The sequence below is a fragment of the Neltuma alba genome, unplaced genomic scaffold (assembly GCF_004799145.2).
Source record: "Neltuma alba isolate B1F8T4 unplaced genomic scaffold, ASM479914v2 tig00012206_pilon, whole genome shotgun sequence".
NCBI classification, from domain to species: domain Eukaryota; kingdom Viridiplantae; phylum Streptophyta; class Magnoliopsida; order Fabales; family Fabaceae; genus Neltuma; species Neltuma alba.
In genome coordinates, this window is record NW_021636742.1 from 1 (window position 1) to 108,642 (window position 108,642).

General features: G+C 34.1%; 10 protein-coding genes, 7 non-coding genes and 2 pseudogenes across 25 annotated transcripts; 7 read left to right on the plus strand and 12 right to left on the minus strand.

Annotated features, from left to right (window-relative positions):
- Positions 1-5,894: 5,894 nt before the first annotated feature.
- LOC114724943 (uncharacterized) lies at positions 5,895-8,121 on the minus strand. The gene is made up of 4 exons (XM_028911412.1): positions 7,199-8,121; positions 6,958-7,110; positions 6,338-6,743; positions 5,895-6,202 (listed from the first exon to the last, which is right to left on the minus strand). Exons 1-4 carry the CDS (start codon positions 8,048-8,050, stop codon positions 5,895-5,897), a joined length of 1,719 nt encoding a protein of 572 aa, XP_028767245.1. The 5' UTR covers positions 8,051-8,121.
- Positions 8,122-11,248: 3,127 nt separating this feature from the next.
- LOC114724941 (cytochrome P450 89A2-like) lies at positions 11,249-13,128 on the plus strand (annotated as a pseudogene).
- Positions 13,129-18,427: 5,299 nt separating this feature from the next.
- On the plus strand, positions 18,428-20,203 carry LOC114724925 (cytochrome P450 89A2-like). Its single transcript, XM_028911382.1, has one exon. The coding sequence runs from the start codon at positions 18,434-18,436 to the stop codon at positions 19,988-19,990; it is 1,557 nt and encodes a 518-aa protein (XP_028767215.1). The 5' UTR covers positions 18,428-18,433; the 3' UTR covers positions 19,991-20,203.
- A 4,287-nt stretch (positions 20,204-24,490) lies between these two features.
- LOC114724919 (cytochrome P450 89A2-like) lies at positions 24,491-26,297 on the plus strand. The gene has a single exon (XM_028911375.1). The coding sequence runs from the start codon at positions 24,517-24,519 to the stop codon at positions 26,050-26,052; it is 1,536 nt and encodes a 511-aa protein (XP_028767208.1). The 5' UTR covers positions 24,491-24,516; the 3' UTR covers positions 26,053-26,297.
- A 475-nt stretch (positions 26,298-26,772) lies between these two features.
- On the minus strand, positions 26,773-30,086 carry LOC114724942 (uncharacterized protein DDB_G0283697). Of its 2 annotated transcripts, none has more exons than XM_028911411.1 (4): positions 29,894-30,086; positions 29,320-29,617; positions 28,246-28,303; positions 26,773-27,585 (listed from the first exon to the last, which is right to left on the minus strand). In XM_028911411.1, the coding sequence occupies exons 1-4, from the start codon at positions 29,959-29,961 to the stop codon at positions 27,011-27,013; spliced, it is 999 nt and encodes a 332-aa protein (XP_028767244.1). In that variant the 5' UTR covers positions 29,962-30,086; the 3' UTR covers positions 26,773-27,010. The 2 variants fall into 2 exon arrangements, with proteins under 2 accessions (XP_028767244.1, XP_028767242.1); XM_028911409.1 differs by having other exon boundaries at positions 28,243-28,303; positions 29,894-30,085.
- Positions 30,087-31,472: 1,386 nt separating this feature from the next.
- LOC114724923 (cytochrome P450 89A2-like) lies at positions 31,473-33,287 on the minus strand. The gene has a single exon (XM_028911378.1). The coding sequence runs from the start codon at positions 33,275-33,277 to the stop codon at positions 31,697-31,699; it is 1,581 nt and encodes a 526-aa protein (XP_028767211.1). The 5' UTR covers positions 33,278-33,287; the 3' UTR covers positions 31,473-31,696.
- A 2,133-nt stretch (positions 33,288-35,420) lies between these two features.
- On the plus strand, positions 35,421-51,943 carry LOC114724914 (endo-1,4-beta-xylanase 5-like). 4 transcript variants are annotated; one of them, XM_028911367.1, is made up of 10 exons: positions 35,421-35,465; positions 35,692-35,738; positions 35,854-36,073; positions 36,180-36,343; positions 36,474-36,572; positions 36,674-37,459; positions 37,679-37,968; positions 50,312-50,390; positions 50,532-51,323; positions 51,430-51,943. In XM_028911367.1, exons 1-10 carry the CDS (start codon positions 35,426-35,428, stop codon positions 51,769-51,771), a joined length of 2,859 nt encoding a protein of 952 aa, XP_028767200.1. In that variant the 5' UTR covers positions 35,421-35,425; the 3' UTR covers positions 51,772-51,943. The 4 variants fall into 4 exon arrangements, with proteins under 4 accessions (XP_028767200.1, XP_028767203.1, XP_028767204.1 ...); XM_028911370.1 differs by lacking the exon at positions 51,430-51,943 and having other exon boundaries at positions 50,312-50,431; positions 50,532-50,615; XM_028911371.1 differs by lacking the exons at positions 35,421-35,465; positions 35,692-35,738; positions 35,854-36,073; ... (2 more) ...; positions 36,674-37,459; positions 37,679-37,968 and adding exons at positions 48,041-48,045; positions 49,192-49,255; positions 49,339-49,385; positions 49,487-49,709; positions 49,837-50,003 and having other exon boundaries at positions 50,292-50,390.
- Positions 39,413-44,781, plus strand: LOC114724915 (endo-1,4-beta-xylanase 5-like). Its single transcript, XM_028911372.1, has 7 exons — positions 39,413-39,455; positions 40,631-40,677; positions 41,871-42,090; positions 42,195-42,361; positions 42,565-42,663; positions 43,032-43,817; positions 44,320-44,781. The coding sequence occupies exons 1-7, from the start codon at positions 39,416-39,418 to the stop codon at positions 44,674-44,676; spliced, it is 1,716 nt and encodes a 571-aa protein (XP_028767205.1). The 5' UTR covers positions 39,413-39,415; the 3' UTR covers positions 44,677-44,781.
- A 5,011-nt stretch (positions 51,944-56,954) lies between the features above and the next one.
- Positions 56,955-59,538, minus strand: LOC114724931 (inositol 1,3,4-trisphosphate 5/6-kinase 4). Its single transcript, XM_028911397.1, has 2 exons — positions 59,243-59,538; positions 56,955-58,868 (listed from the first exon to the last, which is right to left on the minus strand). The coding sequence occupies exon 2, from the start codon at positions 58,864-58,866 to the stop codon at positions 57,397-57,399; it is 1,470 nt and encodes a 489-aa protein (XP_028767230.1). The 5' UTR covers positions 58,867-58,868; positions 59,243-59,538; the 3' UTR covers positions 56,955-57,396.
- Positions 59,539-64,602: 5,064 nt separating this feature from the next.
- LOC114724933 (ADP-ribosylation factor-like protein 8a) lies at positions 64,603-74,908 on the plus strand. 5 transcript variants are annotated; one of them, XM_028911399.1, is made up of 8 exons: positions 64,603-64,766; positions 65,473-65,520; positions 66,377-66,458; positions 66,560-66,592; positions 66,673-66,794; positions 68,129-68,290; positions 68,580-68,731; positions 73,914-74,908. In XM_028911399.1, exons 1-7 carry the CDS (start codon positions 64,729-64,731, stop codon positions 68,695-68,697), a joined length of 603 nt encoding a protein of 200 aa, XP_028767232.1. In that variant the 5' UTR covers positions 64,603-64,728; the 3' UTR covers positions 68,698-68,731; positions 73,914-74,908. The 5 variants fall into 5 exon arrangements, with proteins under 5 accessions (XP_028767232.1, XP_028767233.1, XP_028767234.1 ...); XM_028911400.1 differs by having other exon boundaries at positions 73,904-73,921; XM_028911401.1 differs by lacking the exon at positions 73,914-74,908 and adding an exon at positions 69,454-72,096.
- On the minus strand, positions 70,237-70,308 carry TRNAP-UGG (transfer RNA proline (anticodon UGG)). Its single transcript has one exon. It is a non-coding gene; the product is annotated as a tRNA-Pro (tRNA).
- On the minus strand, positions 71,084-71,155 carry TRNAP-UGG (transfer RNA proline (anticodon UGG)). Its single transcript has one exon. It is a non-coding gene; the product is annotated as a tRNA-Pro (tRNA).
- On the minus strand, positions 72,159-72,230 carry TRNAP-UGG (transfer RNA proline (anticodon UGG)). Its single transcript has one exon. It is a non-coding gene; the product is annotated as a tRNA-Pro (tRNA).
- On the minus strand, positions 72,575-72,646 carry TRNAP-AGG (transfer RNA proline (anticodon AGG)). The gene has a single exon. It is a non-coding gene; the product is annotated as a tRNA-Pro (tRNA).
- TRNAP-AGG (transfer RNA proline (anticodon AGG)) lies at positions 73,004-73,075 on the minus strand. The gene has a single exon. It is a non-coding gene; the product is annotated as a tRNA-Pro (tRNA).
- TRNAP-UGG (transfer RNA proline (anticodon UGG)) lies at positions 73,743-73,814 on the minus strand. Its single transcript has one exon. It is a non-coding gene; the product is annotated as a tRNA-Pro (tRNA).
- On the minus strand, positions 74,218-74,289 carry TRNAP-CGG (transfer RNA proline (anticodon CGG)). The gene has a single exon. It is a non-coding gene; the product is annotated as a tRNA-Pro (tRNA).
- Positions 74,909-79,506: 4,598 nt separating the features above from the next.
- Positions 79,507-90,605, minus strand: LOC114724944 (uncharacterized). The gene is made up of 4 exons (XM_028911413.1): positions 90,482-90,605; positions 80,778-81,015; positions 80,444-80,618; positions 79,507-79,753 (listed from the first exon to the last, which is right to left on the minus strand). Exons 1-4 carry the CDS (start codon positions 90,603-90,605, stop codon positions 79,697-79,699), a joined length of 594 nt encoding a protein of 197 aa, XP_028767246.1. The 3' UTR covers positions 79,507-79,696.
- Positions 90,606-96,209: 5,604 nt separating this feature from the next.
- LOC114724977 (nucleobase-ascorbate transporter 4-like) lies at positions 96,210-100,070 on the plus strand (annotated as a pseudogene).
- The last annotated feature ends 8,572 nt before the right edge of the window (positions 100,071-108,642 follow it).

Sequence of the window (108,642 nt, forward strand, 5' to 3'; positions counted from 1 at the left end):
GTAATTTTTTGGGAAAATGACAGATAAAGAAGGCTGAAATAATAAAATGCCAGAATGGGAAGCTAAGCAAATGTATTACCAGATAGGGAAGTGTTGCCTGATTTGGGATTATGCAAATGTTGCACAATTACAAAACAGCCCCTCATATGCAAACCGAAAAAGTGACCGGTGGAAGTGTGGAAGTTGTGGCGGGAGCTGGAGGAAAAAGTTGGGAGGGACCACGAACGTGGGAGCATGAACGCGCGAAGCAACAACTGAACGACGGAAGCGAGGTTAGTATCCAGTGACTATTGTTCGCCTGTGTCTTTGTCCCTCTCCTTTATGCGCCCGGTTGATTTTCCTCTTCCGTTGGATGGCAATGTCGTCGATGGGGGATGGTTTTGAGGTGGAGAGGGTGGCGAAGCATGGAGACGGCGTGGGTATATAGAAAGTGTGGGGGGAAGGACGGTGATCAGAGGGTGAATGCAGGGGAAGGAAAAAACACTGAGGGAGAGGGGTTTGATGGCGTCACAAGTGGGTTAGAGTGATTAGTGTCAGATAAATGGACAATGTTGGAGGGAGATTCGAATAATGGAGTGGATTGATTCTGAGGAAAACGAAGCATTAGTGTGGACAGGAAAGAAATGATTGTTTTGTTGCAAATTATAAGCATGAATGTGTCAAACCCTAAGTTGGTCGTGTAAGTTGATGATGATGGTATTAAGTCTATATATCATTCGACTTTGTTATGTTATCAGTGCAGGTAATGAAGATAAATGAATTTTGCAGCTGGGTCATCTTGTGGGAAGGAGCTGTTCTGTTATTTTCATGTGGGGGGGAAATTTGTGACAAATGGTGAAGGTGAAGTGAGATATAATGGAGGTGGCGTGAGGTTAAGAAGCATTAAGGATGGGCTGACACTTGATGAATTGAGGCTAATGATATCTGAGTGGATTGGTGGCGATGGAAGAAATTATGACATTAAGTACACAGTGGCCTTTGATGAGAAGACATTGATTGACCTTCATGACAATGCTGAAATGTATAACCTCTTTCAATACAATGGGAACAGCGGTCATGTGTATGTCGCCGAAAAAAGACAAGTGGGTCCCCAACCAAGGGACAATGTAGAAATGTAAGTGGAGTTTGTCCTAACTATTTGTTGTCATTTATGAATTTTTCTTGTCATTTGTGTTAACGAGTCTTGTCATTATGAATGCAGAAAAGAGAGATTCATGGGCATGTCACAGCAAACTGAACTGGATGCGTCTCCCATTAGTTTGTGTTGTGATTATGGCTGGCTCAGTGAAGAAAATGCTCGTGAATGTGACAATGATGAAATAAGTGGGCCCCCTAATGTGGATAAATCTATCGGAGCTGAAGATACGGATGGTAGTGAGATGGTTCATGCGGAATGGAGGGGACTTTTAACAGGAGTGGGCCAACGTTTTCCTAGTGCAGATGTATTTCGGGTGTCTGTATACAAGTTTGCACTTGCAAACAAGTTTGTGGCCAAGTATATGAGGAATAGCAAGGAATCATGTCGATAAGGTGTAAAGTTGAGGGTTGTCCATGGAAGCTATGTGCAAATCATGTGGGGAGAGTTGTGATGTGCTACGAGTGACGACATTTATAAACGGCTGGCATGTCCCAAGATAGCTTGGACGTGATGCATAGTGGAAGAGCTAGTTTGAACTCATCAATAATAATTGATGAGATGAGGGATCATGCAGACAAGCGCACTTCTGAGATAAGGAAGAGGTTGAAACGAGAGTATGGGATTGATCTAACATATAAACAGGCTTATAGAGCAAGAGAGAAGTCACTGGAAGACATATATGGCAGGCCGAACAATCATACATGCTCATACCATGGCTATGCGAAAGGATAAAGGAAACAGATGAAAAATCAGTGGCTGAATGGACTGCTATTGGGAACCGGTTTGAGCGTGTTTTCATTGCTTACGGGGCATGCATTGAGGGTTTCTGGGTGGCGCGAGGCATATTATGTATGTTGATGGAACTCACTTAAGCGGACCATACAAGGGGACAATGTTGTCAGCTTCAGCTTATGATGCAGATAACGAGCTGCTGCCATTTGCAATTGCAATTGTGAAGGGAGAAACACTAGATGACTGGACGTGGTTTTTCTATATGATAAAAAAAATCCTGGGTTCTGTGGAAGTAACGATTGTATCAGATCGACACAATGCTATCATCGGAGGAGTGGCATCAATCTTTGGGGGTCAAAGGCATGCCTTTTGTTATAGACACATCAAGGAGAATTTTAGTTCAGAAGTTATGAAAATGAATAAGGGGCAAACAAGGACAAATGGCCGATCAAAGGAGGATGCACTATATTTATTGGATAAAATTGCATACGCAAGGACGGATGAGAAATTTGAGGCAGCAATGGATGACATGAGATCCTTTTCTCCAAGGCTATTTGATTGGCTTATTCATCATGGGGATGTAGATAGGTGGGCTAAAAGTAGGTTCCCATATAAAAGATGGGACAATATTACAACCAATATAGCAGAATCATTCAATGCATGGATGGTGAATGAGAGAAAGCATACTGTACCCCAATTGATCTATGAGCACCGAGAAAGTTGCAAGAAAGCTGCATGCCTCCTATGTGGGTATGACCAAATGGAAGAATTGCGTTGGTCCAAATATAGAGAGTAAGGTGCTGGATATGGTGGCTGGGTCTGACCATATGTATGCTGAAAATTATGGTGGGGGAAGAGTGAAGGTGACAAATCACGTGGAGACCATCGGGTTGATCTTGGACTACACCAATGCAGTTGCAGATCTTGGCAAATGACGGGGATCCCTTGTTCCCATGCTTGTGCTGCCATCAAGATTGTGCACGGCAATGTTTATGATTATATTGATAATTGCTATAAAAAGTCATCACAAGAAAAGATCTATGCTCGCAGTATGATTCCTGTGGTAACAACAGACATGCCTCACCCAAATGACTACTATAGATAGAAAATGTCAGTGAGCAAGTTTTCTTGCTACCTCCCATGACATCCCGACCACCAGGAAGGCCAAAAGTAAACAGGGATGAATCACAGTTCCAGAACAAACGGATATACCACTGTGGAAGATGCCACCAGCCTGGACACACAAGGAGGAATTGCAGAAATCCTAACCCATCATGAAGTTTCGAGTACAGTGGGGATGGGTCATTTTTTGGTGTACATAGTTGTATGCTCCGCCCTTGTCAACTTTTTGGGACTGGGGTTGTAGTTAGGAGCTAGGTGGAGACATTTTTTTGTAAGTAAGCTGATAGTTATTTCAGTGATAACGGAGCATTAAGTGTGGCTAGTATCTTAATGTCCACTTGTTGAATACATGAAAGGAAGTTACTGTTATGGGGATGTTAGCTTTTGTTAATGGCGCATTACTTGTTGTCATTTTAAATTTGTTCTGGTCATTGGCAGTGATGCTATCAGCATAAGCTGACAGCCGTGCTGAACTGATGTTGTAAAATCAGACCAGGTGATCCTTGTCATTATCGCTGTCATATTCGCTTCACTTCGTGTCATTTTTAAATTTGTTCTGGTCTGGCAGTGATGCTATCAGCATAAGCTGACAGCCGTGCTGAACTGATGTTGTAAAATCAGACCAGGTGATCCTTGTCATTATCGCTCATATTCGCTTCACTTGTCATTTTAAATTTGTTCTGGTCATTGGCAGTGATGCTACAGCATAAGCTGACAGCGTGTGAACTGATGTTGTAAAATCAGACCAGGTGATCCTTGTCATTATCGCTGTCATATTCGCTTCACTCGTGTCATTTTTAAATTTGTTCTGGTCATTGGCAGTGATGCTATCAGCATAAGCTGACAGCCGTGCTGAACTGATGTTGTAAAATCAGCAGGTGATCCTTGTCATTATCGCTGTCATATTCGCTCACTTCGTGTCATTTTTAAATTTGTTCTGGTCATTGGCAGTGATGCTATCAGCATAAGCTGACAGCCGTGTGAACTGATGTTGTAAATCAGACCAGGTGATCCTTGTCATTATCGCTGTCATATTCGCTCACTTCGGTCATTTTTAAATTTGTTCTGGTCATTGGCAGTGATGCTATCAGCATAAGCTGACAGCCGTGCTGAACTGATGTTGTAAAATAGACAGGTGACTTGTCATTATCGCTGTCATATCGCTTCACTTCGTGTCATTTTAAATTTGTTCTGGTCATTGGCAGTGATGCTATCAGCATAAGTGACAGGTGTGAACTGATGTTGTAAAATCAGACCAGGTGATCCTTGTCATTATCGCTGTCAATTCGCTTCACTTGTATCTTTTTAATTGTTCTGGTCATTTTTGTTGGATACCACAACAGGTATATTGAAGTAAAATTTAGTGACCTGAACAAAAAAATGAAAACCAATAGCACATGTCCAATGGGGTTGTTGTCAGCATGTTTTTGTGTGGTTAAAACCAGATTCATTCATGTCACTGGGGAATAAATTGGCATCATGGTTCTCAACTATCATACATTTATGGACACCAATCTTTGTTAACATAACAATACAGTAAATTTTTGGTCAGCCTACAATGCACATTACATACAGCAATCTAACAGAGGACAAGTGAATTATGACCTAACATCGAGACACCTAAGACCGACGCCTTTTCTGGACTTTGTGCTCTTGGTTGGTTGTGGTCGTCGAATAAGGGCCAATGCCTCGTCACGTTTTTCATTCTGTTCATGATTGACCAACCACCATGTCAGGTCACACGACGAAAGCCAGCAACTTCTTCCTCTGTGTAGGTAAGGGTCACACCAGGTTCCCATCTTCTCAGCCATCATACATGCATGGTCCCCCCACAATCCCTCCTGTGGACGCAACAATATCAGCACAGTTAGTTAACACATCTGACATGTGCATTTACCCCACAGAAATCGAATTTGACAAAACTGACAGTTATTCTGCTGGGGAACTGCTGCAAATATCATGGGAGACATTGGCTTTTCCCAACCAATCCTGGCTTGAGCCAAGTCCAGTATAATATTGAGCCTCTTCCTCTGCAACAACATTCAGGACCAACATAGAAAGTTTATGATTTTCCAAGTTCAAAACTAGGGTAAAGATAATGAGTTTTTCTTACACAATCATCCACAGCCATTTCCACTGGGTCTTTGATGACAACCTTCTTCTTCTGCTTTCTGTCCTTGGTTCCGAAATGGTTCCTCATGGAGTCTATTACGTGGAAATCCAATGTGCTAGGCTGAATGGCAACGCAAAACCAGTGTTGGCCAACAAGAGCAGGACCAATTATGAAATCACATTCAGCTAAGTTGTAGCCAACGAACTCAGGAAGAAAGAGCTTCTTATATTTTGGGCTTTCCAGGTTGGATCATGTGCCATCATGTTCTGCATGACATGAAATTGTTAATCCATTAACAGAGAACAAGTCATTTCCAATTCAATTGCTGTCATTGGTATTTGCATTTGGAATTATGCAACCTCACCATGAAATCAACATCGAAAATGTGCCTCTTCCCTGGCCCCAACTCTGCCTTCATGTCCTCCATCACTGCCTTGCACACCAAATTAAGCACCTACAGAACACAAGTGAAAACGTCATTCTGGTACAATAATCTCACCAAACATTATCAAACATAATCGTGGGTGCAGGGACAGAGCATTCTTAAATACCCTGTTATTTACTCTGTTCACTCCACCCAGGGAAAACAGCTGTTGTCGGTCTATATCTTCATCAAACATTTTGATGACAGTCCTGCAAACATTGTCAGATGTCAGTGACAGAAAGTATGGTGTTGGGGACATCAATACTTGTCATTCCCATGTATGTTATTGTCATTTTCAATCCTATTGCTGTCATTTTCAGGGCACACTGTGTCATTTAAAAACAAAACACTAGCTACGGATATACTTACATATTCCCCTCTTCCTCTCCCTTGGGTCTACGGGATATTAAAGTGAAAAAGATGTCACTTTCCTCCTTTGGCCTCTTCGTCCTCGGAGCTGCCTTGAATTCTATCCACGGAGATTTAATTGTGGAACTCTTTGCCCTTGTTGACCTCCGAAGGTCAATCGATTTTTCAGGCCCTCCTTCCTCCCCACTGTCACTGCTCACCCATTCTCGATCCAACAGCAAAGGAACATTGGTAGGGGTCATTGTCAGTACATGTGTAGCTTCCTCCCCCTCATCATCTGAATCCCGAACCTCCTTATCATCATCTTCGGCCTCCTCAACCACATAATCATGACTGACTTCCATGTCATCATGGTCATCTTCCTCCTCATCAACCACATGACCTCCTTCCCTGTCATCATGGTCATCTTCCTCCTCATCCTCGTCGTCGTCGTCATCACCTCCATGACCATCACGGTCACCCTCTTCTTCCACCTCCTCAACCATGTAATCATCACTGACTTCCCTGTCATGAAGGTCATGTTGTTCCTCATCCTCATCCTTCTCATCATCTCCTTTGCTGGTTTCATCCTCATCAAGTTCCTCATCTGCACTTCCCGCTGCAACCTCTCTTGCAATCTCCTCCACCACTCGGTCAACATCATCAGCTTCTTCAGCATCGTTACCAGCTGCATCACCAACTGTTTCAACCCCTTCTTTAGCAGTGGCATTCTCATTCCCCATCCCCTTAACTTTGGCGTTCAATCCAATCTGCAATTTGAGTAGCTCATCATCAAGAGCCTTCATTAACGTCCTCTGGCTTTCTTCAAGCTTCTTCACAAAACGAGCCCTCAACTCCTTCAATGCCTGCATACACAGTAAATGAAGATATCAAAAAAATTGTTCACTGTTATCAAATGCCAGTATCTCACTGGTCATTTCTAAATAAAGTCTTGTCATCTCAAGTATCAACCTTGCTAATAGACTGACTTAAACTCAGGTCACGTATATTTTCTAAGTTCCCACATACCGGATCTAAAGACTGCAAAATTGAACTGTCCTCATGTCCTGCTGAGTATACCTCGCTGCCACTGCTTCCATGCAATATTCCCATGCTGCTGCCTCTCTCTTTCTCCACCCTCTCCTTTATCTTCTCCTCGGTCCAATATTCAATGGCGCTTGTTGAACCCCGGTCAACAGACAATCCCAGCGGGAAACGCTCAACAAAATACAGCTGCAAAACCAAATAAAGATAGGTCACACTTCTGCAACAATAACAAAAGACAAAAATATAGTGAACCATAAGAAAAATATTGACTTACCAGCAGCAAATAAAGACACCCTCCAACATTGCAGGTTCCTTTCTTCTTCTTCTTTGTCATCTTCACAAAGTCTCCCATTTCCTTCCACAGGTTCTTGATTATGTACGTTGACCAATCATATTTCCAAAACCCATTCATCGTGTGACGCATCACTTTCAACAAACGTATATGTACAGTTGTGCTTGACCCAGGACATAGAAAAGCTCCAACTGTATAAAGCATAAATAGGAACTCAAAATTGTCGCTTTCTTCCCCAGATAATATCCTCTTCAGTATCTGGGTAAATGGAACCTTCCAATAAGTGTCCTTCAACCTCTTGTATTCCGGGTCATCCTCACTAACATCAGATTTCACTTCCTCCCCACTGTCAGGTACACCTAGAAACTCATGCGCATCTTTTGCCTCAATTGCCTGCCCTTGCCCTCTAATGGTCAAAAAATGCGTTGGTGGGTCATAGCATCTCAACAATGACACAAGTAGATCACGTGGAAGTTGCTTCACATTCACATTAAGCAAGTTCCCAAATCCCATCCTCTGAACTTTCTGCCTCAACCGCCTGTTCTTCTTCACATATTCAGCCAATGATAGAAATCCGGGCAATGAGCACCGGGTGTACAAGGGAACATCATACTTCTTCTTCTCACCTTTCTGTGGCTTCGTTTTCCTTGCCCTCTCATTATACCTATCTTTCTCTTCTTCACTCAGGGCCCTCCATGCCTTCCCCACTTCAATTTTTTCTTCTCTTGCGTTTTTACACTTCTCACCTCGTTTAGCCATATACTCCCTTCTGAACAACACAAGCCCACTGTGGACTCCTTTGCTTGTGGACCCTTCCCCTTCTTCCAACACCATCTCGTATAGTTCTGCAAAGTCATCAAGGTACCATCATTAAATCATAATTTTAATACATTTACTACACATCTAGTTCTTTCCAGATTCGTTATGGTCATTTCCAATTAATTCATTGTCATTTACAATATGGCCATTACAGAGTGACAGTAAGGATGCTGGTATGAATATGGTCGTTTCCAGTTAATTTATTGTCATTACCAATATGCCCATTATAGACTAACAGTTAGGTCAGTACTATGAATATGGTCATTTCCAATTAATTCATTGTCATTTACAATATGGCCATTACAGAGTGACAGTAAGGATGCCGGTATGAATATGGTCGTTTCCAGTTAACTTATTGTCATTACCAATATGCCCATTACAGACTAACAGTTAGGTCATTAATATGAATATGGTCATTCCCACTTAATTCATTGTCATTACCAACATGGCCATTACAGTCTGACAGTAAGGTCATTACTATGAATATGGTCATTTCAAGTTCCTTCATAGTCATTTACCAGTTTGGTATTGTCATTTCCAGTTTATTCATATAATCTTTCCACTCATTCAGACAGTAAGGTCATTACTATGAATATGGTCATTTTAGGTTCGATCATAGTCATTTACCAGTATGTTATTGTCATTTCCAGTTGTTCATATCAATTTTTCCAGTCAATCAGACAATTTTCCTACTGATTTCAAAACCCATTTTTCCAGTTCTCAACTACGTTATTAAAAACAGAATAGCTTGCCATAGCGACTCAGCATAAACCCTTAATCGCCATTCCTGTCATTCACAAACTTCATCGCGTCATATCTAAATATTGCCCTATCATTGATTCCCAGACTCACCCAGAAACGTCGACCACAGCACGAAACTTAAATGCCTGAACTTACCTCACTGAAATGCTGTTGATGCTTGTTAACTGCAATGGTGAATCACCGTGCGCCAACCTTCGTCTTTCCACACAATCAGTCAGACGCGACCACGTTCGCCCTTCGAACAGCACGCCCTTCCACTTCCAACTCCTCTGCTCTCTTACGCACACACTATTTCGGGGTCCTCAACTGTCCAGCTTGCCGGCGTTTTTAGGGCAACAATGGGGATGGTGGAAGCGAGAAACCGGGAAGCACGACGGTCAGTGCAGGAGTGTTCGCGCGCGCCTTCTCTCTCTCCGCTTTCAAACGCTGACTGACAGGGGCTGTTTTGTAATTGTGCAACATTTGCATAATCCCAAATCAGGCAACACTTCCCTATCTGGTAATACATTTGCTTAGCTTCCCATTCTGGCATTTTATTATTTCAGCCTTCTTTATCTGTCATTTTCCCTAATTTTTTTGTGAGAAAGGGAGAAAATTTTTATATGAATATATAATTTTATTCTTTATTTAATATTGTGTTGACTTTGTTCTAATAAGATATAATATATATTAAATAGGGATAAAATTAGAAAGTTGTTAAATTTTAAATGAGAGTTAACAAATTTAAGGTTTTTTTAGTCTATATTAAATATGTTGGAAGTGACTTGTAAATAAGACCAGAGGAGTATATACACACACATATTTACTATTCCAAAATGAATATTGAGAATGAGAAAAATAAGTATTCAAAATATAGAAAATGAAGACTGATTAACTCAAAAAAAAAATTCCAACTAAATATCATTTTCTATAAAAAAAATTAAAATTTCGAAATCTTTAATTATCATTGATATTCTTGATTTCCTCTTCCTCAACCAATACTACTACGTTTCCATTTGTCAGCATGCTTCATATCTATGATTGATAGGTGTCCCTTAAGCATGCCATAACTGGCCTTGAAGGCATAAGGCAAAGGCAGAGATCATACACACACCAAGTTAAAAAGTCACATCAAATTAAACAAGGACAAACATATTTTCATTCGGTAAATATATATATTTTCATCACTGTCTTACTGTTTTTATTTTTTTTAAAAATTCGAATACATATTTTAACTTTACGTTATCCGGCCCTTACATAGTTACATTAACCAATACGCCAGATATACACACACATATACTATTATCTCCCGTCTTTGATATAAGATAGTTAACTAATTTGAGTAGATTAAAAAAATTAGTTAAGTTAGTTGTTTGTAATAAATAGGTGTTGTTTTTTCTAAAATACTCTTGCTTATCAAGTGTTAATTGATAAAATATTTAATATATGCAACTATTACAAAGACTATTTTGAAAAAAATGGATAAATATGATAGACAATGGATCCTTTTGGATTAGCAATTGGAAAAGTAGCTTATTGTCAATTTGACTTTTAAAAAAGTTAGATTGAGTAAAAATTAAATTAGATTATGTGAACTGTGTTTAGATTAGATTTTATAAAAGTTAGTTTGTAAAAATTAAATTGGATAAAAAGTTGTTTAGATTATGATTAAATAAGAGTAAGTTTAGTTTATATAAGTATCAATATGGGTATGAATTTTATTAGATAATGAAAAATAATAAAGAAAGGACTTTACATAATTCAATGAATTTAAATTAATAAGTTTAATTTGTAAAATCACCCAAATGAGTATAAGTTTTATTAAATAATGATAAGTGATTAAAAAATAAATTTACATAATACAATGAATAAGTTTCAGCATATGAGGCGGAGTGGTTTGGATGAAATAATGACAGAATAATGAGGGAGGAGTGAGAGAAAAATAAAAATATGACAATTCCAACTATCCTAAGCACAATTTTCACATGAGTAAGTTACCTCAAATCAACTTAATGTTAAGTGCGTTTAAATCCAGTTTTTTGTCTCAAAGTCCGATGGCCCATAAACTTTTCCAAACAGTCTTTAACTTTCTAAATCGGTTTATCATGAAAATAAGTTACTTTTGGGCCCTCAATCGCTACCCAAACAGAGTGAAGATGAATTGAAATTTTATTTAGAATCAATTGAAAGTTAAACAAATTAAAAGGATGTAGTATTTTAATTAGTTGATAAGTTGACTTTTTGATCCATAACAATATAACATTGCATGCGTTGAAGGGGATAATAGTGATCCTCTTGTTTGAAAATTTTTGCTCTAACTCTCTAACCTATCCTATTCTGGAGATTGGAATGAAAAGAAAAGTTGAGCAAGTTTGAGATATTTACGGAACTGTATGAAGCCACAAGTTTTGTCGTTTACACGTATCGTTGCGTTCTTCCTTGCAACACCCACCACCACACACATCTCAACCTCATTTTCCTGAATCCTCATCTTTTTATCTTCATCCACACCTCTCCCTCCGAAATATATCCGCTCGTTCTCCTAATTCTCATAAGCTTTTCTCACTCAAAATCATCATGGAGGTTTGGTTCGTCGTCCTCGTCTCTATCTCTCTCTGCCTTCTTCTCAGAGCTTTCTTCAACCTTCTCCTTCCTTCCCCCTCCCCTCCCCTCCCTCCTGGTCCTCTTCGTATCCCTTTCATCGGTTCCTTCGTTTTTCTGGAAAATCATTCTCAGAACTCGAACCCATTCTTCGAAGTCTTCACGCCAAGTATGGCTCCATGGTCACTCTGCCTATTGGTTCTAGTCCTGCTGTATTCATTGCTGATCGATCTCTCGCCCACCAAGCCCTCGTTCAAAAGGGCGCCGTCTTCTCCGACCGCCCCAAGGCCCTTCCCGCCGCTAAAATCATCAACAGTAACCAGTATAACATCAGCTCCGCTTTCTATGGTCCCAACATGGCGAGTGCTCCGTCGCAACTTCACATCCGAGATTGCTCATCCGACCCGGATCAGGTCCTTCTCGGGTGCGCGTAAATGGGTTTTGGACGTGCTTCTCAGTCGCCTCAGGTCTGTCTCAGAATCAAGCAAACCCATTAAAGTGATTGACCATATCCAGTATGCTATGTTCTGCTTGCTGGTTTTCATGTGCTTCGGTGAGAGGTTAGAAGACAAGCAAATCAAAGATATCGAATATGTTCTGCGTCGTTTGCTTTTGAGCTTCACTAAGATGAATACACTAAATTTCCTGCCAAGAGCAGTGACTCGAATATTTTTCCGCAAACGTTGGGAGGAACTTCTGCAAATGGTCACGGACAGGGAAAATGTGATAATTCCACTGATAAGAGCGAGGAAGAAAGCCAAGGAAGAGAGGTTAAGCAAATCGAACGAGGACAGTAACAACAAGGAAGGTGAAATCACAGTGTGTTATGTGGACACCTTGTTGGATTTGGAGTTTTCTGAGGAGAAGCGAAAGCTTGAGGAATCTGAAATGGTTTCGGCATGTTCAGAGTTTCTTGATGGAGGCACAGATACAACAGCGACAGCTTTACAATGGATTCTGGCAAATTTGGTGAAGTACCCTCATATTCAACAGAGGCTTGTGGATGAAATAAGAGAGGTCATGGGCGAGAGGGACGACCAGGAAGTGAAAGAAGAAGATCTGAGCAAAATGTCATATCTGAAAGCTGTGATCTTGGAGGGACTAAGGCGTCATCCACCTGGGCACTTTGTGCTGCCACACGCAGTTTCAGAAGACGTGGTTTTGAATGATTACTTGGTGCCCAAGAATGGGACTGTGAATTTCATGGTTGCAGAGATGGGATGGGACCCAAAGGTGTGGGAAGATCCAATGGCGTTCAAGCCTGAGAGGTTCTTGAACAGTGAAGGGAAGGGAAGTGAAGCGTTTGATATTACAGGGAAGAAAGAGATAAAGATGATGCCATTTGGGGTAGGAAGAAGGATGTGTCCTGGGTATAATCTGGCAATGCTTCATTTGGAGTATTTTGTGGCCAATCTGATTTGGAATTTCGAGTGGAAGGCTGCAAATGATAATGTTGATTTGTCTGAGGTCCAAGAATTCACGGTCGTAATGAAAAGCCCATTACAGGTTCTTATATCTCCCAGGCTTTAGTTAGATACATGCAAAATCCATTACAAGATGATGGCATCAGTACCTTAAATTCGTGCTTTTTTTTTTTTACCTAATTAATAAAGGCCATATGTCAGTGTAGTTATATTATCTTTTCTTCCATCAATGTTTTTGTAATGCACGCGAAAATATGAGTTTGTTTTCAATAGGTTTTAGAACAGTCATTTGATTTTGATTTTTTCGTACCTAAGTTCTCTGGTTAATTACTGCGAGCTTGACAGTCTGCCGTTGGATTGAAAGGGATGCGCGCGCGTCAGTTTTGAAGTGTACTCGTTTAGTTTGTGCAAGTTCATAAGCAAAAAATGCTAAATCCTATTATAATTACTATAAGAATTAATTAACTAATTTAAAAAATTTAAAAAATTACTAAATTATTTTAAAATATTATATTTATTATTTTTGTTCAAACTAATTTGCTTAACTTACAAATTGATATATAATATAATAATATATAAGTATTTTTGAGACACCGTGTAAACTATATTCAAGAAATCTTTAAATTTAAGGTATCATAGGAATTGAAGGCTAAAAGATACGTTTGTACTATAAGTTTATACCAAATTTTATTTTAGTATCTTAATTTTAAAAAGTATATTTTTAGTTTCTTAATCTTGATGCCGAAAATCTCATTTAACGAAAAAGTTGACTCAACAAATTCAAATAAGCTTTACATGAAAATAATTATATTAAAGAATTAAAATTTAGAGCATGCTTTACTTTGTTAGCATTTACTTACACACCTTTTAAGTTACCGAGTCAACATATATCTTTCGTCAAATTAGATTAACAGTATTAAAATTAAAAAACTAAAAATACACTTTTTTTTAATTTAAATGACTAAACTGAAACTGGAGATAAATACAAAAGGTTAAATGTATATTTTAGCTTAAAATTAAGACATGCATACAAAGATAAACAGCTTGAGAGGATTAGAAGAACATGCTACCTTTATTGAAGCGTGTAGATAGTTTCTTTTCGAACGAAAAAAAAAAAATCTGTTTTTGTCGTCTTTGTATGGATGCTAACTTTTTTTTTTTTTGGAGTGAAAAGAGAATATATTAAACAATTATGTACAGAGAATTACAAAAGCCACCATCGAAATCGTCGGGTCAATAGCTCTAAGAAGGTCCCCAGGATGCTGACTTTAATTTGCTTGGCAAGTAGGTAATGCCAGCCCACAATGAGAGGCGCAACGTGGCCACAAGAGTATCCCATCGATTTGGGCATTAAATAAAGGAAAAATTACCGTCAGGTCCACATTAAAAAATTAAGTATAAGTAGGTTCTTTAAATTTCATTCACTATTAATAGATTTTAAAATATTTAATATCTATAAATTTGATTTACATGTAGTTTAACTTATAAAAATTAAAATTTCTCAAAATTAATTAGTATTATATTATATGATGCATCATGAATACCATCATCGTGCCATTTCAATTGTTCTCACCCTTCTTTACCAAGTGCTTAGCTTAATTAGGGGGAGAATTTATTATTGAGATAAGGTCCAATTTTATCCTGAAAATATTCGCTTAAGAGCTACTAACTCTGTTCTTTATTATAATAATTTGTTTAACTTTTAATTTGGTCCTAAATATAAGATCCTAATTCACTTTGTCTTTCATATTTATTTATTTTTTCTAAAATAGTCCTTTTAATAGTTATACATGTTAAATATTTCATCAAATGGTAATTCTGGTTGATATACATAATTAGTAAGGATATTTTAGGAAAGACAACATATATTTATAACAAATAACTAACTTAATTAATTTTTTTAATCTTCTTAAATTAGTTAACTAAATCTTATATTAAAAATCAGAGAGCTTGTATATGTATTTGAAAGTTCCTTTGGCAACAGTGTTACTCTGAAAATATAAAAAATATAGCAACGTTGCCCCCAGTTTGAAGTGTTTATTTTTATTGTTAAATTTCAGTGGCAGTAGTTCCACCCAATCCCTTGTGTTCCCCCCCTCTTCTGATGAACCACCGCGGGTTGTCTCTCACTCTTGAATCTTTTCATACCCACGCCATGCTTCCCTCCTCAGGCTTAGCTATCAATCTCTCTCACCCCTCCACCACTGGCTCTCCCCTCCCCACCGGTAGGCTCGGTTTCTTAAATGAAACCAACATGAAAGGGAAGACGTGGACTATGATGAAAAGAAGAGTTTTGTTTAAGACCTGTGTTTAACACTTGGGCTGCTTAGCAACTAGCCTATGCTGAGAGTACTATAACATGTTGTCCCCGCAACTATTAATCCTGAAAATATATTTGAAATGGAAAGCATGGAAGTGGAAGGCAGTAACTGTGGTGGGAGGTGGGAGATGTTAAGGGGCTGCTTTTAAACAAAAAAATTAAAATAGATTTGAAACAGATCAACCATTCCCTGCATATAAAATCAGTTTGATTTCCTTTCCTTGTTCATTAGATATAGCTGTTCACCGAGCTGATTGTTTCCCATATTTCATCCTTTGAGTCTTGGCAGGAAAAGAATTACAAGCATGTTATCATTAGCAGCTAATCTAATGCCTATGGCTCTTTGAAACCAGTCTCATAAAAAATTCTGAGATTACGTATTTGATGATGTTAAAGTTTTGAACTTCTGATAACTCCGCTCTTATTTCTCAATAATGGGCAAAAACATGGAGTTTCAGGATGTTGTGAGTTTCTCACAAAGTAATAGAAGCAGAGAAATTTGATGCCTTCACTCGCGGCCGAAATGGAAGATCCTGATCCTCTACTGTTCATCGTTGGCCATTCCTTCTAAGCAATCAAAAGTGAGAAGGGCGAGAGAGATTGGTAGGTAAGCCTGAGGAGGGAAGCATGGTGTGGGTGTGAGAAGAATATTAGAGGGGATCGACGGCAGTTCGTCAGAAGAGAGAGGAAAGGAATCGACCAGGTGGAACATAGTAGTGTGCCACCTAAGACATCAGTTAAGTTTAACCGTCAAAATTAACATTTTAAAACTGGTTGGATGACGTTGCTATGTTTTTCACACTCTTGAGATAATATTGTTCTTAAAAAAATTTTCAAATGCCCACAACTTCTGAACGAATATTTTCAGGGCAAAATTAAACTTTATTTCTTTATTATTTAGAGGGAGAATACTATGGGTCCCACGTTGGGTAACCTGCCTTTAAAAAACTGGTTTTTGTTTTTACTTTTAGCTAGAAAAAAAAGGGACTTGTAAGGTTTTGGGTTTTTCAACTTCTCCATGAACAATACTCCCTTCTAATCATATTTATAAGTTTTAAATTTAAGAAGAGATGTGATCTATTTTATAAGTTTCAATTTGAGATTTGTCTTAACATTTAACACTTTTTTTATTTCACCTTTAATTATTTATTCTCCCCTTTTTTATCATATTCTCTCTTATGATATTTCTGCACACATTCTCTTTCATTTATTTTCTTATTTATTATAAAAGCATATTAGGAAACAAAGTTATATTTTTAACCTATTCATCACTTTTAATTAATTTTTATCAATGATTCGTTATCCATGACTTAATTATTTAAAACTTATAATAAAAACATAAATGAATAGCAAACATGTGAGGTTTCGCGGGTTGTTGTATTACTCCCTCTTGTGTTTACTTAAAACATTCATAATAATGGAGACATACAAATTTAAGAAAAGTGTTTTAATATTTTATAGTTTAAATTTAAATTTCTGTCCATTCAACTTCTTTAAAAAATTCGCTTGGGGACTTAGGTTCTTTTGTATTCTTCCAATCCTAAATATAAGACACTTTTTATAGTGTAAATTACACTATAAAATGAGTCTTATATTTAGGACTGAAGGAATAGTATGTTAAAAATTCATCATCCTTAATTACAGTTAACATCTTTATGTCACGCTATTCTTACTTTTTATTATTTGTTATTTGTATGAGTTTCTCACATAACCAAAAAAAATTAAATAGATGAAATATTTTATTTTTATAATTAACATCTTTATGTGATGCCACTTGACTCTTTTTTATTTGTCACTTATATGAGTTTTTCACATACCAAAAATAAATAAATAAATAAAATATTTCACTTTTATCCTTATTATTGAGATGGATATTAAAAAAAAAACCACTATCTGAGTTAATTAATTTTTATTATAATCAATAGGAACAAAATTAGATATGAAGCACTAAAAATGTATAAATAGCAAATAAAAAGAACCAAAATTTCCTACTATAATTAATAAATACTCCCTCTAGTCCTATATATGGGTTTCATTTTCAAAAATAGGTCTAATCCAAAATATAAGTTTTATTTTTGAGTTTGTTTGGATATTTATTACTTTATCTCATGTTTTGCCCTTAGTTGACTATAATTAGTATTCTCTCTCTCATTAATATTATTCCCATATATTCTTTTTTATTATTATTTTTTAATTTATTGTCTCTCATTTGCTCTCTTAATAAATAAGGACAAATTTTAAAAAAAGAAGATATTTTTAACCTATTTATTAGTTTTAACTAATTTTAACTATTAATTTATTAAACATAATTCGCTTATTTGAAGTTTATATATAGCACCGCGAGAGTAATAAAAACCAAAGGAGTAACCCATAAGAAATGGTCCAATTAGTAAGGAGTCGGCTCATAACTCACAAGGTCATGAGTTCAAATCCCGTTGTTGATGTGAGGACCTTGTTGGTGGCGATTTGTAAGTATTTCTGTAAGTGTTTTCTGAGCCTGGAGGCATATCTTGGCCCTAGTAAGTTTAAACTTTTTTTTTCCTGAAAAAAAAAAACAAAGGAGTACAACGACAAACAACGTTGTTCTCGTGGTCTCCCCACTCTTTGGACATCAGATTATGTGGACCATGAAATCTGTGCCACGGATTTTTATAATGCCTTAAGATTGTTGATTCTCATATTGTCCTAAGCTCTGTTTAAATTTATCAATAAACCACAATTTTTAAACAAAAATTTAAATAATGAGAAACAATTTTCTTTTACTTTACATTACGAAACAAAAAAATGAAGGAAAAAAACTGAAAATGTTACCATCTTAAGCTCTCAACTGTACATTTGAATTTTTTTTTTGAAATCACAATTTCGCATCACGTTACCTTAAAAAACAAAAACAATTTGCACTAAGGTAATAAGTTTTGTCGTTTTACAGCAATAATAGGCTGCAATGTTGCATGATTAATTCCGTCGCTGGCGTGGCCCTTCGGATTTGAAACCGCACTCAAATCATTTCGAATTTGAGACCCCACTCCAATCATTTTGAGTGCGGATCACAATAATTAGCACTTTATTCTTATCAAATCTCAGTTTAAATTTAATATAAATAACTAAGATTTAAATTTAAATTTTTTATTTTTAAAAAATAATTTTTTAATAGAAGATAATCAAGAAATAAATGCAAATTTAAATCTAAACTAAGATAATGTAAATTTTAGTACAATGATGAGTATCCTAGTGCTACCGAGGCCATTGTTCCTCTATATTATATCCTTTCGTTCTCATCTTTTCCGTAAGCTTTTCTCGCTCAAAATCATCATGGAGGTTTGGTTCGTCGTCCTCGTCTCTGTCTCTCTCTGCCTTCTTCTCAGAGCTTTCTTCAACCTTCTCCTTCCTTCTTCCTCTCCTCCTCTGCCTCCTGGTCCTCTCCGTTTCCCCTTCATCGGTTCTTTCACTTTGCTGGGAAAATCACTCTTACAACTCGAACCCACTCTCCGAAGTCTTCACGCCAAGTATGGCCCCATCGTCAGTCTCCCTCTCGGTCCTCGTCCTGCCATATTCATTGCTGATCCATCTCTTGCCCACCAAGCTTTCGTCCAAAACGGCGCCGTCTTCTCTGATCGTCCCGAGCCAGACCCTTTTACGAGGTTAATCGACATTAACCTACGTACCATTCGCTCTTCTTTCTACGGTCCAGCATGGCGCTTGTTTCGTCGAAATCTCACCACCGAGATGCTTCACCCGACCCGGATCAAATCATTTTCCGGGGAACGTAAATGGGTTCTGGACATGCTTCTCAGTCGTCTCAGGTCTGACTCAGAATCAAACAAGCCCATTATGCTGATTGACCATCTCCGTTATACTATGTTCTCCTTGATTCTGTTCATGTGCTTCGGTGAGAGGTTAGATGAAAAGAAAATCAGGGATATAGACTATGTTCTTCATCGTTTTCTTTTGGACTTCTACAAGTTCAATGTGCTAAATTTCTGGCCAAGAGTGACCAGAATATTGTTTCGCAAACGCTGGGAGGATTTGCTGCAACTGTTAAAGGACCGAGAAAATTTGATAATTCCACTGATAAGAGCGAGAAAGAAAGCCAAGGAAGAGAGATTGAGTAAGACGACGAAGGAAAGTAGAAGTACTGTGTTCTACATGGATGCATTGTTGGACTTGGAGTTGCCTGAGGAGAAGCGCAAGCTAGAAGAATCTGAAATGGTTTCGGCATGCGCAGAGTTTCTTGATGCAGGGACAGACTCAACATCTGTTACACTACAATGGATTCTGGCAAGTTTGGTGAAGTATCCTCAGGTTCAACAAAGGCTTGCGGATGAAATAAGAGAAGTGATGGGTGAAAGAGAGGACAAGGAAGTGAAGCAGGAAGATTTGAACAGATTGCCATATCTGAAAGCTGTGATTTTGGAGGGATTAAGGCGTCATCCACCTACTCACTTCCCACTGACACATGCAGTGTCAGAAGACGTGGTTTTGAATGGTTACTTGGTGCCAAAGAAAGGGACTGTGAATTTCATGTTGGCAGAGATGGGGTGGGATCCAAAGGTGTGGGAAGATCCAATGGAGTTCAGGCCTGAGAGGTTCTTGAATGATAATGGTGAATGGAATGGTATGGAATGGGATGCAAGTGAAGCATTTGATATTAAAGGAGGGAAAGAGATGAAGATGGTGCCATTTGGGTTAGGAAGAAGGATGTGCCCAGCTTCTAATATGGCAATGCTTCATTTGGAGTATTTTACAGCCAATCTGATTTGGAACTTTGAATGGAAGCCTGCAACTGATACTGTTGATTTGTCAGAGACACAGGAATTCTTGGTCGTCATGAAAAATCCATTGCAGGTTCACATATCTCCCAGGCTTTAGAAGCATAATGCAAAATAAATGAAAATCTATGTATGTGTTTGGGTTAATTTGAGTGGTTTCATGTTATATATGTAAGATTAGAACTGTATTTGAGAATTTAATTTCAGTCTGCAAGTGAGTTTCCAAACACAGGCTTAGCAGTTGAAAAAAACGTGAGTTGTTTGGTGGCTTAATATTTAATGAATAATATAATGAAAGCATTTTAGTGTGATTATATTATATTTTGTTATATTATGATTGGCAGACATTACGCATATATATATATATATATACACACACACATATACATATTTATATATGTGTGCGCGCAGTTGTCGGCAAGGTTACTGTACTGTGCAAGCAAGTGGCTAAGCGATATACTGTCTTCTGTCTTATTTATAAAAGTTTGATTAATTTGAGGAGATTGATGAAAGAAATTAAGTTATTTATTTATAACAAATAGGTCTTACTTTTCTAAAATATCTTACTAATCAAGTGTATTATTAGAACTATTATTATTAGAAGAACTATCTTGAAAAAAATACATAAATATGAGAGACAAAATGGATTGAGGTCTTATATTTAGGACCAAAATAAAAGTCAAACAGGTTTTATATTAAAGATCGGAGGTAGTATAAATAAATCCTGTATTTAAATAGGTGTTAAGTGGGAGTTGGCATAATGCTAGTGTTTTATAATGTTTTCCAAATTCAAGGTATCTTATTATCAAGATATTATAAATGATCATTAGGAGATATTCCCAATATTAATCACAATCACTTGTATGTTTTCGGAAAGGAAGATTAGGCTTTAAATATTTTTTATATCATAAATATCTTACACAGTCACTATATGAGGAGAGGACACCATGAGTACGTAGATACACACAGAAGAGAATAAACTTGGCTATGATTAGGTTTTAAATTCGCGACCTTTCATCGCCCAAAAACAAACTCGTGACCTTTCCTTTGTAAGAAAGTTTTCACGTTATCATTGTATAATATTACTCCGATCTTGAATATAAGAATTAGTTTACTTTCAATTTAATTCTATATATAAAATCTTAATTTATTTTGTCTTTTATATTTATCTATTTTTTTTCAAATAATTCTTGTAGTAGTTGTACATGTTAACAGTACCATTAATTTTTTTTCAAATAATTCTTGTAGTAGTTGTACATGTTAACAGTACCATTAAATGGTAATTTTAACTAATATACTTCTCCAGTCCTTAATATAGGACCCAATTATTAAGTTAGTTTTGGTCCTAAATATAAGACTCATTTCTCATATTTATCAATTTTCTCTAAATTACCCTTATGGATACTTCATCAACCATAATCAAGTAGAAGAAGAAGAGGAAGTATTAAGAAAGATGATTATGATATTTTAGAAAAAACGTGTCATATTTCTTATAATTAACTAACTTACTTAACTTTTAATCTAATCAAATTAGTTAAATGAGTCTTATATTAAGGACTGAAGGAGTATATGATTAGCAAGGATGTTCTGAAAAAGTAATATCTATTAATTACAAATAACTAACTTAAACCAATTTTCTTAATTTTTCCAAATTAGTCAATTAGGTCTCATATGAAAAACTGGAAGTAGTATAAGAGTTAGATAACTAAATTAAATATTTAAAAAAAATTAGTTAAATTGGTTATTTGTCACAAATCTAAACTATCATTGAATGATCATAATTATCCTTTTGTGTAAAGAAAACTTTTTACAATCAATAGGGATATTTTGAAAGGAAAAAAAAAAGACACAAAGTAAATTGAAACCTTATATATTTAGAATCAAATTTAACTTTCAACTTTCAACTAACTATTATATTACGGATAACAGATAATATTATTAACACGTGCGTGAATGCCACATTTAAATGTTATAACTGAGCTCCAAGACATATGGTGCACTGGAAGTGAAGGGCAAGACATTTACTTTCAAGTTTCAATGGAACCTATTAATGTCACTATGGAATGGAAGGAAAAAAAAAAAAAAGGGAGTGACTTCATTCGTATAAAACACAAATTTCAAAACATTCTGCTTCTTTTTACGGGAGACAACTAAGTAAATTACATTGTTGAAAATGTTGGTATAAATTAATTAAATATAATAAATATGTAAAAAATATCACTTTCTGTTCTAATTAATTATAAGACCTCGTTTATAATTTATTAATGAAGTCTTATAATTAGAACCGGAGATAATAATATTTTATGTGATGAAAGTTTTTAAGAAATACTACGTCTGTTCTTTAATACAAGCCTTGTTTGAATTTTATCTTGATTCTAAATATAGGATCCTAATCCATTTTGTCTATCATATTTATTTTTTTAAGATAGTCCTTTTAATAATAATAGTTCTAGCCAATAAATTTGATTAGCAAAGATATTTTATAAAAAATAACACATATTTATTACAAATAACTAATTTAACTTATTTTCTTCATCTACTTAAATTAGTCAACTAGCTTTTGTATTTAGTTTCCGAGATACTACCTCCGGTCCTTAATATAAGATCTCATTTGACTTTTATTTTTTCTAAATATAAGACCCTAATCCACTTTGTCTCTCATATTTATGTATTTTTTTCACACTTGATTAGCAAGGATATTTTAAGAAAGACAACACCTATTTATTATAAATAACTAACTTAACTTTTTTCTTTAATCTCCTTAAATTAGTCAACTAGTTCTTATAATTAGGACATGTAGTAGTATATAACCAGCGTGGCAATTTTGTCCCTTCGCATAATTAAAGTTCAGTTTCATTACAGACGGCAGGGACTAGGTAAGTCCCATGTGTCGACGGAGGGCACTAGGAGGAGGGTTACATAGTAAAGATCAAAGAATATTATTCCTCCTCTAATGTATATAAGACATATTTTATAATGCAAATATTACTTTTCTTCTCTTGAATATAAGACCTATTTTATACTATAAATTCTACTACAAAATAGATCTTATATTTAGGATTGGAGGGGTATTTTTCAACATGTATTAAAAAAAACTAATTTTTAATTAATCTTATTAACAGTTTTGAATAGATAGAACGAGCTAAATTTTATTCACTTTTTTCTTTATTGAATCTAAAACATTATTATTTTGGGTTTGAAAATTAAGAAAGAATAGTAATTTATCACATTTGTGTTTTAACAACCTTATTATACTACCTCCGGTCCTAATTATAAAAACTAGTCGACTAATTTTAGAGATTAAGAAAATAAGTTAAGTTAGTTATTTATAATAAATAAGTGTTATTTTTCTAAAATATCTTTACTAATTAAATGTATTGGCTAGAATTACTATTGTTAGAAGGACTACTTTAGGAAGAAAAAAAATATAAATATGAGAGACAAAATGGATTGGGGTCTTATATTTAAGACAAAAATAAAAGTCAAATAAAGTCTTATATTAAGGACCGGAGGTAGTATTAGATTATATGTACTTTATACATGAATACATGGTTTAATGTCTTTTTTATCTAAATTTTATTTTAATTTTGACTCAAATGGACTTTAGTTCAAACGTATTTCTAAACTACTATGTTCATTTACCTAATCGGATCCTTTAACTCTGAGGATTAATTTGTAAGACTAGGCATCCTTCAAGAACGGAAGATCAAGTTTTTTTTTTTGGCACTAATATATTTCTATTATTGATTGTTAGTGGTAATTCGGAACAATCATGGGATGTGAAATCATTCACTTCTATTGGACAATCCGCCAATCCCTGATTGCGAATTTATGCACCCCCGACCTCACTATGTAACTAATACTCCCTCGTATTTTTTTGATAAGCAACAGCTTTTATCTTTAAATATAAACAATATCTTAAATTTTTGCAACAAATTTTTTATTTTATCTCATTAATTATTTATTTTAATACTCAATATATTTATTGTCTCATTTTCTAAATCATCTCTTTCCATCACACATTCTCTTTCTTTCATAATTTTATTTATTATAATAATTTTCTTATTCTCTTTCTATACTCTCTCCTAATAAATGAGGATATTTTAGAGAAAGAACTTTCAATTACCTATTTATTATCCTTAACTATTTTTTTATCTATATAATAGAGCATAAGGTTGCTTATAAAAAGAGACTAAGGGATTAACCGCCAACAAAATCTTGAAATACTTTTATATTTGTAGGTCGGGTAGAAAAATAATTATTTTTATTTATAATTATTTGTAGAGAAAATTTTGATCCTTTTATCTGTTATTTGTATTTTTTAATTCTTTATTTTTAATTTTGCTCCTATTAATTATGATAAAGATAAACAAAGCAAAATGTATATCTTTAATCAGGCAAAAGTGAAAAATTTTATTTATTTAATACTCTTTTTAAGAATAAAATTAAAAAATTGTTAAATTTTAAAATTTATAACATATTTGGGGAAAAAATCATAATTTGGCGAAAATGTGTCAAGCTCACAACCGCAAAGAAATCTAAATTATCTTTCATTCGACACCGGCTTGCTTCTCCAATTTCCATTACCCTCAGCCTCAGGCTGGTTTTCTCACTGATCAAGTGATCATGGAGGTCTGGTGCGTTGTCGTGGTTTCCCTCCTTCTCTGCCTTTTCATCAGAGCTTTCTTCAACCTTCTCCCTACCTCTCCCTCCCTTCCTCCCCCTCCTGGCCCTTCTCGCATTCCCATCGTCGGTTCCTCTATCTTTCTGCGCAGATCATTCTCTGAGCTCGAACCTTTTCTCCGAAACCTTCGTGCCAAGTACGGTCCAATCTTCACTCTCCCCGTCGGCTCTCGTTCTGCTATATTCATCGCCGATCGTTCTCTCGCCCACCAAGCCCTCATTCAACACGGCGCCGTCTTCTCCGACCGCCCCAAGTCCCTCCCCGCCGCTAGGATCATCAACAGTAACCAGCATAACATCAACTCTGCTCGTTACGGCCCCACATGGCGAACTCTTCGTCGCAACCTCACTTCCGAGATGCTTCACCCGACCCGGATCAAAGCCTTCGCGGGTACCCGAAAATGGGTTCTGGACGTGCTCTTCAATCGCCTCAGGTCTGATTCGGAATCAAGCAAGTCCATTAAGGTGATTGACCATCTCCACTATGCTATGTTCTGCTTGCTGGTGTTCATGTGCTTCGGCGAGAGGTTAAACGACAAGCAAGTCAAGGATATTGAATATGTTGAGCGTCGTTTACTTACGAGCTTCTCCAGATTCAATGTGCTAAATTTCTGGCCAAGGGTTACGAAAATATTGTTCCGCAAGCGTTGGGAAGAACTGTACCAGATTCGGAAGGAACAGGAAGATGTGTTGATTCCACTAATAAGAGCGAGAAAGAAAGCCAGGGAAGAGGAGAAGAACAAAACCAAAGAGGACAATAGCAACAGAGATGAAGTTACAGTGTCATATGTGGATACGTTGTTGGATTTACAGTTGCCTGAGGAGAAACGCAAGCTTGAAGAAGGTGAGCTGGTTTCTTTATGTTCTGAGTTTCTGAATGGAGGGACGGATACGACGGCTACCACTTTGCAATGGATTATGGCAAACTTGGTGAAGTATCCACATATTCAGGAAAGGCTTGTGGAGGAAATAAGAGATGTGGTGGGTGAGAGAGAGGAGAAGGAAGTGAAAGAGGAAGATTTGATCAGATTGCCATATCTTAAGGCTATAATTTTGGAAGGATTAAGGCGTCACCCACCTGGGCATTTTGTGTTGCCACACGCAGTGACAGATGATGTGGTTTTGAATGGTTACTTGGTGCCTAAGAATGGGTCAGTAAATTTCATGGTGGCTGAAATCGGATTGGATCCGAAAGAGTGGGAAAATCCAATGGAATTCAAGCCAGAGAGGTTCTTGAATGGGGGTGAAGCATTTGATATAACGGGAAGTAGAGAGATCAAAATGATGCCTTTTGGAGTTGGAAGAAGGATATGTCCGGGTTATAATTTGGCTCTGCTTCATTTGGAGTACTTTGTGGCTAATCTGGTATGGACTTTTGAGTGGAAGTCTTCAAGTGGTGATATTGATCTGTCAGAAAAACTGGAATTCACTGTAGTAATGAAAAATCCATTACAAGTTCATATATCTCCGAGGTCTTAAACCTATCGAGTGGAACTTCTATGTGTATATATTTAATGATACAAGGAATATAGTGTCACCTACTTTATGGTGTTCTAGCATTAGTGATATTTGGATGTATTCTTCAGACAACAGATCATTTACAGATTAGTGTTTGTATTTCTCTTTCTACGTAGATGAAGATAGTGTTGTAGAAGTTGATTTTATACGCAGATCATCTATATATTGATTGGCACAGAAGCTGAATCTGTGCTTTACTTTGAGAAGTACCGATTCTTTGCCGAAACTGAGGGCATCAGTGCCTCCCACTGATTAATGATTGAGGACTTTTCAATGATTTCATCTTATTTTAATATTTATAATATGTTAGAACGTAGGAAATCCATTAAACTCTCATTGAAATAAAGCTCACTGCGCAACAAATGCTGAACGATTGTCAATAGCAGAAATATAAAGAACAGGTTCTTGAAACGTGCATAGCAATTGATTGATAATGCTGGGAAAATAAGGGTTGCGCGTACTCATAGGGAAGGGAACTATTGTGGAGATCACTAGATTGGCTCGCTGATAGAAGCCTCACACATTTTTGGCTGCAGAGGGAAGCGGGCGCTTCTTGCCCAGATTGATTAGTTTGTAATAATTTTGGGGCGCTTAGCCCCACTGTATACCTTAAGGAAAATACCAGCTACATAAGAGAATTTTTTTTCATATTTTTGTGTCTAATGAAAGGGAAGAGAAAGGAAATAAAAAGATTTAAACTCCAATATTAGCTAAAGCCAAACTTAACACATCATTTTAGGGAGATTCACCGTCTCAAACAAGTGCAGAGCGTGCAGACACAATTTACAGACTTATAAATCTAGAACCAGGTGGGTGAAGTATTCATCTCTGGAAATTGTCCCGAACGAACCAAAAATTACTTAATGATCTCTGTGACGGCACTAATGAGAATAGCGAATGCTTAAAAGTTGTTTGATGCTTATGAAGCCAAAAGCGCTTCCAGCTTCGCAATCTGGTCATCCTCATTCTTGGGAACAGGATCCTTGCTAGCCTCTTGATACAAATCATGCTTCCACTTGTCAACACCAGTTTTACTGAAATGAAAGTCTTCTCTCCCATGAAATCTATCTCTTCCTCCGTAATTGCCATTGTACCTTCCTCTAGATAAAAATACATCTCTCCTAGCTTCATTCTTGTTCGGTGCTCTGTCTCCTGCATATTGCTGCTTATCGGGTCTATCCAAATGGCGAGGATTGTAGCGTTTTTCTTCCCTCCTTTCGTTCCTTTCCAGAGGGTGATCAGTTTGGTTTGACTTAGCTGTCTCCGTAGCTACTGGTTTTGCATGTTCATGATCAGCCGGAATCTTCCTCTCCCTAAATGCAGGCCTCTTCTTTGTAGTTGGGGGTGGATCATATATCCTTTCAGAAAGAGCATCTTTTCTCAGGGAAGTATGATCATCCGGTTTGGCTCGTGATTTCTCATCTCTTTGCTCTCTTCTGTGGCTTGTCTCCTTTTCAATTAGCTGCTCCCTCAAGTCCTTCCACCATCCACGTTCTTGAATAAAATAAGTAAATAAATATGATCATTGAATGGTAACCAACTAAGCCGGTGTGTTATATCACAAGCTAGGGAGCAAAAACCATTCACTATGAAAGAAGATAAAGTTCTCAATTGTTGTGATTTAACAGGGCTTCAATTAGCTAAGTGGAATCCTCCCAAAAGTATAATCACCAATAAGGCTTCATTAAAACAATTTCTTGATGCATAGACTCCCCTAAAGGAAAGTAATATCATATGATTTAGTTGAGAGGAATAGCTAACCAACCAACAAGCATGAGTCAGAAGGCTATCAGATCAGAGACCCAGTGTTACCTCTCATGTAGCTCAACCACCTATAAGGCGCCAATTTCAAATTCTTAAAAGATACAGAGAAATTAATAAATAGGAGGAGAAGGAAGCCCAAGAATTTCCAAAGTTACCTATTTCTAATAGCTTCCTAGGGAGAAATCAACGCTTGGAAGGGGAGAAAACAAAAAATAGAATTACTGTGGCTACTGCTATACCTTATCATTGCATATGATGCAATGAATGATGTGTTATGGAGCCAATTTACGAATCATCATACAGTAGACCTGTGTTATGACTAACATGATAACAATGAAGAAAAAAAGGTGAAAGTAACTTTGTCCGAAATTGAAATAAGGAACCCACCACCAGTTGCCATTCGACCAGAGCCTCGTCTGACATGCCCAGTACTGCTGCGTTCATCATGCTGTTACAAGACATCCAAAAGACATGCATAGGCAAGCCTAATATTAAAACACATGAAGGCACTTTAAGGCAAGGATCCAAACATGAATCCAGCTTACAACTTCAGAAAAATAGTTTGCACTGGGGGATCATATCACACGATTAATAAGAGACATAAATTTGTTTCCCTACTAAGATTTTAATATGCAATCTCCAATCCATCCTGAAAGCATGTAAAAGACATTTTCTCTCCCAACCCTTTTATATAAAGGATGGTGACTCTCACTCCAGCTAATCAAGGTTAAGGGCTTTCAGAATTAATCTTAACTACTCACACTTCATACAATGTTTAACCATCAAAGGAACTGCAAACATTTTCTCTCACTTCTGGCTTCTTTTCTTTTTAATTAAAATCTTTGGTTAATATTTCACCTTTATCTCCACATTAGATAACAATCCTTGCTACCTTAAATAACTTGCCATCCATCACAAGAAGCTGTAATAGTTAAATAGGTGATTAGCAAGGATTTGCGTTTAGACATAGAAGTCCACAAATGAGATTCAACACTTCCGTTTAACGGGTGAAAGATGTTCCAATAAAAAAGAACTTTGGTTTCTTGTATTTTCTCCCAATTAACTCCTCCCCCAATTAACAGAGATCTATTAGATGATTGATTGTATAGAAATTTGATGCCTGCGAACAAAGCAGACTATTATAACTCGGGAATAAAAGTTCCCCCATCAACTTAGCTATTGATATTTTTGTGTGGCGTACTTCTACTCCTTTTCAAGAGTACATGAGAAAATATGTTTTGAACAATAGGTGAATGTTCTTTTTCTCTTTTTCCATTTTGATAATTTTCTTTCTCGGCTGAATCTTTAGATAAATGAAAGGGTTTTAACAACTTTTATGGGGCAACGGAGGCCAGACTTGATATGATTGTGAGGAACTTAGTTCATAGGCCTCTAAGCACTTCCAGCGATATCAATTCCTAGTAACGTATAACGAAACACGTAAATCACTAAAATGAAATATACCTGAAAATAGGAGGAAGATCTTGGGACTTCAGTAGGATTAGATGGACGTTTAGGTGCCCCATTGTAAACTTTTGGTTTCTTGTCAGTATCTTTGTTCCCAGCCCGCGCTTCTTGCTTAGGATCACGAGCTGAAGGGGCCTCTGGAGGTAAGGCAACATGTAGCTCGTGGCGGTGTTTCTGATCTCGGTCAGTGAGGTTTCCAATTCCATTTTCATGATTGACGCTACTAATTACTTTGTCTCTTTCCCTTCTGTCTCTTTCCCTTTCTTGTCTTTCATTCCTTTTGGTTCTCCTGGGGCTGGGGAAAAAAAAACCAAAACAATCACCGCTAGACATAAGTTACTAGATATTTGGAATCAAGAAAACACTATTTTAAACACACGTTTACTCAAGAGAGATAATAAAACCATAAAAATAGCGGCAGAGTGCAAGAAAACATCGCAACAGTATTAGCCTACAGCTAAACCAATTTCTTACAGCGTCGATACTTCTATGACTTGCGAGTCTCAAGGACCTAATTCAAATGAAACTTGAGCATCTCATACAGATAGACAGACAGAGAGAGTAAGGTTACCTAGGTTCTCGATCGAACCTAGAATGGCGTCTCCTGGAATCGGAATCGCGACGCTCCCGACGAGACATCGGGCTCTGCTTTTGCTACAGCGTTTAGGGCTGAGCTTTCATCAGCTTCGTGAGTTCGTCTTCTACCTTTATCCGCGCGTCGGATCCTTCTGCTTCTGCCTCATAATTAATTACGAAAACAAAATCGCTAACTTTATCAAAAGCTTATTAAATCTCTACTATTAAAATTCTTTAGATTGTAGCTGACATTACTGTACTTCAGAGCGCTTTTTGCTTTTTCCCCGGTGGTGGCTGGTACTCCCAGTGCCCCTTTAATTCGCATGATTTTGATATAAATTGGGTCACCTTTCCATACATACGAAAACGTGAAGAACAAATTACGTTACTTAATACTATCTCTAATTTTTAATATAAAAATTGGTTTAAATTTTAATTTAGTTCTAAATATAAAGTTTTAATTTATTTTATTTTTTACATTTATTTATTTTTTTAAAGTAGTTATTACTGTAGTTATACATGTTAAATATTCAATCAAATAGTAATTCTAGCTAATATGTATGATTATCAAAAGTTTTATACAAAGACAACACATATTTATTATGAATAATTAACTTAAAAAATTTTCTTAATTTACTCAAATTAATCAACTAGCTCTTATATTACGAAGAAGAGATAGTAGCTTGTAAATTATATAATTTACTACAATTTTTTGGGCCAAACAAAGCACTAACTAATAACTACGAATTTTATATTACATATTATATATAGTTACATTAAAAATAGTAATGATTTATTATTATGTAAAATATTATAAATTAATTATTGTATATAGGTGGGAAAGTGCTCCCATTTGCCCTCACTACTCCCCATTCGCCCAATGCTCATCACCTGATAAGCAATCTGAACTATCCAGATTTGATATTATTAAATAATTATTTTAAAATAGAAAAAAATTATGTTTTTAAAGAATGATAGTTAAGAGATTATTTTTATTTTTTATCCTATACCTATTAAAATAATTATTTTTAAAAAATAAAAATGAAAATAAATCTGGACCGTCCATATCAGATTTGGACGATTCAGATCTGATGAGCATTGGGTGCCCATCAAAACTGATGGGCACCCAATGTAAATCCCTCACTGTTAAGAGGTATTAATTTCCACCGTGTAACATATTTTATTAAAAGAATTATATATGAGTCATTTATCAGGTTTAGTATAACCAATCAGAAATTACATTTAGTTTCTTTTATATAATATGAAACTAAATAGTACTTAATTCACTGCTTTCGTTTTTTTACAACGTATTGATAAATTGATTTATACTGACAGATGTTCAATTCTTACAATGATTTTAAAGAATTGTGAGTCAAAAGCTTAAACTTAAAAGAGTTTTGTCGTATTAATATTTTGAATTTTTGAATTATAACTTAGAATTGCCAAGTAACTGGATTGTGTAACTCCAAAAGGATTGCTCAAGAAGATACATATACGAGAGCTTTTCTGTTTTGCTTGGATCCCAAATTTCATAAACAAAATAGTTAATCGACTTGCATGAAACTTAATTTAGGTTGACTGGGAACAGAGGGAGTAATAAGATAAATTAATAAACTATCAAAGCCCTGCATTGAGTCCTCAGAAGCTGGAAGCAGCAATCTAGTTATCCTAAAGAAAAAACTCTTATTTGCACTAGTTGATTAAAGATAAGACATACCAAAGTGACACTAGCAAGTACTTCTTCAAAAGCAAATTAAATTCTATAAGATTACCAATGAAATTAAATAATCTAACAGGTCTAGATCCTGGCAGATATATGAGCCTCTAATGGGTTTTTCATGACCACAGTGAATTCTCGTTTCTCTGACAGATCAACATCCCCATTTGAAGCCTTCCACTCGAAGTTCCAAACCAAATTGGCTATGAAATACTCTAAATGAAGCATTGCCAAGTGATATCCTGGACACATTCTTCTTCCTACTCCAAATGGCATCATCTTTATCTCTTTGCTCCCTGTAATATCAAATGCTTCTTCGTCCCCTCCATTTTTCAAGAACCTCTCTGGCTTGAACTCCATTGGATCCTCCCACACCTCTGGGTCTCTTCCTATCTCTGCCACCATGAAGTTTATAGTTCCATTCTTAGGCACCAAGTAATTATTCAAAACAGTATCTTCTGAAACTGCATGTGGCAACAAAATATGCCCGGGTGGATGACGTCTCAGTCCTTCTAAAATCAGAGCTTTCAGATATGGCAATCTGTTCAAATCTTCTTCTCTAACTTCTTTGTCATCTCTGTCACCAATCACATCTCTTATTTCCCGGAACACTCTTTCTTGAATATGTGGATACTTCACCAAGTTTGCCAGAATCCATTGTAAACCAGTGGCTGTTGTGTCTGTTCCTCCGTCCAGAAACTCTGAGCATAGTGAAACGAGTTCGCCGTCGTTGAGGTGGCGTTTCTCCTCCGGCAACTGTAAATCCAACAGAGTATCCACATATGAAAATATAGCTTCCTCATCTTGATTCTTGTCTTCTTTGGCTTTGCTCAGCCTTTCTTCCCTGGCTTTCTTCCTTGATCTAATTAGTGGAAGCAACACGTCTTCCTTTTCCTTCCGAATTTGCAGAAACTCCTTCCACTTCTTGCGGAACAAAATTCGAGTGACTCTTGGCCAGAAATTTAACACGGCGAATTTGCTGAAACTCAAAAGTGAACGACGCTGAACATATTCGATATCCTTAATTTGCTTGTCGTCTAGCCTCTCGCCGAAGCACATGGAAACCAGCAAACAGAACATAGCATAATGGAGATGGTGAATCACCTTAACGGAACCGCTTGATTCTGAGTCAGACTTGAGGCGATTGAGAAGCACGTCCAGCACCCATTTACGGGCGCCCGAAAAGGACCTTATCCGGGTCGGGTGGAGCATCTCGGAAGCGAGGTTACGACGGAGGACCCTCCATGTGGGACCGTACAAACCGAAGCTGATGATATGCTGATTACTGCTGGTGATCTTAGTGGTCGCGGCGGCGGCAGGACGTGTAGAGAAGACGGCCCCGTTTTGAATGAGGGCTTGGTGGGCGAGGGATCGATCGGCGACGAAAATTGCAGGACGAGAGCCGATGGGGAGAGTGACGATGGGACCATACTTGGCATGAAGACGTCGAAGAATTGGAACAAGTTCAGTGATTGGATTGCGAAGCCAAATGGGACTGCCGATGATGGGAACACGGAGAGGGCCGGGAGGAAGAGGAGGGGATGAGTGAGAAGGACGGAGAAGGTTGAAGAAAGCTTTGATGAGAAAGGTGAGACAGAGGGAAACGAGGATGATGAACCAGGCCTCCATGATTAGGGGTGAGCAAGAGAGAGCGGCGAGCATTGAACAAAACGTGGAGAAAATAAGGGGACTATTTATACGGAAGGATAAGGTTACGTTTTTGAGGTGAAAATTCGAGTAGGATAAATCAGAAAGGTGAATCTACTGTGAGATATTCAGATCACAGAGAACTTGGAGAACAAGCCAGTCTGACTCTGACGTCGTCTTGTTACGTGACCGTAAGATTTGGCCTCTCCTATCACGTTCAGTTTTATGTTGGTTGAGAGATAATATATTTCCATCTGTTATTCTATATTTAATTTATTGATTATTTAAGAATTAAATTGATTCAATCAAAAATGGTATTTTTAATTGAAAAAAAAGATAAACAATATGGGGAAAACAGAATTCTTGCTATGATATGCATGCTTCACAATAATAAATACCCCTCTAGTCTTTAATATAAGACCCAATTTTTGAGTTAGTTTTGGTCCTAAATATAAGACATATTTATCATATTTATTAATTTTCTTTAAATTACCCGTGGAAATTTCTTCAATCATAATCATGCAGAAAAGGGAGATAGGGTATTAAAAAAGATATTATAGTGTTTTAGAAAAAAAATGTGTCACTTTTTTTAAAATTAACTAACTTACCTAACTTCTTTAATCTAATCAAATTAGTTAAATGAGTCTTATATTAAGAACCGAAAGAGTACTTATCTTTACAAAAATGGGTATGATGACATTAAGTTTTGAATGAGTTAAATTAAATTTTTTTTCACAATATAAAGAAAAAAAAAATCTAATAACCATCGTTCACGAGCCTCTGACAATATATATATATATATATATATATATTTATATTAACTTTCCCATCAAAACATGAGAAAACAGGATTCAAACAGAGCCAACAAATTACTGGATTTAGTTGAAACAAGTTAGGCCGCACGCTTGATCGAATGGACTATAATTTTCGTATCATCGAACTTGAAACGCACCGTTTTGAGACCCATAACCATGATAGGATAATGCGAACATGTGTGAACTTTTTTGTTTTTTAAAACCATCGAATTCTTGTTAAAAAGGGTGACCTTTCATGAACATGAAAATAGGTGTATGATTTTTGTATGTTTTTTCTTTGTTTTAACTCACACAAACATTAAAGAGTTTAAACTTACAATTTTATATTTAAGAAAGACTTAGAGGTGTTTGGTGTCATTGAATTACTAGTTTATGATGATTCTCTTTTGTTTTCTTAGGAGGTGTCTGGGAGCATATAAAAATATTTTTAAAAAAGTATTTTTTCTCAAAACGAGGCAAATTCTTTTATATATTTATTTCGTATGCAGTAAAAATACTTTTAAAACCATAGTTTGGTTTCCATTCAAAAACCTTCTTAATTATACCGATACATTTCAAAGAATACATACTTGAATTCTTGATAAAAAGGGGTAACCTTAACATAAACTTTGGAAATTATACTGCTTTCCAGAGAATATTTCAATGTTTAAGCTTAATCAAAATGACAGAATCAATAATAAGGTGCCACTGCTTTACCAGAAGAGATTTATCTAAATTCAAGTTATCACTTCTGATCCTTAATATAAGATATAGTTAATTAATTTAAGGAGATTAAGAAAGTTACTCTTTCGATCCTAAATGTAATAGCTTTTTTGTAATATAATTTGTACTGAAAAATAGGTTTTACATTTAAGACTAAGAAAGTACTAAATTACTTACTTGTAGCATATGTTATATCATCTCTTTAAAATATTTATATGTATCATTAGATTATCTGTCAATTTATAAGTGAGGTAAATTCATTCAAAGAAAAATAAGAAATATAAATGTTTTAAAGTAATTTAATAATATTCCTAATTAGTCAACGAGATTTTATATTAAGGATTAAGGCGTAAAGATAGGAATGGTAATTAGTGCCTGTGTGGGTTTAAATTGAAATGCAATTCCAAGTGCTTCGCAACTTTACGTCATTTTAGACATCTTTGCTTCTAAACATCGTTTTGCTTCAAGTTATGAGATAAGTCACCAATTCCATGGCTAGTATATGCTTTAAGTGTAATCCAGTCTTGTTGACAGCCTAAGAAATCTCCCCTACGTTGTCATCTTTTCCCATCTATGAACCTGAGTTATTGCTTGCCCAGCTGATAAACTGAAATAGATTCCAACGCAAAAAAAAAAAAAAAAAATCATGAATCTCCTTCTTCTGCTGAGTTTCATTCTTTTCCCAGGTTTGTCCTCCATTGAAACTCTGTCATGTCATGCTCTATACCACTACTGGTCGTTTGACAGTTTTGCCCCTCAATTTACAGTAACATATTTCAGGGCAGAGGGTATAACTGTATGCTCAACGTTGTGAAAAGAAACCACATACTCATTTTCAATATGATGTTATTAACATTCTTTAATGCAAAAGGTTAGTGATCCATCTGATTTAACTCATTGATACTCCTGCAGGGCTTGAAGCCAAATCTTTAACCTATGATTACTCCTCTAGCATTGAAGTAAGCTCTCTCTGCTATGATCTTTCTATGCCCATCATTGCTATACACACACAGACAAATTAATGCATAATGAAAAATATGCTCCAATTATGAGTTATCATGTCATAAACTTCAGTGTTTAGAGCACCCTCAAAAGCCCCAGTATGGTGGAGGAATCATCAAAAACCCAGAACTGAATAATGGACTAAAAAGTTGGACTGTGTTTGGGAGCGCGAGAATCGAACACAGAGAATTAAGAGGCAACCATTTTATTGTGTCCCATAGCAGAAATAATCCCTATGACAGTGCCTCCCAAAAGATTTTTCTGAGAAAGAATAGGCTCTACGCATTATCTGGTGAGTTGTCTCCACATCACTATTAAGAGACCATAAACTGTGCATATGACTTGCTTCTCTTTTCTGCATTCTTCTTCATATTTGACTATGGGTTTGTTTTATGCAGCATGGATACAAGTAAATGAGGGAGATGTAACAGTAAGAGTAGTTTTCAAAACACTCAATGGATTCAAACATGCTGGAGCCACAACTGCTAAATCAAATTGCTGGTCTATGCTTAAGGGTGGCTTCACAGCAGATTCATCAGGACCGGCTGAGCTCTATTTTGAGGTACTTCAATGGGGTTAATTTTTTAGTCTGATTGATTATTGCTTCATGGAAAGAAATAAAAAGAAGTATTTATTTTGGTTATCAACGGAGCCACAAGTATTCTTAGCTGTGCAAATGCTAAAATCTGCAGAGCAATAACACATCTGTGGAGATATGGGCAGATAGCATTTCCATACAGCCATTCACATACAAACAATGGAGGTCTCATCAGTATCAAAGTATTGAAAAGGTAAACTTTTCCCATATACATATCCACCATTCTGTAGAATTTGATAATAAATAGAAAGGTCTATATATAGCAGTGAAGTTCATGGTTTCCTGCCTTGTCAGACACGCAAGAAAAGAGTACTAGTCCAAGCAGTCGATGAACAAGGCAATTCACTGCCAAATGCAACCATTTCTATTGAACAGAAGATCCCAAATTTTCCATTTGGTAGTGCAATAAACAAAAACATCCTCAACAATGAAGCGTACCAGAATTGGTTCACTTCTCGATTCACAGTCGCCACATTTGAGAATGAAATGAAGTGGTACAGCACAGAACGCAACCAAGGACAAGAAGACTACTCAACAGCAGATTCCATGCTTAAGTTTGCCAAGCAGCACAATATTGCAGTTCGTGGCCACAATGTGTTTTGGGATAATGCTCGTTACCAACCTGGTTGGGTCCCTTCCCTGCCACCGGATCAGCTTAACTCAGCGGTTGAGAAGAGGCTAAGTTCAGTAGTGTCAAGGTACAAAGACCAACTTATTGCTTGGGATGTTGTCAATGAAAATATGCACTTCAGGTTCTTGGAAAGTAAATTAGGAAATAATGCTTCAGCTAGGATTTACAATGAGGTTCACAAGATTGATGGGGAAACCACTTTGTTTCTGAATGAGTTTAACACTATTGAGGATAGTAGAGATGGTTCATCAACCCCAGCAAAGTATATCAAAAAGATCAGGGAAATCCAAAGCTATAGTAACTATTGTGGATTCACAATTGGAATAGGGCTTGAGTCTCATTTCTCTACTCTGAACTTGCCTTACATGAGAGCTGCTATTGATACTCTTGCTGCCACTGGATTGCCAATTTGGCTCACAGAATTGGATGTTACAAGCCAACCCAAACAGGTAAAAAGATCCAACAACTAGATTAATTCCCCAAGTATATAACTTGCCTATTCATGTATTGTCGCCTAAAAATTGAAGCTTTCAAATGATAAGTGATCTAGAATTCAATCTATATCAGTCTTAAACTGCACTTTTTCCACACTTGAAGGCAAAAGGGCTTAGATTAGAAGGTAGTTCACTAAAGACTTGTTTCCATTTTGTTTTATGATATTGTTGTAGGCAGAGTATTTAGAGGAGATTCTGAGAGAGGCATACTCTCATCCAAAGGTAGAGGGAATTGTAATGTGGACAGGGTGGAGTCCACAAGGCTGTTATAGGATGTGTTTGACTGATAACAATTTCAAAAACTTGCCTACTGGGGATGTTGTGGATAAGCTTCTTCAAGAATGGAGGGCTTCAGAATTTGCAGCAGGGAAGACAGATCCTAATGGCTTCTTTGAAGCCTCCCTTTCACATGGTCATTACCAAGTCAAAGTTACTCATCCGGTTCTCAATAATTCCACTTCGGTTCAGCACTTAAAAGTCATGCCAGTTGCTGAATCCATGCATACGGCTAAGTTCAAACTTGCCGCTTAGTTTAGCATTTTTCTCACCAACATATGTCTAATATTGTTCTTGGTTAATATGTGTAAATTTGTAGACATGTTTGGTAACATATATCAAACTATGGATGGATAGATCAAATTAACGGTTGGTATGGAGTGACTGTATCTGGTGCATTTATTCCTTTCATTGCAGAGGCAATCTAATTGCTTATGTAATCTCAGGGGTACTGCATGCAAATTTATAGCTACGCGTTAAATATTTTTTATTTTAATAGACATAGATTCCATTTAAATATTTTTATGCTTTGCATAATTTTTTATTTTAATAGATATAGAATTTAAAATAAAGAGAATCTTATATAACTACAAATTTTTTTTTTAAAAAATTTATCATTATAAAAACTATAAATTGAAAAATTTAAATCTAAACTCTCTAAATAAGATTTTAGATTGTCCAGATTTCATAACAGTTATGAGTACATGGTGCCATCACTATGATGAACAAGAGGTGCAGAATGGAGATGTGATATCATCATTGGAACATCCTTAATATAAGGAAATCGCTGAGAAATGTTTAATTCAATTGGATCCCTAAAGAAGCTAATCTTGTTTCTGATTATATTGCCAAAACCTTTTTCAAATTAGCAATATTTCCTATGCACAAATTTTTAAAGATGAAATTGATGAGTATTAATTAAGGGCGTAGAGAAAAAATAATGAATTTTTAGACATTAAATAATAGAAATACTTATGGATCTCTTATTAAGAAGATCATCATACCGATAGCAAAATTTGAACCCATTATTTTATGTGGAAAATATAACTGTGTGGAAAATATAATGAAAGTCTTATAATGCACATCTTTAAAAGTGAAAAAAGAAAAAGACTGAATTTGAAATTGTGTGGAAAATATGATTGTGTGGAAAATAATGTCATAGATGAGGAATATACGCAATAAATGCGAAATTAGACTATTAAATTTCAGGTGAAACAATTAATGATGGCCTAAATAATATAGAAAAGTCCAACACAATATTTTCAATATATGATTGGCTTAATTATTTATGAGTATAAACGTCATAATTTCTTCAAACTTCAAAGCAAGATATATGTACACCTATATTTCTTGTCTTTAGAAAAAATTAAGATCCACCATTGATGCATGTTCATTTATAGTTAGTTTCTTCAAGGAAAGAGATAACTTTGTTCATTGCTGTTTCTTAATTGCATTGGCTTCTACTTCAGTACATTGATTTGGTATTCATATATATATATATATATATATACACACACACACACACACACACACCTGTGTGTGTATCTTTATACAAGGCTTCTGGTTTTGAATTGTTCACTCGAAATTCTCAAGCAGGACTAAAAAAAACTTGAGGCGATGGAGGGATGGCAAAAGATGAAAGAATTGCTTCTAATGTGTGCCTTCATCTTAGTTGGTTTGTTCCTCGGCTCCCTAGCTATATTATCATCATTCATCATTAACTTGTCTTGAGGCCTGTTGTTGTTTTCTTACCATGCATGTTAATGCTTGTTTATTTCAATATGTTAAACATGCCATTGAACATCTTAGAGTATCTTATACTACATCCAACATAATAAAATATTTTTCTAATTATATCGTGGTACATTCAATATTTTAAAGCATTTTGCAGATATATCTAGTATTCTAAATTTTTTTTGATGCATCTAATGTCTTAAATTGTTAAATGTAAAGCTGTACTAAAAAACATTTTAAAGTGATGGATGTGCATGAAAATCTTTTTCAGAACATTAAATACATTACAAAATACTTTAAGATATTGGATATATTTGGAAAAAAAAATATTTCTTCCCCCTAATAAAAAATACTTTTATGGATTGAAAAGTGTGTTCTTGACCTTTCCTAACATTCTTCTCCATCTGTCTTGTGGGTTTGCTCTAAATTATTATATTATTATTCTGTTCTTAAATCAAGCAAATGATATATTTATGTTTTTCTTACTTTATCTGAATAAAAAATCTATGAAAATGATCAATCTAATCATTCAATCTAATAATAATAACCGTATTAGGATATCTAATCCATCCAATAATGTCGTAATAAACCACAACTTATAAATTTTATTTTCATTAAATATAAATTTTAAATTAGGCTGTTTTTTTTTTATCTTTTGTGTTCTATTATTTTTTTATTAAATTTAATCTCATAATTTGAGACCTATAGTTTCTCAAATTCCATGCAAATTGTCCAGGCTCACTCCAAAAATGACCTAATTTATAGTCTACATATAAAATAAAAATTTTAATAAATTATATTGTTTATGATTCATAAATAATATTGCTCATTTTCCAAATTTTGTGCAATATACAAAACTCATACTATTTTCTTTTAATTGCACATAATGCTTTTCCAACCCCAATTACCCTCTGCAAGGGGGATTGAAATATTGAATCATGATCAGCTGGATCTTAAGCATTGTCAATAACATAAAGTGAATTTCATATTCGTGGGTAATTATTTGTTATCATAGGGATCTTGGGTCAAAATTTGGAAATAATATAATCAAGTTAACAATTAAATAGAAATTATTCCAAATGAGCATATAAATTTCTTTACTTTTTTGCTTTGTAGGTTTGGCAATGAATTCTTTGGCTTATGATTATTCGGCCTGCATTGAGGTAAGTCTAATTTAATTTCGTTATTTTAATTTTATGAAAGAAATCTAAGATTAAATCTTAGATTTCGCTCAAGAATATCTTTTTATATGCAAGCTAAGATTTATTAGATTTTTTTTTAAAAAAACATACATAGGCTTAGTTAAACACTTAAACTTATTAAATTTTGAGCAATTTATTACTTCCTGGTCCTATTTATAAGACAGAGAGAGAAGTTTTTTGTCTTATTTATAAGTCACCTCATTTAATTTTTAGCATAGTGTACTATTTTGTCGTTCATTTATTATAGTATAGATAATTATTTTTTAAAAAGTGTATCTATTAAATGGAGGTAAAATTAAAAAGTCGTGATATTTTGAGAGAGAGTTAATATAATTTAAGTTTTTTTTGTGTGAAACTGTGAAACATATTAGAAATACTATATATATAATCGAAGGAGTATAGTGGATCTTCATGGTTATTAATAAGATTGACTTTGATTTTCTTTTTGACCAATAGATGATTGACTTTCATTTGAAAGTGTCCGTTAGAACAGTTAGATTTTAGTTAGCTTTGATCTTATAAGGTTAGATTTACAAGTCTTCTCAAAACATGACATGTATTTAAAGTTGATTTTTGGAAAAATACAACGTTTAGTATCTAAACTTTCTCTAAATTGTCAGTTCAATATCTAAATTTTGATTTGAAATAATTTAGTCTTTATAGTACTTCGATTTAGAATAATTAAATCCTTATATTTTTTTACTTTGAAAAATCTAAATCCCTGTGATTTCATAAACTATGTCAATAATTAAGAGAGAATTTATGAACTAAAAGTTATATATCTTCCCTTAATTTTGAGGGTTCTCCGTTTCTGAGAAAAGCTTGATTACATTACTAGCACGAAAATGAAGGAGTTCATCGTAGATGTTAAGTATTATACATGTAGAAATTGCAATGTTAATGTTTAACTATGTTTATAATTAATATGTAAATTGACTGGCTAAATTGATGCAAAATCTTAATATTAGTCTTTCACTGATCCGTTAGGTTATAAGAGGTCAGTGCAATTGGAAAAGAGGACTGAAGACTCTCCATTTGTTTGGGTTTTCCATAGCTTTCTCGTTGTAAAAGAGGAAAAAAAAGAGTTGATTTTAAGCAGCAACCTTAAAGTTCATAAGCTTCTTGTGAATCCTAACTTATGAAACTCTTGCTAGTGCTTACCAAACCCCCAAGAACCTCAGTATGGTGGAGGAATCATCAGAAACCCTCAACTTGATGAAGGACTGCAAGGGTGGTCTCCACTTGGGGAAGCCAAAATTGATCACAGAGAATCCAGAGGCAATAAATACCTTGTGGCTCACAGCAGAAATCAACCCAATGACAGTGTTTCCCAGAAACTCTATCTAGAACAGGACAATCTCTACATAATCTCTGGTACCCCAATAACTCTTTCATTAATGCCCATTACTTTTTGTTGTCTTTTCTGGGTTTTTTGGTTCCTCTTTTTTTGCTTAACCACTTGTTTGTGTTAATTGCAGCTTGGCTACAAGTGAATGTTGATGATGATGTTCTGGTAACAGCAGTGTTCAAAACAGAAAATGGGTTGAAACATTCTGGTGCTGCCATTGTGAAGTCTAACTGTTGGTCCATGCTCAAGGGTGGTCTCACAGCGGAAGCATCAGGCCCTGCTGAACTATATTTTGAGGTGTTTTTTTTTTTTTGGGAACTATTATCTGCTATTGCAACTGTTTCTGCGTAAGGAGTTTTTTGGGCCCAGAAACTGTTTGATAAAATGTTTGTTAATGGTGATGAACTCCATTTTCCACCATGTTCACCTTTTTCTTTTTCCTTAAGTTGGGTTTTCATTTCCTCCTTCTTTGATGATTAATGGAGGCTGAACTTGTGCAGAGCAACAATACATCTGTAGAAATATGGGTTGACAGTGTCTCATTACAACCATTCACCAAAGAGCAATGGAAGTCTCACCAATATCAGAGCATGGAGCAGGTAAATTTCAAATACTAATATTCAGGCGCTTTCTGCTTGTCCCATTTTGTTTGCATTAGCCTTTATTATGAAATTCAGTTTACCAAAGATGGTGTCACCATCAATTCGGTATTTAATAACTCATTCTCTCTATCCACCATGTCATGGCATATTAGTACCCTGAAAGCATGAAACTAAAAGTGGTACTCTCTGTCTCAAGTAATGAAGTGATGCAAAAGTTCTACTATTTAGAGTTCTTTATATTACAATATTACATATAACGTATTCAGATAGAGTTAGAGAGAAATGTGATGATCAGTATGAAGTACTGTAGGCTTAAATTCTTAGCGATATCATCTTCTCAAGGAGCTTTACCCTCTCTTTTCCAGACCCGTAAAAGAAAGGTGCAATTGCAAGCAGTTAACGAACAAGGAAAACCATTAGCAAACTCCGAGATAAACATCAAACAGAAGTCATCGAGCATCCCAGTTGGTTGTACCATAAACCCAAATATCCTCACCAACCTTGCCTATCAAAACTGGTACCTTCCAAGGTTCAAATACGCCACCTTAGAAGACCAAATGAAATGGTACGTGAACGAGCCAGTACAGGGAAAAGAGGATTATTCAGATGCTGATGCCTTGATTCAGTTTGCACAACAACATGGGATCTCAGTTCGTGGCCATAACGTTCACTGGGACAACCCTTCTCTCCAACCTAATTGGGTCCATTCACTCTCTCCAACACAACTTAGTGAAGCAGTGGCAAGAAGGCAGAGATCAATCATGACAAGGTACAAGAACAAGGTGATTTCTTGGGATGTTGTGAACGAAAATGTTCACTTTTCTTTCTTTGAAAGCATACTTGGGGGTAATGCGTCAGCCAATATTTATAAAGTTGCTCATGATCTTGACCCAATGGCGATACCGTTCATGAACGATTTTGGTACCATTGAGGATACAAAAGATATGGTAGCAACACCAGTAAAGTACATTCAGAGGCTTAAAGAGATACAAAGCTTCCCAGGTTACAGCGGATGGCCTATTGGAATAGGACTTGAGGGCCATTTCAGTAATCTTGACATGGCTTACATGAGAGCTTCCCTTGACATGCTAGGTGCCTCAGGGATGCCTATTTGGCTCACAGAAGTGGATGTTAATAGCCAACCCAACCAGGTATAAAGCTCAATAAGGCCAATCACAATGTCTGCTATTATTAGGGTATATATTTCCCTGAGAATATGGACATGAATCAAATATAGTTCCCAAATAAGCTTGTTTGGATTAATGTTGGGAAAAGTGACTTTTATTCTAAAACTTCTACAAACTGTAGTTGGGCTAAAATTTAGTTAGTGTAATGTGATTTGTGATTTATGTTCAGATTAGCTTTCAAAAAAAGAAACAATCAGTTTAACAGAAACTTGTTTGGATGATATATTTGAAAAGTCAATTTCAAAAGATCTAAATTTGAAGAAAAGCTAATGGTTAGAAAAAGTTATTTTAACTTTAAAGTGGCTTTTAAACAAAGTATCAGTTCCCCCATAAACTATGCCAAACAAACTTTTTTTTTTCATCCGACTAGCATTTTTTGGTCCCAATTGACTTCTGAGGCTTTCTAATGCTATGCCAAACGCACACTAAGTGTTCCCCCCCCCCCCCCCGATGAATATTTGATCAGGCTCAGTTCCTTGATGAGATTCTGAGGGAGGCTTTATCTCATCCAAAGGTTCAAGGGATCATAATATGGGCAGCATGGAAGCCTGAGGGATGTTACAGAATGTGCTTAACAGATAACAATTTCAAGAACTTGCCCACAGGAGATGTGGTGGATAAGATTCTCAAAGAGATTGGCTCAAACAGGCTAAGAGGCAAAACAGATGCCAATGGGTTATATGAAGCCTCCCTCTTCCATGGAGATTATGAAGTGGAAATCACTCACTCAAGCTTGCCTAATTCCACCATTGCTCACCATTTCAGGGTCGTCCCAAATGATGACCTTAACATCACTAAGATGCTTCTAAAAGCTGATATGTAATGTAATCTACCTTTAGCTCTGAGTGACATGGCATATTGTTGCATATATAATTAATAAGCTCTGTAAAGTTATATCATATCAATAATCAATGATGGCTTCTAAGGTTGTAAGCTCCAAACTGAACAATTTAAGGGTGGTCTTGATTCTTTAGTGCTTAATATTGTGATAAAGATGGAGTGTGAGTAAAGATTAAAGACTCAAACCCTCTTAAAATAACAATATATAGATAGACAGATATATAAAAATTGATCATCTAATGTGGAATAATTACAAAATTACAATATAAATTGACCACCAATGTATTTGTACAAAATCTTAGATGAACCACATTATTCATAGTTTAGGAATAATATAATTGTTAAAAAGTCTTAATTTTATATGAATTATTGAATTGTTATTGATGATTATTGATGTATTTTAAATACAACAAAATCTGTTTTCACTTTTGATAAAAGTGGGTAGTTGAAAAAATGATCCAAAATCCAAACACCACAACTAAGTGGGAGAGTGAAGCTTATATAAAATGAGAGCTTTCTCATTCATAATCTTTTAGAGCTGCATACCGCAGTTTCTTTGCCCTTTCCTCTTCCAAATTCTTTAATCAAAGCAATATTATTAATTTATTATTGGAAAGTATCTGGAGACTTTCTCTTTATTACTATTTTTTTCCCCAAAAGATTCAAGATGGCATGGTGCACTAAAGATTTGATCTTAAATTATTATCACAAAGAATAAACCCAAATTATCAGCCAAAAAGTACATTATCTTTGCATTAGAATAAGAGTATATATAATCCCATGCTTCCAAATAAATAAAACAAAAGGATACATGGCTAATAATTAAAGGGAATCCTCGCTGTCAGTAAGAAATGACAACAGTTTTGTACTGCTCATTTGTATTTGAGACTTTTTAATAATTAAATCATTTTTTTGAAATTTTATAATAAATCTCCTTTTTTTGCTTCAAAAGAAAAATCAAATCCCACTAGTGCACGCCAATCCTTTAGTTTTCATCACTAAATTGTTCACGAGGAGACAAAGCGTGAGTGAGTGATTAATAACTCAAAACCCACTAATGCATTCCACTTTGATCCGTTGTTTCACTAACCAAAGCATTATTCGTTGATAGTGACACACGTCACGTTCCAAGGAGAATGAAGATAAAAATGTGAGCAATAAGTTATACTATTAGACAATTTGTGATAATTTAAATGGCTATAAATTTTAAAATTTATATTAATATTAATTCTTTAAAAACTTGATTTTTATCTTACTTTTTGTGCTCTGTTCATTTTTGTTTAACATTGTCCGTTTTTAAATGAAAATAAAGAGATGTATGGTCAAATCAGATTTTCCTGCAAATGAATGGATATATAACATTTAGTACAAATTAATATATATTCCTCTTCATTGTTGAAATGAATATTGAAGGTAAATAATAAGTGGTATATTGAAAAGTTATCAAAAAGGATCAATAAGTCACTCCAGTATGTTCTGCATAAAAAATCTGAGTTATGAGTCAACAAGATGAAAATTAGTCCCATTTCTAGTTTTATCTGGGTTTTCACTAATGTCGTTTTAACTGTAATAGCAAGAGATAAATATGTGGGGGGGGGGGGAAGAGAGAAAGGGGAAATTAATCTCAAAATATGGTGAAATTATGTCACTAAAAGTTTTAATTTTCTCTTTCTTCTGAATTATGAATATGAAATCACAAATTTCTGTGTTCATCAGTTGCAATACGGTGTCATCAGCTCTGTCTTGAGTTTGAATGTTTCATACATAAACCATCATTTGGAAGAACCGGTACTTGCTTCAACATAAATTAACTTGTTATTACAAAAATTAAAACTTGATTCTTATTAATTTTTGTTTAAGATGGTCCTTTTTAAAAGGTAAATTAATAAAGAGACATATGGTCAACTGGGATTTCCTTCAAATGAATGGATATTAAATATGGTACTGCACATATTAATAAATATTCATTTTTCGTTGTTTAAATGAATATTGAAGGTAGATAATTAAATTTGAACACGAAATAAGTGGGACCTTTCTCTTTATTATTTCCCAATGATCATATTAACTCCACTTAATTAATGCATGATGTCATTTCAAATCATGCAACTTTCTTTCAGTCTTTCTTTCTTTTAAGATGTTAGCTGGAGCAGAATTTAAGGTGAATCATCCTCTCCAGTCTCCCCTACCCCTCCTCCTCTACTTTTTTTTTTTTTTTTAATTTCCTTTCACCATATCATTAGATCAAATTAACATAAATGGGAATTTTTTTTCCCACACATAAATATGGCTAACATCTTAGAGACTTGGACTGCAAATTTATTCAAAACTATAAATTAATTATGAGATTGTACTATGAATTTATTTCTTATAAGTTTATTGTATTATGAGATTGTACTACTCGACGACATTAAAGATGCTATATGTAAGAGTGTGTGTGTGTGTGTTTGTATATTCATGTATTTAGGGAAAATAAGCATAAAAGATTGTATCTATCTCCAAGTAACATCTCATCATAACATTGATTTGTTCTCTTTCTTCTTTAGACTTTTCTCTTTATTTTTCCTATACATATATACTCATTTTTATCATTTAAATGACCAAAGTAGATTGGAATATTGGCATTTCATGGTAGCGCTTAAATTTTTTTTCGATAAAAATATATTTACGATACTTCAAATTCTAATACTATTAATCTCAAATGATTATTTTGTTTTCTAATCATTGTTATTTTTTAAAAATTCTACTTAATATGTTAATATTTAAGAAATTTGGTCAATAATTAAAATGTTAATGGCGACGTTTTTTTGGTTAATCCAATTAAAAGTACTAAGATTAATAAACTGAAAAAACACATTATAAAATTAAGAGAAAAAATTTTATACAAAATTAAAAGACTAAAAATGCTTTTTGTATTTTTTTTTTTCTTATATAGATTTAGAAGTAAATAGGCAAAACATGATATTTAAAGATATGATCATTATGATTCACTAATTCATATAAAGCAACTATACCTTCTATTTTAATGATATCAACTTTGTTTCTTTCCTTTTCTGGTTGCAACTAGGTGTTATAAAATTATATATGCGCATAGTCCTGCACCAACATAATTGATTTAAGAAGCACTTCATAGTTCACACTTCACACTTTCTCTCTCTCTCTCTCTCTCTCTCTCTCTCTCTCTCTCTCTCTCTCTCTCACATATTCTCATTGGTGCTTTATAATCAAATATGGTGCATTGAACACATATTAAGGTGGTTCACGAGACAACATTGGAATCCATTTCTCAAGGTGCCCTCACATTGCTTATGATCGTTTCTTTGTTTGTTTCTGACTTCCCCTTCTCTTCCTCTCTGTCTCCAACTTTCTGAGTTGCCTTTCATCTCTCCCATACCTTAAAAGGTCATTATAACGTTTCATTTTCCTAAACCATTCCCACAAATCATGCATCAACTCTCTTACTATTTTCGAAGCCACTAATTACGTTAGATTTTACATTATCTTAATTAAAGGAGAAGTTATCATGTATATCATCCAATCAAAACCTGTTTAATTACCATGATTATATTTCCTCTCTATTTAAATTAGGGGGGGAAATGACTTATTCGTTTAAGACAAAATTGCATATTTTAGAGGACAATGTCGATGCACAATGCGCTATGAATGCCAAGTTGTTCTCCTCAAATTTAATATCTAATTTATGATATGACAAGGGAATATTGAGTTTAAGATTTTATTACTAAGCTTACACGTGGGGACAAAGATTAGGGTGAAAGATTATTACAACCCTCGTGTCTTTAACATAATACTACTTCCGGTTCTAATTATAAGAGTTAGTTGACTAATATGAGTAGATTAAGAAAAGAAGTTAAGTTAGTTATTTGTAACAATAGTTGTTGTCTTTCATAAAATATTTTTACTAATCAAGTATATTGGTTAGAACTACCATTATTAGAAGGATTAGAACTACCATTGTCAGAATGATTATTTTAGAAAAAAATACATAAATATGAGAGATAAAGTAGATTGGAGTCTTATATTTAGGATCAAAATAAAAGTCAAATAAGGTTTTATATTAAAGACGGGAGGTAGTATAAGACCCAATTCATTATTTTGGAGAGATTAAAAAAATTATTTTAAAGTATTTATATTTATTGTTTTTTTTCAAACTAATTTGTCTCAATTATAAATTGATAAATAATATAATGATATATGTAAGTATTTTATAGAGATCATATATAGTATATGATATAATTAAGTACTCTTCAAATCCTAAATATAAAACCCTTATACACATGTATAAGGGTCTTATATTTAGGATTGGAGGAATATTTTTTTAAGTGAGAAAACACCAACTTTGTCTGTCAGTGCTATAAATGCAGTTACCGTAGGTCTCATAGTCATCCTCGTTAATAGCATCTGATGCCAAACACAGCGTCTAATCTCACTGTCATTAGCATAAAATTCAGAGGAGGTTTGCCGGACTGTTAGAGAGATGAAGATGAAAGTTGAACAACCAGGAGCCTGCACCTTATTGCTTGCCACACTTCTTCTGCTCATTTCAGGTCTCTCTCCCCCCCCCCCCCCGGCCCTCCGTGTTGAACTCACTACAACAATTTTAACTTACATATCTGCTAAACACATGCAGGTCTCAGAGTTCGTGCTATCCCTTATGATCATTCTGTAACAACGGAGGCAAGACACATTCTCATGAGAATCTATACGCATTATTATCCTGCAAAAATAGAATATCTGTGAAGTATATAGTTTCATTTTGTTCTATGTTTATTGTGCAGTGCTTGGTGGAGCCGCAAAGAGCCCGGTATGAGGGAGGCATTGTAGTGAATCCAGGATTTGATCAAAACCTAAGAGGTTGGACAGTTAATGGGAAAGGAGTTGTTGAAGAAAGAATATCAAAGGAAGGAAATAGGTTCGTTGTTGCTAGGAACAGGACTCACCCATTAGATAGTTTCTCACAGAGAATCCGACTTGAGAAAGGAAAGCTATACAGCTTTTCTGGTAACTTCTTTACATGTTTCTGTTCTATCAAATTTTGAGGACATTGATCAACAGGTAGTATTTGTTTTTGTTAATACATAGTAACATTTTTTTGTTTTTTTATTTCTTGTTCCTTGTTCATATTCAGCTTGGGTTCAGCTCAGTGAAGGAACAGAGATTGTGTCAGTTGTCATTAGAACTAACAGAAGTGAACTGGTACGAGGTGGTCATGTGATAGCACAACATGGATGCTGGACTCTGCTAAAAGGTGGCATAGTTGCAAATTTGCCAAGCTCTGCTGAGATTCTTTTCGAGGTAAAGTGCAATATGTTTCATAATCAATAACAGAATATATAACTGCAGCGAATCTTTCTGAATCTTATGAACGAATGTTTCATAGTTTTGTATGGCTAGTTGAAATGTTCATCATTTTCTGTTTCTCTAGAGTATGCTGATAGTTACATGTGTTTATGTTGGGATTTTTCAGTTTCTTCTTTGAAAAATCATGAAAAGTTATTTTGGGTACAGAAGCCTTATAAATTCACAAAAGATCTATAAACAGAGGAACACAATATGACCAGATTTTTTTGGACAATATTGCAGAGCCAGAACACGGAAGTGGAATTATGGGTTGACAGTGTCTCATTACAACCATTCACCAAAACAGAATGGAGGTCACACCAAGACTACAACATTGAGAGGGTAACCAACTAGCACATAAATTTCTCAGCAAACATTCAAATGTAATCTTTAGAAGACTAGAAAGAAATATTTGATTTCTATTGAACAAGACTGAGAAATACCATGAATTTGTCCAAAAAATCTCGCTTTTCAAACCTGCAGGTTCGTAAGAGAAACGTGAGATTTCAGATACTGCACACCAATGAAACAACATTGGAAGGAACTACAGTGCTAATCAATCAAATAAGATCAGGTTTCCCATTTGGTTGTTGTATAAACCACAATATTCTCACAAGCAAAGACTACCAAACCTGGTTCGCATCAAGGTTCAAATACACAACTTTCACCAACGAGATGAAATGGTACAGTACAGAAATAAAGCAAGGCGAAGAAAACTACACTATTGCAGATGCCATGTTAGCGTTCACCAAGCAGCACAACATTGCTGTGAGAGGCCACAATATTTTCTGGAACAACCCAACACAACAGCCTCAATGGGTCAAATCTCTATCTTCGGAGGAATTGCAGAAAGCAGCAGAGAAAAGATTGAATTCTGTGGTTTCAAGATACAAAGGGGAGCTCATTGCTTGGGATGTGGTCAATGAGAATCTCCACTTCAGCTTTTTTGAGGATAAACTGGGCAGAAATGCTTCTGCAGAATATTATTCCAAGGCTTACAAGCTTGACCAAAAGCCAATCATGTTCATGAATGAGTACAATGCTATAGAGTACAGCGGGGATAAAGCAGTGATCCCAGATAAATACAAGAAGAAACTTGAGGAGATTCTGTCATATCCTGGAAGCGAAGGAATATCAGTAGGAATAGGATTGCAAGGTCATTTTGTTTCAGGCCAACCAAACCTTGCTTACATGAGATGTGTTCTAGATTCTCTAGCCACAACTAAACTACCCATATGGCTCACTGAAGTCAGTGTAGATAAAGGCCCGAACCAGGTTTTTCCCCTTACTACAAACTATCACTGTTTTACATGCATGACACTGATAATAATCTAGGATCTTACCAGCTTATGACTAAAATTTCTGACTTCATGTTGAATAGGCAGATCATGTGGAGGAGATACTAAGAGAGGCTTATGCACATCCTGCAGTCGAAGGGATCATAACTTTCTCTGGTCCAGCTATAGCTGGTTTCAAAGACATGCAACTTGTGGATGAAAATTTCCACAATACTCCAGTTGGTGATGTCGTGGACAAGCTTTTGAATGAGTGGAAGTCTGGGTCTGTGCAAGCCAAAGCAGATAGCAGAGGATTTGTGGATGTTTCGCTGTTCCATGGAGATTATGATGTTACTGTCATACACCCAGTGATCAAATCCTCCAAAACACTGAATCTTAGTGTAAAGAAACAGGCTCCACAGGAAATTGTTCAAATTCATATATAGAGAAATACAAAAGCATTAAGAAAATGAATAGTCTACCCTCTTTGTTCAAATGCAATGGAGGTTTAATATCTAATGATAATGATTGATAGTTGAGGTTTGGGCTTTCCTTAAAAGACTAGTCTTTTGACATGGGTTGTCAATTTCATATACAACTATCAAGGTTAAGGAGTTACTTGATGCCCAAGAAAGAAAGGAATGAGAAATATAATGAAATGAAAAATATGATTTCAGATATGAAAAATGACTCTCCAGTCTCTAATCGAAAAACAAATAATGACAAAAACATATGATACTGATGAATAATAACAACAAGGACCATACTAAATATTAGATAGCGAGTTCTTAGTATATTTGAAATAGGTTTTGTCTTATTTAAACATATCAAACATAATTCTACTTTAAACATATTATAAAGTTTTCTCTTTATGGACAAGACATACATTTCACCCATTTGGACTAATACAATATATAAGCTTAGATCGCTTGCCCAACAAGCGTATAGTAGTAAGAACTTGGATATTAGGATCCTTCACAAATCATCAATAGAGCATAGGGATTGTTTGCTCTGATTTGATTTGGTTCACAAACCACCGATAGGGTATATGGATTGTTTGCTTTAATTTAATTTGGTTCTATTGTCCAGTTGTTTTTGCACAGTTTTATCCTGCGACCATGTACTCCCAAAAAAAAAAAAAAAGTAAGCCCAGAAGCAGCAAGTTCCCATCAATCACTTAAGAATCTCCTCCTCCTGTTTCCATTTGGAAACTGTAGACATGGAGAAAGAATTCTGTGTTTGATGCTGATTTTCAAAAACCTTATAGGCCAGCTACTATTATTTTGCATATTTGGAAAAGGTCTGTACAGGTGAATGATATTGACTTTGCTAAGAAATTATCTCAGCCTAAACATTTATCAGTATGGCACCCGGGCTTCTGATTGGGTAAAATTGCATGTGGATGGAGCTATGAGTTCATCTAACAATAAAGCAGGATATGGTGGGGTTATAAGAGATCTTACTAGATGTGGGATAGCTGGTTTTACCCATGCACTAGGAAACTGTAGTGCATTTGAAGCTGAGGAATGACCTATCTTCAAAGATCTTGAATTAGCCTCGGATTTTGGACCCAGAAACGTTATTCTTCAATTTGATGCTAAGATCCTGATTGATAGGAACCACCTAGCTTACGTTTTAGCAAAGGATGGTCTAACAAAATTCCCCTTGTTGGATATGTGTCCGTCTCACCTTTGAACCTTGGTTGATAAAGACTGCAAGGGATTCAATCCCCCTGGTATAATTATTTTTTATTGTTAGGGTCATAGTCCCTGATTGTAAAATTACATTTAGAGACTTTTTAGCTTTTAAATAATTAAGGTTAAAATAAATTATTGTAAAACTAGGGAGATTTATATAATTAAAAGTCCTAAACTTTGAACTTTCCTATGAAAAAAGATAGGGTAAAAGGGCAGCCAGCACCCCAATCTTTTTTTTCAGGAGCGCCCACCACCCCAATCTCTTTTTCAGTGTAATTTTACCCGCCATCTTTTTTTTTAGTGCAATTTAACCCAATTCCAACAGACCCCCTAATGTCTGTTAAGAAAATTTTTTTTTAATAGGTCTACATCAACACGGCTAAGAGGATGAAAATTGACAGACAATACAAAGAAGGGAAAAAAAAACAAACCGAGCTCGAGTGCCTACTCTATAAGCACTGGAACCCTGTTTGTTTGTGCGATTGGGAATACTAGCATTTGGTGAAGGAGAAGGTATTGTGATTATAATTAATGAAGAGTCTCTCTATTTCCACTATAGTATGGGAATTGAGAGTGTGGTTGACGAGAATGAAGGAAAAACATCCGGTATTACGCAAGATGTTACCTATCAAGCCTGAGAGATTCTTCGGGTTTAATTCACTGAATATACTGATATAAATAGTTTAATATTTTGACCTTTGCAGTAGCATCCTCGATTGCAGTAGTATCCTCTTTGTGTGCTATTATATAGTCTATTTGAGGTTTAGTGAGGCAAGTCGGCGTAGAGACCGAGTATGAAGGTCGAAGATGGTATTGTTTCTGTGGCTTATTGACTCCTCGATGGACGGCTTGGAGTGAAAAGAACCCAGGTAGAAGGTTTTATGAGTGCCGCAATTACAATCAAGTATGTGATTATTGTTTGGCTATGAATTTGGTTCTGTAAGATCAAATGTCATTCTCGAATATGTACTCGAGAAGGCCAAAGACCAGTTCTCGAATATGTATTCGAGAAGACCAGTTTCTAATATATATTCAAGAATTGGAGCCCATTCTCGATGTTTAGCTAACCAGGTCCAATACTTGCTAAGGTCGATTTTACCTTAGTAATAGAGATTTTTTATTCACCGCCTTCCTCGCGACCTTTGCTGCTGAAATTTGCAATTCTTTTAGGGTTCCAATGCTTACAAAGTCAAATTACTCCTCTAAAACAAAAGAGACGGAGTATGAAGGAAAACGAAAATAAAAATTCAAAGTAAGGTTGTTGTCTTTTCAAATCAAGACAACTTTTCTTGCACAATTTGTTGCCTTCTCCTTCACCAGATACTAATGTTCCCAATCGCACAAACAGGTGGGGTTCTATGCTTACAGAGTGGGCGCATGAGCTCGATTTGTTTTTTCCCTTCTTTGTATTATTTGTTAATTTTAATCCTCTTAAAAGTGCTGATGTGGACTTATTAAAAAAAAAATTTAACAGACATTGGGAGGTTCGTTGGAATTGGGTTAAATTGCACTAAAAAAAAATAGATGGTAGGTAAAATTGTGCTAAAACAAAGATTAGGGTGGGAGGTGTTCCTGAAAAAAAAAAAAGATTGGGGTGCTGGATGTTTTTTTACTCAAAAAAAAAATAATAGAAATGATGGAGCACGATTCCTCCTGGTCCTCTTCATCAAGTGATGACTTGTGACCATTAGTACTTTTACGAGGAAACCCATATTTTAATGAAGCACTCCTTTTTTTCCTTTTAGCTGAGATCCCAGTCCTATTATCATCGCACATAACAGTCCATTTCCAAATTTCTCTTTTGAATACAATCTCACAATGAAGGCTCTCCAAATTCATATAAGACAAGTTTTGATAAAATCCTCGTCGCAATTCCAACATCTCTTATATACAGAATTTACCCCCAACAATGTGGATTTAGTGATTAAAAAAAAAAGAAAGCACAATATCTCAAACCCAGGTTGGTCAATGGTATGCGGTATAAAATAAATTGCTATGAAAAAAGTTAAAAAGGACTCGCATAGATATTGAAGTTTATTTATTATGTAAAATTCAAAAAAAAAATTCAGAGAAACTAAATTAATCTAGATGTGTCATTATGGGAAAAAAAAAAAAAGGAAAATCATGTGACATTATGGCCTTAAAAAGGCAGCAGGCTTGTCAATTTGTGATTAGCTCATGGTGGGCAAAATGGCAGTATTAGTTTAAGCGATGGAATGCAAGGAGCGGATTGAAGGATGTGAGCAGAGAGTCAGTTGCCTCTTTAATTTCATTTTCTTTTGTGAGATTATTCGTACTCATTTTCATTCCAAAAGAGAGAGAGAGAGAAAGAAAGAAGCAGAAAAGTGGATCAGAGTTCATGAATTGAACAGCCAAGAACATGACATGGATCTGCATCACAAAGGAAGACGATGGAAGCAGAGTCTAGAAGTCAAACTCGAACTCGAACTGTGCGAAACGGGAGAGAACAGTAGAGATGACATACATTAGCCCACTTCTCAAATCCTCAAAAATCTCAGAAAAACGCATCTCTTGCAGATGCCACAGCGTTGAAACAGAGAACCAGACCCCATCAATTATGACTCTCAACAGACCCATAATTTCCCTGCCTCCGTTTGCTCGTCCAAGTTTCAAGTCTGAATCTCAGCTCACCTCCTCATGAATGCCAAATGAAGAAGAAGAAGAAGAAGCTGAAGCAGAGACGTTGAAGGAAAGAGCATCAAAGCAGAGTGAAAGTGGGTGAGCGATCCATGGTGCAATTGTGTGCGTTTGATCCTGATTGTCAAACTGGATGTTCTTCTCAAGCACGAAACTATGAGTGCATCTTTTAATTACTCCCCCTCTCTGAAGAACCTTGTCCTTGTCTGCATTAATTAATATAAATTCCAAATCAAGATTTAAATCATTGTACTTTTATATAATTTTCCAGCTACCTATCATCTGACTAACCGAGCTAGATTTGAATATTGTCAAATCCAATTGGAAGTACTTCTAAGTTTTAAAGACCTCTTTTTTTTCCACATTGATACAGATTTGAACTCAAAACATTATGCTTAGACGATCAAAATCAGTTTTTACCTTTTTCTTTTAATGTTAGTTAAGTTTATTTTTAATTTTTTTAATGACAGTATTTTGATTTCGTCCTAATATTCTATTTCGTGGAACATTATTTTATTTAGATTGGAGGAAAATAACTTGCATTACGTCAGGAGTAAAACACGAGAAAAAGGTAAAATTAAAATACATAAATAAATAAGCAATAAATACTTATGCAGCATGATACGCGCACATGCAAGGGGATATAATAATCGATTGTGCTTATCATATGTTCGTTTTCGCTCTTTTTTATTAGTTTTTGGTCTCTTCCCGATCATTTTGGTTTTCAAATCAAAGTCACCCACCTAAATTTTTAATATAATGATTATGATTAATTTAATATCAATAATTAGACATTTAAATATATCAGTTATCAGATTTGGCGTTTCGCCTGTCACGATAACTGGATAAATAGGTGGTCACATGGCATTCTTAATTAATGACGGAAAAAAGGGTGAAGAATGCAAATGCAATTTGAAATGATGGAAGCAACCTCGAATTTAAGGTTTAAGAAGTTCTTTGTTCTTGCTCAAGAATAATAAATATTAATGAATTTATTGTCTTGTTTCCCCAAACAAAGAAAAAATAACCATATTTTCCAGGCTACATCAATTGTCTTTTGTGGAAAACTAAGCCAATATGGTGGTGTTTTGAAATTCAGCTGGAAAAGTCCATATAATCTACCAACAGCCAAATAATATCTCATCTGTGCTGCAAGCAAGCTAGTATACTAAATGATCACAACTTCTCTTGCAAATCATCCGGTACTTAAAGGCACATTGGATTCTAACTAACCTGAATTCAAGTAGGGTCAAGCCCCAAATTGGGAGTAGCCCTTCCAAAAATATTTTATGCACTCATATGGACTTAAACTTGAGACATCGTACTAACATGGCCATAGCCTCTTTTGCTACCTATTGTCTAAATGATAATAACTTTATCCCATTGAAAAGCCATTTAATAGGGGATCCAATTACATGCACGACTAAATTGTGAGACATTGGCTTCGAATGACCAAACTGATAGGAAATGGATCTCCGGGGAACTTAATAATTTATTAAACTACTCATCAAGTTATCATACCCCTAATAGCAGAAAAAGCAGTAGACTAAGCACCCTCAAGCACCAGAGTATTCCAAGTGCTATAAGCACAGAGATACAAAAAACTTTCCATCTCATTTCCAAGTAGCAGAAGAGTTGCTTGATTAACAGCCTCATGCAACCACTAGCATACAACTTCTCTCTTTTCTCGTGGCATCATAAAGTTGAAACCAATGCCTATTTTAGCATTCTACTGTCAAACTTACTTCTAATGGCCTCCCAAAAGGCTGGTATTGCTATGTCGTCAGGCACTTCCTTAAATGATGGGAGATAGTTTACATCCACAATCACATGGTCATGAGTTCCTTCCTGAATAACAACATCAAATCCAAAGATTGTAAGTTGAAGCCTTTTCCTGAGCCAATTTGCAGCATCTGTGACGAGTTTCAGGTCAATGGATTCATTAGTTCCTGTGGGGTGGTCACTAACTGCAGAATTATGGATATTATCAGCAGTAGGGAGTGACTTTAAGCTGTCAAACTCAAGAGGTTTAGGGTCACAGCCATCAAATGATTTCATGAGGATATTGGCATTTGGTATTGACTTCTTGACAGCACAGAAAATTTTCTCACCCAACACGTAGAATTTGTACAAAGTCGATGAATGATCTACATATTCCTGGATAATTGCCGGCAGGGGAACACTTAAATTCTTTAAATCATCAGCCCTGAAAATAATTGCCATCTTATGTGCATCACCAACACCACAAGCAACTTTTGGTTTCACAATGCATGGTAGAGACAAGTTAGCTTTTCCCAACCCAGTTACAAAATTAAGGCTGTCAAAATTATCAACCTTAAGAAAATAAGCCCCTCTGATCATATAGCTGCTTTCCGTCTTGAGTTCTACCAAGCCAAGTAAAATTTTCTGCATTTCTAACCGATCCAATAATGGGTATATGTTAATCAGTGGGTCAAGCACACAGCAATCCTGGTTATGCTCAAAATATTTTTGTAATTCTCGCATGCTTTGGGTAAAATTGATGTTTTCATCTTTAATAGACAATATTTCGTCAGTGGCCTTATGGAGAACTATGTCAACTTCCTTTAACTGGGATGATAAAGGTAGATCAGATACGAGAGGCATAAACATCAACCCATTTTGAGTAGCACACAAAGGCAACGCACCCCTCTTTGCAAAATCCTCCACTCGAGAAGGCTTCATTTTATAGCCCACGGTGACAACATTATGTCCAATCAACCTTTTATTTAAGTGACATATAGTCAATGGCAACTCTTCTAACTTCTCGATCAGAAGTGTGTTTGGGAAGTCACATGAAGTCCCACCTCCAAGATTAAGAGAAACAACCACCCAACTATAATTGCTCAATTTGGGCAAGACCTTCTTCTTATTAGAAACTAGATAGACAATACTGCCATCGATATCACCCCATGTAGGCATAACCTCACATGTGGGGTCATTCAAGCTAAAGAAATCAATTGAGTACAAACTTCCCATTCTTTTGAGATGACCGACCTCGGGTTCTGGAAGACCCACTGTATAAGAAATCCCAATGCGGATTTTGGATAGGAAGATCATGCGAAGAATAGACTCCGCTCCGGGTAGAAGAAGAGATGCATCTTCATCATCAGCAGCTTCAGTTAAGAGTGCTGACTCATCAAATATCACCCCCCTCACAACACCCATATCTGAGAAGGGATGCAACAGAGTGAAAAACACAAACCATACCAACAACATTTTCATGTAACTAAGCCAGAAAGTCAGGTAATACGTACGTCAATTAGAATTTATTTATACGATTTCTTAGACAATCAATTGAGGTTGACATCCACCAACTATGACAAAATATTCAGAAGCAAAAAATCCAAGGAGGTAGCAGATATAAAAAACTAATGAATGATTTAAAAAATTATTCTCTGCATTACCAATCAAGAGAGAATATGTCAATCGCCACTTTATTTGCGAAAAAATTTACAACATCCTTCCGATTATGATAAATGGGTATTCGAAAGTAAACCAAAACTTCAACAGTTTCAGGTTGGGATTGAGAAAAAGGGCACACCTGAAATATACGACAAGCGATGCAGATATCAGCAAGAAGGATTCTGTATCATCGAGCGTGAAATCCAAGCTCACATTTCTCTATCATGAAATGTCATCAAAATCTTCGCCTTTGATCCTCCTTCCTTTATTCCCCGAATCGCCCATCGTTGCCTCGCTGGACTGAGGAAATCGCTCACAGCAGATTCACTATTTATTTTTATTTTTGTTTTCATTGTACGGAAGATAATTTTACTTAAAAGCCCTTTGTTTTTGTTCAAATAACGGAAAGGAGACACTGACGCCACGTGTGCCTCGGCACCGTGGTTCCTGCCTCCCTGATATTAAGATACTGTCTTCGAAATAACTGATAAGGAGGAACTCCTAAAGTAAGTTTTCCCTTCCTTTTCCTCTTTCTTTTTCTATCAATATTATTGCTTGGAATTGCAGGGGAGCTGCCTCCAAAATTTTTCCTGGTAGAGTTAGAGACCTCTTAAGAGGTAAAGATGTTGATATTCTGGTACTTTGTGAAACTCAAGTTAGTGGAAGTAAAACCGATAGAATCAGCAGCAAACTGGGATTCACTGATTGGATCAGACTTAAGTATACTAGGTATGCAGGAGGTATTTGGTTATTGTGGAACGACAGAAATTGCTCTATTAAATATGGTACCTCTTCTACTCAGTTGCTTCATGCTCAAGTTTCTCTGAAAAGAAGTAATCAATTGTTTTGGCTAACCTGTGTGTATGGGAAACCTAGTCACTCTTTAAGACACTTTCTTTGGCGGGATATTATACATATTGGCACTAACATATTTGCACCGTGGCTAGTCTTGGGGCGATTTTAACGCTTGTCTCTCCATTGATGACAAGTATGGTGGAGCTGGACATAATATACCTTTTATGAGACAGTTTTGTACGTGCATTGACGAAGCTCATTTAATTACCATTGATTGTGTGAGAGACAAATATACGTGGAAAAAAAACTTAATGAAAGAAAGAATTGATTAGGCTTTCTCAAACGCTAGTTGGCTGGATGCTTTCCCTTCAACTAAGCTGTACCATTTAAGTAAGTTTGGGTCAGACCACCATCCACTCTTTATTCAAAGCAACTCTGGTAGTTTCGTGCAAAGGAAAAAACCATCCTTCAAATGCCAAGCTGCTTGGCTTCTAGAAGATGACTTCATGGACGTTATTAAAAGAAGCTGGAAGTAAGACAATTGGGAACAAAAAATAGCAACCTTTACCAAAGAAGTGGATGTTTGAAACAAGAAAAAAAATAAGGAGCATTCCAGCCAAGAAGAAAACAATCTTGAGAAGAATTAAAGGAGTAGAGAAAAGTCGAAGCTATAGAGATAACTAGTACTTAGTTCAAGTAGAGAGAGATTTGTGGAGAGAGTATAATAAAGTTCTTGCCCACGAAGAGCTTCTTTGGTGCCAAAAATCCCAATGCAATTGGCTTATATGGAGTGACAAGAATAGTAAATTCTTCCATGTGTTAACAGTTATCAAACGCAAGAAGAACAGAATTGAAGGTTTGAAAAATGGGCAGGGCAAATGGGTGTTTGACTAGGATATGGTCAAGGACTTGGCTTTGGGTTACTATAAAGATCTGTTTAGTAGCTGTCCTCAAAGCCAAAGAAGACTGAGAATGGACAACAATTTCCCAAGACTTGATACTGAAGACACCAGGATCTTGTCAGCGCCAATAATGAGTGAGGAAAATAAGGGTGCTGTGTTTGATATGGGGGTCTTCAAAGCATCAGGACCAGATGGCATTCAAGCTTTCTTTTATCAAGAATTCTAGAACTTGATCGGACCTGATATTTGTCAAATGGTGGAATCTGTTTTTACAGATCCTAACAGGATTGTGTTTTTAAACAACATAAATTTGTTCCTAATCCCTAAATCTGAGAAACTGGAGACAATTAAAGACTTCAAACCTATATCCTTGTGTAATGTAAGCTGTAAGATTGTGACTAAGATCATCAGTAGAAGGCTGAAAACCATTATGAACAAAATGGTAAGGAGGCATCAATGTAGCTTTATCTCAGGTAAACAGAGCAGTGATAACATAATCATTGCACAGGAGGTGATACACTCTATGAGGACTAAAGGGGGAAGAAATGGCTTGTTAGCTGTTAAGGTTGATCTCAAAAAAGCTTATGATAGACTCGAATGGCCTTTCATCTACGACACGCCGTAGCACGTAGGCATTGAGGAGAATCTGTGTAGCATTATCATGAGCTGTATATCCAACCCCTCATTCCAAGTACTCTGGAATGGAGAAGCTTCAGAAAATTCCCATTCCTCCCGAGGCATACAGCAAGGAGACCCAATATCTCCATACATTTTCACCTTATGTATGGAGAGATCGAATCACATTATTCAGGATGCAATCGGCGAAGGCTTGTGGTCCCTGATCAAACTCAACTCTCATGGTCCACCTATATCTCATCTTTTCTTTGCAGATGACTTGGGTGTTATTTGGGGAAGCAACCTCCTTTCAAGTGGATGTGATGATGTAATGCATCAACAAGTTTTGTAACTCCTCCGGACAAGCAATGAATAAAGCCAAGACAAAAATATGTTTTTCCAAGAATGTGCACTTCTCTATAGCTATAGAATTGAGCCAAAAGATGGGTGTCGGACTCATAGGGGATTTGGGCAAATACTTAGGTATCCCCTTGATTCATCAAAGGCTGTCCTACACTCTTTTTGCTCCTATTTTGGAAAAGGCCCGGAAAAGGATGGCGGGTTCGAAAAGGAGTCTCTTGAACCTAGCAGGAAGGGCAACACTTATTAAGGCAGTGCTATCTGCCCTCCCCTCTTATCATATGCAAACAATCCTCCTGCCAAAACAGTTGATAAGGACTTGGAGAAAACGAGCAGAAGCTTCCTATAGGATGAGAGAGAAGGTAGCCGTAAGATTCATTTAGGGTGTGTTTGGATGAAACCAAACCGTGGTTTGAAAAAGTGATTCTGGAGAATAGATTCTGGGGAAAATAGATTCTGTGAAGAATAGATTTTGTAAAAAAGTGATTCTGAGAAGTGAGAGTGTTTGGATAGTTGTTATCAAAAGCACTTTTTATATATACAAATTACTAAAAAAAAGACATAAGTTAATATGATAATTACAGAAAAAATAGATTTTATAATATATTTTAATTTGAAGGAATAAAATTGTTAATAATATGTTTTTTACCAACATAATTAATAATACATAAGATAATATAATTAATAAATAATTAATGTGTATATATATTTATAAAATATAAGATTAAATATATTTATAAAAAATATGTTTATAAAAAAAATAACAAGATACATATCATATAGGCCCTCACACTCTCCCTTTTTTCTCCAAAAGCAAAAAAATTTTGCTTTTTCCAAAACCATGGTTTTGGAGTCAAAACCATGGTTTTGACCCAAAACCATGGTTTTGGTTTTTGGAGGGGGTGTTTGGGTGACTAAATCCCCAAACCATGGTTTGGGGTGTTACCCAAACAGACCCTTAATGGCATGGGATCAGGTTACTTGTGAAAAGAACTATGGAGGCTTGGGTATCAAGAATTTTCAGAAGCAGAATGAGGCCTTTTTTATAAAGCTTTGTTGGAATCTTGTAACTGAAAAAAAGGCTCTTTGGGTGAAAATCTTGAGAAGTAAATACAGGTGCGGTACCAGAGAGATGCCGGTGATTAGGAAACCCCAAAATTGCTCACTAACCTGGAAGGGAATCTACGAGGTTTGGAGTCATTTTAAAAATGGGGTGGCAAAGAAGATTGAAAATGGGGAGACTACCTCCTTTTGGTATGAGAATTGGTCAGAGTTGCATGAACCACTCATTGACTTAATACCAGAATTGGAGGGCTAGATTGATAAGGAGGAGAAAGTTAGCGACTATGTGACCCCCTAGGGGGAATGGGATAGACAGAAGATGAATCAATGGTTTCATCACCATGTTATTAAGCGAATTATTGTTGCACATCCACCCCGTGAGGAGAGAGGAGAGGATAAGATGTATTAGAGACCATCCTCTGATGGTCGTTTCTCTGTTAGGTCTGCATATCAATTTTTACTTGTAGATACCCAGCAGCAAAAGGAGAGCATTTGGAAGAGAGTATGGCGATGGAGAGTTCCAGAGAAGATCAAATCCTTCATGTGGCTTTTCATTCACAGGCAAATACATACAGCAGAGCTTAAAGCGAGATGAGGACTCATCGAAGATGCAGCATGTCCGTTTGGATGTGGGGCAATAGAAGATTCAATGCACCTGATTCGAGACTACACCAATACGTGCCAACAATGGGAATCAATGGTTTTAGCTTATCTATGGCCAAGCTTTTGTGATAAACAGGGACTCGAATGGGTCAATTGGAACTTGAGCAAGGAAGCTGAACAAACTTTTACTAAAAAGATTTAGTGGGCTAATTTATTTGTTTACATTTACTGGGATATATAGGTATCACGTTGTAATACTCTATTCGGATCTTGGGAAGGCTTGAGGAATGGTAATGCCATTGACAGTTTTGCCAGAGCTTGTTGGGATAAAGAGTTAGTCTCTTTGTGCAATTTCTACTCTAGCTCCCAACGTTCTATGGGAAGGAGTATGGTTGCCCAAGGGGATTATATTACTTTAGAGGTGGAAGGCTCTGTTCTTCCAAATGGTAGGACTGGTTGTGGGGGAGTGCTGAAGGATAAAGAAGGTCAATGGATCATGGGTTTTAGCTGCAGATTAACATCGATGCCTCCGGCAATTGTAGAACTGATTGGATTTATTCATGGACTCAATTTGTGCTAGTCAAAAGGGTACAAACAAGTCATTCTATACACAGACTGTGTTGAAACCCTCTCCCTTTTCTGTAGAGGCAGTGAGGTGGGTCATCCTTTCAAAGACATCATTGATGAAGCCAGGCTTTTGAGCCAGAAGGACTAGTCGATTTTCCCATCCCATGTACCGAGGGAGTCTTTGTTTGTCGCTGATCACTTAGCAAAACATTCTCACTCTTTAGAGGATAACTTTTGTATCCTGAGCCATCCTCCTTCCGATATAAAGGGGATGATGGTGGGAGTTAGCTAGAGTTTGGACTGTTTGGTTCTTTGCACCAGCTTCAGTTTCTATTCAAAATAAATAAATAAATAATTGACCACTCATCCCAGCTCAGCGCGTGAGCCCCACGCCGATCATAATCTCACAAATTTCGGGAAGAAATACATCCGATTGGTTAGACGGATGCAATCGCGCTCAAGACTCGCTTGTGCCAAACGACATTCTTCCATTTGTCCTCATTATGTATATCTTATTCCTACTTAGTCATTTTTCATTCTGTTTTTTCTAAAAAATATATCACTTTCGATTCTGATAAAGAATAGAAAATAGAAACAGTGAAGTGCTTCTTGATTCCTCCTCTGGATTGTGCTGGGTTTGGAGGTTGGTGGGAGACCACAAGTCCTACTGAAGGTGCTCTGTTCTGCTTCTGTCAAAGTTCGTCTCTTTTTGGCACTTGAGATGGGTTTGTGGGAAGCTTTCCTCAATTGGTTACGGAGGTAAAGGTTGCTCCTTTTGCTCCTTGCTTGGAAGTTGATAAAGTGTAGCAAAACAATACTAAGTTTGAATGCTGAGTTTAACCTTTTTCTTTCTTCAAGAGCTCGGAATTTTGACTTCGCGACACTGATATTATCCTTCATCTCTTTGGGCTTTTCTCGAATCATCCTCTGCTTGGTGCTTTTTCTCCCTTTTTGTTTTGAATGATAGGATACCGATGAAATCCATGGAGCCCTGGAGTACGAGAATAAGTAACTTTTGATACTTGCAATCCAAAACAAGGGGAATATGTTGTGGTTATTGCTGCTAGTTTCTTCTGAATTGTCTTTTTAGCTATTATTTGAAAAGAATTTGATTATATTTGCGATGGATTCTAACTTCCAAAGTAAGATTAATCAAGGATAAATTCCTACCGGAGTGTGAGTCCAAGTAGGATAGCTATAACACCGGAAATACAAATAGAAGAAAGACAGAACACTCAAGCAACCCATCGTAATCCACTTTGACACCCCCCCCTGGGGTTTTATTATTCTTCTCCTCTTTCGCATTCTCATAGGTCTCTTAATGTATTTCTCCCTATCCTTCGATGCTTCTTTTTTATCCCATATAATTTCTATCATATTTTCCACACGTCTCTGACATTTCTCCATCTAGCAAGTATTCTTTCCAATTCTGCGTAAGAGATCCCCCTTTTTTTTTCCTTCCCAGATGGTACTGCTCTGAACTAGAAGATGTTGAGTTTAGTTATTGGCCTTGGTTAGTGAACTTTGGATAAAATTGCAGTATATAGTAAAATTTCTCTCTGAGGATTTTTAGCTAATTAAGAAGGAAAAAAAGGGCATCAAACCTATTCTGTTGTATGATGTCCTTATGATCTTAATGATATAACATTTGGAATCGGGGTCTCATGATATCTATACTATTTTTTGTGGAAAGAATGCTAGTTAATGCAATTAAAAATTATGATTGCTGCTTATCACAGAAAAATGCTGTAAATCCTGTACGCAAAAAAAATAAAAATAAAAACCATAGTCGACCATAAACACAACCATTTCCATTGCAAAACCTAACATGACATCAATATCACCACAGCAACAGTAGTTTCAGATTAGGAAATGGAGGTGCGCTAGACTGGCAGGGGACTAAGAAACGAGGTCAAGGCTCTGATCTTGTTATGCTTGTGAGGGTTGGTTAAAATAGTTAAATGTGTCCAAGTTTGTTTCTCTTGCTTCTTTAAGATTAGAATCCCTTGGGTTTACAGTTCGAACAGATGCAAAGCTGATTTGGAGAGTGCATGTTGTTGTTGTCTTGGTTTTGCATATTTGCTGTATCCTTCAATAACTTGGTGAATTGGAAAGTTGAGCTGCAATGTATCCTTCAGTATATTGTGCGAGGGTTAGTTGTTTTTACTCCAGTTGTTAATTTTTTCCCGGTACACACAATTCTGCTTGCAAAATGATTGCTGAGACATACTTTGTGTATCTTTGTTAGCTGTTTTATCTAAAATGAAACTTTTGCTGCACTTGTTTCTGTTATAGTTCATGCTAGCCAGTAAAGTGGCCTTTTAAAGTGGATCTTAGAAATGTTAATACTTTTCTTTTCTATGTGGTAGTCTCTTTTTCAAGCAAGAAATGGAGCTATCTTTGATTGGTCTTCAGAATGCTGGAAAAACATCACTTGTTAATGCCATTGCGGTATGTGAATGCAATCATACTTACTGGACCACTAATTTTCTGTACCATATTATCTGTTTTGTAAGATGCTGATGCTTGATTTGTGTTTTGTTCTGGTATAGACTGGTGGATATAGTGAGGATATGATCCCCACGGTATGTCACTTTCCTTTGACTATAATCTAATGCTTATATGCTTCTCTGTGATTTACTTCATAATTTTTGTCTATTTATAGGTAGGATTTAACATGAAAAAGGTAACTAAAGGCAACGTGACGATAAAGTTATGGGATCTTGGAGGCCAACCAAGGTTTCGCAGTATGTGGGAGAGATACTGCCGTGCTGTATCAGTTATTGTGTACGTCCTATAAACCACCTTGGGACAGATAACTATTGCATCAATTGCCAAACTTTTTGTCTTTTCTTGTTTAATGAACTGCTTTAAATGCATTGTTCGTCATAAGATATGAAGGCCCTTTCTCTGAACTTATTAGGTTCATTGTTTTCTATTGCATATTCTACCATTTTGACCCAGAGAGAATGAACAATTTCAGATTTGACGGAAGATCAACTTAACGCTTGAATATTATCTGTTTAGGAGATTGCTTTAGAGATTGTTTCTTTATCAGTAGATGTATATTTTATATCTCTGAAATATTTCTGTGCATATTCATTTCGACATTCTAAGTTTCTATCTTATGGAGAACCCTATTGCATACCTTGTTCTTTGACCAAGAGACTTTTTACATTCTGCAAGATCCTAGATAAAGAATATAGTCTTAAAACCTAAAACTGATTATTAGACATGGTAAACTTCTTAGTACATGATGTTCTTGAATCATCTACCTGTATGTTTACAGCTGGGATGTGGGAAAGCTGATGGAAGTTGGTTGTTTCGAGTCTAACTACACCATTTTACTGTTTCAGGCAATGCCTTGGTTATTAAAGATTAGTTTATTACAATAAGACCTGATCATTATGATTTAAAGTTATGTGATTCTTGGTGGAATTTCAACATGATGATTATTCCTCATAATGTCCTTATTACTTTGATCAATTAAGAAAGTCATTGACAAAAATCTATTGGAGCAATACCCTCCTTCACCCTTCTTCTGATCATCTCCTCTCTTTTACTGCTACATAAGAGGTCCATGACTTGACAAGCAAGAAAGGGTGAGGCGTAGTGATTGTTTATTCAATTCGTTTACTTTTGATCTCATTACAGTATGACATTCTTTATTTGCTTCTTTCACTCTTAAAGGCGTGTGTTGCTTTTCATATGCATTCAGAGTTTAAAATTATCTTGCCAAGCGGTATAGACTATAAATAAGACATGAGTAAAAGTGGCACTTCTTGGTGGCTACAGTCAATCTGTCACAATTGATTTTCTGCAAAATACAAAACGGTGGTTTTGTTTCATGTATCAAGACCTGCTTTACTTTTCACATCAAAATATAAAATAGAATTTCAATTAAGGTTGTTGCAAATTACTTCCTGAAGTGATCCCTTGATCCTTTTTTTTGGGGGGGGGGGGGGATATCAACTTTTCTTGTTACTGCATCAAATCAATCCAGGAAACTACTAGTCGAGAAGATTATACTTATTTTTTCTTATTCGTTATTTTTGGAATGTCATTTTGATTTCTCATGTAGAAAAATTATATTAATAGTTTATCAACTTTTTATGTTGTAGCTATGTTGTTGATGCAGCTGATCAAGAAAATTTGCCCGTCTCTAAAAGTGAACTTCATGACTTGTTGAGCAAGCCTTCTTTAAATGGTATTCCAGTGCTGATAGTGGGTAATAAGATAGACAAACCAGAAGCTTTGTCTCAGCAAGATTTGACAGAACAGATGTAAGTCTTGTACTCTCATGTTTAGATATTTTATGATGAATTGCAAACTGTTTTTACATATGTCAAAAGGCTTTCTGAATCGTTGCATTGGACCTAGGTAGACATCACGAGAAAAATCATTTGATATTAAATAGTTCGGTTCTTAAAGTATTCTCTATATTTAAGTTTTTTGGTACATTGAGGAAAGCATTTAAGTGATGCATCACATTCTGCCAAAAAAAAAAATATTCAAGAGTTTTGTCTGCTTCTTATAGTGTTTTAAAATATTTATGTTGCTGAAAATGTGTAGGGATCTAAAATCTCTTACCAACAGAGAAGTTTGTTGCTTCATGGTTTCCTGCAAAAACTCCACCAACGTTGACACAGTTGTTGATTGGCTCGTGAAATATTCAAAATCTAAAAACTGAGGCTTGAGTTCTGAGTGTGAATCTATTGGCTGAAGTAAGTGCAGCTGGCGTGACAATTCCCTTTCATTTTTTTGACTGGGCTTTCATTAAATTGAGCATTGTTTGGCTTGGCTGATGTTCATATCTACTCATCTATAACCTATATATTAATTATAATAATGTATGTAAATTGCTAATAATGCATGTAAATTACATCTGAATTTCGTTTTACCTAATAAAGAATATTGTATGTACATTGCTAATGCTATAATGTAATGGATTCGAGTAAATAACAATTTGGTTTGTCTATGTTTTGGAAGATCGGTTTTAAGTTCAATAGGAATTCTCCAAATTCTAAAATTCCACAAAGATGGAGAGGATCAGAAGAAACTCTCACAAACAGTAAATATTCAAATGAAGCGAATAATATGTAGAGGGATGAGCAGTAAAAAATAAATGCATGCTAATCACATTTAGAGCACTTAGAAATTGTTTTTCTGAACTTCTGAGACTTGACTAAGGCTCATATAAATGGATTTCTTAATGTAGCCATTAGAAACAATCCCAACTTGGTTTACTTAAGAAGTATAAATCGACTATTGTATTTAATGTCTCTAACAAGGTATTAATTGACTATTATATAGGTAGAAGTCATCTGTTGTAGGGATACCAGCCAAGCATTACCCTTCCATAGGTGATTCTCATTTAATTCTAGGTAATAGTTAAACAGTGTCTTTATAGAAGCTGACGTGGTCTTTTGTAAAACCAAATTTCAAGGTGACTAGGAGATCACAAACTGTGTACAAGTTGATTGCTCACTAACCCCAAAGCAAAAGGAGAAATAATAAGTGTGTGAATCAGCTGGAACAAGGATAGAAGCTTCTTTTTTCCTTTTAAACTAGAGGCAAGCAGAGCACCAACAACCTAAGGTTATGAGCGGAATTAAACCTGTAACCTCCCAGTTACTAGGCCACTATTGGCAACAAGGATAAAAGTTGACTGCTATCAGTTTCAAGACGAAGTTTAAGATTTCCAATTGAAGGCTAACCTTCTAATGCTGCAAAAAAAGGAGGGAAAAAAACCCCAAGCTTTTGTTTCATGACTATCACTTTTCTGATCTGGCACGTGAATACTTTGTTAATCATAAAAAGCTCAGAGATTGCTTAGAAGGGGGCATTCTGAGAACTGAACTTGTAACCTCTCACACCCTTTCGTCTTGGCACTGAGACACTGAAGTCATTTGTATACAGTAGGCTTTGCAGTTGTCCTCAGTTCAATAGGGGGAGGGTTCTGCAATCCGCATTGGCTTGCAGATGCTGCTCCTGATCCTTTTTTCAATTCAGCTGAAAGAATTGACAAGGCCCCTTCAAGCAAGACTTTCTCATTATTTTTGAAGATTTCACAGTATGCGAATACATCAGTAGATGTAATAAATTAAGAGAGATCTGAAACTGCAACTTGTCTATTCGAGGTTTGAATTAAGTTTAGTGTTGACTTTTTCCTTGTGAAGAGTCTTGCGTTGTAGCAAGTGATTAAAAATGAAAATTGAGAATTACAAAAGGGGCATTCCGAGAATCGAACTCGGGACCTCTCGCACCCAAAGCGAGAATCATACCACTAGACCAAATGCCCTAGCTGATATTTACAAGGATCATTAACATATCTTTGGTATTGTTCTATGAAACTTGGAAATTGGCTAAGATTCATTAAATTGACTAAAATTGCTTTCCTGGATAGCCAATTTTCCCATTCAATTGTACCCAAGAATATCTCATTATTCCCACAACTTCCCAGAGCGAATATGTGTTTTAAGGAAATTGGCTAAGATGCACTGCATTATCTGTGATGCTATAACGTTTGAGATGCTTACTGATCTGCTGCTAGGTTCTTGTAACTTAGTTCATCAGGCTAAGTTTCTTAGACTAAGTACGCATGTGGAAAGGATCCAGGTTCTAAGAGTGCAGATCCTCTGTCCATATTTAAAGCTGTGCAAGGTGTGAACATTTCTTCTGAGCAGTCTGGATCTGGTTATACAATCCAGATCTTGCTTTTTTTGGCATCTTCAAGGATAGGCACTGAAATGCTTAAATCAATTATATCTAATACATTTGTCACTTCCCCAAGGCTCAATATAGGGATGATTCTGCGGTCTGGCTTGTTTTACACATGCTCCCCCTGATGCTTTTATTAATTCAGCTGAATGAACTGATAAGGCTCTTCCAAGCTAGCCTGTCTCGCCATTTTTCAGATCTTATGTTATGTGAATACTATATCAATTGTAATAAAGTAAAAGATTAACACTGCAATTGTCTGTTAAGGTCGCATTAAGATTGGTATTGACCTTTTCCTTGTAAAGATTCTGGTTTTGCTGCAAGGGGATTATAACTAAAACTTAAGAGTTAAAGAAGGGGCATTCCGAGAATCGAACTCGGGACCTCTCGCACCCAAAGCGAGAATCATACCACTAGACCAAATGCCCTTGTTGATATCTTCAAGGATCCCTAAAAGATCTAATATATATTTCCATCACACTTGGGGATTTTTTCTGGAATCCTTTTGTTGACCATAACTGCTTACCTGAGAAGATATTTTTTGTTCCTCTCTTCAATTGTGCCCGAGAACTTTCCCTGCAACAAGTCCTTCCTGAAGCTAATTTGTTTTTTTCTGAGAGGGATGCTTATTTGCTGCCATGCATTTAAAACCAATTTAACTTAGAAGGTTCTGAGTCTGACTTTCTTTGCCAAAAAAGAAGGCTCTTCTGCCATCACTCTTCACATTCCTGATCTGGCATGTGAAATCATAAAAATCTTGATTTCATAAAGTAGGAATGAGAATTGAACACTGTAACTTGTATGTTTACAAGAGTTATATAACTAGACCAAGTTCCATGTTCATATCTTCAAGGCTGTCTCAGTCTCTTTAGTGTTTATTGAAATTTAGGAGTTTTTTGCAGACCTCACACTGTCTAAAGTTGTTTATCTCCCCAATTATCTGGTGAAGCTTATGTCTGTGATGCTTGCTTATTAGCTGCTAGGTGGTTCAAATTTATAAGCTAATTTAGCTCAGCAGGATCTGACTTTCTTAGAAAAACAAGCATTCATGGCGCAAGATCTTATTTTCCAATGCTTCTTTGGCTTGGCACTGAGATGCTTAGGTCATTTGGATGCAATAGATTTTTCGGTTGTCCAGAGTTCAATAAGGGGATGGTTATGCAATCCGTGTCAGTGTGCAGATGCTGCCCCTGATGCTTTGTTTAATTCGGCTGAAAGAATTGACTAGTCCCTTTCAAGCTAGCCTTTCGCATTATTGTTCAAGATCTTACAGCATGTGAATACTTCACTAGTTGTAATAAATTAAGAGAGATCTGAGACCACAACTTGTCTGTTTTTTATATTTGTATTGAGGTTGGTGTTGACTTTATTCCTTGTAAAGATTCTTGCTTTGCAGCAATTGATCAAGAATAAAACTTGAGAGTTACAAAAGGGGCATTCCGAGAATCGAACTCGGGACCTCTCGCACCCAAAGCGAGAATCATACCACTAGACCAAATGCCCTGGTTGATATCTTGAAGGATTACCAAAAGATCTTGTCATGTTCCATGATAATTAGGACTTATTTTAGATTTCTTACATTGGCTAAAAGTGCATGCTAGAACGGACAATTTTATACTTCAACTGTTACCAGGCTTCATTGGTGCAATAGGCAACAACTCTGTTCTCTTGCTAATTTGATTGCTTGGGATAAATGGCTTATATCAGCAGACATCACTTTCTTAATGAAAACACATGCTTCTCTTTTATCAGTATTCGTTTTTCAAATCTTGGCTCTGAATACTTCATTAGTCATAAAAGAAAAACAGATCAGAACAAAACAAAACAAAACAAAAATTTCCTTGAAGGGGGCATTCCGAGAATTGACCTCGGGACCTCTCGCACCCTAAGCGAGAATCATACCACTAGACCAAATGCCCTGGTTGACATCTTAAAGCACTACAAGAAGCATTTCTGTATTTTCCCTTGTACATGGGAATCCATTAGATGCCTTTCATTTCTAAATCTGCTTACATGTATAGACAATTTTTCAGCTCTTCTTCAATTTCATTCAAGCTTCATTTGTGCAATGACTATTTCAGAAGCTAATATGATTTCTAGACAAATGGTGTTTATTATTTGCTGCACTGTTCTGTAAAGCAATTCACATTCAGAGGTTCTGACTTTCCTTACCAAAAGACGCTTATCTGTCATTCCGCATTTTCCACATCTTGCATGTGAATACTCTATTAGTTTAAAAAAAAATTATAAAAAATACTCATACATTTCATAGAAAGGGGGCATTCCGAGAATTGAACTCGGGACCTCTCGCACCCTAAGCGAGAATCATACCACTAGACCAAATGCCCTTGTTGTAGCTGACAGAATTTTTCAACTATTAAATAAAATTTGGGAATTTGTTTAATGCCTCTCATTGACTAAAGTTGCTTGTCTCCTGAATTATATGCCGATGCTAAAATGTTTAAGATGCTTACTAATGTGCTGCTAGGTACTTCAAACTAACTTAGCTCAGCAGGTTCTGAGTTTCCTAGACAAAATAAGATGCACAAACGATCCAACTTCCATGAGTGCTGATCCTCGGCCCTCATCTAAAGATGTGCAAAGTTATGTACATTTCTTCTGGACAGTTTGGATCTGATTATACAATCCAGATCTTGTTATCTTTGTCTTCAAGGCTGGGCTCTGAAATTATTAAATGCAGTTATATCTAATAGATTGGTCACTTCTCCAAAGTTCAATATGGGGATAATTCTGCAGTCGGAATTGGCATTCAGATGCTGCATCTGATAGTTTTTCTGTTTTTGTTGTGGGGAGGGGGCTCTTTTTCAAACTAGCCTGTCTCGCCATTTTCCAGATCTTATGGCATGTGAATACTGTATTAGTTGGAATAAGGTTAGAGATTTGCTGCTGCAACTTGTCTGTTAAGACTTTTTTTAAGATTGGTGTTGACTTTTTCCTCGTAAAGAATCTGGTTTGGGCACAAGGAGTTTAAATTAAAAATTGAAACTTACAAAAGGGGCATTCCGAGAATCGAACTCGGGACCTCTCGCACCCAAAGCGAGAATCATACCACTAGACCAAATGCCCTGGTTGATTTCTTCATGTGTTACTAAAATTCTTATTCACTATCTCCTTCTTTTCTTTAAACCTGACTGTATTTTTTCATGACATTTGAGAACTTTTTAGGATGCCTTGCATTGAGCAAAACTTCCTACCTGACATCCTTTAAATGCTGCTCTGTTAATGAAATCATCTTGACTCAGAAGCTTCTGACTTTCTGCACCAAAAGACATGCTTATCCATTTTATATTCTGGGAAAGAGATACTTGTGTTCTGCTTTGTTTCTGACTCTCTTGTGCTGGAAGACATGCTTCTTCGTTATCACTATTCATTTTCTATGCCTTGAATGTGAATTCTATGTGGTTAAAGAAAAAAGAATGTGAATTATATTAGTAGAAGCAACAACAAAAAAAACCTTGGATTTCACAAGGGGGCATTCCGAGAATCGAACTCGGGACCTCTCGCACCCGAAGCGAGAATCCTACCACTAGACCAAATGCCCTTGTCAATATCTTTAAAAATAAAAATAAAATAAAATAATTTTGTGGATGTAGAGTGACATTATGTTCTTTTGAGTTTCCTGAGATGAGATGTAACCCAATAGATTTGGTTCAGATGAAATTGTGTTTAGATGCCTTGCATTGACCTCAGAAAATTTTGAATCATCATTTCCAAATAACTTGATGAAGAACGGTCTATGGGGAAGAGAGCTTATTTCTAGATCTCTTTTAGTTCAGCTGGCTGACTTCCTCAGCCAAAAGTCTAAAACACAAGGTTTCTTCGTTATCAAATTTTCTGTTGATCGAGGCTGGGCATTGAATCATGTTCTGATTCCTTTGTTCAAGGATCAGTTTAAGGAGGATTCTTCATTCATTGGCATGCAGCCCTGCTGTTTTTAGCGTTGATCTATAAAGGAACTATTGACAAGGCCTCTCTCAAGTAAACTCTTCATCTTCCAGATCTCATCATGTGAATACTTTATTAGTTTTAAATCTTCATTTCTAGATCTGATGCTTTTGGCCTTAAGGTATAGACAAGGCTCTTTCAAAGTAGCTTGCTATTTACCAGATCTCAACATGTGAATATTTTAAGCTACAACTGTCAGTCTCTGTCTTCCAGATCTAAAAGCTTGTGAATTTTGTGAATAATTTATTGGAAAGGGGAAATGGGGTTCTGACATTGCTATAGCAAAAATAACTCTCTTTTTTTCAATACCTGAAAAATTTATTTTTACTGGGCTTAATGAAAACGTCCTCCCTTTATGGGCCAATTAAAGTAGCAAGCCCCTTCAGATTTAAGGGAAACTTAATTTTTTTTTTTTTGAATTAATGAATTGGGATCTGACTAAAGTAATTGCATTCCGTTTTCACAATTTGATAGTTGGAAATTTATACTCCCTATTCTCTCTGTGTATGAGTAGAGATGGGGCTTTTATTCTACGAAAACCTGAGTTAGGCTCTATAAGGGTGATTTAGTCTCCCATTGTGGGAGTTAGGCCACCTAATCCCAAGTATATGTGAGTATGGATGTATTCACATCTATCAAACCAAGAAAAATGTTTCTGCAACACAAGGCAAGAATGGTGAAAAGATCAAACAGGAAGAGGAAAAGCAAAGAGAGGATATATCCATTGGGTTGGAGAGTCTCTTGTGCTAATAAAACACACTTCTTCTCACTTCTCTTGTATATGATTTATACATATGGGAGTCATAACAATGCATTTTCATTTGAGATTGGATATCATTAGTAGTTTCACACCACAGCATTTCACTCGACTTCTTATTAGTCAAAACCTTTCACAGGCAGCCTGCTCTATAATGTTGACCTTTCAATAAAAACACTAATTTTATGAACACAACTCTAAAGAAAGAGATCATCTTAAAAGACTAGTTTGTTATCCTTACAAGATATAGAGAATACGATCTGACATGAAGTACCATATTTTACTACTCTTCCGGTCCTTAATATAGGATCCATTTAACTAATTTGATTAGATTAAAGAAGTTAGATAAGTTAGTTAATTATAAAAATTGTGACATGTTTTTCCTAAAATACCATAATCATCTTTCTTAATACCCCTCTCTATCTTCTACTTGATTATGGTTGATGGAATATCTATAGAGGTAATTTAGAGAAAATTGATAAATATAAAAAATGGGTCTTATATTTAGGACCAAAACCAACTCAACAATTGGGTCCTATATTAAGGACCGGAGGAGTATTAAATTTACGATAGGCTTCTTTGGATGGGAATCAGCACCATGTCCCTAGAAACTAGAGGCCTAAAAATATCAATTTCTTCCGCGGGGATCTGCTTTAAAACTCCTACTTTGAGGGTTGATTCTCCTTCTGCTGTGCCAGAGAATGTCATTCAGCCAAAATGTCATATCATATAAATGAGCAGTCAACCTAATAATACCATACTTGATAAAACTGTTTTCCTTTATGTAAGGGAGACATCTTCAAATCCAGTTCATATCCATGACCCTGCAAATAAAACATTCTCTCAAAACGTATCCTTTTTTAAATGAAAAGACAAATGATATTAATAAAAAGATACAAAGTCTTAACTAACAATACAATCAAGGTCAAAAAATAATAATAATAACAACAATACAATGAGCAACAAGAAAATAAATCAGGAAAAGAGCTAAGAACTTAACATCTGTATGAGAAAATAAGCATAAGAAGGAAATGATGTCTTTCATAATGATATTCTTTTTATCCTGCTATTGTACTTTTAAGATGAGCAAACTAGTTCATATGGACCATGATTCTGATTGGAGAAGTACTAAAGGAGAAGAAGAGAAAAAATTCACAAAAACAATGATGGACCATAAACATTTATAATTGGAGAAAGAGTCACCAGTTTTCTCGAATCCATTGAAAATATTGAAGATAATGACCTTGAAATTACTTTTTTTTTTATTGCCTGAAAAAAATATCTTAGCACTAATAAACCGTGCCTCTTTCTCAATTAGACCTTTTCAAACAAAATAAATCATGCGAAAGACTAAGGATTTTCTTTATGAAAAAGGGACTCGTGTGTCTTTTAATAAAAATAATAAATAATAATCATAAAACTAGAAGAAATATTATACTCCTCCGGTCTTTAATGTAAGACCTATTTAACTAATTTGATTAGATTAAGGAAGTTAGGTAAGTTAGTTAATTATAAGAAAAGTGACAAATTTTTCCTAAAACACAATAATCATCTTTTTTAATACCTCCTCTCCCTTTTCTATTTGATTATGGTTGAGGGAGTATCTATAGGAGTAATTTAGAGAACATTGATAAATATGATAAATGGGTCTTATATTTAGGACCAAAACCAACTCAAAAATTGGGTCCTATATTAAGGACCGGAAGAGTATTTCATTACATATGAATTAAAAATTCATTGGAACGAAAAAAAAAAAAGAATTAAAAAGTCAATTTTAGCATTTCAGTCCACATGCACCGTATTCAGATTCCAAAACAAATCTGGATGTTCCACATCTTCGTCTTTGCAGCAAGAAATCTCATTTTGATTTATTAAAAAAAATTAATAGATGAAGAAGCCAAACTTGTTGTTTCTTGATGGGTTGTTGATCACAAATTGTCAAATGGAAGGTTGACCGTTAACCTTGGTTTATACGGTGAAAGGTTAGGCATCGAATTCAAAGAAAATAATATAATAAAATGATGAATTCCCCCACCAAGTCTTTGATTATTCCTAATTAAGTCTTCTGCCCCCCCCCCCCGGGAAACTATTCCTAATTAATTGGCAGTAACATATTCTAACCAATCCCATTCTACGGAAGAACCTACCCAGCCAGGCGGCGCAATTACCTTCCCCTTCTCTGTTAGGTCAACCATAAATTTTGTATAAAGTATGTCTACAAGGAGTAGGATTTCTTAATTCAACTTTTAGCATCCGTTTAAAATGACTTATAAATAATTTTGCAATTATCATTTATGAAATACGAGATAAATATACGAGAGAGGTTTTGTCTCAATTTATATAAAACGTGCCTATAAGTAATTTCAAACTTGATTCTAAACAGAACCTTGGTTGTTAGAACTTAGAACGTACTTATAATTGCAAACAAGTGTTCAGGTATAGTTCAGTTTCATTGCTTTGAGTTATTGCCGACAGTTCAGCTTTGAAGATCATTACACCCTGTCTATCAATTATTCTGTTTCATATTCCTTTTTGGAAGAGAGAGAAGAAAACATGAAGACGTCAATCCTTTTAGATGGAGGGTCAATATTAGAAATCGAATCGTACCGGGCTGTTTGTTGGGGAAGGAATGAACATAAGGAAATGGAATGGAGGTTGATGGGTTGACTTTAATTTTCTTTGCGACCAAGTAAGCGTGGGAAATTCAAATTTAAATGCACATATTAGATTCCAACAGGAGGACTCCACATAATGAAGGAAGAAATTGACAATCGTCAGAGACAGACAAACTGAAAAAAATGATTTGCAATAATAAAGAAGTTGGGTTTGTGGCATCCATCCGTGGGCGTAAAAAGAGGTAGAAATTCACGTCAAATAGGTACATAAATTTTTTTTAATAAATACAAATATTTTTTATTGAAAGCAATTATATTGGATGTTATATTAGATACTATGTAGTGGGACAAGGCTTTGTTATTGTTGTTATATTGGATACTAAATGTGTCATAGCAGGACTATTAGTTATAATACTACCTCCAGTTTTTAAAATAAGAGCTAGTTTGATTTTTATTTTGGTCCAAACATAAGACTTAAATCCACTTTATCTCTCATATTTATTTATTTATTTGGAAATAATCATTCTATTAATGATAGTTCTAACTAATAAATTTGATTAGAAAAGACAACACGTATTTATTATAAGTAACTAATTTAACTTATTTTTTAATTTATTTAGACTAGTTTTTATATTTAAGACTGCATGCAATATTAGGTTGTGACAGACAAACGCGGAGACAAAGAAGATATCTATGAGCTTAGACAAAGAAGATATTTAGGAGCTATTTTTTCTGGCGTCGTGAGAAGAAGGAGGTGCAGATTTGTTGTTTTCTTCAAAACATGCCAGGGAGTAGTGTTATAACAAATCTTTTGTCGGGGCACTACATTACCGCTCACTGATTTGAGTACTGCCCCATCAAGTCACCCACGTGCCATAAAACAACAACATTGACCACAATCAATCGAATGAAATTACACCTCCCAAAACAATTCACTCAATCACTCGTGCGCACCTCTCATTTGCATTGCCAAATCAATGTCAAAGAAATTGGCTTCTCTCTTTTGCCCTTAGTTTCCGCTGCCTCACCTCTACCCAAAATTAGACAACGTCGAATGTAAAATGATTAACGAACACTTTGTTTTGGGGCAAAATAACCTAAAATATTCATAGTCCTGGAAGCTGCAGCAGCAGCTAATACAAAGGAGAGCAGCCGCGTTTGTCAAAATCAACCCCCCCCCCTCTTCTATTTTCCTGACAAACTCAATTTTACTATCAGTTCGGTCTACGGATTGTAGTTGGTGACTTGGTGCTAGCATTACACAAGCCCCACGGAAATAAATTATGAAAAGTTAATTGGTTTTTTAATCAGTTAAAATAAAAAGTAAAAACTCGGGCACTTTATCCCAAAAAACAAACTCAAACTAGAATATACATTCAAAATAATACGCAATTTTTTCCAAAACGAAGCCTAAAATAAACAAAACAAAAAACAGCACAGATTTTGGATTCTAAACCATAATATATATACTTGGGATCATGGACTCGGTGACATTGTGCAAGCAATATATATAGTTCCAAGTTATTTAAAATAAAATAAAGCAGTCACAAAACCAAAAAAGAAGACTTAAAACGAGTAACAATATTTCACTGTGTTCCGGGTTAAACATGCTTGAATCATCCTGTGCACCATCAATGTCTTCTCAGAAGCACGCATCCAAAAGGCAGCAACAGCAAAGAGCAGCCAAACTGCACAAATCAAGAATTTCAAACATCAAAATCAGAACCCACACAAACTTGACAAACCCATCAATTCAAATTTTGAGAACTATGAGAAGAAGGAAAAATTTGCATCCTGATCCTTATTATTTTTTCACACCATATTCTTATATATTCATCTCCATCCCTTTACTGAGTATCCCACGCAGAATTTTGGCCACTCAAGGAATTTAAGAGGGCTAATCAGACCCACATTGAAGAGAAAATTCTAATTAGCTAATTCCCAAAAACAGGTTTCGTGATTTGAGTAATCAAGCAATAAGCGGAATCACGAAGAAGATCTGAATCTAAATATTGTTGCGCATTGGCCACCAAACAATTTGATTTCTCTTTTCATAATTTTAACGCATGCGAAAAGAATCTGTAAGCCCACCGAAAGGACGAAAACACCCTCTACCTAAAATATCGCAAAAGCTGGAAAACCATGTGCCTAGCGTAACTCAATACAACCCAAACCGAGTTGGAAACCTATCCACATCATCATCCACCATGAGTTCCTTGCTTGACCCACACTCACAGCAACAGTTAATGGATCCGCACCGTATAGCACACGGTGACCGGCACCGGCGAGACAGTCATCTTGCCGCCAATCACCAGATCACGCCCGATTTGACTCTCTAAGGCTCAAATTTCTCAGAGAGAGAGAGAGAGAGAGCTTACCATCCTTCCAAACAACCAGGTCCCGTTGAACTTTGCTGCTGAGGCGGAGGCTGCTGATACTGAGGTGCATACGGAGGCGGATATCCTTGCTGAGGATAAGACGGCGGAGGATATCCCTGTGGCGGATATCCCGGTGGCGGATAAGCGTCCTTCGCATATCCCTCGGGAGGATAACCTGTTCACACATCCAAACATCACAATCAAAACCTAAACCCAACAGATCCGAATCCCAAAAGCCCCCAATCTCAAACCTAGCAGATCAACAAAGCACACCGACATGCAAATCAAAAAGACCACAAAATCGAAACAGAAAACTCAGGTAGAGTCGACGAACCTTGTGGCGGCGGAACTCCCACCGGCGGCTGCTGCTGGTTGTAGTAACTCATCTTCGCCGAAAATTGACGCCTCTGTTGAACCTTTTTCTGCGGCTGTTGGAGGGAACTGCTTTGTTTTTGTGCACAATTGTGAAGCCGAAGGGAAGAATCGGTAGTATTTATCCGAGAAAAGGTCGTGGGTGATTATATTCAGGACGTGACCAACGAATGACCCAATAAAATAAATAAATAAATAAACTATTTCACAGGGAGTGCGGGAAGAAGCCGTTCCGATAATGACACGTCAGCAATTTATCAGTTGCCTTAAAGATGACTCCACGATCGACGGTCCCGATGCGTGTTTTCTTGTCTATTTAAAATAATAATAATAATAATAATAATTTGCTTTCGTATCTGTTTTCAAATTTGTCATACAATAGTAATGGTGGGCCCCATGTAAGATCTCGGTTAAAATGCTTAATTTTGTGCTATTGCGGAGAAAAAAAAGTCATAAGAGCATGGGCAGAGCGCGTTGGATACGCGTACGATATTTTAATTATATTTTGTGATTTCCGATAAAAAAAAAGTTTAAAAAAAACTACTCTATTTAATTCTCAATTTATCACTAATTACCGATCGCATGGTATCTAAGATCTAAGATAGTCGGGAGCGGACACTGTACACCAAAAATTTAGATTTTCGATGATGTAGTTAATCTGCCTAGTATTGCTGATAAGGCACCCGTTAGATTTTCCACTAATCTTAAATAAATCATCTATTAGCAATAAATCAATTAATCCTGCGGAATTTCCGCCACAGACACTGAAAAATTTAGATACAAATACCCAACATATGAATCCAGAAAGTTATGCTTTTGCTATGACAAGTTTATATTTAAATTCATTAAATTTGAAATACGTATATAAGGCTAACTTATTTCAATTGGTAGTGCTTATTAATTTCTCATAATTTATTATAGAATTAAGGTGTAATTTTGACCATGATCTTATTTTTTAAATATAATTTTACCTCTAATCTTTTAATGGTGCAATTTTGCCCCTACTTTTTAGATGTAATTTTGCCTCTCAAAGTCAAAATTGCATCTAAAAAAAACTAAGATCAAAATTACATCACTAAAAAGATCAGAAACAAAATTACACCTGAAAAATAAAATCAAAGTTGAAATTGTATATTAAAACTCTATATTATATATTATTTAATTTTATTTATTTTTTTATTATATTATTTGTTTTTATAGGATTTTTTTTTTCAAGATATATCTCGTGTGATAGCCTGTTCTTTTTTTTTATTACTCCATTTTTTTAAAAAATTTTATCCAAACATTAGATTGATTTTTTTAACTGAACATAATGCAAAGATAACGAATGACTAACCAGTATCCAATTATTCATAACCTTACAGGATGATCCTTTTGATCCCGACGTTTTTTTTAAAGGAATATAAATTTGGATAAGATAATATTTTTGTGAGATATAATTATTTTTCAATAAAAAAAACTAATTTCTTGTTTCTTGACCATTTGTTGTTCCCGTATGGTCAAACCTAACTCATGACCACTGCCTTCAGCAACGCGCAAAATTTAATAATTGTTCAATCAAATTAATATAAAAAAAATAGTGCACATCAATAGAACATTGTTATTTGCTTAGCCCTTTATTGTTCCTAAATAAACATTCCATTATCTTTTTTCTTCGAAATTACAAATCTTGCTTGTATAAGAAAATAATATATTTGATAAATTATTCAATAAATAATAGTTGGCAGTAAACATCATAAGAATCTTTTATACTGCCTTTTAAAGTCATCTTATTTCAAACAAGAATAATATAATATTAAAAAGTTCAAAAGAATCAAACACCATCAGGAAAAAACACATGCATATATTAAATATTTAGTTTACATCACTTTGAAAAGCAAATAGTTATTCATAAAAACCAATAAAATTAGTTCAATTAATTATTTATAATAAATATGTGTTAATTTTTTTAAATTACCATTTCTAACCATATGCAGTAGAATTACTCTTTGGTAGGAATTCCCTTAACACGTAGAATAAATAAAAATACTTTAAAAAAATATAAATTTTAGAGACAAATTATACTGGGGTCTTGTATTTAGAATAAAATTTAATTTTAAATAACTTTAATACTACCTCTAGTCCTTAGTATAATAAATAGTATGACATTCAATTTAGTTTTAGATATAAAACATCAATCCACTTTATCTTTCATATTTATTAATTTTTTTCAAGGTAGTCATTACAGCAGATGCACATGTTAAAGGTTTAATTAAATGACAGTTCTAGCTGATACACATGATTAGTAAGGGTATTTTAATAAAGATAACACCTATTTATTATAAGCAACTAATTTTTTTTAATATATCCGGGAAAAGGAGAGGGGGAAAAATTAAGGCAAAATTCTAATTTAAGCCTACACTTTTAACAAATTCTTAATTAGGCCAAGAGGTCTAACTAGGGATTTCTAAATGTTGCTAAAAGAACAAAATGCCCTTCATAATTAAAAAACCTAATTTTAGTTTTAATTCTTTTAATTGAATTTAACTAACATGTTTTTTTCTTTAAACATTATCACATGAAAATTTGGCCAAAAACATTATCATATAAAAAACAAAAAAAGAAAAATAACGATTATAGCCCATAAAAAATAATTGAAAATTCAAGATAAAAAAATACATAATTTCTAGATATCTATAGAATTGCAAAAATATGGGAACTAATAAAAATTTTATGATTTCAAATGTAAAAGATTAACAAGATCAAAGATTTTTTTTTGTGTGAGAAAAAGACCAAATCAAATATTCATGGAATTCTTGAATATCTATCAAAATTAATTTTACTATTTCACAACTTACAGTGAGACTCATTAATTCATCTTCAATTTTTCGGTTTTTAACATTTATTCAATATCAAATTTTTATTATATAAAAAAATGAAAGGCTATAAATTCTTGAGTTGACATAAGGTTCACAATTACAAAACACACCTTTGACATAAAATCTAAGAAAGACCACGTCCTTATTAGTAAATCTACTAGAATAATTAAAACTAAAATTAGATTTACACCTACATTCAATTTTCCTTTTTGATTACAAAGAGGCATTCCGGTCTTTTAGCAACATTTGAAAATCCCTAATAAGGCCTCGTAGCCTAATTAGGAATTCGTTAAAAGTATAAGCCTTAATTGAAATTTCATTATTTTAGATAGATTTAATTGGGATTTTTCCAAAAGTTAATGAGTTTGATTTTAAAAAAAAAATTGAATAAGCAAAGTTAAAAGTTTTTAATTAATTTTTATTAACTTTTTATATTATTTCTTCTTTTTTGTTAAAATTTTAAAACTCCACTTCTCCTATTTTTCAAATACAGCTTATCCCATTTTTCTCATACTTTCCTCATACCAAATAGCAGCCGGTATTAAGGATAGGAAGGATTTAGTCTTAATTATTGGAGGCAGCAACACACTAGTGCAAAATATGAGAAGGAAGCCGCCACGAGGAGGCGCCTCAATAATGGAGGAATTAGACAGCGGTATTTTGTTGGGTGCTTCCCCGGATAAGCACCAATTAGAACCAGGTGGAACGTTGGTTTGGGCCCACTTCTAAGAATTTGACTACTAGTTTTGAATGTTGAAATCCATCTTTGACCATTTACTTTACGTACCCGCTATTAATTAATTCTAATTTTAATTCAAATCAGAATCGGATTAATTTATTAATTGGGAGAAATCCCTTATAAGGCTTACAATTCTTAATGAAAAATCTGGTTAAAAATTTTTTAATGAAGAATGCCTAAATTTAATATATTCCATATTCAAAGAGTTAACCTGAATATTGAAAGAGTGCCAAAACCTGATCCCGTCAACTCTGTTTGATAATGGGAGCTGTCTAATCCAGATGAGCCAAAACATTTTTGAGGTGCTTTATTAAGCATGAGGTAGCGAGTTTCATCTTTCTTAATACCCCTCATCCTCTTTTATTTAATTATAGTTGAAGGAGTATCCATAAAGATAATTTAGAAAAAAAATTAATAAATATGAAAAATGAGTCTTATATTTAGGACGAAAACCAACTCAACAATTGGGTCTTATATTAAGGACCGGAGAAGTAGTTCTTAACTATAGAAGATAATATTGCTATGATTTTTAATTTTTAAAACAAATTTGCATAAAAAAAATTCCGACCGCTGAACACTTTTAAGTGAGAATTTTTGAGATAAATTTACAACTTAACCTATTTTTATATACAGAAAATAGGGGTGCTCTGCAAATTCCCTCCGCATAAAATACTAATACTTTGATTTAGATATTTCTCACCAGAAAAATATGTAATGGTGAATTTTCTCCAATTTTTCCTTAATATTTTTAATTTGTGTTATTAACATTAAAGTATAGAAAATTTTGAATGAAGGGGGCATAAATAAAAGGCAAATAAAACATATGGAAAGCGGTTGAGACATGTACGTCACAACTGGCCATGTGCAAAAAATTGTTGGGATTCTTTAAGAATTCTGTTGTCAGTGTCGTTAATTGCCCTTTCTTGTTCCTTTTCAAACCAATACTCCAAAGCTTACACACATTTTAATAATAATAATAACATAGTCTAATAATAAAGCCATGGTTCCATTATTATGTTGAAAGCTATCTGCAAATTAAAATTACGTGTTTGATGCTTCCCCTTGGTTCTTTTACTTTAATTTTATTATTATAGTATTATATTTCAGAATGGAAGGGCAACTTAACGTTCCAAAAATACGGTCATTAATGTTTATAATGTATTATTACCTTTGATAGCTAATATAAGAGGTTAAATTTAATTTAATCATAAATATAATATCTTAATTCATTTTGTTTTTCAATTTTTTTTCCTAAACTATAAAAATTTAAATCAATGTGTAATTTCAATACAAATGATTTAATAAAGTGTTTTAAAAAATCTAACAAATATTTTTAATAAATAACTAATTTAACTGTTTTTTTAATATATTTAAATTAACTAAGTAAATCTTATATTGACAAGAGAATGCTAAATTACTTCAAAGTTCAAAGGATGCGAAGCAAATCAAAAGTATAATATTACTTCCGATTCTTAATATAAGAGCTAGTCGACTAATTTGAGTAGATTAAAAAAATTAGTTATTTCTAATAAATAAGTATTGCCTTTCTTAAAATATCCTTGTTAATCAAACATATTGATTATAACTATTATTATTACAAAAATTACCTTAAAAATAGATAAATATGATAAATAAATAAATTATAATCTTATATTTAATATCAAAATAAAAATCAGATGAGTTTTTATATTAAAGATAAAAAGCAGTAGTTAAGACAAGACTAAATACGCATTTACCGGCTCCAGTGCCAATCTCATCCTCGTTCAGTTGATTGGGAACTGGGAACCCTGTCCGTTGTCTAGCTGCCAATAAAATATATTTTGTGTATGTTTAGCCGTTTGGGATAACATTAAAAAAAAAAAAACTCAAAAATCAGTTCGAATAAAAAAAAAGATTAGATAGATTAAAAAAAATAATGCGCTTTCTTTAAATTTAAATCTTTTAAAACTTACTTTTTAATTATTATCCAAACAAAATTTTTATTAAACTGATTTTTTTATAAAAATATATTCAAATATAAAGCATATCGTATTAATTATATTTTATCCTAATTTTATTATATAAAGTTCAGTTAAAATAAAAATCACTTTTACCAATATTAATCCAAACACATCCTTAATAATATTTTTTGTTACATGTTTCTTATTTGTTATTCAAGTAAAATTTTAGTTAATAGTAAATTTATCATGGATTCTAGTTTATTATAATATATTGATTGAATTTTTTTTATTATAAAAATTGTTCAATTTTATAGAAACATGTTCTGCTTAATTCTCATAATTTTAGAATATTTCACTTTAATTAATGTAGTTCAAATTGAAACGAGAACATGATTATAAAGAAAAAATGTGAACAAAAAATGTTGAAAAAAAAAGAGGAAGAGGATCAAAATATTTAATATTGAGTTCTCTCACATGAGTTGTAGTTTTGGGGGCATGTATAATTATTAATTATTAATTATATGATATATTTGAAAAAATGCGTTGGCAAAAGAAAATTAAAAAAAATTGATGGTGCATGCGTGTGAACATGCGTTTTTTTTACCGGTTCGAGGTGTGCCCACTTGAGTTTGTTTATCAATCGTACTACTTCTTTTTTTTTATTTTGCCAACGTTTATTATGTATTTCTTAGCTCTTAAGAAACTCGCACTTTTATAAATTAAAAATATTTCTGCACAAGGTTGAAGCGAGCTATTTTATATGATTAAAAACATTAAAAAAATTATGGAAAATATCACTCTTGTTCGTATTAATCACTACGTGATAATTAATATACTGAATCTCTAGTCAAATTTCATACAAGTTTATCATTTATTTATTATTATGTTGTTTTTTTTCTCATGAGGTATATTATATGTTAAATAGTGATAAAGTTAGAATGTTATTAAATTCTAAATGAAAATTAATAAAATTTAATATTTTTATTGATCTATATAATAAAACATGAAGGTGTTGTGGGGGGTACGTCACAACTGGGCATGCGCCCAAAAAACAAATGGTTATAATAATTCAATCTTGAGACTTATTTTTCCACTGTCGTTAATGGGGAAGTAACGTTATTGGGAACAATAATAATACTTTAAGACTTTAAAACCTTAAAAATATCGATCTTAAGATATTTTTAATTTCCTTTTTTTTTAGGATATATAGTTTTTTTTTCTAATGACATTTGAAAAGGTGATTGTAATTTCTGTGTTGCAATTTTCCGCCATGCTTTTGCTGCAGCGAGGAGACAAAAGTTTCAAAATAAACTAAAGGCCAAGGCATTTTAAGGCTGCAAAATAGATGCCAAAACTCAACTCAAAGGTTAGTCCTTTTTTTTGGAGGGGTTGGATTTGGCAGCTTATGGCTTGTCTGATCGAGCAAAAAAACGTAAAAAATTGGGCTAGGCTAAACTTGGTTTAGGCAATCCAAGACTTCAATTTGCCTTTTCAAAAAAAAAACAATTTTTTGAAAAAAAAAAGAACATTCAAATGATAAAATATTAAAAAGATCTCACTCAAACCGACCAAGCCAGACTATTTGGTATGATCACTTAGTCTAGAACTTGATCCAACCAATCCGGTTCAATTTGATTATATGATTTATTTAGACCGAATTGGACAGAGCCACTGAGTGCATACCCCTAATTCTAATCTTGCATAATTGTTTTTTCTTTATGAGTATACATCTAATTAAAATTTGATGCAATTTTTATTCTTCCCTTCTCAATTTGAAATTTGAAAATCCTGTAAATTATCACTTCATCGGATGTGAAAGGATGACAAAAATATAATAGCCCAATGGGATTTGCGATAGAAAATATAACTTATTTTCAATCTAATTTTTAGAAAAGTCATATTGAGTAATGTGATTTGTGTTTGGACTAATTTTCATAAAAGTTATTTTGTAAAGAAAAAACTGTTTGAATTATGATTGAATAAATAAGTTTAGATTTTAAAATGACTAAAATGGGTATGACTTTCATTAAATAATGAAAAAGGATTAAAATTATGAATTTATAAAATATGATAATTTTAAATTATTATAATAGAAAAACGTTGTATTTAATGAATAAAATACATTTAAATTAGAAATCAAATTAATGTGAAAATTTTTAACCAAATAATATTGCATAATTAATTGGATTATATATTTTGCATAATTTATGTAAATATAAAATAAAAATAATATTAAAAATTAAAAATATTAAAATACTGTTAAAAATTATTTTTAATTAAGAAAATATTAAAAATAAATAACTAAAATTGATTGGGATGTACATGAAATATATAGAGAAAAATATAAGAACAATATAAACATAAGAGCAAAAATATCTTTTAATTCTAAAAAACTAGTTTTGCATAAGTCATAAGTAAGCTTTAGATGCTTTTGCAATCATATTTAAAAAATCAGATTTTAACTCATAAGTCAGATTAGCCAAAAGTTAGTTCTCAAATTTACAACTATGCACAATATAATATAATATTAGCCAAAAGTCAGTGTGTGTGTGTGTGAAAGCTCTTTTTTCTCGACCAAAACGTCGTACCAAACAGCACAATATAATAAAACTAAGCACACATTCACACGCTCCCTTGTCGATGTCATCCTTGTTAAATTTATTGGTACCTTGAACCTGGTCCCCTGTCTTGTTAATTATACCGGGCCTCACGATCTGTCCATGTGCTTCTTATTTGTTAATATATTTTTGCTCCATTTTTATTATTTATTTCTTCACTCCACAGTATAAATATGATTTAACTCTCATATATCAATTAAAAAATACTACCTCCTCTCCTTAATATAATATAAAAATATAGAAGCATAAAAGCTAATTGAAAATTGTATATGGTTCTATATATAAAATTTCAATTCACTTTGTTTTTTTTTCTTCTTTTGAAATATCTCTAATGATTATAAAAGGTTCATTTATTAAGATAATTTTAATGAACATAATTAAATATGATAATTTAATAAAGTCAATATATATGTATTATAATTAACTAAACTTAGGTATTGTCTTTAATTTCTCCAAATTAATTATTTAGCTATTATGATAAGAATCGGAGGTGGTAATAGTCAAATGAAGGTCATATTATTAGATATGTAAAAATTTGAAAAATTTTTGTAAATATATGTTATACATTAATTATAATAAATTAATTAATTGCACAATTTTTCGGATTAGAAGTTATATGGCATCCGCTAACTGATAGATAGCGATTGATTCTCTTAAAACATAAAGATCATTTAAGTGAATCTTCCCTCTTCTAACAAAATATTTTTTCCACTAACTCTTGATTTCTTTAAATTAATTAAAGCTGGCTTATAAATAGGAATATACATGGTATATATGAAAGCATAAATCACTACTAGAAGAAAATTGGAGAAAAGGACATAGGGACGAAAATAGGTCAGGACATTATCAGGAGTTTACAGTCCGGCCTGATTGGGGCTTGGCATGGCCTAACTTATTTGTTAAATAAGTTAGGCCTAAGGCCTATTTAGAGGCCTTTTAAAATAAACGTTTTAGGCTTTTACATTTAAAATCTGGCTTGAAAGCCTACGGATCTAACATAATTAATTTTTTAAAATTTATTTCATTATATGTATCAAAATATTTAGGTTTTTAAGTGTATCAAAAGCCCATATTTATGTAGGTTTTAGTAAGCTCAGAGGTTATTTACAGTTTTTTTTTTGACTAAGTATAAGTATTTTCTTATTGAAAATAATTCTATTCGAGACGCTATAGGAGTAAAAGTACAATTCCACTACGTGTAGTTTATTCTGCTGTAAATTAAACTCATATGATTTACAACAGACTTAAATGATGAGCTAATTTATTATTAACTTTTTAATAAATTTTAGATATAACGTAATCCATTGATATGTTAATCTTGTTTACATCGAAGCTAACTTATCTAGAATTTGCAACATGTTATATATCACACACACAAAATTCAAATGTTACATAATTTTTCCCTTTTTATTTTATTTTTATTATTTATTGGGGCTGCTAATGCAAAACAAGGTTAAGTCCAATGATTTTGTGCTTGTATAAGACAAAAATTTTTATTATGGTTTAAATACCCATTTCCTCAATTATTGGGCTATCTTGGCCCAGTCCACATAAGCTAGATAATGGGCCGTTGTCATAGGAGGGCAAAGCCCGGTTAGCCCGTTTTTCAGAGCTCCATGATTTTGTTTCTCTCATATGGCGTTATTGTTTCAATTAATTCAGGAACAGCATGAGAGGAGAGCGTAAAATTTCATGAAGTGTTATTTAAAATAGAAGTGGACTTCCACCTTGTTTTTTGGGAAAAAAAATTAATTTCAATTTTTTTTATAAGATTGAATGCATATTTGTTTAGTTATGATCAATGAAAATAAAATTTACTGTTCTCTATTATTATTGGTGCATGTTAAAAAATTCAATATATTTTACTTGTAATAAATACATAGATATAATGCATATTTTTAATTTACATTATTTGAGGATTTTTAATTCAATAAATAAAAATATATTAAGAAGGTAAGTTATGATTGCAAATTTTAACATGATTCAAGCAAGATCGGTATATCTTAGTTGTAATTTGAGAATTAAAAAAAAAAGGATGAAATCCTAGAATTAATAAGATTGTTATAGTTTATCTTTAAAAAAAAATTGGAAATGGATAAAATTAAAACACAACATTCTTGAAATCATATACATGGAAACACAAGGATTAATGGCCAAAAAAGATAAACCGGCGATACCATATTTTCCTGAATTAATAGTACTAAATATTAATAGTTATGAAATATTTTTAAAAAAAATCAAAACACAAAAATTAAATTGTAAAAAGGACTAGCTGTTGCACATAATTCTTTTCATAAAGGCAGTAGTTGAATAACAAGGGGGAAGAGAGGAGGGTCCATGGAAATAGAATGATACAAAAGTAGAGTGCAGAAGAATTAAAACGTATGGAAAATGCAGTGCCTTACTTAATAAGAAATTAAAAGTCTCAACTAAGAACTTGAAATTAAAACATCTCAAAGAGAAGGAAAGACACAATCAACTAATGCATTATAGAAAAAACTTCAAGTGTTATTCCATGTTTGGTATTCCAACTTTTGACCACAGGAGAATGAAGTTGGTAACATTTATTATGTATATAAAGATGGAGATGGGAAAATCAACCTCACTACGAAACAAACCACCACACCCAATTTTGAAGTAGTAATATTAGTATGCATATATAGGAGAATGCTATATCCTTTTATTTCTTGTTTGATAGGATAAAGTGAAGAAGAAGAAGAAAAAAATGGGAAGTGAATTATATTTTATGTTTTTCTTATTCTTTAGTTTGTCTAGGTAATAAATGAAGTAAACAAGAAATGGCAAGTCGATACTAACTTCACACGTCTTATTACATATCATAATAGCCAAGTCATATGTAGAGATGAGACCTACACATGCCTTTGGTAAGATATATACTACCTCTAGTCCTGATCATAAAACCTAGTTGATTAATTTGGAAAGATTAAAAAACTTAGTTAAATTAGTTATTTGTAATGAATATGTGTTATTTTTCCTAAAATATCCTTACTAATCAAGTTTGTTATCTAGAACTACCATTATTAAAGGACTATCTTAGAAAAAAATAAATAAATATAAGAGACAAAGTAGATTGGTGTCTTATATCTAGGATCAAAATAAAAGTCAAATGGGGTTTTATATTAAGGACCGGAGATAGTATTATCAAAAATTAAGATACTCCTCCTGTCCTTAATATAATACCTCTTTATCTAATTTAATTAGATTAAAGAAGTTAGGTAAGTTAGTTAGTTATAAAAAATATGACATGTTTTTCCCAAAGTTCCATAATCATCTTTCTCAATATCATTCCTCCCTCACTTACTTGATTATAGTTGAAGGAGTATCCATAAGGATAATTTTAAAAAAAATTGATAGATATGATAAATAGGTCATATCTTTAAGACCAAAATTAACTTAACAATTAACTCTTATATTAAAGACTGGAGGAGTTTTTTTTTTTTTTTTAGGCCTCAAAAGTTGTGTGAAACGAGACAAATAGAACAAACATCTCTCTCTCTCTCTCAATATCTATTTTTTGTCAAAAACTTTTTTTAATTTTGGCAGACGCCGAAACATTTGTATGCTTTATTTACGGATTTCTCCTCTAAAAACATATTAATTCAAACATCATATCACACATGCTAATGGTCAGGTCATATAAGTATAAGACCTACAGATAACATGGTACATTTTGTATTTTGTTAGATGCATATTATTTCATGATTCTCCTTTGCACTACATGAAGAGGGAAAAATAGAATTGAACATGGAGGATGTCCTTCCTCTCTTTAATTTCTTTCTCTGCACAGGTTTTCTATAACGTTGTGATTGAGGTTGTGCTTTATTCCTTGTCTTCTCAGTTTTCTAATGATAGAAGTGAAAAATCTAATCCCTATTAGCTTGGTGATATAAACAGTATGATATGAGAACTACACATTACTTAATAATTTGCATTTGACGAAATACAAATTACTACCTTCGATTATTAATATAAGATCTCGTTTGACTTTTATTTTGATCCTAAATATAAGAACCCAGTCTACTTTGCCTCTCATATTTATTTATTTTTTTAAAATAATCCTTCTAATAATAGTAGTTCTAGTTGATAAACTTGAGTGGCAAAGATATTTTAGAAAAAACAATACTTATTTATTACAAATAACTAACTTAACTTATTTTGTTAATTTGTTTAAATTAGTCAATTAGTTCTTATATTTAGGATCGGAGATAGTATTACTAATCTATTGATTCTCTTTTGCACATAACAAGAGCAGCATAAAGAGAGAGAGAAATAGAACTAACATGTATTCCTATTTGCTTTCTCTCTCTATACATTTTTCCATAATGATGTGATGAAACTTGTGTTTATTGACTTCTCTTTTGCTATAAAAGAACGAAAATCCCAATTCTTATTAACTTGATCATATGAACAAGAAATCCCAATTCTTATTAACTTGATTATATGAACAAGCTAATGGGCAGGTCATATAAGCACAAAACCTACAAATAAGTCGATACTCTCTCGGTTCTTAATACAAGATCTAATTATTGAGTTGATTTTGATCATAAGTATGAGATCTATTTGTTATATTTATCAGTTTTTTCTAAATTACTAAATTACCTTATTATTGATACTCCCTCAAGCATAATCAAGTAAAAGAGGGAATGAGGATATTAAGAAAGATGATTATAGTGTTTTAGAAAAAACATGTCATATTTTTTATAATTAACTAACTTACCTAACTTGTTTAATCTAATTAAATTAGTTAAATAGTCTTATATTAAGAATGAATACTCTGCATTTGATAAAATGCATATTATTACAAACCTCGGGATTCTCTTTCACGCGTGACAAGTGCTGCTTGAATAGGAAAAATTCTTCTCTGTTCCTCTCTTCACACAAGTTTTTTACTCTATGACAGAATTTATAAAAAAAAAAAACAGGAAAATATACAAAATATATTACTCTTCCTGTCCTTAATATAGGACCCAATTCTTGAGTTGGTTTTGGTCCTAAATATAAGACCTTTTATCATATTTATCAATTTTCTCTAAATTACCCCTAAGGATACTGTATCAACCATAATCAAATAGAAGAGGGAGATGAGGTATTAAGAAAGGTGATTATGGTGTTTTAAGAAAAATGTTTATTTTTCTTATAATTAACTAACTTATCTAACTTCTTTAATCTAATCAAATTAGTAAAATGGGTCTTATATTGAAGACCGAAAGTACTAATTACAAAAGTGGAACTAACGTGGGCCCCTGCTTCTTCTCTCTTTCCCTCTTCACACGAGTAGTTTTACAGCGTTATGAGTTATGACAGACTTCATACTTCGTTCATTGGTTCATCTCTCAGGTGACGACGTCCTGTGTATTGGGCAGATAGAGAAGAAACTTTTTTTGTCTATAAATACTTAAACCTCTTTCCCTTTTCTGTAGAGCCGTCAAAACGGGCTAAGCCCATCGGGCCAGCCCTTTTAAGGCCAGCCCTTTTAAGTAGGTGGGGCTGGATAAGTGTGGTTTTGGGTTTAGTTATAGGTTGGGCTTAAAAGGCTTAACTTAAAAGGGCCCCTATAGGGCTCAAAAATAAAAGGGCCAACCCTTAGGGTCAAGGGCTAGCCCTTTTAAGCCCTCCTATTTTTTATTATTATTATCAATATATTTATAAAGTTATAGATTAGTTTTTTATGAATAAGTTTAAATTAGAAAAATACTTAGAAGAATCAATACTCAAGCTAGATAATTGAAAAGAATTAGATGTCTTGGACTTGTGGAAGAACAATTAAAATCAATTTTCAATTCTTTCAAGAATGGTAGCTGATATTCTTAACATTTTAATCACCATAATAGCTAGTAGATCTTCATTTACCATCAGTTTACATATCTTAACAAAGTGTAAAACTTTTCTTATTCGAACAGATGTTCAGGCTCTTGTTTGTACTTATAACTACTGCATAGTTTTATTTTAGATAAGGTAAATGAAGACCAAAAACCTTAATATTTTTATCACTGAAGAAGAGCTCACTTGTAGTAAAGAACAATCAAATATTGTTGATCTTGATGATACTGAGGAAGATGAAGATAAAGATAATAATTATGTTGATATTGTTAATCTTTAACTGCTAGGTTTTATCTGTCTGTGTTTTGTGTTTTGTTAGATTTTGATTTTTTTTTATTTTGGACAATAGTTTATTGGCATTTAATTTTTTTCTATACACCACTAATTTATTTTACTTATATTTATAATTTGAATAAAAAATCTTAAAAGTTTTGTTGTTTATTTTTTATTTTAAAATAATTAAAAAGAATTTAAATTTTAAAAAAATAACATAAAAGGGCCAGCCCTTTTAAGCCCTGAGCCCGTATGTTCAAGGGCCGGGCTTTAATAATTAAATAATTTTAAGGTATGTGGGCTTTAAAGGGCCTGCCCTTTTAGGCCCTGGCCCTTCAAGGGCTAGCCCTTTAGGGCCGGACTAGCCCTTATTGACAGCTCTACTTTTCTGGCTCTAACCATGATTTCTGTAATTGAAGAACTTATGCTTCATTCACTGGCTAAGTAGAGAAGATGATGGTGAAGAAGAAAAAATAAATAAAACCCAAATTTTTATTAACTTAGCATTTCATGTCATGTGCTCTAGGTAAATGAGACCTACATGAAACTTGGTTTTATGGAAAGATGCAACTTAATAAACCGAGGGAAAATGGGCCTCTTTTCCTTTCATTTCCTGTGTGTTTCCTTTTTTGATCCTCTTTATTTCCTAACCAATGCCTGAATTATGATACAATATTCATTAAATATAACTTTTAATTATCTCAATAAATTTATTACTATATACTCATCTGGTCCTATTTATAAAGCACTTCTAGTATATTTCACACAGATCAAAGAAAACTTTAAACTTCATTAACTCTCATTTAAAATTTATAACGTTCTAACTTTATCCCTATTTAATATATATTATACCTCATGTAAATAAAATCAGCATAATAATAAATGAGGGGTAAAATTGTACATACATATCAAAAATTTCTCTCAGTATCTTATAAATAGAACCAAAAAATCTCTCCCCTCCCTGCCGCCACCAGAGGGGAGTGTGTGTGTGTATAATGGTTGGTTCTCTATCTTACAACACACTAAAGCAAGAAATTGCGAAGAGGTCAGCTACCATTTTACCAACTGCAACCAAAAGCAAAGGTGAACGTCTTCACTCATCACTGCGCAATCTCTCTCTCTCTCTCACTCAAAGTATCAACTTCATGCGTCCACAGTAGAGTCTCCACGTCGCCGCCTAGCAGTATTTTCACACATCATTTTGACTCTTTCTGAGCATTTTTTCTGACAACACGAGGATATGACTGTCTCCTCATTCTCCGCTTTTTCGCTTCATCATCATAATATATATACACACAGAAAACTCAGTAACATTCCTCATTCACCGACAGAATCATGGCACAAGCAGCAAAAGCAGGAGCCGCGAAGACAGATGGATTCCAACCACACCCAGTCAAGGAGCAACTTCCCGGCGTCCACTACTGCGTCAGCAGCTCTCCCTCTTGGCGTACGTTCTCATTTTCTCCGCCGTCTTTCTTGTTCTTCTTTTTCTTTCTCCACTTTGATCAATGCCAATTTTCGTTTGCTGGAGATGAATTTGCGTTTTTCTTTGGCCTGAAGGGTGTCGTGATTTTCAGTTTCGGGAACAAACGTTTCACGTTTTTGTGGCTGCTTTTACGTTTACTGTGTGTTGTTGAGCATTCCAAGTGTTTTTTTTTTTTTAAACTTCCGTTTTAATGCCGTTTGGTTTTCCAGGAAAAAAGTGATGGAAAGAAAGGGAAATGGGAAGCTATGAGTCTTTTAATTGCATCGATTAAAATCAACCCGGCAGCATTCGCTTTCCATCTTTTCAGATTTTATCGTTTTGTAAAGAATATGTTTCCGAAGATTTTAATCTCTGTTGTTTTCATGCACTGGTTCAAGTAACCAAAGAGAAATGATCATTCCATTCTTTTTTTTTTTTTTTTTTTGGCCCGTCAACTCTCCGGTTGCCATATTCTGTTTCACACTACAACAATTTAGTAGGACTTCTTCTACTGCTGATTTTTTTGTCTTTTTTTTTTCCGGCTGCAGCCGAAGGAATACTTCTTGGTTTTCAGCACTACCTGGTGATGCTTGGATCAATCATTCTTGTTTCCTCCATACTTACTCCTTTGATGGGCGGAGGCAATGTAAAAACATAACAATGGAGTTTTTTTTATTTTATTTTAAGTTTCAAGATTAATTATTTCTCAGTCTCTGGCTTCTAACTAAAGTTCAAATCATAGGTGGAGAAGGCTGAAATGATACAGACTCTGCTTTTCGTTTCCGCTATAAACACACTGTTGCAGACTTGGTTTGGAACTCGGCTTCCAGTGGTTGTGGGAGCTTCATATGCTTTCCTCATTCCTGCTATCTCCACTGCTTTCTCTAGAAATCTGAGCATCTATGTAGATCCCCATCGGGTAAAATTTAGCCCCCTTTGTGTATGAACTTAATTCAGAAATGCTGGTTGCTTTTTTTGTGGCTGAAGAGAAAGGAAGAAGCAGAAGAGTTGTTCTTGGGAATGGCTGGCTTTGATTGCGGACAAAAATGTTGCTGGATTTCACTCACTTTTTTTTTTTTTTAAATTTTGATTGAATTTCAGAGATTTAGACAATCCATGAGAGTCATACAAGGCTCACTTATTGTTGCATCTCTCTTGCAAATCATTATTGGGTTTTTCGGATTCTGGAGAATCTTTGCCAGGTAACTATAGAATACAGAGGATTCAACTTCGCTCTATCCGATGTCTTTTGATAAGCATGCATGACAAGGATAATCATGCATTTGCTTTGTTGAAGAACCTGGTAATTTGAAGCTATGATTGTGCAGGTATCTTAGCCCCCTCAGTGCGGTTCCCCTTGTTACTCTCACTGGCCTAGGACTCTTTGCATTTGGTTTTCCCATTGTATACTCTCACTCTCTCTCTCTCTCTATTTGTTCCAAACTTTCTTCATATTAATGTAAGATCAATGGTTAACAAACATAACCTTTGTGTTTGACTTGATTCATGTAGTTGGTAAACTGTGTTGAAATCGGACTCCCTGCATTGGTAATCCTGATTATCTTGTCCCAGGTGTGTTACTTTCTCAATCGTTCTTTGTTTCATTTCAATTAAACCTTTTTGAAATATTTGTCTGTCTACAAGCAACATGATAAGGCAATTAGGGGCAACAGGTTGGTACGTCTTATAGATCAAAATATGTCCACATTTTATCCTACATCTTAACTGATCTCTCGTTTGACTTCCATTATAAACCATATCCTCCTTGCAGTACATACCTCAAACGGTGAATTCAAGAGGAGCTGATCGATTTGCAATCATAGTCACAATAATAATTACATGGGCATTGGCTGAAATCTTGACTGTAGCTGGTGCATATGACAGAAGATCACCAAAACTCAATTAAGTTGCCGTACTGATAGATCTGGGCTCATCACTGCTGCCCCTTGGTCAGTCCTGAAGCACCTTAAATGTCTTCTCAAAGCTTATATTGTCCTCTTCACATGCTATTCTTTTGACAATGATTACATTTGGAGTATAATTATGGAGACTCTGTAGTCTGCTAATGGTGACTTCATACATGAGGATAGTCATCTAAATCCTTGTTTTACAGTTAGATTTTGCTCCCACTCATGCAGGTTAAGGGTTCCATATCCATTTCAATGGGGAGTCCTTCTTTCGATGCTGGTGATGTTTTTGTAACGCTTGCTGCTTCTGTTGTTGCAATTATAGAGGTCTGCTTTACTTTTTTTAACTTGGATGCAAAAGTTGGCTATTGGTTTTCTACTTTTGTTGAGAATGTTTTCAAATACTAATTCTATCACCTGTATGCACGTAATCAAAGTCCTTTCGAAAGTACTTTCATTTTTCTTTCTGGTTGAATTAGCTCTGAATATGATTCATCCTTTTTATTTCCTGGCTTCAGTCCACTGGGACTTTCTTAGCAGCAGCAAGATATGGGAGTGCAACACATATTCACACCTCTGTCCTTAGCCGTGGCGTTGGCTGGCTGGTAGTATAAAATTGCTGGACTTTACTCCCACAGATCAAGGTCTTGTAAGTTGTATGTATTTCATTTATTCAATTTTCAATGATTTCAGGGCATAGGGACTCTTGTGGCTGGCTTTTTTGGCACAGGAGTTGGCCCCACTGCATCAGTGTACATATTTTCATCAACTCTATAAATCTTGGTTCAGGATTTGAACTTCATCTTAGACATTGCAGACAATCTAATTGCCTTTTCTTTTATTCCCAAGTGAAAATGCAGGTCTTTTGGGCTTAACACAGATTGGAAGCCGGCGAGTTATTCAAATAGCAGCAGTGTTTATGCTTTTCTTCGCTATATTAGGTCTAGTATTCCGCTATCCGAATATGAAAAATCTTCAAATGTGTTTATTACTTCGTTCATAGACAGTCAAGTTTGAAATTTTGACATTTTGCTCCTCTATTGTTTCAGGGAAATTTGGGGCTTTTCTTGCTTCAATACCATTGCCCATTGTAGCAGCATTGTATTGTGTTCTCTTGGTTATGTGGGTAAGTCTGAGCTATCACGTTTGTTCGCTTTCATATGGGCTTATGCCAACTTTGCTTTGTAACTAGCTGGCCATGCCATGTTGGAGCTGAACTTGATTTGAATCTCTGATCCTGCAGTTCAACAACATAGTGCAAGTGATTTTCTCATCGCCACCAACTGTGGCAATCATAGTTGCTTACTTTTTGGACTCCACTCTGGCTCGTGGGCACGCCTCGACTGGCCGGGACAGCGGCAGGCACTGGTGGGAAAAGTTCAGGAACTTCAACCAAGATAACAGGACTGAAGAGTTCTACGCACTGCCCTTGAAACTTAACAGGTTCTTCCCTTCCTTCTAAGATCCCTTGCCATAACATGAAGAACCAGATTCCAGATGAAGCAAAAAGTTAGATTTCCCTTTGAATATGTACTTTTCTTGTCTCACAAGTTCCCAGTATGGTAGTAAAGAGCAGAAACATGTATCGGAATACTTAAGCAAGACACATGCTCATTAATTACATCAATACTTAAAACTACCAGACTCAATTAAAATAAGCTATTTTGCGAGTTTACAGTATAAAATTTCTCTTACATATTTATCTCTATCCCGTATAGCTCAAAATTAGTTAAAATAAGCTAATTCAAACAAAATTACGGACAAAGTCATGTCTTCACGAGTTTGAACTTTCTCACGCAACATGGCTTGGTTTATGAGGATTTAATTTGAATTGAGCTTGCAGGCTGCAACACTACAAATAGGCTCATCCCAAAATAGGCATAAATAAGAGAATTTCAAACTAACCTCATGTTGCATGAAGTGAGAAATGAGGCAAAAGTAAGAGAGGAGTAATAATGCAATGATAGGGTGAGTTTTTGAGCATACCTACGATATGAAGGTGGCCCCTTGTTCTGCACTTGTCGGCCGGAATTCACGCTCTCTTGCATTTCCTTCTTTCTCCCAGTGTCTTAGCTGAGCCTATAACATATTTTACCCCAAGTTATTACAAAACTATGATTTGAAGGGGAAAATACGAGAAGAAATAAATGATTTTGTAGTTGTTAGAATAAGCCATCTAGGATTTTCTAATTCATTTTGGCAAGGTAGGATCTTACGATTTGAAGACAAGCTTTTCATATCCTTCTTGTTTCTCTCATAAATATATATTATCTCCGATTCTTAATATAAGAACTAGTTGACTAATTTGAATAGATTAAAAAAAACTAGTTAAAGTAGTTATTTGTAATAAATAGGTATTGTCTTTTAAAATATCCTTGCTAATGAAGTATATTGGTTAGAATTACTCTTATTACAAGAACTGTTTTGGAAAAAAAAGATAAATATGAGAGATAAAGTAGATTTAAGTCTTATATTTAAAATCAAAATAAAAATTAAATAAACTCTTATATTAAAGACCGAAAGTAATATATTATTTTATATCATTACATACCCATATAAACCAGTCAATGCCAAGCTGGAATTTGGCACCTCATCTTCCCCTCATAAGTATGATCTTCTGAAAAGGCTATATGTGGATCTCGTTGAAATTTATATCCTGTGGGTGAAGGTTTTACAAAGACGAAATCTCGCAAGGTTACTTTTTGTTTTTCCCCCACATGAGAGACAATCGAAAGAAACAAACTCAACGATGCTTTGGCAAAAAAAAAACTCAAAGGATGCACTTTGAAAAGGGCATGCATTTGGTGCTCATCATTTGATGAGAAATCTGGACCGTCCAGATTTAATATTTTTAAATAATTATTTTTAAATAGAAAAAATTATTTTTTAAAAGCATGATAGTTAAGAGATTATCTTTATTTTTTATTCTATACCTATTAAAATAATTATTTTTAAAAAATAAAAAATAAAAATAAAATAAAATCTGGACCGTCCAGATCGGATCTGGACGGTTCAGATCCTGATGAGCACTGGGTGCTCATTAGCTTGATGAGCACCCAATGCAAATCCCTTTGAAAAGAAGAGAGAGCATATGAAATTGACTCCACTGAAATTGACTGTCAGAGACCTTATTGAATGGGCAGTCCCATGAGATTTTTGTCGTTTTGAGACACGTGTGTCTCGTGTCCCAAATATTACAAATTTATTCGAGATTATTATTTATTGATATCAACAAAAATATTATTAGAAATATCGATTTGACGAGGCTTCACTGAAATTGAACTCGAGAATCAAGGTGGTAGGAATTAGGGAATCCGATAAATCAATTTATAAAATAAAAATAATAAAATTAGTAAAGATAAAATATCAAAATTTAACACATCTGGTTCTACACATCATACAAGTAGGACCAATCCCACCCTCATCGCAACATGATAACCTTTTCATTCATCCCTTTTTCTTTCTTTTTTTTGATCTTGACCAACATTTTTAACATTTTTCAAGATGTTGGTATGCAATATATCGAATGAGAAACTACTAAATCCTAAATTTAAAAAAGTTACTGAAACAAAAAATGCACAAAGATATAGTTATTAAAAGAACTAAATAAAAGAAGGAAATACACCAATTTAAGAATTGCTTACAGATTTAGAAAGGGTATAATTATTTCGAATGTATTAAGGGGGGTGTTGGACAAACTCAAAAAAAAGCATTTTTAGAGCATAAACTAAGGTTTGATTCAAAAAATATCTAAACACCCTATGATTTTCTGAAACCACGGTTTCTTCCATCAAAATCATGGTTTCACCAAAAGTAAATTTTTTTTGCTTTTGGTCGCTGCGTTTTTCTAAAATCACATTTAATCTTATATTTGATAAATACATATACACATATTAATAATTAATTAATGATATTTATATATTATTTATTACTCCTCCGGTCCTATTATAAGATCCAATTTAACTTTTTATTTGGTCCTAATTATAAGACCCAATCCATTTTATCTCTTAATTTATGCATTTTTTTTCCAAGATAATCCTTCTAATAATGATAGTTTTAGCCAATATACTTAATTAGCAAGGATATTTTAGGAATGACAACACTTATTTATTATAAATAACCAACTTAACTTACTTCCTTAATTTCCTCAAATAAGTCAATTGGGTCTTATAATTAGGACCGGAGAAGTATGTTGGCAAAAAAATTATTAACAAATTTATTATTCTGATTCTTAATATAAAACCTAATTGGGGAGTTAATATTAGTTTCAAATGTAAGACATATTTCATATGATTATTAATTTTTTTTTTCAAATTAGCCCTATTGATATTCTCTCAGCAATAATCAAATAGAAGAGAAAGTAATAAAATAAAAAAAGACGCTTAAGATGTTTTTAAAAAAACAAATCATATTAACTAATTCAATTAATATTCTTAAGCTATTCAAATTAATTAATTAGATCTTTGTAATTATCATATTAACTTGTGTTCTTTTTGGTTTTGTACCTAAAAAAGTGTTTCTGATAACAACTATCTAAATACTTTCACTTTATTAAAATCACTTTTTTAAAATATTTTAAATCTTATATTTTATAAATATATATACACATACTAACAATTAATTAATTATATTAAAGATCGGAGATAGTATGTCGTTAAAAAAAAATAGCTGTGAAAAAATGTTATGGGATTTCATATTTAAAATCTTTAAGGCAAAATAATATTTTTCTGTTAGGAGAAAAAATAATCATTTTAAAAACATATTTAATCTTATATTTTATAAATATATACACATATTAATTATTTATTAATTATATTTTTATATATTATTTATCATGTTGGCAAAAAATATATTATTAATAAATTTATTACTTCAAATTAAAATATATTATAAAATATATCTTTTATGCAATTTTCATATTAACTTATATCCTTTCAGTAATTTGTATATATAAAAAGTACTTCTGATAACAACTGTCCAAACACTCTTATTTTATCAGAATCACTTTTTCACAAAATCTATTCTTCTGAAATTATTCTCAAAAATATTTTTTTTTTGAAAAACTATTCTCCAAATCATGATTTAATTTTATTCAAATACTTCTAAGTGTTTAAATTCCAGGTTGTCCATTTACCCCCGGAGGAACTCTAGCTGGCTTTAGTGGCCTATAGAACAATGGTTTTCAATTTTCATAATCTGAATTCAAATTTCCCCAAAACTCTTTTTTTCCTTCTTTTTTTTTTTTTGCCAGCCAAAATTTTCCAAAACTTGTTTTAGGATGTATGAGCGATAGCTATGAATTGTATCAATAATTTTTCTGGCGCATCAATAATTATTTATTTTGACTGGAAAATTGAAACAAAGAAAATTCACCATAAGAAACACTTTCGATTCATAAATGGATTAGAAATATCGGAACAGGCCGTTGGAAAAAAAACAAAAGAAATAGAGGAGTAAGTTGTCAGTCCAAAAAAAAAAAAGAGGAGTAAATTGGGATTGCTTGGAATATAATATTATTTTGTTTATAATATACAAACAAAATCTTATAATTAAGATCAGAAATAATATATATGTTGTAGTCGAAGACGATTAAATGAAACAATTAAAAAATTATGTGTTTCAAAAGTCAGGTCACTCATATTTACCACGTTATAAAGTCTCTACCCAGATCATTGAATTGTACCCGGTACAGTTAGAACAGTGGCATTGATATTTCGTGTTGCATGACATATTTTGATGATGCATTGCAATTAATTAGATATTGCATCATACAACGAAAATGTCAAGTTTAAGGCTGATTTCGCTTCTTTTTTTTTTCTTTTTTTTAAATTCATGTTCCGCTGGAGTCATATGGTTGAATTTTGACGTGTGGTTGACGTGATCGTGAGAAAATGTCATCTTTAAGTTCTTGGCTTTTTTTTAACAAAAGAAAATAAAAAAGGCTGTGGATGTATAGAAATCACTAACTAATTCTAGTATATAGCTTAGGTTTGAAATCACTCTTTTAGACTTTTTTTACTGTTTTTTTTATGTGCACCCCCCCCCTAAATATGACTATTTCACTAAAACAAATTCAAGTATTATTAGGCTCAATTAGAATAATTCTCTAAAAAAACATTTGGTTAAAGTATATATTTGGTGCTTTAGCTTTATACAAGGTTTTAATTTGGTCTCTTAACTTTAAAAAGTATATTTTTAGTTCTTTAACCTCAATATTTTTTTAAAAAATAATGAGATTAAGATCTTAAATATTGATAAAATATACTTAAATACTAACATATTAAGTTTAATTTTCAAAATATCCATGATTATTACAAAAAATATCTTTAAAACCTAATGATTTTAGGTTTAAAGGATCAAATGTTTACTTTTTAAAGTTAAGATAATAAATTGAAACATTATATAAAATTAAATGACCAAATACATATTTTAGTCAAAACATTTTTTTGGCATTCACACAAAATGCTTTTCCCCTACTTCTTATAACCTTATAATATAGGTCCAATAATCAATAAGGGTTAGTTCAGTTAGTAAGGATCCGATTCATTACTCATAAAGTCATGAGTTTGAATTCCATAAAAGATGTAAGAATCTTTTTTGTGGGCGAGTTCGAATCCTACTGCTGATGTGAAAATCTTGTTGGTAGAAAATTTGTAAATACCCATTTAAGTGTTTTTTAAGTCTAAAGATATGTTTTAAGCCTAATAAGCTTTAACTTGGTGTTCTCTACGTGTCTAGAAAAATCCTCGACTTTTTGCCTATGAATTTTGGGCCCCAGGGGTAACAATTCATGTTACTTAATTCCCACCTACATATAATTAAAGAGGGCGTTACACTTTGTGTGTAAAGTCAGTCAATGGCCCCTAAAAAAAAAAATTCCAATCAATTTTGCAAAAGCTTGCATTTTTCGCTGTTTCACATTCCAACAGCCTACTGCCTGATGTTGATACATCTCGTTCACATCATAAGTCCCGTTTTTGAATTAATGATCAATGGATGCATTCACTCATCCATCCTATTCATAAGAGATTTGAATGAAGAATTAGAACGAAGAAAATCTTTAATTTTATTAATTTTATTTTAAAATATAATAACTTTTTGGTTTTATTCTTGTTTAGTATTACCTCTTATCCTTGATATAAAAATTAGTTTGACTTTCAATTTAGTCATAAATATAAAACTCTAATTCATTTTGTTTTCCATATTTATCTATTTTTTTCAAAGGGATCCTTGTAGTAGTTGTATGTGCTAAAAATTTTATTAAATCGTAGTTATAGTTAATATACATGATTAACAATGATATTCTATGAAAGATAATACTTATTTATTACAAATAACTAACTTAACAAACTTTTTTAATCTACTTAAATTAGTCAATCAACTCTTATATTAAAGATCGGAGGTAGTATATATTCAATATTTTACATAACTTTAATCAGTTAATGCCTTGTCCCTCTTGTGGTGGCAAAAATTAAAAAATAAAAAAAAACTTCCGATGAATAATAAATAAGGGGGTGTACTACATTCAGGGGAAAAAATAACATTAAAAAAAGTTAGAAATTATAATATTTCAATTCAAACACCTAAGAAGTTAAAATCTTAGAAGAAGTGGTGCTTAATATATTATTTTGCAAATGTAAGTAAATGACTAAAACGCCCTTGTACTAGAATTTTTTAAAGTCATCAAATTTATCATTGCTCGTATATTTCTTATTATTAATTGTTCAACACTTACTACTGACAATTCAGAACTTATTAATAAATAACTTGTCATTATCAGTATATTTCTTGTTATTTGTTGTGTAACACTTATCATTGTCAATTCATAACTTGTTAATCAATTTTTTGATACAAGGGAAATTTCATCATTTAACTACATTTGTAAAATGCAAAATGAGGCATCACTTCATTTTTTGAGATTTTGACCTCTTAGATGTTTGAATTAGAAAATAGCAATTCCCAACTTCTTTTTTATGTCATTTTCCCATATTTATATGTGAAATTTAATAATGTGACTTATAAATTGGATAACAATATATTTTATTTGTTTTATAAATAGAACTAGAGCAGAATATTAATTTAACAGACAATTAAAAAAAAAAAAACTCATCTTGAGAACTGAACTTGTATCCACAAAAATCGTAAGTTCAAACAAAGAAAGTTCAACTAGTGTATTTTTATTCTTTTTTGTTTTTTTTTTAAATATCTTAAGCTTGTTATATATGGTGCAGTAGAAGACGATTAAATGAAACAATTAAAAAATTATGTGTTTCAAAAGTCAGGTCACTCATATTTACCACGTTATGAAGTCTCTACCTAGATCATTGAATTGTACCCGTTATAGTTAGAACAGTGGCATTGATATTTCGTGTTGCATGACATATTTTGATGATGCATTGCAATTAATTAGATATTGCATCATACAACGAAAATGTCAAGTTTAAGGTTGATTTCGCTTTTTTTTTTTTTTAATTCATGTTCCACTAGAGTCATATGGTTGAATTTTGACGTGTGGTTGACGTGATCGTGAGAAAATGTCATCTTTAAGTTCTTGGCTTTTTTTTAACAAAAGAAAATAAAAAAGGCTGTGGATGTATAGAAATCACTAACTAATTCTAGTATATAGCTTAGGTTTGAAATCACTCTTTTAGACTTTTTTACTGTTTTTTTTATGTGCACCCCCCCCCTAAATATGACTATTTCACTAAAACAAATTCATGTATTATTAGGCCCAATTAGAATAATTCTCTAAAAAAAATTTGGTTAAAGTATATATTTGGTGCTTTAGCTTTATACAATGTTTTAATTTGGTCTCTTAACTTTAAAAAGTATATTTTTAGTCCTTTAACCTCAATATTTTTTTAAAAATAATGAGATTAAGATTTTAAATATTGATAAAATATACTTAAATGCTAACATATTAAGTTTAATTTTCAAAATATCCATGATTATTACAAAAAATATCATTAAAGCCAAATAATTTTAGGTTTAAAGGATCAAATGTTTACTTTTTAAAGTTAAGATAATAAATTGAAACATTATATAAAATTAAATGACCAAATACATATTTTAGTCAAAACATTTTTTTGGCATTCACACAAAATGCTTTTCCCCTACTTCTTATAACCTTATAATATAGGTCCAATAATCAATAAGGGTTAGTTCAGTTAGTAAGGATCCGATTCATTACTCATAAAGTCATGAGTTCGAATTCCATAATAGATGTAAGAATCTTTTTTGTGGGCGAGTTCGAATCCTACTGCTGATGTGAAAATCTTGTTGGTAGATAATTTGTAAATACCCATTTAAGTGTTTTTTAAGTCTAAATATATGTTTTAAGCCTAATAAGCTTTAACTTGGTGTTCTCTACGTGTCTAGAAAAATCCTCGACTTTTTGCCTATGAATTTTGGGCCCCAGGGGTAACAATTCATGTTACTTAATTCCCACCTACATATAATTAAAGAGGGCGTTACACTTTGTGTGTAAAGTCAGTCAATGGCCCTCTTGGTCAAAAAAAAAAAAAAGTCAGTCAATGGCCCCAAAAAAAAAAAAATCCAATCAATTTTGCAAAAGCTTGCATTTTTCGCTGTTTCACATTCCAACAACCTACTGCCTGATGTTGATACATCTCGTTCACATCATGAGTCCCGTTTTTGAATTAATGATCAATGGATGCATTCACTCATCCATCCTATTCATAAGAGATTTGAATGAAGAATTAGAACGAAGAAAATCTTTAATTTTATTAATTTTATTTTAAAATCTAATAACTTTTTGGTTTTATTCTTGTTTAGTATTACCTCTTATCCTTGATATAAAAATTAGTTTGACTTTCAATTTAGTCATAAATATAAAACTCTAATTCATTTTGTTTTCCATATTTATCTATTTTTTTCAAAGGGATCTTTGTAGTAGTTGTATGTGCTAAAAATTTTATCAAATCGTAGTTATAGTTAATATACATGATTAACAATGATATTCTATGAAAGATAATACTTATTTATTACAAATAACTAACTTAACAAACTTTTTTAATCTACTTAAATTAGTCAATCAACTCTTATATTAAAGATCGGAGGTAGTATATATTCAATATTTTACATAACTTTAATCAGTTAATGCCTTGTCCCTCTTGTGGTGGCAAAAATTAAAAAATAAAAAAAAACTTCCGATGAATAATAAATA

Excerpts from the sequence above, each read along its gene's own strand:
- LOC114724923 (XM_028911378.1), bottom strand. The coding sequence starts at position 33,277 with ATGCTCGCCGCTCTCTCTTGCTCACCCCTAATCATGGAGGCCTGGTTC.
- LOC114724931 (XM_028911397.1), bottom strand. The coding sequence starts at position 58,866 with ATGGGTGTTGTGAGGGGGGTGATATTTGATGAGTCAGCACTCTTAACT.
- LOC114724925 (XM_028911382.1), top strand. The coding sequence starts at position 18,434 with ATGGAGGTTTGGTTCGTCGTCCTCGTCTCTGTCTCTCTCTGCCTTCTT.
- LOC114724919 (XM_028911375.1), top strand. The coding sequence starts at position 24,517 with ATGGAGGTCTGGTGCGTTGTCGTGGTTTCCCTCCTTCTCTGCCTTTTC.
- LOC114724933 (XM_028911399.1), top strand. The coding sequence starts at position 64,729 with ATGGGTTTGTGGGAAGCTTTCCTCAATTGGTTACGGAG. Across the intron at positions 64,767-65,472 it reads TTCCTCAATTGGTTACGGAG|ATGGTACTGCTCTGAACTAG; the intron begins GTAAAGGTTGCT and ends TTTCCTTCCCAG. Across the intron at positions 66,593-66,672 it reads GTGAGGATATGATCCCCACG|GTAGGATTTAACATGAAAAA; the intron begins GTATGTCACTTT and ends GTCTATTTATAG.
- LOC114724943 (XM_028911412.1), bottom strand. The coding sequence starts at position 8,050 with ATGGTGTTGGAAGAAGGGGAAGGGTCCACAAGCAAAGGAGTCCACAGT. Across the intron at positions 6,744-6,957 it reads ATGGAAGCAGTGGCAGCGAG|GCATTGAAGGAGTTGAGGGC; the intron begins GTATACTCAGCA and ends CTGTGTATGCAG. Across the intron at positions 6,203-6,337 it reads TGACCGTGATGGTCATGGAG|ATGATGATAAGGAGGTTCGG; the intron begins GTGATGACGACG and ends AGGAGGCCGAAG.
- LOC114724915 (XM_028911372.1), top strand. The coding sequence starts at position 39,416 with ATGAAAGAATTGCTTCTAATGTGTGCCTTCATCTTAGTTG. Across the intron at positions 42,362-42,564 it reads CTGCTGAACTATATTTTGAG|AGCAACAATACATCTGTAGA; the intron begins GTGTTTTTTTTT and ends GAACTTGTGCAG. Across the intron at positions 43,818-44,319 it reads TTAATAGCCAACCCAACCAG|GCTCAGTTCCTTGATGAGAT; the intron begins GTATAAAGCTCA and ends ATATTTGATCAG.
- LOC114724942 (XM_028911409.1), bottom strand. The coding sequence starts at position 29,961 with ATGTCTCGTCGGGAGCGTCGCGATTCCGATTCCAGGAGACGCCATTCT. Across the intron at positions 29,618-29,893 it reads AGGTTCGATCGAGAACCTAG|CCCCAGGAGAACCAAAAGGA; the intron begins GTAACCTTACTC and ends TTTTTTCCCCAG. Across the intron at positions 28,304-29,319 it reads GATCTTCCTCCTATTTTCAG|CATGATGAACGCAGCAGTAC; the intron begins GTATATTTCATT and ends GTCTTGTAACAG.
- LOC114724914 (XM_028911367.1), top strand. The coding sequence starts at position 35,426 with ATGAATCTCCTTCTTCTGCTGAGTTTCATTCTTTTCCCAG. Across the intron at positions 35,466-35,691 it reads GAGTTTCATTCTTTTCCCAG|GGCTTGAAGCCAAATCTTTA; the intron begins GTTTGTCCTCCA and ends ATACTCCTGCAG. Across the intron at positions 50,391-50,531 it reads AAGACTACAACATTGAGAGG|GTTCGTAAGAGAAACGTGAG; the intron begins GTAACCAACTAG and ends TCAAACCTGCAG.
- LOC114724944 (XM_028911413.1), bottom strand. The coding sequence starts at position 90,605 with ATGAGAGAAACAAAATCATGGAGCTCTGAAAAACGGGCTAACCGGGCT. Across the intron at positions 81,016-90,481 it reads CCCAATAATTGAGGAAATGG|TTTATTTATTTATTTATTTT; the intron begins GTATTTAAACCA and ends CCTGTGAAATAG. Across the intron at positions 80,619-80,777 it reads GGGAGTTCCGCCGCCACAAG|GTTATCCTCCCGAGGGATAT; the intron begins GTTCGTCGACTC and ends ATGTGTGAACAG.